Genomic DNA, 137,864 nt, shown 5'->3' on the forward strand with positions numbered 1-137,864 from the left:
CTGAATGTACACATACGTTTATCTATAGAGCATAAGGTAAAACAATTTTGTTTAACATTTTGGTATTGTTTACAAATGGTATTAAAACACACAAATTCATTTTGAGAACCTCAAGAGAATTAAACTATTTAGTAAACACACAGTTTAAGACAAATATAAAGGTTTAGCCAAATGCAGCGGGGAGGAAGCACCTGGAATAATTTGTGCTTGCTCAGGGGCTTGTGGACATGGCTCTTCCTGCCAAAGCTATAGCAGTTATCCAAAAGTTCTTTCAAACTCATATTTGGGGCCACTAAGTTTTTTTCTTTTTTTTCTTTATGTCTCTCCCATTTCTAAGGTGTTTTCTTAAGTTTGTTCTAATTCAGCATATATCATCGCAGAATGGATCCCCAGCAGAAAAAAAAAAATAAAAAGTTACTGAAAAGGAAAGTATCCATACACTGAGAACTTAAAGCCATATTCGTTTTTAGTTGCCTTGTATGTAGAAATCAGTTCTCCAAGTGCTGTGAATGGTGCCACTTAGGAGTAGAAACTGATGATTGTTGAAATGGCCTTTGGGTGGTCTGAAATAGACCAGTGGAAACAGTAGCTTTGTAGGCAAGAAGGCAATAGTAAGAAAATGAAAAATTGACTCCCCAAACTGCCATCACTCCTCTTACCATCTTTTTTGTGTTTTTAGTAGTTTGGTTTCTGACGGAGACAATAGAAACTTACTTAAAAGTAAAATTTAATTCTAGCTGTTGCAAACAGGCCAATATTGGGTCCTCAGTTGGGGCCAACTTGGGTAGACGAGACAGTAGAAACTTCTGTTTTCTGGGAGCTGCATGTGTCGGATTCGTCTGTCATGGCCTTCCCACACACCATCTTCATGATGCAAGCTTGGAACTGGAGAGAAAGGCACAATTGGAGATAACCTTGGCAGATGAGGAAGTATGGGAAAAAATACCTCATTCTCTGTATCACCAAAGCCTTGCATAATGCTTTGTACCCAGAATGCCCTTAGGTGGTTTTGAATCTATCTTCCCCATCCTGAAAACTGTCTAGATTCCAGTCTAGAACTACTCCTGGGTCTACGGTAATCCTAAACATTCTGGTCAAATCTGAGACCTCACTGTTGGTAAATTCACAAACCATCCTGCTTCATAAAAGCACTGTCAACAGAGGCCCCTCCGTTACTAGCAGGTGCTCCCAGCTGGAAAGGACTGCCAATTCTCTTCTATCCAGGGAGGTTTCAAATTAGTTTTGAGTTTACCTCTGGGATTGAGGAAACAATACCATCTGAAAGTAGGGTTTTTGCCACTTAGGGTTTGGTGTTTATTAGCTCAGATTTCAGATGGGATAGGAAATCCCCCGGTACCTTCAGATGATAAGACATTTTAGAGATTTATGCATGTGGTATGATTTCTGTGCTTCACACATGCTCGTGCAGGCTAAAAGTTGGAAGGGAAATGATTAAGAAATTATTAAATGCAAGGACTGGAAATTCAGAGGAATCTGAGTTTTTATTTTTATTTTTTAAATTTTATTTAAGTTCCAGGATACATGTGCAGGATGTGCAGGTTTGTTACATAGGTAAACGTGTGCCATGGTGGTTTGCTGCACGAGTTTTTCAATAAAATGCTTTCATTCATCCTGTTCTTTGGAGCAACTTCATTTTCCTGACTCAAGTTCTTTCCTCCGGGGTTCTATTTTCTTGTCTTGGTAACCATGCCTTCCTCCCTGTGTTTACCAAGGGCTTCCCAACCTACTCGGGGGTTTTGTGGCTTCCCTCGTCTGCTAGAAACCTGAGTAGAGTCCAGGGTGCTCTGAGTTAAAAGTCAATGGTGAGAAAAGAACCAGGGTCTTCTGGACCATAGGAATGTGAACAGAGAGCTTTACCTGCTTATTCATGAAGCAGTAGATTATGGGATTGTAGATGCAAGCACTCTTGGAGAAGAATGAAGGAATGGTGACAAGTCGTAAGTCCAGCCCATGGTTACGGTTGTTGACCATGTACATGGCGAAGGCTGCGTAGGGCACGTAGCAGACACAGAAGGATCCTACCATCACAACCACCATGCGGCTCACCTCCCGTTCAGCCTTCTGGGTCGTAGCTGACTCCTGCTGCTGAGCTGCAACCTGGGGTGGAGCACGGAGAGCATCACATCCCTCTCTTTCCCGGCCCTCCGGATGCTTTCTTTTTTTTTTTAATTTTTAATTTTTAATTTTTAATTTTTTTTGAGACGGGAGTCTTGCTCTGTTGCCCAGGCTGGAGTTGCAGTGGTGTGATCTCGGCTCACTGAACCTCCACTCCCAGGTTCAAGTGATTCTTTTGTCTCAGCCTCCTGAGTAGCTGGGGTTACAGGCACATGCCACTGCGCCCAGCTAATTTTCGCATTTTAGCATTTTGCCATGTAGGCCAGGCTGGTCTGGAACTATTGACCTCAGGTGATCCGTCTGCTTCGCCCTCCCAAAGTGCTAGGATTATAGGCATGAGCCACCTCGCCCGGCCTCTGGATGCTTTTCTATGGGATGGGGGAGGGGGCATCCACTCTGATTGCCTCTTTTCTGTTCCATCTCCTGGCCTAGGTCCTTTGGCTCTCCATCATTCTCCCTCCTCCTACTTCCTTTGCTGCTTTTAGATACCCTCTCTGGCTATGGACATTTCCAGGCATCTTATGTTCCAGAGCACTCTTCCTTCTCATGTGGAGGCCCGAACCCCTTCCTCCCTGACTATCAAATGCCACTCACAGCTTTCAGGGCCCTCAGCAGCTGAGTGTAGGAGAAGCAGATGAGGGAGAGAGGCACGATGAAGCAGAAGATGAAGAGGAACCACGTATAGGACTCGCTGCGGTATTTGGTGCCCACGGTGTACCAGTCAGGGCCGCAGGAACATTGCAGGCCCTCAGGGATGAACCTGCAAAGGACCAAACACTTGCTCAGTGGACTCTTCACAAGAGTGCAGTGGGAGCTGAGATGCCTGGATTGTGTTCTCCACTTAGAACCCAGGGAATGCCCAAAGGCTTCAAGCAGGGAGGTTTTCTGTCCTGACTGGGAGAAGCTTACAGCAATTCCAACTGCAGAGTAAACGTTAGCACTTGGCTCCCACTGCCCTTTGGCCTTATATTGCAACTCTTTAAAAAGTAGAGGTCAAAGACTAAATAGTTATACCCAAGCTCTCTTTCCACCCACATCAACCTGAGCTCCTAGTTAAGTCAGCACCACTGCCCTGCACTCTCACCGGCTCCAGCCAAAGAAGGGTGGGATGGAGACGCCAATACCAATGGTCCAGGTAGCCAGGACCACCGTCAGTGCGTGCTTGGAGCTGAAGCGGAAGTTGCCGAAGGGCTTACAGATGACAATGTAGCGCTCAAAGGCCAGGAAGGCCAGTGACCAGCCTGTAACCAGACCTGTGGTGAAATGTGAGGATAATGGGCTAGACAGAGCCCCACCCAGCCTGGCTGGCAGAGTGGCAAACAGATCGGGTGGAGCAAGCACAGAGACACAGGGCTGGACTGACATTTGGAGTGAAGACTCAAACATACTATTTTGGCCAAACTTCTAGTCTGGGTTGCTTTGTACCCCAGTATTTTAAAAAGCACCAGACTCATTTCCCCCAGACTCCTCTTTAGGAACCCCTCCAGTGGAGTAGCAACCGTTGCCTTCCCCTAACCCCTTTTTCCCCTGCAGTACCTGCTACAGTGCCCAGGAAGCCCTCCAAAGCACAAACATGGCGACCGAAGACGAAGTATCCGTTACAGCTGGCGACGAAGACAGGGAAGACAGAGAAGATGCAGAGGAGGAAGCCTCCGAAGGACACGTTGACCAGAATGTAGTTAAGGGGCTGCCGCAACTTTTTGTAGCGCAGTGTGGCCACCAGCACCATGGCATTGAGTGGTAACCCTACAAGGAAGACAGTGCCCATGAAAGCTGCCTGGAGGTAGAAGGCCCAGACAGGGGCAATGTGGTACTGAGGCCCATCCCACGGCCCCACTGAAGAGATATTTTTGAACAGATAAAACTCTTCGTCTGACATCTTTCTCATGGATGCCCCACACCCCCCTCTGAGTCTTCTTATAGGTGATCCTCCCACCCCACAAAACCCCTCCTCTAAAAACACTTGGGCTCTGTGAATGATCAATACTAATCCTAAACCTCCCAAGGACAAAGTTTGGGATTAGAAATCCCTAAACCACTACCTAAACCTTTTGTGGCCCCAAAGCCGATTGTGTTCTTCAGAGGATAAGAGATTGGGCTCAAATAATCTGTATGCGCAATGCTGGGTGCTGGGATGAACAGAAGTGGACTCCCTGAGGTCTGGGAGGTGCTGACCCATATTCACTGAAGATGCTTCCACCTTTTTGTTGTTCTTTTAATGGGGCTATAGAAAGGGCACGCCTCTTATTTTGGCTTCTGGCACAACTGTATCAGTTAAGTTTTCCTCAACTCATCTGCCCCTTTGTGGAAGGTGCCCATCTTAAGTCTGCTGAGAGGCTGGGAACCAGCCCTGGGCTGCAGGAAAGGGCTGGGAGTGGGGAGTGCCCTGGAAGCACATCAGTAAACAGCCTTGATGGAACAGGACTTAGGCAACTTGACAATGCCTAGAGGTCTAGGGCATCCCTGAGCCAGGCTGCCTCCATTTCTTTGCATTGAATCTACTCAAAGAGTGTGCCTTTCCTACTCAGACCTCCAGCCAGGGAGGCAGGTCTGTTCACCGTCCTTATGCCATGTTCATGCCTACCCCTACCCTTAGCTCAACAAGTCACCACAGTCTTCCTCCTGTCTGTTCATTGAAGTCTTACCTAGCCCTCACAGCCTACCTCACAAACACCTCTTCTGTGCAGCCCACCCCAGTGACACCAACTCTGCTCTAAGTTCCACCTGCACTTGTACTCAGTACTACACTTTAGGCTTTATGCATGAATCTTTTCCACCTCAGCAGATCATAAATATATAGATGAGTTGGCCGGGCGCGGTGGCTGAAGCCTGTAATCCCAGCACTTTTGGAGGCCAAGACGGGCGGATCACGAGGTCAGGAGATTGAGACCATCCTGGCTAACATGGTGAAAACCCGTCTCTACTAAAAATACAAAAGATTAGCCGGGTGTGGTGGCGGGCACCTGTAGTCCCAGCTACTCGGGAGGCTGAGGCAGGAGAATGGTGTGAACCTGGGAGGTGGAGCCTGCAGTGAGCCGAGATCACGCCACTGCACTCCAGCCTGGGGGACAGAGCGAGACTATATATATAGATGAGTTAAAAGTGACACACTTGGCCGGGCACGGTGGCTCACGCCTGTAATCCCAGCACTTTGGGAGGCTGAGGCAGGCGGATCACAAGGTCAGGAGATCGAGACCATCCTGGCTAACACGGTGAAACCCCGTCTCTACTAAAAAATACAAAAAATTAGCCGGGCATGGTGGCGGGCGCCTGTAGTCCCAGCTACTCGGGAGGCTGAGGCAGGAGAATGGTGTGAACCCAGGAGGCGGAGCTTGCCGTGAGCCAAGATCACGCCACTGTACTCCAGCCTGGGCGACAGAGCGAGACTCTGTCTCAAAAAAAAAAAAAAAAAAGTGACACACTTTAGGTATAAATAAGTTTAAAAGTGAAAGGATGGTCCAGTAATGGCAGAATAGTTTATTAGATGAATGCCCCCTTAGGCAAAAAAATTGTAAACTGGACACAATATGAATAACAACTTTTTGAAAACACCTAAAGTATCCAAAGCAGGCAGAAACTGAAAGGAACTCAACTCTTCAATTAAAAGAACCATCTACATTGTTATTTTTTTTTTCCTGAGTGTACTCCTGAGTATAAATGGCAGAGGATAGCTAGAACTTGAGCAGAAAGCCCCACCCTTTTTTGGCTTGAAGAGTCAGAGGACAGAGGACAGTTTGGGACTCCAGAACAGCTGAAGGTGGATTTCCTGGAATGAAGGAAGCCACAGAAGGCAAAGTCTTTAAATCTGCATATAAACTCCCCTCAAATCATAGGCTGACTGCTAAACTGTGGAGGGAGGAATTTCCAAGAGCCCAGTAAAAGACAACCACTGGAGGTCTGAAAGAGCTAAACAGATTTTGACTGTTACCCACTGTAGCAGAGAAAGAGTTTGAATTTGAATCCCAAGTCAGAGGGTCTGGGTAAACACTTAGGGCTTTCCACTTAAAACTCCCAAAAGGCCACACCATAGAGCTAAAATCTATATCCCAGGACTAAATATTTGTTCTGAGAGTAAGGGCAAAGCCAAAGCTGACTCATACTAGCAAAAGATAAAACCAAGCCTCAGCAGGTTCAAGGTGATCAACTAGTAAGTTAACTGCTTATTAGAACAAAAATCAACACTCCTCAATGGAAGATAACCCAGTTTCTAAAGTTCACTATCTACAATGTCTAATATACAATGAAAAACTAAAAGGCATGTGAAAGAAAAAAACCCACAAGAAAATATGAGTCACAGCCAAAAGAAAAAGCAGTCAATAGAAACAGAACCTGAGATGACCCAAGAAGTTGGCACCAGCAGAAAAAACTTCAAACAGCGATATAAATATATTTAAGAACTGGAAGGAAAAAAATGATCATCGTGAGTTAATGGATCTCAACAGAAGAATGGGAAAAATAAAATAGCCAAATGGAAATTCCAGAACTGAAAACTACATCCAATGAAGAATTCACTGGATGGCTGAACAGCAGATTGGACAGCAGAAGAAAGGATCAGTGAACTTACAGATAGATCAATAACAAAAAATACCTGGAAAATCCCCCAAACACTTAAGAATAAGCAATATACATCTAAATATCCTGTGAGTCAAAAGAGAAATCATAAGGAAAAACTGAAAGAACTTGAGCTGAATAACAATAAAAAAGTATTAGAAATTGAAGGAGGCAGCTAAAGCAGTAGAGAAAAATTTATAGCTTTAAGTATTTATACTATAAAATAAATGTTTAAAATTTAAACTTTCACCTTGAGAAGCTGAAAGAGTGAATCAAATCTGAAATAAATAGGGGCAGATACTAAAAAGAGCAGAAAACAATGAAATTAAAAATGAATAAAGAATGGAGAAAAATCAATGAAACCTGAAGCAAAACAAAATAGTTCTCTCCTGTCTCCAGCATCTCCTCAGTAGGATCTGAGCCAATCTCGGGTCACTGCAACCTCCACCTCCTGGGTTCAAGTGATTCTCTTGCCTCAGTCTCCCATGTAGCTGGGATTACAGGTCTGTGCCACCATGCCCAGCTAATTTTTGTATTTTTAGTAGAGACAGGGTTTCACCATTTTGGCCAGGCTGTTCTCAAACTCCTGACCTCAGGTGATCTGACCACCTCGGCCTCCCGAAGTGCTGGGATTACAGGCATGAGCCACTGCACCCGACTGACTTAATTATTTCCGAAAGACCGCCACTCCCATGTGCATGCGCACACATGCACATCCCCCACAAACACTCGCCCGCAGGTAGGAGTCCTGGTGGAGGTTACTGGGGAGAGCCAGCTAAGGGTCCAGCCAGATTGCCTGAGTCATGGGGGGAACAGGGTGAGAGGGCACTGTCTGGGAAGGTGTGAGGACGGTATTAGGAGGGGCCAAAGATGTGGCCACCTAGCCTTGTACAGATGAGCAGAGCTGCTCATCCCTTGCCCGCGGCAGGACTTCAGGACCAGGGCCAGAGGTCACCTTAAGGTGCCTATCCCTGAGCAGGGCACATGGACTGTGTGTGAGCCTGGCCTGCGTGGAACAAGCCAGCCTCCACTGTCCTCTGGGCTCTGCTGAGGTGCCCACCACTGCAAACATTTCTGATGGGAAGCTAAATGGCGAGGGTGCAAGACACCTCGGGCCCTTTTATATCCAGTGTACAAGGCTAGGTGGCCACACATTTGGCCCCTCCTAATACTGTCCTCACGCCTTCCCAGACAGTGCCCTCCTACCCTGTTCCCCCAACAGCAGAGGGAGACAATGGGCCCAAGCTGGAGGCAACCCAGTCCCCGAGGGGCTCAGACCAAAAAGAGCCTCACCCAAGGGCAAAGTCTTACCAGTGCTCAAGCCATGGACAAAAATTCTCCAAAGTCATGGAGGCCACAGAGTAGAAGGAGGCAAGCTTCTGAGGAAGGGGCATGGGGTAAAGGAGGAAGAGAAAATATAAAAACTGGAGGCAGACTGAGCACGGTGGCTCACACCTGTAATCCCAGCACTTTTGGAGGCCAAGGTGGGCAGATCACTTGAGGTCAAGAGTTCACTAACCTGGCCAACATGGTGAAACCCCGTCTCTACCAAAAAATACAAAAATTTGCTGGGCATGGTGGCACACTCCTGTATAGTCCCAGCTATTTGGGAGGCTGAGGTAGGAGAATCGCTTGAACCCAGGAGGCAGAGGTTGCAGTGAGCTGAGATTGTGCCGCTGCCCTCCAGCCTGGGCAACAGAGCGAGACCATGTCTCAAAACAAAAAACCAAAATAAAATAAAAAATAAAAACTAGAGGCATCTTAAGTGCATTTAGTGTATACAGTGCTCTTCCCAGGCTGAAAATCACCTTATTAATTTAGAACATGTGAATACACTAAGGCTTTACAGAAGATCACACAAAATACACTCAGACCAGGATTTCTCAACGTCGGCACTGTTGACATCGCAGATAATTCTTTGTCATGGGGGCTGTCCTGTGCATTGTAGGATGTTGAACAGTGCCCCTCTCCTCTAGATGCCAAAATCAACACTACCAGCCCAGTCATGATAACCAAAAATGTCTCCTGACATTGTCAAATGCCTCCTGAGAGACAAAACTCTTCCTTCCCCACTCCCCTCCCCTCCAGCTGAGATCCAACCATTGATTTAGATTTAGACTTACAAATGCTCAGAACCCAATATAATACAATCAAGTGAAAATTTTTTTTTCCATTTGTTCCAATTGTCCAGAAAAAAGGAAAGTCCTACCAAAGTGGATATTTTCTGAATAGTTTCAGGAGGTCTTTCTTTCTCTTTCTTTTGTTCTTTCTTTCCCTCCCTCCCTCTCTCTTTCTCTCCCTTTCCTTTCTTTCTTCCTTCCTTTCTCTCCTTTCTTTCTTTCTTTTTTTTTCTTTTTCTTTCTTTCTCTTTCTTTCTTTCCCTTTCCTTTATTTATTTATTTATTTTTTGACAGAGTCTCGCTCTGTCGCCCAGGTTGGAGTGCAGTGGCGCGATCTCGGCTCACTGCAAGCTCTGCCTCCTGGGTTCACGCCATTCTCCTGCCTCAGCCTCCCGAGTAGCTGGGACTACAGGCGCCCGCCATCACGCCTGGCTAATTTTTTTGTGTTTTTTAGTAGAGACGGGGTTTCACTGTGTTAGCCAGGATGGTCTCGATTTCCTGACTTCGTGATCCACCCGCCTCGGCCTCCCAAAGTCCTGGGATTACAGGCGTGAACCACTACGCCCGGCCTGCTTTGCTTTTTCCCCTTCCCTTCTCTTCCCCTCCCCTCCCTTCCCTTCCCCTCCCCTCCCCTTCCCTTCTTTCTCTTTTCTCTTTCTTTCTCTTTCTTTTCCTTCCTCCCTTCCTTCCTTTCCTTCCTTCCCTTCTCCTTCCTTCCTTCCTCCCTCCCTTCCTTTCTTCCTTCTGACAAGATCTCACTATGTTGCCCAGGCTGGTCTTCATCTCCTAGCCTCAAGCAATCCTCCCTCCTCAGCCTCCTGTGCTGGGATTACAGGTGTGAGCCATTGTACCCAGCAAGGGGTTTTAAAATTTTTATTCTCATTAGAAGCTTATTTATTTATACTTCTTCCTTTTCCTAAAATAGTTTAAGGGAGACTTGCAAGAATCTATAGGACACAACAAGAAATAATGAATCAAATGTAGAAGCAGAAGAAAGAGAAACAACAGTGGGAAGTTAAAGAGTCAGGAATTATACTGACATCTGATGGCTCTGTGAACTTGCTACCTATGGGCGACACACTCAGCCTCATGCTTTCTAGCAGCCACTCATTTACACAATTCTCCAGAGAAAAAATGCAAACCAACTGTTCTTGGGGTTATGACAGACAAGAATGCCTCCCTGGGGACTTCACAAAGGAGATACTGGTGTGAGATAATATAAACAATGTCCTCAACAACATCTTTGAGTAGATAGGACAACCAGTTGCACAGGATTGGGTCTAGTACTGACCCCTCAGTATGGACTCAACACAGCACAAAGCACAATTCAAAACCATTAGGGCGAGGTCAAAGTACTGCTGAGCTGCTCTGATCCAGAGGAAATTTTGGCTCTCTGGAGGCTCAAAATGCATTTCTCCCTATCCTACTTATTGCTTCTCTCTGATCAGTTTTTAATAATTTAATTTCTGTTTTGAATGGAATATGTGTATATACATATACATATGCATTCAGCTCAAAATTCAAAAAGTACAAAAGAATATACAGGCCGAGCATGGTAGCTCACACCTGTAATCCCAGCACTTCGGGAGGCTGATGCATGTGGATCACTTGAGGTCAGGAGTTCGAGACCAGCCTGGCCAACACAGCGAAACCCTGTCTCCCCTAAAAATACAAAAATTAGCTAGGTGTGGTGGCATGTGCCTATAATCCCAGCTATTCGGGAGGCTGAGGCTCGAGAATCACTTGAACCCAGCAGAGGTGGCAGTGAGCTGAGATTGTGCCACTGTACTCCGGCTTGGGCAACAGAGCGAGATACTCCTTCTCAAAAAAAAAAAAATATATATATATGTGTATATATATACATATATGTATATATGTATATATGTGTGTATATACACATATGTATATATGTATATGTGTGTATATATGTATGTGTGTATATATACATATATGTATATATGTATACGTGTGTATATACATATATGTATATATGTATACGTGTGTATATATACATATATGTATATATGTATACGTGTGTATATATACATATATGTATATATGTATACGTGTGTATATATACATATATGTATATATGTATACGTGTGTATATATACATATATGTATATATGTATACGTGTGTATATACATATATGTATATATGTATACGTGTGTATATATACATATGTATATATGTATACGTGTGTATATACATATGTATATATGTATACGTGTGTATATACATATGTATATATGTATACGTGTGTATATACATATATACATATATGTATACGTGTGTATATATACATATATATGTATACGTGTGTATATACATATATACATATATATGTATACGTGTGTATATACATATATACATATATATGTATATGTGTGTATATACATATATACATATATGTATATGTGTGTATATACATATATACATATATGTATATGTGTGTATATACATATATACATATATGTGTGTATATACATATATGTATGTGTGTATATATATATGTATATGTGTATATATACATATATACATATATGTATGTGTATATATACATATATGTATATGTGTATATATACATATATGTATATGTGTGTATATATACATGTGTATATATGTGTGTGTATATACATATATGTATATGTGTATATATGTGTGTGTATATACATATATGTATATGTGTATATGTGTGTATATATGTGTGTGTATATACATATATGTATATGTATATGTGTGTATATATGTGTGTATATATACATATATGTATATGTGTATATGTGTGTATATATACATATATGTATATGTGTGTATATGTATGTGTGTATATACATATATGTATATGTGTGTATATACATATATGTATATGTGTGTATATACATATATGTATATGTGTGTATATATACATATATGTATATATGCATGTGTGTATATATACATATATGTATATATGCATATGTGTATATATACATATATGTATATATGCATGTGTATATATACATATATGTATATATGTGTATATGTGTATATGTGCATATATACATATGTGTATGTGTATATGTGCATATATACATATATGTATATGTGTATATGTGTATATATACATGTGTGTATGTGTATATGTGTATATATGTGTGTATGCATATGTGTATATATGCATATGTGTATATGTGTATATATACATGTGTGTATGTGTATGTGTGTATATATACGTGTGTATGTGTATGTGTATATATACGTGTGTGTGTGTATGTGTATGTGTATATATACGTGTGTGTGTATGTGTATGTGCATATATACGTGTGTGTATGTGCATATATACGTGTGTGTGTATGTGTATATATACGTGTGTGTGTATGTGTATATATAGTGTGTGTATGTGTATATGTGTATATATACGTGTGTATGTGTATATGTGTATATATACGTGTATGTGTATGTGTATATATACGTGTGTGTATGTGTATATGTGTATATATACATGTGTGTGTATGTGTATGTGTATATATACGTGTGTGTATGTGTATATGTGTATATATACGTGTGTGTGTGTATATATACGTGTGTGTATGTGTATGTGTGTATATATACGTGTGTGTATATATGCATGTGTGTGTATGTGTGTATATATACATATGTGTGTGTATGTGTATATATACATGTGTGTATGTGTGTATATATACATGTGTGTATGTGTATATATACATATGCGTGTGTATATATACATGTGTGTATGTGTGTATAAGTGTGTATGTGTATATATACATATGTGTGTGTATGTGTGTATATATACATATGTGTGTGTATGTGTGTATACGTGTGTGTGTATATATACGTGTGTGTGTATGTGTGTATATATACGTGTGTGTGTATGTGTGTATATATACGTGTGTGTATGTGTGTATATATACGTGTGTGTATATATACGTATATGTATATATGTATATGTGTATATATATACGTATATGTATATGTGTATATATGCGTATATGTATATGTGTATATATGTGTATATGTATATGTGTATATATGTGTGTATATATGTGCATGTGTGTATATGTGTGTATATGTGTATATATGCGTATATGTGTGTGTATATATGTATATATGTGTGTGTATATATACGTATATATGTGTGTGTGTATATATATACGTATATATATGTATATTATGGCCAGGCATGGTGGCTCACGCCTGTAATCCCAGCAGTTTGGGAGGCCGAGGCAGGTGGATTACCTGAGGTCAAGAGTTCAAGACCAGCCTGGCCAACATAGTGAAACCCCGTCTCTACTAAAAATACAAAAATTAGCCGGGCGTGGTGACACATGCCTGTAATCCCAGCTACTGAAAGGCTGAGGCAGGAGAATTATTTGAGCCTGGGAGACGGAGGTTGCAGTGAGCCGAGATCTCACCACTGCTCTCCAGCCTGGCGGACAGAGTGAGACTCTATCTCAAAAAAAAAAAAAAAAAAAGGAAGAAGAATATTCAGAGAAAAAGAAGTTTCCTTTCCACCCAGCCTCCCAACTACTCACTTACCTTCTCAGAGGCAACCAGTGGTAGCTTCTTGCTGTTTTTTATATATATAGGAGGTGACAGTGAGGTTGAGATAATGTGTGTGACAATGTTGTCTGTTAAATACTAACCCATAAGGCTCTCCAGACAGGTGATAAGGGAAGAACTGACATGCTCTTGTGAAAATGAGGACTCAGGATCTGCCTAAAAGCCATCCTCACACTTAGGAAGAGAGTGAGGAAGCTCCTGGAGGGAGGGCCATGATTCTCCCTAAGAGACAAAGGAGCAACTGACGGCCTCAAGTCCTACTGCATGGATGAAGGCCACAGTGATTTTAGCCTGGAAGCAAATTTAAGGTATGTGCCAGTGGATTTCCACCAGGGCCATGCTCCTCTCCGCCGACTCTACCATCTAGGAGGCTTTTGGAAGCATGCAGGGTGTTTCATGGCCATCACAATAGTGGAGAAGGAATTACTGGTATTCAGTGGACAGGATGCAGCTCCAGATCGGCCACACAAAGAAGAATGATCCTGCCCCAAATTCCAACAGCACCTCTGAGAGAAGCACTGGCTAGGACCCAACCCTGGTCTCAGCTCTGAAACATCTTCAGCAAAGTTCCCCTAGGAGCCCTAGCTTTGAGCAGCATCACTTTCTGGCACACTCACCAAGAGGAACAATTTAGGGAATGTGTGCTGAGGTAATGGAAGGACATGTTGCGTGTGCTTTTATTTATAAGTCAGTTTAAAGCTGGGGAACAGCGACCCAAAAAAGTCTCTTTGGTTTGAGAATAGATGAGCTGTTGCCTTCCTCTCTGGCCATGATTAGTTAGCAGAGCCAGTTGTCTGGTTCAGACACTTCGATGGAAATCATCCAACTTTATCCCGAGTACAAAAGAATGCTGGCCAATGTATTCTCTAAAGTGAGGGCCATTCTTCCCACTTATCCAAGGGAGGGATTGGTTCAGCAGGAATCCTGCTTGAAAGGATGGAGTGTGGGCTAGGCACAGTGGCTCACGCCTGTAATCCCAGCTACTTGGGAGGCTGAGGTGGGAGAATCACTTGAATCTGGGAGGCGGAGGTTTCAGTGAGCTGAGATCATGCCACTGCACTCTAGCCTGGGTGACAGAGTGAGACTCTGTCTCAAAAAAAAAAGGATGGCGTGTGGAAGATTTCTCCAGGGTTACCATTTCTACTTCAAGCCAAGTGGTGAGGACTCACCCACATATCTGTTGCCACTAGTGATTTTTTTGTGCACACTCCTTGGATTTTCTTTTTTCACTCATTCATTCATTCCACAAACATGTGCTAAATGATGACTATGACAACAGTTCTGCTATGAGGATTAAGTGGGGTTAATCTGGTAAAGTGCTTACACAAGGCTGGGCACACAGAAATGCCTGGGAATTGTCTGTATTGTCAGCAGTACTGCCAAGGGTCAGACACCAGGGAAGACCCAAAGACCAATAAAACAGGTATCTGCCTTGGTGGAGCTCTCAACTCACAAAAGACCTCCCCTCTGGAAGTGAGCAAGAATCCAGGGTGTGATGGATGTGTACAGGGATGGTGGAAGCACAAAAGACAGAGAGCCCAACCAGGGTCTCCTACAAGGCCCCAGTTTCTAAGGTGTGATCACCCCCCTCACTCTCTTTGGGAACCTCCCAATCTAGGCCACCCTTAGGCTGTCAGCAGCTTCTTCCTGGGCAGCTTCCCTGGGTAAGATGAGCAAGGCAGGCTACCATGGGGGAGGGAGTGTGGGTATTGACAAGATATAGTCCCCATTTCTGGTTTTTTAGAAAGTCTGGGTAGCAGTGTGCACTGCATTTAAAACAGCCTTCAGATTCAGATAAACGTGAATAAGCTGAATTCAGGCAAGTTGTTTATTTTACAGTGAGGTGATACTGCTCTCACAAGGTTGCTGGAAGGTTAAATAAGATCTGTAAAGCACGGAGCACACTGCCTGGCCCACAGCAAGCATTAAATGCCGGCTTTCCTACTATGTATTTCTCCCCTCCCTCATGTTGCCATCATAACCCGTTTCCTTTGACAGCACTTTACAGTTTGCAAGGTGCTTTCATATACATTGTCTCATGCGATCCTCACCCTGTAAGGTAGACAGGGTAGGTGTTACCTTCCCCAACCAGCAGATGAAGAAGCTGCATAATTTAGCAAACGTCACCTAGTCAAGAGCAAGCTGGGACACTCTTCTGGGTCCTCACCTGGGAGTCTAATGGGTTTGGAGAATGCTTTTCTGGTGGTCTGATCATGAAGTAAGAAAGAAGAGTAGTTCTCAATTGAGTGCAAGAGACCCCAGATGGGCTCACCAGCCCTGGGGATCCCCAGGGAAGTGGTGGTTGCTGGAGCCTGGCTTCTTCCCCAGCAGCACCTCTGTGAACTCTGCTTGGGAGTCCTGGTGGGGTAACTGGCAGGTCAGGGGGAAGAATGGACCCTGCCTGGAGGCCCAGGCAGAGGAGCATCCGTGTGGCTCTGCAACAAGCTACGGAGGAGCAGGAGAGAACTCAGGAGCAACGCCTGCTGGAGTGCAGCGGCCTGGGCTGGGAGCCAGCCTGGAAAGGAGAGGAGAGAGGCCCGTTCTAAGAACTACAGACTGCTGTTGTGGCTGCTGCTGATGTGGCAGGGAGAACACATCTGGCAAGAGATAACTGCCAGTGGCTCGTTGGTCTAGGGGTATGATTCTCGCTTAGGGTGTGAGAGGTCCCGGGTTCAAATCCCGGACGAGCCCTACTTTTTCTGTCCCTTCTCTGCTGCCACGTACACATACACCGCCTGCCCCTTCTAGGGTGGAAGCAAAGAGATAGCCTCATGGTGTGTGGCTAAAGGACCCTGAGGACAAGCTGGCAGTCAGTCCCCCCGTTAGCCATGGCCTATATGTACCCCATTATTTCCACTGGGGCCAAACTGACCAAGAGCGGACTGGCAGAGCATCTGGCTGGCCTGCATTTTATCTGTCAGAAAGACAGCCTGTCAGAGAGATCAGGACAAGGAGCGGGCTGGGCCAGAGCTGGAGGTCAAGCTCAGGCAAGCTCTCAACATAAAACCTAAGCTATGAAATGCACTGGACTCAAAGTCCAAAAGCTAGGATGACAGTTACAGTTCTGAGTCTCAAAACTTATTTCTCAGAGTTGTTGGGAGGATGAAATCAGAAACTGTAATGCACCCTAGAGATATAGGGATTGTTAGGAATCGTATTACAGATAAAGAGAATCTAAAGGGGAACTTCTGGCAACATGAAAGACTGGACTAAGGTAGCTACCCCTCATCCAGTGCTCCCAAACACACACAGGGATGTTGGATAAAATAGAATTCAAAAATTAAAATTGGACAATCCCAACTTTTTTTTTTTAATAAAGGAAATTATCAGCTATCAGGATTAAAGAAGGAATGTAAAAACCAAAAAAAAGCCGGGCATGGTGGCTCACACCTGTAATCCCAGCACTTTGGGAGGTTGAGGCGAGTGGATCACCTGAGGTCAGGAGTTCGAGACCAGCCTGACCAACAAGGTGAAAACCTATCTCTACTAAAAATACAAAAATTAGCTAGGCATGGTGGTGAGCACCTGTAATCCCAGCTACTTGGGAGGCTGAGGCAGGAGAATCGCTTGAACTCGGAGGCGGAGGTTGCAGTGAGCCAAGATGGCACCATTGCACTCCAGCCTGGGCAACAGAGCGGGACTCCATCTCAAATAAACAAACAAACAAATAAATAATGAAAACAAAATTAAAAAAGGCAGGGGGGCAGGGGGGAAGGATATCACAATGGCCTATTGTGGATGTCATACACAGATAAGATAGACACCCAAGATCTGGAGTGTCTCAATGCTTCCAATCGTAGGATATGTGGCCTCACTTACCAGAGGCAAGGAGCTAAAGCCGAACCCCCTGCATAAAGCTCAGAATATAAAAGATCCATCTTGTTCATGAAAAGAAGATTAAAGGCTGAGCACAGTGGCTCACACCTGCAATCCCAACATTTTGGGAGGCTGAGGTGGGGTGCTCACTTGAGCCTACGAGTTTGATACCAGCCTGGGCAACATAGCAAAACCCCTTCTCTACAAAAAATGAATTTAAAAAATTAGCCAGGTGTGGTGGTGTGCACCTGCGGTCCCAGCTACTTAGGAGGCTGAGGTGGGAGGATCGCTTGAGCCTGGGAGGTTGAGGCTACAATAAGCCATGATCACATCACTCCACTCCAGCCTGGGGCAAAAGAGCCAGACCCTGTCTCTGAAAAGAAAGAAAAAGAAAAGAAAAGAGGACTGAAAACAAGCAAAGAAGCAAGAAAAGGGGTGAAATACAAATCAACCCTGAGAAACTGACATTCTAGGTCTGACCAAGTGCTTGTATTGTTTCTGGATTTATGTCTTCATGGTGCTGAATCCAAGGGAGAAATTAAATATAAACCTGGTTTATGACCCTTGAAATCCTTAGGAATACCACACAGCCACACAGAAGCAAGAAAGAGTTCTATAAGACTATTTTCATATAACCAGGGCATATAGGACTCCCACCAAAACCAACCAACCAACCCACCCATCAAAATGACAAAAACCCAAAATGTGCTGAAGAAGAGCTCACAATAAAAATTATGAATCTGTATATTATAAAATATTATAAACTTTCCCTGCTTTTCCCTCTGTCCAGACTGAGAGATACAGAGTGCTTTAAGTGCTCTGTGACCCAGCCAGTTGAAATGTTTTCCCCTATAGGCTTGAATCCAAGCTAGGGCCTTGAACATTCACAGGCACTGATAAAGGTGTTTAGGTTGTTGCTGAAAACACTGAAAGACCAACCATGTTGCTAAACATATAGAAGCTAGCCCTGTCCCCAGCCAAATTCCTGAAACCCTCATTTAAACTTCATAAACCTCATTTAAACTCCCTCATTGTAGACACACCTAGGTAGAACATTCCTTGTCTCACTCTCTACCCTGAGGATCCACGGCAGCTCACTTTGTATGTACATTCCCCTAATAAATGCTTTGGACCAATCCCCTGATGTTCATTGCTTGGTGTCTTTAGAATCTCAACCAGCCCCATTTCACAACAGTTTGGGGCACTCCCTTGTGGAGTTCCTGCTTTTCGGGAGATTCTAGCCACAGGTTCAGCTGAGAAGAAACAAAACTAGACAAGGAAGCAATTCATCATAAGGAAGGGTTGGTGGACAAGGCAAACAAGAGAGCACTCCAAGAACTACACATGATAGAACAACATGAAAAACATTATATAATAAATATATGTAGAAGTATTAAAGACAAGAAAATAAACCATAGGGAAAAAATCAAATACAACATGAAGAAACGAAAGACATAACCACTGAAATTAATGACTCTTAGCACGGAAAATTTACTTAATAACAAAGAAGACATTAAAAACTCGGTGATGCATTAAACAGTAGATTATTAGACTCAGGCAAAGAGAGAATAAGTGAACTGGAAAAGAGAGCTGATGAAATAATTCAAAATATGAAAAAGCGGGAAAGTGATAAGATAGAAAATATGAAAGAATAGCTAAAAAACATGAGGGAAAGAATGAGACAGACTAATATATATCTAATAGGAGTTCCTGAATGTGACTGAGAGAATGGGGAAAATATAATATTCCAATAGATAATGGTTGAGAATTTTAATGGAAAGAAAGACACAGTTCTCAGGTTGAAGAGTCCTGAGCTCTGAAACACACTGTGGAGAAACTGCAGGATACTGAAGAAAGAGAAAAGTCTTTTTTTTTGAGACAGGGTCTCACTCTATTGCCCAGGCTGGAGTGCAGTGGTGTGATCATAGCTCACTGAAGCCTCAAACTCCTAGGCCCAAGCAATCCTTCCATCTCAGCCTCCTAAGTAGGTAGAACCACAGCTGTGTGCTGTCATGTCCACCTAATTATTTATTTATTTTGAGATGGAGTCTTGCTTTGTCACCCCGGCTGGAGTTATTTTTTAATTTTTATAGAGACAGAGTCTTGCCATGTCACCCAGGCTGATTTCAAACTCCTGGGCTCAGGCCATCTTCCCAAGGCACTAGGATTATAGACATGAGCCACCACACCTGAGAAAAACCTTAAAACAACCAGAAATAAAAATGCCTGTCTGCCTACAAAGATAACAATTATATTTGCAGCTCACTTCTAGCAACAGGAGATTAATTATAAGGGGAAAAAAAAGAATGGAAAAAAAAAGATTATAGAAAAGACTTATTTTTTTGACCAGGCATGGTGGCTCATGCCTGTAATCCCAGCACTTTGGGAGGCTGAGGTGGGTGGATCACCTGAGGTCAGGAGTTCAAGATCAGCCTGGCCAACATGGTGAAACCCCGTCTCTACTAAAAATACAAAAATTAGCTGGGCGTGGTGGTGCGCACCTGTAATCCCAGCTATTTGGGAGGCTGAGACTGAAGAATCGCTTGAACCCGGGAGGCAGAGGTTGCAGTGAGCTGAGATCACGCCACTGTACTCCAATCTGGGCAACAGAGTGAGACTCCTTCAAAAAAAAAAAAAAGAGGAAAAGAAAAGAAAATACTTATTTTTTAAAATTACGGAAAAAATCTTTGTCACTTATTAGCAGCAAAAGATTACAGGGAAAAAATATCTTCAAAAGGCTAAGAAAAAATAACTGTCATCCAGAATTTGATGCCTACTAAATTTCCATTAAAAGGGCACGAAATAAAGACATTTTAAGACATTAACTGAGAATGCTAACCCCTCAAAGACTTACACTGAAATGCCACAAAAGGGTAGATTTTATAAGAAGGAAACTGAAATAAGAAGGAATGGTGAGCAGAGAAATTTATAAACCTGTTAGTAGATCTAAACAAGCCTTGAAACAGATGATGATGATAAAGATGGTGGTGGTGGTGATAATGGTGAGGACGATGCTTCCTGGGGTTAGAAAGAAGGAGAAACTAAAATACTAGATAGAAATATGGGAGATGGTGGGGAAAGAAGAACAGAGTTAACATGTTCTAAGATCTTTCTATTATTCAGAAAAAGTATAGTGATATTGATTCATTGTAGATCTAAGTAAGAATGTTTAGAAATATATAAAGAGGTAATCACTGAAAGAGTAGAAGTAGAATGTGTAACTTCCAAATCAGTGGGGGCCAGAGGATAAATAAATAAAGCCACTGTTAATGGTGTTTAAATTGGTCTAACTACACTATAGAGCAATTTGGCAACGGCTAGTGAAGTTTAAGATGCACCTACTCTATGACCCGGAAATTCCACTTCTAGGTATCCATCCTAGGAGAATGCATGAAATTGTCAAGTGCAGCACTGTTTTTAATATGGAAAACTGGAAACAGTCAAAATGTCAATTAGCCAAAAAATGGATAAATTGCAGTGTATTCAAGCAATGAGTGATTCAGTAGTTAAAATTCATAAACTGGAGCTATATGAAACAACATGGATAAATGCAAAAAAACCCAAAAAACAAAAAAAGAGTTTGCAGAAGAATGTGTACAATATAACACTATTTACATAAATGTCTAAAACACACAAGTCGCAATTATGTATTGTTGGTAGATACATTCGTAAAAGGTAAAACATACATACAGGTAAAACTGGAAAACCATAGAGGGCTACCTTGAATCAAATGTGGCAAGATCTGACTGGTTGTAGGATTTCAGTTCTGTGCGCATGGTTATTTGTCACGTTATTCTCTGTACCATACTTTTCTGCATGTTTCAAATACTCATAATTTTTTCTTTTTAATGAAAGGATCTAGGCATTTAGAAATAAGGGTAAAGGGGGATAAATGGCTACATCAGTCCTCAAAGAGGATGATCTCCTGGGATGGGATTAGTAGGGAGGCTGAGCCCTGAGTCCAGGGATTACAGGAATTAATTCAGATCATCCCCCTAGGTTGATCACCTGGCTGACATGCTCACCACTCCTGGCCCCTCAGAGATGCATTTCTGGACCACAGCCCACCTCCTTCATATCTCTTAAGCTCTTTTCTCCCGCCTTTTAAACTGCCCCCCTCCGCCCTCAACCCGGTACTGGTCTGGTCAGGGTTTGACCAAGTTTGGCTCCTGAAAATAGACTGATTCAGGTCTCCCTTAAATGTTCTCCCAAATCAAGGGTGAAAGGTGACCTGCATGCCAGGAGCCAGGGAGAGATTAGTCCTAATACTCAGGATCAGAGCTCCCTGAGGAGAGCTTGAGCCCCGGATGTCACCATCGACAATTTCCCTGCTGTGCCTCCCTCCATTCACCAAGAGGTCAGCAGTCAAGGCCAACTGCTAACATGGTCCTGCTGGCAGAGGCAGAACCAGGAGGAGCTGCGCTGGGCAGAAAGAACAGCCAGTAAGCTTCCAGAACTAGTCTTTGCCAGTTCCCGGAGCACTGCATCCCTCAAGCCCCCATTGCAGCCCCTTTCTACCACCTCTGACAAATGCTCTGCTCCCCAAATCTGGACAGGCTTGGTATCTGCAGTAAACTCTCTGCAGAAGGGGTCTGGGTGGGCTTGTTCAACTTTCTCCACAACTGTGTCATCTTGGCCACAGGATCTGGAGTAGAATCCTGTCATCTGGGAAGCAAAGAAAACATTCTTGATCTCTGCTCATCATCTCTCTGCTAAGATAATGACAGAGACAGAGGAAGAAAAAAGGAGCAAGGAGTGGGGGGAGGGAGAGAGACTTATAGGCAACATCATCATTAATAGGCAACATTTAACACTACAAATACGAAATCATGTTAAATGATAAGACAGGGCATTAACTGGGTAGCTGGGAGATTGACCTTTAACTCATTTATCCTATGTCAGAAACTCGGTCAGATGCTGGAGATACAACGATAACTAAGATCCCCCTAACCTTCAAGAAACTGGGCAGAGCCCGGACAACCCGGAGGGCCTGGTGCTGTTACAGACAGATAGGGGCGAGCACCACAGAAACGCCTAGTAGGGCAGGGATGGGGTGCCAGTCAGAGAAGGCCGCCTGGAGGTGACCCCCAGCTGAAAAGGAGGGGAAGTCCAGGCAAAGAAGGGCTTCCTTCCCGTGGAACAGGGATGGCTTGTGGACGTGGGAGCCTGTGGGATGTCAGAGACATTTGAGCCAGAGCAACTCCATCTTGAATAGGAGCTGGGTAAAATGAGGCTGAGACCTACGGGGCTGCATTCCCAGACGTTTAAGGAATTCTAAGTCACAGGATGAGATAGGAGGTTGGCACAAGACACAGGTCATAAAGACCTTGCTGATAAAACACCTTGCAGTAAAGAAGCAGGCCAAAACCCACTAAAACTAAGATGGCAGTGAGAGTGACCTCTGGTCATCCTCACACTGCTACACTCCCACCAGTGCCATGACAGTTTACAAATGCCATGGCAACATCAGAAAGTTACCCTACATTGTCTAAAAGGGGGTGTCATGAATAATCCACTCCTTGTTTAGCATATCATCAAGAAATAACCATAAAAAAGCAGCCCTTGGGGCTGCTCTGTCTATGGAGTAACCATTCTTTATTCCTTTACTTTCCTAATAAACTTGCTTTTTACTTTATCCTATGGACTTCCCTGAATTCTTTCTTGCGTGAGATTCAAGAACCCTCTCTTGTGGTCTGGATCCGGATCCCTTTCCTGCAGCGGGGGGAACGCAGACAATACTAGCCCTCGACCTGTGAGTGGATGTGCCAGAGAGGGGATCCGCGTGTGTCCCTGGCTTAGGAATCTCCCAGCCATTTCCTGGATGTGCTGGGGAGCCCCTGTTCCCAACTGTGCCCATTTCTATCCTTGCCGAGACCTGCCGAGATCTGAGAACTGCCTCTTCAAGAGCCGGCACCCAGTAGATATAGCTTGAATAAACGAATGGTTGAAGACGTGAAATAAGCCCCCTGGGCTTCCAAATCTCCCTTCCACGAGAGTGAACATTAGTCGTGCCCATTTTGAGCGGGCTACTGTGGGGGCGTGGCTCGCAGCCCACCGGGTGTGGGACCGGAAGGGAAGGCAGGGCGGAGGAGAGGGGGTCTTCCGGCCCTGAGGCTTGATGGGGCCACGGGAGGGCTCCTCCTAAGAGGGTCCCTGGCCCTGGCTCGGTGGGGGGTCGCGGAAAGCGGAGAGGTCAGGGCCCTGCCGTTCGCCCATCCGGGCCTCGAATTCCCTCCTCCGGCCCCCAGGCTGCCGAGGGGCCACCGGGCAGGGGTGGGCAGGGCCTGGGGCCGGAGTCCGCGCGGACTGCTAGGTGGGGGCGCCGGCCGGGCGGGGGAGGGAGGGAAGGAGGGGCGCGCGTGTCTGCGCGTTTGGAGGAAACAGTCCCACCTCGTCCTTTGCCGTCCCCATTGCTGAGCATGACCGGGCCCTGACACCTGGTGCAGAAGGGTCCCTGGGCACAGCAGACCCCGGGGGGACCCGCCGCCAGAACCAGGGGATCTGGCTCCTCCCTCTTGGGGCAGCCTTAAGCCTAGGAGCTCCCGACGCTGTCCGGGCCCCGCGGCTCCCCGCGCTCCCTCGGGGAGAGCATTGGGGCGTATCCGGAGTCGCGCTCACGCTCCCGCGCCGCCCGCTGCACCGGCTCGGAGCTCCGGAGTGCTGGGAGGGCTTCCGGGCGGCGGCGAGCGGCGGGGGGCGGTGTCAGGAGGCCCGGCCAGGCCCCGCCCCCTCGCCCGCCCTCCCTCTTCCCTGCGCACCCGGCTCGGGTCCCCGGGCTCGCGGCTGCGGCTTCTGCTCCGGGAGGCGGAAGGCGGCGGCGGGAGCGGTCATGGAGGCGGGCGCCGGAGCCGGCGCGGGAGCCGCGGGCTGGAGCTGCCCGGGCCCAGGTCAGAGCCGCCCCTCCCTCACCTCTCTACCGCCCCTCCTTTCTCTCCTCCATCCCTCCTCCCTCCAGACCCCCAGGTGCTCCCGGCCTCCGCGGCTCCCCCTTCTCCGCCCAAAGTCTTGCTCCCTCCATCCTGGCCTCCACCGGGGCCCGGTCTCCATCTTTCCGGCCTGGGGCTGAGGCTTCGGCGCACCGGCCGCATCCTGCCTGGTGGTCCCTCCCCAGCGCGTCTCTCCACTTCAGTCCAACGGTGCTTCCAGCCTTCGGGGCTCCAGACCCCGCACCTCCTGCAGCCCCGGAGACTCCTGAGCGCGGGGCGAGGGTGGGGTGGGCAAGGTCCAGCGAGAGAATGGGAGGAGAGGGGAGGGGAGCGGTCGCAGCCCTACCCCTTCCCGCACGCCCCCCACTCCTCCCTCCCTCCGTAGGCCACCTCACCCTTTCAGCCTCTTCTTCACTGGCTCCTGCCCTCTTTCAGTCTTGGCCCTCTCCTCCCTGTCCCCCCGGACTAAATACGCACACCCCCTCTTTCTTTCTGTGCAAGCAAGAGGGTCCTGGAACAGGGAGTTCTGAGGAGGCTGGGAGGCAGGGCTGGGGTCTCCGCAGGCAGAGCGTGAGAGGTGGCCGAGAGAGAGGAGTCGCAGAGCCGGCAGAGTGAGTCAGGCACCTCCACTGGGATTACAGATCCCAGAGCCCCGAGGAGCTGGAAGGCATGGCCCCTTCTTTCCTCTGCACCCCAGCCCGCAGCCATCCCCCCATCCCCCAGCCCCTCCTTTCTCGCTGCTCTCAGGACCCACAGTGACCACTCTAGGCTCCTATGAGGCTTCCGAGGGCTGTGAGAGGAAGAAGGGCCAACGCTGGGGGTCCCTGGAACGACGGGGGATGCAAGCTATGGAGGGTGAGTTTTCCCAAAAGGCTTCTTTCTTTCCCTTCCCCTCCTCCCTTAATTCCCTTCCTTCCTCCCTCTGACCCCCAGGCCTCTGAGCCAGGACACAGCCTTTCCCTCAGTTCATCTTAGCCCCTCTTCCTGCAGCTCAGAGCTCCAGCCCTTCCCAGGGCTCAGGCTTTGACAGAAGTTCAGGATGCATCCCTTCGGGACCCCAATCACCCCCCAGCTAACCAGGTTATGTGTCCCGAGGGAGCTGCCAAACAAAGAGGCCTTGTTGGACAGAGCTTTGAAGCAGCCTTTCAGCAGGGGGTTTGTCCTCACTGCCTGCCGACCCAGATCCCAAGCTGTCTCTTGTTTTAAAAAGCAAGGAACTGGGCATGTGAATTGTCTTTCTGGGGCCACCACCATTAACTTCGAATGGAAGCCTGTGGCTTTGGTTCTTTAGGATACCTTATTGCCTGAAAGAGACAGCCTAGGAGGGGGCGCATGAGGCCATCCTTCCAACACACGTGTATCCCCACCACACCCATGTGACTTGGCAGTTGCTGCCAACACCAGGCCCCTGGAAGGACGCTGGTCCATTTTCCAGGACTTCCTGTGAAGTGTTGCACGTTGCACATTCAGTATGGGCAAACCTGCTTCCCCTAAGGGGGACAGATGGCACGAGGGGTCCCAGTTGAACCTAAGGCTGCTGATATTAGATAAAGTAAGACCAGAGGTTCAGAATTTTAAAACAAAGCAAACAATCACCATCCAGACAACATTTTGCTATTTATAGGGACTGCATTGCAGTAAAGGAGCGAGTGTTCACAACCAGAGGCTGGGGGCCAGCACCAAACCCCAGTTTTTTTAATGCATTAAAATGGTAGGCTTTCTTTTACACTCAAGTACAGCCTAAAACTTCCCCTGAAAGCTGCTTTGTGGTCAGCAGAGTAGGAGGGGCCTCATATGGCTCAGCTAGGGGAGAGGAGACCTTGTGACATGCAGCAGGGAAAAACAAGGTGGACCTTGTAGAAAATTTCACACAGGTATTTAATAATATACATTTGAAAGGGCTCCAGAGTTTGTCCAGTGAAACCTCTATAATCAGATATTTTCTTTCTCTACCTGCTGATGGGCAATGCTTTCTAATTATGGAAAGGCTGATTTTTCACAAGCCACCTGTATAGCTTTTTGTTTGGTTATTTTTGTTTGTTTGTTTGTTTGAGACGGAGTCTCACTCTGTTGCCCAGGCTGGAGTGCAGTGGCTTGATCTCGCCTCACTGCAACCTCCACTTCCCAGGTTCAAGCGATTCTCCTGCCTTAGCCTCCCAAGTAGCTGGGATTACAGGCGTGTACTACCATGCCCAGCTAATTTTTTTGTATTTTTAGTAGAGAAGGGGTTTCACCATGTTGACCAGGCTGGTTTGGAACTCCTGGCCTCAAGTGATCCACCCACCTCAGCCTCCCAAAGTGCTAGGATTACAGGCATGAGCCAGCATGCCCGGCCAGTTTTTTGTTGTTGTTGTTGTTGTTGTTTTAACTTTCGAGAAATCTCCAAACTGTAACTGTTACCCCATTTGACCGAAAGATCTGCTCACTGTCTCCTTTCTTGACTACTTGTCCTGCTACTCAGAGGCCAGCCTAGAAGAAGCAGGTAATCCTGTGCAAGTGTCTCATGGCTGAGCGGGCACCAGCCTGCCCACAAGCAGTGGTAGGAGGCTACCAAGTGCAACATTGGTCCAGGAAGGGCCTGGGAGGTGGAGGGGCTGCCTCTCAACTTGACTGTCACATCTGAGGACTCATCTTGAGTACAGGTCTTGCCCAGGGGCTCCTTGGGGGACACCAGCTGGCACTAGTATGTCATCTTTGCCCTGGGATAGTGATTTTGAGGGCCCTAGAAGGACTGCAGAAAGTAAGTTGATGCTGACTCCTTGGTGGGATGGCTGTCTCTCCTAGGGGAGGTGTTACTCCCAGCTCTCTATGAGGAGGAAGAGGAAGAGGAGGAGGAGGAAGAAGAGGTGGAAGAAGAAGAAGAACAAGTGCAGAAAGGTGGCAGTGTTGGCTCTCTGTCAGTCAACAAGCACCGGGGACTGAGCCTCACAGAGACAGAGCTGGAGGAGCTGCGGGCTCAGGTGCTGCAGCTGGTGGCAGAACTGGAGGAGACCCGGGAACTGGCAGGGCAGCATGAGGACGACTCCTTGGAGCTACAGGGTGAGTGCCTGGGCCAGGGCCCAGTGCCCGGGCCCAGAGGCTCTGCACTCCCCTGGATCTGAGCTTGACACTGGTACCCCTCTCCCTGCAGGGCTCCTGGAGGATGAACGGCTAGCCAGTGCCCAGCAGGCAGAGGTGTTCACCAAGCAGATCCAGCAGCTCCAAGGTAATTCCCAGGACTTGGACTGGAGGGAGGTGGCCATCCAAGTGGTCACCTAAGTACTTTTTTCCTGAGGGTTTGACTGAAGCATAGCAGACAAAAATAACCAAATTCAGTAATTTCACCTCATTTTCCTCTACTAGTCTCACCCTTTTCCTCTCCTTGTCTCTCCATCCTCCTCTGTCCCCAGTTTTCTTTCTTTGCACCTCCACCTGGCTCTTCTGTCCTCCCCTTCCGTTTCTTGGCCTCCCCGTCACCTCCTGTCCCTGGTGGGCTCTTTCCTCTTGCCCCTTCAGCCTCCTCCTTCATACTGCATCCCTGTCCCTTTGTTCTCCTGGTCAGTGCCAGGGGTGGGTGATCCAAGTTGAATTCCAAGCCAGATTCCTTTTTCTGGTTCCTCCAAGGACAGCATGGGAAAGCATGAAGCCAATGAGAAGTGACTGGTGGGGCCTCTCTGCACCTATTAAGAGAGGTAGATGACAGCACTTCTGTTGCTGCCTGGGACCTGAGCTTGTGGCCCCCAAATCCCTTTTTGCCAACACCCACGTCCCTTTGTCTCTGGGAAGCAGCAAGGCAGGTGTCCCACATTCCACCGCACCACCAAATAAAGAGGCAGCTTTTGTTACTTCTGTGGGCCTCCGGAAGGTTTAGGGGAGCTGCCCTAGAAAACGGCAGGGACTCTGGGGAGAACTGAGATCAAGCCAAAAGGAAAGTATAAATGGAGAAAAAAAAGGAAGGCCAGGAAGCAGGCCTGGACAGGAGCAAGCAGAGGTGTAAGAGTGGGAGGAGAGGAGATGGGGACAGGAAATGTAAGCAAAGGTAGACACAGGAAGGGTGATCAGTGAAGGGGCTTGCAGAGGAGGAAAGTGGCAGGAGATGTGTCACATAGGGAAGAGTGTGGACATTGGTCTGGGATTACCTAGATTCCTGGGCCCAGCTCTACCACTTAGAAATTGTGTGATCTTGGGCAAGTCACTTATCTTTCTGAGATGTCATTTCTTATCTGTAAAATGGGACTAATTTATTTATCACCTATTTATGAGGTGCCTTTATACTTGGAGGACCAGCTGTGGATGAGACAGACCACATCTCTGCCCTAATGAAGAGTACATTCTAACGGAGAGAGGCAGAAAATAAACAAAACAAGTTCAGGTGGCAATAAATGCTATGAACACGATATAATAATATGATATAGAGAGGAGATGGGATGGGAGTTTATTTTATTTTATTTTGAGACAGAGTCTCACTCTGTTGCCCAGACTGGAGTGCAATGTCACAATCTCGGCTCATTTCAACCTCTGCCTCCCGGGTTCAAGTGATTCCAGTGCCTCAGCCTCCCGAGTAGCTGAGATTACAGGCTTGCGCCACCACACCTGGCTAATTATTGTATTTTTAGTAGAGATGGAGTTTCACCATGTCGGCCAGGCTGGTCTTGAAGGGAGTTTATTTTAGATATGGCAGTTAGGAAAGTCGTCTTTGAGAAGATGACATTTGAGCTAAGACCTGAATAATGAAAAGGATCCAGCCATCCAAGATCTGAGGGAGGAGCATACCAGGCAGAAGCAACAGCAACTGCAAAGGCCCAGAGGTGAGAATGAGCTTCATTTGTTTGAGCGACAGAACAGAGGCCACTGTGTTTGCAGCAAAGTACATGTGGAGGACCCTGGCAAGAGAACGTTGTTGAGGCAGGCAGAGGCCAGATTACAGTGGATCTTGTAGGCCAGCCAAGAGGTTTGGCTTTCATGTTAAGTGTGGTGGAAAGCCAGGAGAGGGTCTTAGCCAGGACTGGGATGATACGATCTGCTTTACATTTTTAAAAGAGAACTTGGCCACTAAGTGGAAACACTTAAGATGGAGGGAAGTGACTCAGAACAGTGAGTCCTGTCAGCAAGTTACTGCAATAGTCCAGTCAAGAGATGATGGTCGCTTGAGTTAGGGCTGTAGAAATGGAGATGATTCAGAATATATTTTGAAGGTGAAGCCCTCAGGATTTGCTAATGAATTGGATCAGGGGATTACAGAGACATGAAAGATGACTTTGCCTTGAGAAAATTGATGGAAGGTGATGATGCTTATTGAATTGGGAAAGACTTGGCAAGGGGTAAGTTTTGGGGCTAAGGGAGCCATTTAAAACGTTTTCCTCTGTTGAGTTTGAAGTAACTGTGGACATCCAAGTGAATATATTGAGGCAGTTGGATATATAAAGGCAGAACCAGGGAGAAAACAGGGCCGGAGATGTAAATTTGGAGTCATTAGCATATAATTGGCATTAGAATCCATGGGAAATAATGGTGCAGTCACATGGAGAGACACCAGAAGAGGAGAAAGGGTCCAGTCCCAGAGACACTCCAGTATTTAGAGGTCCAGTATAGAAGGAGAAATGAACAAAAGAGTAAAGTGAGAGGAACTCCTGGAGCATGTCATGCCCTGTAAGCCAGAGCAGAAAGTGCTTCAAGGATACAGTGATCCACTGTGTCAGGTTGCTAAGTCAAGTGAGATGGTCTTGGATTTGGCAAGAGGGAGGACCCTGAGACATCTCAGTGCATGGAGGCACCGATTGGATTGGGTTTGGAGAGGACATGGGAGATGAAATGGAAAAGGTGAGTACCGATAACTCCAGTAGTCATTTTGAAGACAAGCAGAGAAGGGAAATAGGGTCAAAATATTATTTCTTTTCTTTTTTCAAAGGTAGGAAATGCTAGATCATGTATAATGAAAGAAAAGATGCAGTACAAAAAAAGGCCTTTGCCTGGAGAAGGAACGTTCCTCCATTCAAACGGGCGAAAAGTCAGAATTGAAGCAGAGATGCAGGCAGGAACTACCTGGGGAAATAGGGTTCTAGAGCGCTTCCCTCCTCAGTAGGGTTTTTTGTTGTTTGTTTGTTTTGAGACGAAGTCTTGCTCTGTCACCCAGGCTGGAGTGCAGTGGCGAGATCTTGGCTCACCGCAACTTCCACCTCCTGGGTTCAGGTGATTCTTCTGCCTCAGCCTCCTGAGTAGCTGGGATTACAGGCGCCCGCCACCATGCCTGGCTAATTTTTTGTATTTTTAGTAGAAACGGGGTTTCAACCATTTTGGCCAGGCTGGTCTTGAACTCCTGACCTCGTGATCCGCCCCCCCCCCCCCCCCCCAGGCCTCCCAAAGTGCTGGGATTACAGGCGTGAGCCACCGCACCTGCTCCTCAGTAGCAGAGACCGAGGCTGCCCTCGCGCACGCGCGTCACCCGTTTCCGCCTGGACGGGGCGCCCGCGGCCTTAGAGGCAGCTGCTGTTCAGAGGCCTTTCCGGCCGCCACAGCCCCTCCGGGGCGGGACCGGCCAGTGGCCGGGTGGCCCCCCAGGGACACAGCTCTAGGGGGGGCGGCGACATGGAGGCCATAACCAGTGAGTGAGAATCCATTTCTCTGCCCGCAGCCCGACTCCTCAGCCCTTGGCCTCGCCCGGACGGTCCCAGCCCCATACTCAACGGGCGCCAGCGCCTCGGAACCCGGGGAGCCCTGGCTGGCCTCTTCAACTCCCGGGCGCTCCCGGATTAGTCTGCCCCCAGGCCTCGGGTCCTGTCCCTGGCGACTCTAGGTGACCCTGCACCTTCTTCTGTTCCCAGTAGATCTGAGAATGCCTTTTTTTTTTTTTTTTTTTTTTTTTTTTTTGAGATGGAGTTTCGCTCTGTTGCCCAGGCTGCAGTGCAATGGCGCGACCTTGGCCCACTGTAACCTCCGCCTCCTGGATTGAAGCGATTCTCCTAACTCAGCTTCACGAGTAGCTGGGACTACAGATGCCAGCCACCACACCCGGCTAATTTTTGTGTGTTTAGTAGAGATGGGGTTTCGCCATTTTGGCCAGGCTGGTCTCCAACCCCTGACCTCAAGTGATCCACCAGCCTCAGCCTCCCAAAGTGCTGGGATTAAAGGTGTCAGTCACCGTGTTTGGCCGAGAATACCATTTTTTTAGGGCCAGAAGCACCTAAGGGAGACTTCAACCCTAACATCAACAGCATATTAGGGAGGTGAAAGTTGGTCTGTTTCTCCAGAACGCCCACCCCAGACTCTAGGGCCTTTGTCCTAATGGCCAGCTTCCTCTTGTGTCTCCCTAGCTAGACAGACCTCACTGTGCTGCTCAGTAATGGTGGTAGAGTGGACTTTTCTTCCAATAGGAAGTCAGAGAATCTAACAGGAGATTCTTGGCCTTGGCACGCAGTTAAGGATCAGTTAATAGTTGTTGAATAGATCAAGGAGACGTAACAGCTAGAATCATTCTAGAACTGGAAAGATTGGCAAAAGACATGCCCATAGTTCAACATGTGAGCTCAGGGGAGCAGGGTAGATCTTCCCCTGAGATGCCCTCACCACTCAGCATCTATCTATGAAGCATGTCCAAATTTGTCTTCTTTGAAAGTCTAGATTCTATTCTAATTTTTAAAAAATACCCAAACAGGGCTAGGTGTGGTGGCTCATGCCTGTAATCCCAGCACTTTGGGAAGCCAAGATGGATCACCTGAGCCCAGGAGTTTGAGACCAGCCTGGGCAACAGAAAGAGACCTCCATCTCTACATTAAAAAAAAAAAAAAAACAGCAGGGCATGGTAGCCCATGCCTGTAGTCTCAGATATTAGGGTATTAGGGATGCTGAGGAGGGAGGATTGCTTGAGCCCAGGAGGTCAAGGCTGCAGTGAGCCATGATCATGCCACTCCACTCCAGCCTGGGCAACAGAATGAGACTGTCTCAGAAACAAAAAGGAAAACCCCCCAAACCCCAAATGTTTAGTTCTATACACATAGGAGATACTTAGTAAAAGTTTGTTGAATAGATGAACTGCTGCCTTATTTATGCATGAATACATCAAATATCTATTGAGCTTCGTTTTCAGGCACAATACTAGATCCTGGAGCTGTAATGGTGAGCAAGCCAGATATGCTCTCTGCCTTGATAAAGCTTATAACCAAGTGAAGGGGAGACTAAGTACACACACACATAGCAAAGTACAAGGTTTTATGAGACCATTTAATAGAGGACTTCTCTTAGTTTTTTTGAGGAAGTAGAGGTACAGGCTAGAAAAGTTGACATCTGAATGGTGAGTAGAATGAGCAGAAGTTGGGGAAAGGGGATGGGAGAATGTGCCTTGCAAAGGATTTATAGGAAAATCCTGACCCTCCCAACCCAATCCTCATTAATTCTCTAATCCTGGCCCTCAAATCCTAAATTCACTGTTGGTATCATTGCCTTTTACTCTCTCCACTTTTTCGTTCTGATCCCAGATGGGTACATGTGTCTAGAAACTCTGAGATGCTCCATAGACACAGAGAACTCTTAACCCATTATTTTGTAAATTAAAAAATAGAAAATATAAGCTTGTTCTAAAAATCCAAACAGCACAGATAGATGTGATATGTAAAGTAAAAACCTTACCACATGTTATCCCATGCCTCAGAAACAATTACTCATTATGGTTTGGGCATAGATCTTTCCAGGCCTTTTTCTATATGTTTGTCCATTTGTGTGTTATATACTATACATAAAATATTTTTTGCAAAAATTAGATCATAGCATATATTTTACAGCTTTTTCTTCAGTTAATATGGAAACTTCTTTGTTTTCACCATAGATCTGATACTTTCTTTTAAATGGCTGCACGATATTCTATTTAACTGTCATCAGTTTATTTATTATTATTATTATTTTTCGAGACCGAGTCTCACTCTGTTGCCCAGGCTGGAGTGCAGTGGTGCGATCTTGGCTCACAGCAACCTCTGCCTCCCGGGCTCAAATGATTCTCCTGTCTCAGCCTCCCAAGTAGCTGGGATTACAGGGGCATGCCACCACACCTGGCTTTTTTTTTTTTTTTTTTTTTTAGCGAAGACTGGGTTTCACCACGTTGGCCAGGCTGGTCTTGAACTCCTGACCTCAAGTGATCCACCTGCCTTGGCCTCCCAAAGTGCTGGGATTATAGACGTGAGCCACTGCGCCCAGCCTAGCTATCATCAGTTTAAACAATCCCTTATCGACTGACACTTAAGATTATTATTCCATGTTTGGTTATTATGCAGTGAACTTATATTTGAATTTGAGTTGTGAACTCTAAATGCACATTGTTTTAGGTCCAGTACTTACCACAGGTAGGTCATGGGAACTCTGAGGCTCTGTAATTTCTGAGCTCTCAGGATGAATAGGTGAAAATAGTCTGTATACATTTTTTGAGTCAGGGGATTTTTAGAAAGATTCAGGGCATCAAGAAAATACTATAAATGAAGTTAGGTGTTTAACTGGCAGGTGATTCCTTAGAAGCGTGAAATACTTTTTGTTTACAGTAGACTAAGTGATTGGTTTTGGTGCCAGGCCTCAAAATCTACTTTTCTATTGGACCTTACTACATAGAGTCACTCTCTTTTCCCTTCTTAGGAACTCCTTTTATTCTGTCCAGCATGATGCTATACTTCTCTGATGGGGTAGAGATGAGGTTTTCAGGACTTTGCAGACAAGAAATAAGTCTCCCTTTAATTTTGTGCCTCTAGAACATGGTAGGTTAGTTCACCTGCCCTCTTGATCATCTCAACCTTTGGACTTTGCAGGTGAGCTGCGTTCTCTACGGGAGGAGATTTCCCTGTTAGAGCATGAGAAAGAAAGCGAACTTAAGGAAATAGAACGGGAATTGCATTTGGCCCAGGCTGAGATCCAGAGTCTGCGGCAAGCAGCAGAGGATTCTGCAACTGAACACGAGAGTGACATAGCATCCCTGCAGGAGGATCTCTGCCGGATGCAGAATGAACTTGAAGACATGGAACGCATTCGGGGAGATTATGAGATGGAGATTGCCTCCCTCCGTGCAGAAATGGAAATGAAGAGCTCTGAACCATCCAGTAGTTTAGGTCTCTCAGATTACTCTGGGTTGCAAGGTATGAGAGCCATCAAGTGGGTCAGTAAAGTCAAGCAGAGGAAAGGAGATAATATATAGGAAAATGGTAGAAGGTGGTGTTAGATCATGAATTGGGAATCTCTAGAAAAAACCTCCAGGTTGAATTCAAGACTGTAGGGGGCCAGGCGTGATGGCTCATGCCTGTAATCCCAGAACTTTGGGAGGCCAAGATGGGAGGATCACTCGAGCCCAGGCATTCACGAGCAGCCTGGGCAACCAAGTGAGACCCTATCTCTTTCTAAAAGAAAAATTTAAATAAAATTTTTGAAAAGACAGTAAAGGGGAAAAACCTACCCAGATGTTACATAACCAGTCCATGGTGGTGTAAGAAATAGCACCATGGAGAGGTACCCTGGGAATTCTTCAGAGAGTCATTGGGTCTTTGTTGATTTGACTATGGGAAAACCCTTCCTGGGAAAATTTCCAGCTCTAGGATGGGCAAAGAGGGACCTGTCACCTTGGGAAACTCTTCCTGCTGCCTTGGCATCATGGTGCTTTGCCTGGAATGCTTTATAGGGGACCTCTGGCCCTGCTTCCAGGTGCAGGGATGCTAATTCTTAGGTTCCATTAGCTCTCCTCAAAATAGAAGCTTTGGGGGGCAACAAATCAGAGCAAAAGACAGCTAGAGAAGAAAAGTTATTCCGAGTGATACATGAGGTACCCAAAAGCCTAGAGCCCTGCTTTCAGACAGTGAGTCTCCCAGCTAGTTGCTAGGATTCATGACATCAGAGAGTTTGCTTTTATTCTGAGGCTAGATTTATGATCTGAGTATAATGGAGGTCCTATATTTGGCCAGGTCAAGCAGAGGCAATCAACAAGGATTCAAAGAACTGCAAGTTTTTCCAGCTGTATCAAGCCTCTCAGAAGAGCCTTTAGATTAAATGGTGCTGGGAGAGGAAGGTTGGCACAGTGGGAAGGCTTGGGCTGGAGTCAAACAGACCTGAGTTCAGTATCTCAGCTCCACTAATTAGCAGGATGAACGTAGGAGGTCTGGTTACGGTCTTTCTCTGAGCCTGTTTCTATATCCAGGATATGAAATCAAAATTGGTTAATAAAACCTTATAGCTAGATGGGATCCTGAAACAGGAAAAGGACCTTAGGGAAAATGTAGAGAAATCCAAGTAAACTGTGGAGTTTAGTTAATAGTAATGTATCAATATTTGATTCCTTAGTCATAATAGGTATATCATGGTAATGTAAGATGTTGACAATTAGGGAAATTGGGTGAGAACCCTCCCAGGAAACTCTGTACTATCTTTGCAACTTTTTTGTAAATCTAAAACTATTCTAAAATTCAAAGTTTATTTAAAGAAAAAAAAAACCTTACAGAGCTATTTTGGGAATTAAATGAAATGTGAAGCATGTTGAAATCACTTGCACACTTACCAAATCTGAGGCTGAAACTATCAAGTCTAATGCTTAGCACATGGTTAGTTTTCATTAAAGGTTAGTTTCCTTCCTCCCTTCTATGGTAATCTGCAGTATTCTAAGGAATTCTGATTAGAATTAAGAGGAAACATTAGAAGTTACTTTTAGGGTGTTGAATCTTCCAGCAGGTAAGATAGGTCTTGTGTTCTAATTAGAGCAAGTTAGTGTTCTTTAAATATCAGTAGAATTAATGTTCTAAGAGGCATAATTCTTTTTCAATTTTTTGCAAGTGGACACAGAGTCTCGCTCTGTTACCCAGGCTGGTCTCGAACTCCTGGGCTCTAATGATCCTCCTACCTTGGCCTTCCAAAATGTTGGGATCACAAGTGTAAACCACTGCACCTGGCCAACCTAATTCTTAATCATGAAGCGACAAAACAGATACACGTGTTTGTATCATCACAGCCTTAAAAGTGGGCATGGTGACTCATGCCTGTACTCCCAGCACTTTGGGAGGCCGAGGCAGGTGGATCACTTGAGCCCGGGAATTGGAAACCAGCCTGGGCAATGTGGTGAAACCCCATCTTTACAAAAAAATTCAAAAATTAGCCGAGCTTGGTGATGTGTGCCTATAGTCACAGTTACTTGGGAGGCTGAGGTGGGAGGATCACCTGAGTCCAGGGAGGTCAAGGATGCAGTGAGCCATGACTGTGCCACTGCACTCTGGTCTGGATGGCAGAGTAAGACTATCTCAAAACAAAACAAAACCAAAAAGGAAAAAGTATAGGTATAGGTGACTAGTGCTTAGAGACATGCGCTGGATTATTTCAACCGGATCTCTTCTAATGCTTGAGGATGATATGTGAGTCTGGTTAGGATGGGCCTGTCAGCAGATAAAAGGCCATTAGAAAGAATTCCCTTTTTTTTTTTTTTTTTTTTTTGAGACAGAGTCTCATTCTCTTGCCCAGGCTGGAGTGCAGTGGCACAGTCTTGGCTCACTGCAACCTCTGCCTCCTGGGTTTAAGCAGTTCTCCTACTTCAACCTCCTGAGTAGCTGGGACTACAGGTATGCACCACCACGCCTGGTTACTTTTTGCATTTTTAGTAGAGACAGGGTTTTTGCCATATTGGCCAGGCTGGTCTCAAACTCCTGACCTCAAGTGATCTGCCCACCTCGGCCTCCCAAAGTGTTGGGATTACAGGCTTGAGCCACTATGCCTGGCAAGAATTCTTTACCACATCCAGACCAATGTATTTGGTGTGGGAATAAAGGACATAAAAGGAAACTCAGAATGCCTGAAAGGCAGGTACTGGCAGTCACATCTGACAGTTCACATCTCTCAGCTTTTTGTACTAAAAGCATAATTGGAAGGTAATCATAAACAGTTGAATGGAAATTTTACATACAATAAACCCAAAAGTTAATTAAACTTTCAAAAATTCCTAAAAGTTCAAGAGTCTGCTTCGGTTGAGGCTTTGAAGATGAGCACACAGGGCAAATCTTCAGGGCAGATGAGAAGAAGGACAGCTATTGGGAAGAGGAGAAAGACTCACTGCACTGTGGAATTTCCTGGGCCCTGTCTTCTAAGCCTCTATCTCTTTTCTGTCTTTAGAAAAAAAGAAGCTCTTTAACCTTCTGCTCTCAGGTTTCAAGACAGGAAAACTGGGGGCTGGTCATCAGTGCTTTCCTTTCCTCCTGGTCTCATCTCTCTCTGCCTGTCCTCTGCAGAAGAACTGCAGGAGCTGCGGGAACGCTACCATTTCCTGAATGAGGAATACCGGGCCCTGCAGGAGAGCAACAGCAGCCTCACGGGGCAGCTTGCAGATCTGGAGAGTGAGAGGTACAGCTGTCTCTGGAGAGTGAGAGGTCATGGGGTTCCACAGGACTCTGCCTTACCTTGGGCTTTCCCTGAAGGCAGATGCCAGGGCAGTGAGCGTTCCTCTGCTCCTGGAGACCCAGTCCTTTCCGTGGTTTCCAAAGGATACAGATACCACCTACAAGCAGACATGGGGATCCGACCCAATTATCTCAAGACTAGAGGGAGTGAGTTCTGAAGTTTACTTCTGCTCTAGGCACTGGGTTCTGGTTTGCTCTGCCCTAAAGTGGATCAGAAGAGATTCTTTTACTGTCCGCATAGACTCGTTTCAGTCTAATGGCAGGCACAATGCTTCCAGATTGGAGTGGGCTTGACTAGGCCTAGCCTCAAAACTAACTGGACTGGCACTCTAAGGGTCTCCCAGAGCCAAACACACCTTTGCAGATTGAGGGGCTGGAGACTTTCTGTAGTCTTCTAAGCATGTTTATCTGAGCGGTGAGTCACAATAGAAGACCCCTTACTATCTTTGGCCTAAAATGAAGGTATCGGGACCAAGCATGCATGGCTGGTGATGCCAGGCAGAACTCCCTTTAAGCATAGCTCTGCGGTTCTGGATTGCAGGACACAGAGAGCAACAGAGAGATGGCTGCAGTCCCAAACACTGAGTATGACGTCAGCAGAGTCTCAGACTTCAGAAATGGATTTCTTAGAGCCTGATCCTGAAATGCAGTTGTTACGGCAGCAGCTACGGGATGCTGAAGAGCAGATGCATGGCATGAAGAACAAGGTAGGGCACAGAGGGTGGGGAAGGCAGGCACATTTCTTGTCTGTCTTTCACCTTCTCCCAGCCTGTGGTAGAAACATCTCCATAGGCATGCACTGTGGAGGGAGGTAGTACTCTGGGGTCTTACTTGCCTGATGTAAATCTTCCAGTCAGAGCACCATGCTTTCCCCAAGCCTGTTCTTGGAGCACATGTGGTATCTGTAGTAAACAAGCCTCCCTGTTCCATTTCCCACATAGTGTCAGGAATTGTGTTGTGAGTTGGAAGAGCTACAGCATCATCGCCAGGTCAGTGAGGAGGAGCAGAGGCGGCTGCAGAGGGAACTCAAGTGTGCTCAGAATGAGGTGCTTCGGTTTCAGACCTCCCACAGTGTCACCCAGGTAAACACTGCCCGGGGAGGCATCTGGGGTGGGGGCAGAAGGGCTTCATGGAGGGGCTGCTTCAACCGGGGTGGGCACAGTGAATATGGCTGTGCTCTGCCGACTCTTGCCCTACAACTGGGCACAGTCTGCTGGAAACCAACTGTAGAAGTCATATAGCACTGCATTCTAGAAATGGTGGTCATTACTGAGTGTCCGTCTCACAGAAGAAACCAAACCCTAGACCTGTGGGAGCTCCTCAAGATGTCTGCATCTGCAAAGGAACCCAACTGATCCGTAGAAAGATCTGCTGTTTCTTGAGAGTAACTGTTCTACTCACATCCTCCCTACCACAGAACGAGGAGCTGAAATCCAGACTCTGTACCCTGCAGAAAAAATATGATACTAGCCAGGATGAGCAGAACGAGCTCTTGAAGATGCAGCTGCAACTTCAGACTGAGCTCCGGCAGCTCAAAGTCATGAAATCTACACTTGTAGAAAACCAGAGTGAGAAGGTAACAGCAACCAGAGGTGAGGGGACAACTTAGGTGCTAAGGGCATCCTTCTGAGGTTTTGGGGAAGGTGGATGAGAGTAGTGAGTTAAAAATAATTCCACCAACCACATAGGCAGCACCACAGGTAAAGAACTCCAGCCCTGCTCGAGTACTACATTAGATATGAGGACATTAGGAAGTGAAGGGCAGGAAGAAGCAAATCTTAGACTGTTGGTGTCAAGTGACTCACACAGAAGAGTGAGTGGGTTAAGGAGCCCAAAGGCACTGCCCAAAGCCCCCTCTACCATAGGAGTTACTGTGCCGGCTGCAGAAGCTGCAGCTCCAGCACCAGAACGTCACATGTGAGAAGGAAAAGCTGCTGGAACGGCAGCAGCAGCTGCAGGAGGAGCTGCAGTGCCATGAGGCAGAGCTGCAGCACCTCAGGGATACGGTGGCCTCCTTCAAAGAGAGCAGTGAGAAGGTAAAAGAAGCTCCTGGTGAGGGAGGATGTAGCCAGGCATCATCTTGTGTGAGGGTGAGAGCGCAGAGGAGGAGAGGGAATGGTAGGAGTGTGGAGGAGCTGGCAGTGAGGGGGCCAAAGAGGTGCTTAGGAGAAAGGTGACCTCGGGGAGTCACAAGGCTCTCAGCTTCCTTTGATTTTAAATCAGAAAAGCAGCATATAAAAAGGAAGTCCCTTTGCCTCCCCACCTCCCAAAAAAGGAAGCCCCAGAAGGTCTGTGTTTTTTTAAAATTATTTTTACATTTATTTATTTATTTAACTGGAAAGGCGACACTGGGAAGGTCTGTGTTTCAAGCCTGTCAGGGACGGGTCCTTCTTGGGTATCTATCCCTGGCTGGGATGAAATTGGGGCTGAGAAGGACAAGGGAAGATGGGTTCCCTTCATCCCCACCTGGGAGGAGAGAGTCCAGCAGCAGGAGCGCCTGGGGTGATGGCCAGGCCTGCCTCCCCTTCCCAGGACACAGAGACGCACACTCAGCTTCAGGAGATGAAGCAGCTGTACCAGGCCAGCAAGGATGAGCTGGAGCGGCAGAAGCACATGTATGACCAGCTGGAGCAGGACCTCCTGCTCTGCCAGCTGGAGCTGAAAGAGCTCAAGGCCTCCCAGCCCATTCTGGAGGACAAAGGAAAGTGTGCTAATAAGGTAATTGTTCAGAGAGGTGACAGCTCCTGGGCACTTGCTCCAGAGAGAGGAGGTACAGAGGCAAAAAGTGAAGGCACCCAACCCAAGGGCTTGATGGGCTTCCTAGGCAGGAAGCAGAGGCAGAGCCACATGCTGCTAACTTCAAAACAGTTTGCCCTGACCATGACTTTGAGCCAGAGCCACAGCTTAGTAGGATCAATACCTTTGGATCCCAGTCTGAACCCCTGAAGGTTTTACACGATTCCATGTATGTGGATATTTATACAATGGTATTAGAACTGTAGTGATATCTAGTCGTTCTTGGAGAGGAACATATGCATGGGCCCATTACACAACTATTATTGTTGGAACTAGAGAAAGGGGCCAGTTTTCTGGGTCAGATTGCAAATGCTCTCATAAAGGGGTACAGTCTTGTGCCCAGAGCGCTGATTGGGCAAGAGAAGGACCTAGGCTCTTCTCGGATTTATTCTGTGACTTTGAAGTAGTTAAATTCTTTTTTTTTTGAAACGGAGTCTCACTCTGTCGCCCAGGCTGAAGTGCAGTGACACGATCTCAGCTCACTGCAGCCTCCACCTCCTGGGTTCAAGTGATTCTCCTGTCTCAGCCTCCCGAGTAGCTGGGACTACAGGCACATGCCATCGTGCCTGGCTAATTTTTGTATTTTTAATTGAGACCGGGTTTCGCCGTGTTGGTCAGGCTGGTCTCGAACTCCTGACCTCAGGTGATCCACCTGCCTCGGCCTCCCAAGGTGCTGGGATTACAGGCATGAGCTGCCATGCCCTGCCAGTAATTAAATTGTTGAAGGTTGAATTGTGCCCTCTTTAAATGGAAGAGAATACTACTCTTAACTCACTTCCTTTTAGCAGTAAATCCTGGTAGTGATAAATAAGGCCTTATTCATTTTTTTTCTTTTCCATCGTGTATAAAATGCAAGCTGTTATCATTTATCCTGTTGAGCACTTTCAGCTCCTGATTACTGATGGGAAATGGAAAGGTGTTGAAGCATGTTGGAGAAGAGGCCCAAGAGTCTCTAAAGATAGTGGAGCTGGTCACATTCTGCCAGAAAACTCAGTAGTTCCTGTCCCTGGGGAAAGGCCTTTAGGAGACAGAGGACTGGGAAGGTTATTTGGGCCGCCTCAGCAGTCTCTTTGCCTTTCTATATCCAGGCTCACGTTTCCTCCTTTTTCCACTTCTACTCAATTTAGGAGCCCAGGTGATCCGTGACTTGCTCGTCACCTCTTCCGCTAATGGGAAAAACGATGAGAAAGGGGAAGCATGCTGGCAGACAGCACCTGCTTTTTCTCTAGCCATAAAACAGCATTGAGATCTGTCTGATATTGGAAGATCTGGGTTTTTGGAAATGGGATGATTTAGTCTTCTCAACCCAAATTTAGCAATAGCGCATACTTTCTAAAGATTTAAAGAGAGAATTGGGAAAGCAAAAATGGGAAAAATTAGGGTGAAATTAAGTCCTTATTGGTAAGGAGTGTAATTGCATTCAGAAACAACTGGGGTTAATAAGAATAACAGGAGCTAAGAGTTCCCAACAGGGTAGGAATATGGTGTATAAAGGAAAGGGCCGGAGAAGAGGAAGGGGGAAGTGAGGAAGGGGCATCAATAGCATTTGCCATCAAACTGCCCCCAGAAAGGAATGGTGGAAGTTTAGAACAAGGCCAGCCACCAGTCCAGAGCAACCTGTTCTGAAGGAGCAGCCTGCAGGGGATCCCCAATCGGTATCTAAACAGCCAGGCTGCATTGTGGCTTGGGGTGACCAGTCCAAGGTGACTGCATAGGGAGAGAATCACAAGAGGCAGGAGAGCGCAGAAGTGCTCTGTTAGCCACCCAAGAAGCTTACCTTACAGAGTAACCACCCCCTCCACACCCGCCCCCGCCCACAGTGTGACACACTGCTGTCCAGACTGACAGAATTGCAGGAAAAGTACAAGGCCAGCCAGAAGGAGATGGGGCAGCTGCAGATGGAGCAGTGTGAGCTCCTGGAGGATCAGAGGAGGATGCAGGAGGAGCAGGGCCAGCTGCAGGAAGAGCTGCACAGGCTCACACTGCCACTGCCCAAGAGTGGCCTCTTACTCAAGGTAACTCTGCCAGAGGCAGCTGCTAACTGTGGGGAAGCTGCTCTGAGAAGCTTCCCTGTGTGACTAGGGAAAAATAAAAGGGTGGGGATTGAACTTTTTCTTCTTACCAACCACTCCTTACTTTCTCACCACTCTGCCCAAACCAAAAAGCTCCATAGAGCCAATTAGAGTTTTTCTTATAAGGGCTTTAAATCTTAAAATACCTTTTATACTCTGGAATCTGTGCAGCAGTTTATATTTAGATATTTAGTCCATCTGGAGAAAATGCACCTGAAACCACTTTATAAACTACAAAATATATCCCAACGTAAGAGACGGTTGCTACTTTTAGCAGGTCTCCATAGAAAGACTCCCCCTGTCCCCAGATGGGCTCTGTGAAGTCAACCCTGAGATTCTTCAGGGAATTGTTCACAGCGGGGATGAGGCACCAAGGAGGCATCAGACTTTCTGTGTAAACACCACAATCCCTTGCCTCCTTCCTTCTACTCCACCTCAGAGTCAGGAGCTACTCACCAAATTAGAAGACCTGTGTGAGCTGCAGCTGCTCTACCAAGGCATGCAGGAGGAACAGAAGAAGCTGATACAGAACCAAGACTGTGTATTAAAAGAACAATTAGAGATCCACGAAGAGCTGCGACATTTCAAAGAGTCTCATTTCCAGGAAGTGTTGGAGAATCCTGATGATTCCAAATTGGCTAAGTCCTCAAAATGTAATCGAAACAAGGTAACCATAGCAAGAGGTAGGGAGACAGTTCTCCTGAGCACAACAGCATGGCAGGGAGAGTGGGCACCGCCGAAGGGTCAGAGTTGGGAAGGCGTGTTTGGCCAGGGGTAAGGATAAGGCAAAAGCCCTGCCCTTCACCAGCTGTGACCACTCACAGGCTCCATTAAGAGGTGGCTTTTAGATACGGCCTGAGGACCTCACCTAGATGCCATTATCCTTTATCACACATATTCACAGTGCCCAGTTGAAGCACTATGAGCACTCAGGGCAGAGCTGAGATGACCGGAAGTCTGTCATCAGATCATTTGACTCATTCCCAGTAAGATGTGTAATATCAGTTTGGTGTTTGTTTGGATTCCTTTGGACTGACTCTAAATGTCATCTTTTTCTTGAGTGGAAAAGTACACTTCTCAGTTATCAAAATCTATCACCTTTGGTGTTCTCTGTGAGGCAAATTTGGGGCCTTTCATTTCCAAGAGAAGAATTCCTAGCATATGGGGTTCTTAGTACTGACCACACTATCTTCATTGGAACTTTGGTGGCAGTAACAGAGCAAGGTCACAGGGGTTAGACCAGAAAATCGATGCCTCTCAAGTACCAGCAAGGGGTCATGCAGATGAGGTGACACAGGTGGAGATCACCGTACAATTCTATTCAGGGTTGGGGGTTAAAGTTGTTCTGACATCTCAGCGTGGGCAAGGAGGGGCAGGTAGACAGTTTCGGTTTAGGCCAAATCTATTACTCTGAACAAGGAGAACCAGGAAGTAGCAGAAGTCAACACTGTGAGGCTGGATCATATTCCAGGGGCATCAGATGTCCAGGCTGGAGGCCTGGGTAACACAGCTGGGAACCAGGTATAAAATATTTCCTTAACTGATCAGATCTCATCCTGGATATCAGCAGCCAAGAAGCCAGGCCCAGAGAGCCTGGGAAACATGCCCAGAGGCCAGATTCAGAATAGGGGCAGGAGATACAGGAACTAATAGTGAGACTTTGATTCCAATTCTTCATATTGCCACATTCAAGGCCGGGGCTGATTTTAGAACTAGGGGTGGGCGAGGGGACTGAGCCTGAAGGTCAGGATAACAGGTATACCTGACTGAGAAGAGGGTGTGGTAGGGAGTCAGGGTGTTCTGGAAACCCACTAGGCACTGCTTCAAGGAGACAGGGATGTATCAAAGTGCAGAAACCAGCCAAAATGGGAGCCTGGAAATCATGGAGTATCTGCCCTGGGGAGATTTTCCCAAATGAGCAAGAAACTGATACATGCCAGTTACCTGTAGGCTAAGTCAGAGACATAGGCCGGGGTGAGGTGGAAATGTAGGCGTGCCATTCTCTAAGGTGTGCTCTCAGACGTCTGTACCAGGAGAGGTGCAGCTGGAAGGACTGAAGTGTCAGAGTAATGATACTGTCTCCCCACCCCTGCCCCCAGCAATCCAAGCTGCTTATGGAGCAGATGCAGGCCCTGCAGGTGCTGTATGAAGCCGGTCAGGCGGAGCAGGAGCTCTTGCAGCAAGAGCAAGGGAGGCTCCTAGAGGAGCGGAAGAGGCTGCAGGCAGACTTGCAGCTCTGCCTGGAAGAAATGCAGCTGCTTCAAGTCCAGTCCCCTTCTATAAAAATGAGCCTTGAGTCCTACGGGAAGAGCTATGGTAGCATGGTCCCCAGCAATGAGAACTGTCGCAAGACTTATGATACCACTGTGGATGACGATGAGAGCTATTACAAGAGTTACACCAGCACCCAGACCAGCAGCGAGAGCTTTCTCAAGAGCTATGACAGCAGCACCAGTGCCAGTGAGGCCTATGGGAAGAGTTACTGCACCACCAGCAACAGCAGCATTACCTATAAGAAGAGTTATGGCAGCACCAGTAGCTCTGACACCTGCCAGAAGAGTTTTGTCAGCAGCTGCACTGACGAGGAACCTGCTGAGCCTGAAGACATGGAGGTAACGGTTGCCAGGTGACAGGTCAGGCAGGGGACGATGGACTCTTGTCTTTTTAAGAGATACATTGCCAGGGGAAGGGACAAGAAGTGTGGGAATGGGGTCAGAGCTGACCTGGGGAACTACTGGAAGTAAGCGAAGCCCTCTACCCATGGCAGCCTGGTCTCCCACTCAGCCCTCTCATAGAGAGAAGCCCCCATCTGGACAGAGGCCCATAAGATTCAGTCTGTTTCCTCACCACAGCCACGGTGCTCTTTATGGGGGTAAATATAGTAATCCCCCGCGGGCAGCTCTGGTTCCTGGTGGCCATTGTTTGGTATCCAGGGAAGGGCCCAGCAGAGTGGGGCAGAGGTGCTCCTCAGGGTGCTATTGTTGCTTCCCCACCCCCCGCAGCGCTTTGAGGAAATGGTTGCGAAGGTGCTGATCAAGCTGCAGGCGGTGCAGGCCATGTACCAGATAAGCCAGGAGGAACACAGCCAGCTGCAAGAGCAGATGGAAAAATTACTGGCCAAGCAGAAAGACTTGAAGGAAGAGCTGGATGCCTGTGAAAGGGAGTTCAAGGAGTGCATGGAATGCCTTGAAAAGCCCTTGGCCCCCCAGAGCGACAAGAATGAGGTAACCACTGTCAGGGAGGCAGGGTTTCCTCTGGCAGCCCCTGGAGCCAGAGAGGTCATGGCCACTTCAGAGAGGCTAAAGAGAGAGGGACAAAGCAGGGAGAGCATGCACCTCAGAGGCTGGGCAGTCTGCTCCATCCCTGATGACATTTCCCAAGTGCCCGTGGAGCTGGGGTTTACTAGTCATCAGGACTCCTCTCATCAAATGATTTCTCTCTTTCTCCCTTTGCCACTTCTGTTCTCTCTTTTGCTTTGTGTTCTAGACCACTTCTGTAGAACTGTATTTTTGCATTTGCCAATCTTCTTTCATCATTTTGTATGCATTTGCCTTGTCTCCCGGTGCACCAACTAGGAGCACCAACTAGATTGTAAGCAGCTCAAGGACAGGGACATGTCTCCTTTTGGATCTCTCACAATGCCAAGAAGAGTGCTCTGCACCCCCTAGGAATGGGACAGAAGTCTTGTCTCTGGCCAGGGGTTCACAGTCCAGTGGGGGTCTCTTTGTATACATACGGGAGAGATTCAGAGAGCAGCGAACACATGGGCCCAGATTGGCTAGTATTGGTACCTACTGAGGGGATGGTTGTGTGCTGCCATCAGCCAAGGAAGACAAAACCCGAGATCAGGGAGCAGGATGTGACTTGCCTCTGTTTCCAGGGTGAGGTGCAGGAGCCCAGTACACACTTCAGGAGGGTACAACACAGTTCTTTATGTAATTGTTCCTGTTAGAGAGATGGGTTGGATGAAGTAGGAGTTCTCATAAAAAGAATTCTAGGCCAGGTGCGGTGGCTCACCCCTGTAATCTCAGCACTTTGGGAGGCCAAGGTGGGTGGATTACTTGAGGTCAGGAGTTTGAGACCAGCCTGGCCAACATGGAGAAACCCCATCTCTACTAAAAATACACAAAATTAGCTGGGCATGGTGGCGCATGCCTGTAATGCCAGCTACTCAAGAGGCTGAGGCAGGAAAACCACTTGAATCCAGGAGGCAGAGGTTGCGGTGAGCCAAGATCATGCCATTGCACTCCAGCCTGGGCAACAAGAGTGAAACTCTTGTCTCAAAAAAAAAAAAAAAAAAAAAAAAAAAAGAATTATATAATAAATCCCTGAGGTTCAGAATTGGTAGCAGCCCTATTGTTATTCCCCAGTCACAGTAGACAACACCATTTAAATCGTTGTTTTGACCTTCTTTTTTTTTGAGCTTCTTTTTTTTTGAGACAGTCTCGCTTTGTCACCAGGCTGGAGTGCAGTGGCACGATCTCAGCTTCCTGCAACCTCCGCCTCCTGGGTTCAAGCGATTCTCCTGTCTCAGCTTCCCAGGTTTCTGGGACTACAGGCATGCTCCACTAAGCCCAGCGAATGTCTGTATTTTTAGTAGACATGGGGTTTCATTCACCATGTTGGCCAGGCTGGTCTCAAACTCCTGACCGCAAGTGATCTGCCCACCTCAGCCTCCTAAGTGCTGGGATTACACTGGATGGCAAGTGAGCCGCTGCGCCCTGCCATTTTTTTCATCTTATTAGATGGACATCATCAGGTGCCTCAAGTTAGGAGAAGCTATTTGTAAAACTATTTGAGAGGCTCATTTTCCACAGTTGAATATTTTCTTTATTGTCTACTTCCTATGGGCTTTTACAGGGAGATTTCTTGAGACAGTGACCCCCAAGCAGGGCCGAGGTTGGTTGCGTGGTCAGCCAACTGGTTGCATAACCAGCCAACTCTGGGTAACTGGCCCTCCACTACCAACAGATCAAAGAACTGCAGACCAAGCTGCGGGAGCTGCAGCTGCAATACCAGGCTAGCATGGATGAGCAGGGGCGGCTTCTGGTAGTGCAGGAGCAGCTGGAGGGGCAGCTACAGTGCTGCCAGGAGGAGCTCCGCCAGCTCAGGGAGAAGAGGCCCTCTGTTGTCAAAGAAGCCCGGGGGAAGAATGCTAATAAGAACGTGAACAAGAACGCCAATGGGGTTAAAATGAAAAAGGTGACCAAACCACGCTCGGATACTTCTGAGAGCGACCTTGAGACCAGAAAGGTGAGTAGTAACCTTGGTAGCCAGATAAGCAGAAAGGAGGAGGAGATCCTGGGAAGAAGCATTGCCTCCACAACCCTTTCAACCAGGTAAGGGATTTGTAGAGAAGCTTCTGGGATCTCTGAAGTGTCTACAGTGGTTCCCATCTTAATAGAAAGTGGGTGCTCCCTTTTCCTGTGAAGTTATGGGGAGAGTGGAACACAGACAACTCGCATCGGGAGGTGCAGCCCCAAAGGACCACAGCCCCTAGGCTGGACAACACCTTCAGTTTGCCCAGCCCCATTTGTTGGGGCTCTTGTTCTTCCTGGGTTACATGCCCAAGAGAAGGACCAAATAGATGAAGAGGGAGGAATTTGTTCAAAGTAGTTATGTACTAATAAGTGAAAGAAGATTGGGTAAAAGAAGAGTCACTGTAGGGGTGGGAAGCAACAATTTAGGTGCAGAGCCCAAGACTCTTTAGTTCTGGCAGCTGTTTGAAATGGCTTAATGGCCAACAGACATAGTGGTCCTGAGAGGTGAGGTGTGATGCCCTCTACATATGCTCAGGGGATTGGCTCACAGTCCCAGAGCACCGGGCCACACCCTTGCACTCTGACATGCTGGAAGTCATGTTTCCTGGAGCTAGTACAGCATTGTCATGAGATTAGGAGCTTCACAGGTAATGCAGCCCCCATCCTGCCCTACTCCCACCCCACAGAGTCTGGAGGTAGTGCTGTACTACAAGGCCAGCCAGAGGAAATTAGATGGACTAGCAAAAGAGGAGGAAAAGAAAGAGGAGATGGAGGAGGAAAAAAAGGAGGAAGTGAAAGAGGAAGCAAAGGAGCAGTGTGGGGATGAGCTAGTTGCTGAGCCAGCAGATCCTGGGGAAGCTAAATCCACAGAAGATCAGGAGGAAAATGAAGAGGACAAAGAGGAAGAGGAGAAGGAAGAAGACAGTGAAGAGGAGGAAGATGACGTTGACCCTTCCCTTGAAAGTGCCGAAGAAAACAACCCCCTCAGACTTTCCGAGAGCAAAAAGGTAACCAGAGCCAAAGGCTAGATCAAGTGGGAAGTGGGGTCTTGGGCTCAGATACCTCAGAGTTAATGGGTGGCCCTACCAAGGATGGATGTCTCCAGGAGTGGAGGCCTCGCGCTCTTAAGGCACAACCCTTCGGGGAGGTGGAGATGCAGAAGGGGGAGACGAGAGCAGTCTGTCTGCAGGAAATCATGGGCTCAGCCCCGTTTGCTGTGGAACCACCTCACAATGACCACCTTTTCTGGGAACCAACGTGGGGTCTCTGGAGTCCTTTCATTTACATAGTAGCCTTTGTTACCTTCCTTATGTCGGGAGTGTTCCCTCATCCCTCTTTTGGCACTGCAGGAAGGACATTGACAGTGTGAAGTCTACTTCAGGCCATTTCTGTCGGTCTGGGCAAGTCATTCAGTCCGGTTTTCCTATGGTGCCCTGTTAGGTTTAACCTTTGTTGTTGCTGTTAGGGGTGTGTCAGGGGATAATCTCTTCTTTGTAGGCTCATGTCGCCCCCTGGATTCTGTATATCACAGGACATGAAGGTGGGGCCTGGAAGTGATCAAGAGTGATAGTGAAAATATTTCACGTCTGTACAGTAGGAGCATAGACTAGTCCAAGGAGACCATCCCTAGCCTTAACCCTTCAGTTGCTAGATCATTGAGAGGTTGGGGTGGAGGTATCCTGGAATATATATGCCAGAATGCCAGGGGTAACTTACCAACAATATAGAAGTACTTCCATATTTTCATAACTGGTATGTCTCTGCAGGTATATAGCAACTGAATTCTTGCCCTGGGCTTAACTCAGGGCTCAGAGTCCCTACAGAGTTAGAGTATTTCCTGTGTAAGTCCTCAGCTTACATTACAGGTTCTTTCTGTTCTAAACAGAGGTAAAGAAAAAAGCCTCTTGTGGTGGGATTATCCAGTCAACTCTGAGGATATCTGGAATTTCCGGCAATTTGGTCTTCAGCACTGGCTAAGGATCCAGTGTGCAGTGCTCTGCTTACCTTGTGCCAGGGGACCATTACCTAAGATGTGGAAAGTCGGAACCACTGCAGCCCCTCCCACTATCATGTTTCCTTGAGCTCATCATATTCCACCACGTGCTGGTTCAGAGCCTCACAGATGTCTTTACCTTCGGTGCCACATTTCTAAAGCTAGACCTGATTTTTCTACTTCAAATATATTCTATGTTTCTATATATGGAGAGATCCCTTTGCCCCGTGGGTCCTGCGTCTTTTGCAGGCAGCTCTAGGGCATGCGTATTACCACCTTGCAAAATCAGTTTCTCTCTGGAAGATTGTTGCAGTGAAAGAACTAGCTCTTCTCCCTTGTCAGTTTGTTTCAGTACATGTTGTCTTACAATGATATCATTAGATTCCTAGGGGATCAAAGGGACCAGAGCCCAAAATACTAAGAAACTTAATGGAAAGCAGGCTAGAACAAAGGCACAGGTGGCCTGGTAGAAGACTGGCTCTTCCTAGAGCGACCTAGGAAAAGTCACAAGAAAGGTCTAGATGCAGATACCTCCTGCTTGACAAGATATGAGAAGTATATGACAAGACAGAAAGAAAACTGGACTCACCGCCTGACTTGGACCTACCTGCTGCTTAACCCATTCAATTTTGCAGTTCCTGCAGACTGCCGGTGGAAAGAACCAAGGCCCAGGCAGCAGAAAAGACATGCAACTGCTCTAGCTTACCTGTTTTTTAACCTCTTGATTCCTTTCTCTTTTCCCTTTGTTTTCTCATCTTCATTATCTGTTGGATCCATGTGTTTATGTCTCACATCTCCTGGTCTCTCCTCGTGCTTCTTTCTCATTTTGGTGTGTTGCAGTCATCCCCTACCCCCGATCCCCCCATCTTCTCCTTGCCTCTTGTAGGCCTGGTGGTCATCTCGGCTTTGCTCTGGTGCTGGTGGGCTGAGACGTCGTCCTAATGCAGGTACTGGTATTGCTTCCTCTCCTTCTGAGGGATAGAGGGAGGGTGCAGGTTGCCCTGGCCTCTCCTCTTTCCCTTTTCTCCCAGCTGCTTGCTTCTTGCTTGTGCCATTTTATAATAGGTGATGCTCAGGTCTGAGTTTTAGTTCTGACTTTTCCTTGGGCTACTGCAAAGCCTCTGACATCTCTGAGCATGTCTTCGTAATGCATAGGAGGTTGGAATGCTTGCCAGAGACATGGTTTGAGTTTCAATCCTTGGCTGGGAAAACCTTGGATAAGCCCAGCTTGGTTGCTACTGTCAAAGCTGCCTCACTAGTTCTTTTTCCCCACTCATCCTCTGTGTGATGGCTAGCCTGACCACTTCTGATGAGCTGATGTTTGCAAGGCTGGCCTGGACTCTCTTTGTCTTGGTTTAACTCCAGAGCCAAGTTCTCACTACTGTTGCTACCCAAGATGGCAAAATAAAGAATCCCTCTTCTGTTGGGAGAGAGAGGAGGTCTGAAGAGCTCTGATCCTCATGATCCTCCCAGGGCATTGGTAGGAGGGCACCCTAAGTTGGTCCATCAAGCTTGGTGAAATGGAACCGAACCCCTACTGTATTCTGCTCTTTCTGCTGAACAGTTCTCTGCTTCTGGCCTTCCAGTCTCCAGAAAAGTCAGAACAGAATGCCGGGAAATTGTATTAGTTATCTATTTGTTTTGTGGGCCAGATTCCATGGTAATTGGCTTCCCAAGCTAGGTTTTCTGGAGAGAATGAGGTATTAGTGAAAAGTTTCTACTAGCCAGAGATGTGTGTTCTCAGGAAATCAAGACTGATATATTCTGGCCACTTTCCTGTCAGCTCCCACACATGTATTCTAGACTGTCAACAGGATACCAAATTCAGGAGGCAGAATGTGGTCTTACGGCCTAAGGTAGAAGCCTGGGGTTCCACCTGCCTTCTGGAACCCATAAGGTATTCTCTCTAGTCCTGCATTGGCTCCTCTCTCATGCTTTCCCTGCCTCCTCCTCCACTCTCCTCTCTTCTCACATTCCTGTGAATGGAATGTAGCTTAATGCACAGGGTGGCAACTGGAGCGTTTGTTGGTGGCACTTCTCTCCATTTCCTTTTCTGTCCTTCCTCCTGCTCTCTCCCCAGCTTTCCTGTTACTCATCTTCAAGCCTCCACTTTTCTTCTTGACTTTAGGTATTCCCTTTACTCCCTGGTCCACAACTGCTTTAGTGACGGGGCCCCTCTCTATAACTGTTTCTCCCGTTGTCCCCCAGAAGTCTTAAGGCACTACGGGTGAAACCCAAAGAATTCAGCCACAGCCTTCCACCACCTCAGACCCAGCCTGGCCTAATCAGAGGGAGAGGAAGAACTGCTGGTGAAGGGTTCTCCTGGTGGGGCCTGTTATCCCCAGAGCTCCAGGAGGCCCCAACATGCACCTGTGCAGCCAGGACCTGAGGGAGCACAGTGTGGTAGAAAGCGTGGCTGCCAGGCGGTCAGAAGAACTTGGTTGAGTCTGTCTCTACTGACAGGCGTTGTCCCAGGGAGCAAAATGCACACTCTGAGCTCTAGTTTCTTCAAATGTAAGCAAAAGATGATCAAACCTCTGCCCTCCTCACAGGTTTTTGTCAGGACTAGAGGGGTTGAAGTAGATGAAAGTATTCTATGAACTATAAAATACCCCATCATTAATAAAAAGAGCATGCACTTAACAAAATGCAGTCTATGTGTCAGGCACTGTTCTAATCACTTACATATATTAACTGACTTAATCCTTGCAACAACCCTGTGAAGAAGCTACTCCTATTTTTTTAAATATATGATTAAACTAAGGCATAGAGAAGTTAAGTAAAACGGCCAGGAAGCTGCAAATCAGATTATAAGGACTCAATATTAGCAACAGATAAGATTCCAGTCTTGCTTCCCCTTATTGTCTTTCCTCATTTTGAGCGGTTTCTCTTCATTGGTCCCAAGTAGGAAGACACCATACTTGGATTTAGGCAACCTCAGATCACATTAGCTCTTTAGGTAACTAATATATTATTTATTTATTTCATGTATTTTTTATAAGCCCCTCTGCAGATTGTGTATGCTAAGCATCCTCTCCCCATTCTGTACCTGCATTTGATTTTGAGGCTTCAAAGGCAGAATTTTCCATTCTTCCCTATTATAGTTCATTGTTCTTACCTTATAAGGTTTTGTGTGTATGTGTTTTTAATCTTGACCCTGTGGTTTTAAAATATTCACTTCCTCTGCCACCTTCACATCATCTACAGGGGTGGCAAGCCCTCCTTCCCTGTCTTCATCTACAGAGGACAGAGTGAGGACAGAGCCTCTAGAGTGTCGTCGCTTGGGGTTCTTTTATTCAGCTCATTGGTCACTTACCTGCCATTCAACAAACTGTACTGTCATCCTACCCTTATTTCTGCATATTATCTGCAAAGATCATAGAAAATTCTGTCAAACAACTCAATGTCCAAAAACATGATTCCGGTGATTTGTCACTTAGGTCACCTAGTTTAAAAGGAGACTTTGACACGACTTACCCCTTTGGGACACCCACACCAGCCCTTTCCCCATCCCATGTAGAAGCTTGCCTTTGCCCAGTGTGAGGTGCACGGGTCACATTTAAGGATTTCAGCTCCTCCCTTCTTTAAGAACACCAGACTAACATTCTTAGCAATGCACATTAGGATAGAAGCATCTGAGCATGTTAATATTTTTTTCTAGCTAGCTCCCTTCTTAGTTTTTGTTTTTGGTTTTAGAGACAGGGTCTCGCTCTGTCACCGAGGCTAGAGTGCAGCAGCATGATCATGGCTCACTGTAACTTTGAACTCCTGGTCTCAAGCGATCCTCCTCCCTCAGCCTCCGGATCTCTTGGTTTTCTTACATGAGTTACTCTGTATATCCACCTGTAACATTGCTTGGCTTTCCATTTCATACCTTCTGTTGTTCTTAGTAGCTATTTCTATAAGCTCAGGAGATTTTCTTTGCTCTTTAGCAGGCTTAAAGTCCTCTTTTTAGATCAATTATCATCTGAGAAAATGTGTTCTTAGCATTAATGGGCTATATTCCATTTTTACTTGAAACCATCCTTCTGTTACCTATGCCATAGCTTATGACTCAAAATCCAAATTCTACCTTTCAGGTAGTAGAGCAAAAAAGTAATAAAAATAAAACCTATTTCCCCAAGTATGTATTTTCTTGTCTGAGATTTTCATATTACCTAATGGATGCTTTTTGGATATCTTCGATGGTGCCACTTGTCCCATGAATCAGCAGGGTTCCCTAGTGGCCAGCAGTGTCTGGAAGCCTCAGCATACTCTAGCACATGCACCAGGAAGTCAGTCAACATACCTGGTGATTAGGAGTGTTTTAATGACCCAGGCCCAGTGACAGGTTTGCTTAAATTTCCTTGAACCAATGTTATTCTCTGTCAAAGTTTGTCTGCCTAAGAACCTCCTACTTACCTGCACTCCATGGTGCACTTTCTTCATTTCCCCTCAGCCTTATTCCCCCTTCCCCATCCTCTTGACTCTGAGTTCACTTCACTGCAGTGAAACTAATGAGGTGCTGCTGCTTTTCCCAAAGCCCCAGATTTCCCCTCCTCTTTCTTGCCATGGCATCCAGTCCTTTTTCATTGCAACCACTTGGAAGTCTGGCCCCTGAGCCTGCTTCTTCACATGGGAGCTAGTATTCTCAGCCCATGGGGAGAAATGGAGGCCTGAATACAGGTGGTCACCTAAGATGGTGTGTACAGTCTTGGGCCACATGTCTAGTGGTGCCAGGACTGAGAGATCACTTACCTCCACCGGTTACCCAGGAGGTAAGAGAGACTGATCCACAATGTTCCTGAGGTGTCTTGGGCACCCATAGGCAGGTGACTTCTGGCTTAGGGCAGGGTTCAGGAGGCTGGGCACTCACAGTTTCTCTTTGGTCCCCACAGAACATGTTTGGGTTGTGGAAGCCTATGGTATTCTTGGCTATTGCAGCTGTGGCTCTGTATGTGTTACCCAACATGCGACAGCAGGAGTCAGAGTTCTGCCTCATGGAGTGATGGCAGACCTTGGCCAGCGCGAGGGCAGATCCCCAGTGGCCACCACCCTCAGCTTTGGGCAGGACACACTGTGCCAGAACCCTCCCCATATGTTCCATGTGTCCCCATCTCCTCAGCCTCAGTCACCCAGGCTGAAAAGGCTTGTGGGGAGCAGCTGACTTCCATCTCCTGCCTTGTGTAAGAACCTGAGTTCCTTGTAATTAAATATCAACTGAATTACATGAGACTGTGGATTTTTATTTGAGAAATGCCTCACAACACAACCAGAACAGAGCAGTCCCCCAAGTACCTCACATAAGGGTCTGACTCCTGAATATGGCTTCTCACCTTGCAGATGACCTCAGAAATGAGGCTAGCCTCTTGTGCTGTCAACTGACTCACAGAGGGGTTAGTCTGTGCTTATTAACCCCATCCTGAGGTACTCTCCTGAGCATGGAGAAATGGAGTGAATGAGGGCTGGGGAGACCTCCCCTTAGGTTCTGTGCCCACACCTATCTACATGAGAAGGCTGCCCTAAGAAGATCCACGTGTGTGCCTTCGTGGCTTAGCCTTTGTGACTTCTCAAGGGATTCGCCCTCAGAGATGACTTTAATCAGCCAGGGTCCTAGCAGTAAACAGGTGGCACACTCAAAGCTTTACATGAAGAGAGTTTAATGAAGGGACTATGTACAAAAGGCAGAGTTAGGGAAGCAACAAAAAATAGTGAAGTACCAGGCACTAGCAACAGTGTAAAGCTGTTAGCATCCCAGGCTGAAGTAGGAAGGAAAGGAAGCAAGAGCTGGAGCTCTGAAAATGGGCCCCAGGCAGAAGTGGCAGCCACATGGGGTGCAGCCCCCGCCAGAGCCGTGATGAAGTGGGGTATGTATTCCCCTACCTTCTCTTCTCACCTGCCGGTATTCTACTGGTACCTTATCAGCTGAACTCAACGGGAAGACAAAGAGCAGAGGTGCCCAGGTGATGTAATCTTTCAAGCTCAGCCTCCTGGAGCTTAGAGCAGGGCAGAGGCCTGAAGATGGATCTAATTGGGACAAGTAGAATGATGAGGGTAGTTCATGTGTGTTCCTGTTTACCTTCATTCCTGTGGAACCTTTGTGATTGGAGTTTATCATCATGAATGTTTCCATACGAAAGAAGACCCCAAGCGTATTCTTTTTATTTCTTTCTTTTTATTTTATTTATTTTATTTTTTTTGAGACAGGGTCTCACTCTGTCACCCAGGCTGGAGTGCAGTGGCACTATCTTGGCTCACTGCAACCACCACCTCCTGAGCTCAAGTGCCTCCCACTTCAGCCTCCCAAGTAGCTGGGACCACAGGCATACACCACCATGCCCAGCTAATTTTTATATTTTTTGTAGAGATAGAGTTTCACCATTTTGCCCAGGCTGGTCTCAAACTCCTGGGCTCAAGCAATCCTCCTGCCTCAGCCTGCCCAAAGTGCTGGGATTATAGGCATGAGGCATAGTGCCCAGCCCCAAGCATATTCTGAAACCATAGTGGAAACAATGACCCCATGACTCCTGGCTTTCCTTGGACCCCTCTTTCTTCCTCCCTCCCACCCGAAAGGACTTTGTTCCATTCAACCAAACATCCAAAGAAACACATGTACAGAGTGTATACTGTGGTAGCACTGCCAAGCTAAATGAATTCATTCCTTCTCTAGCTCTTACCTACAGGGAGTAGCAAGGACATTTAGAATTAGGAGATTTTCAAGTTGTATTCAGCCCAGAGAAGTGACACAGCTGAATCGAAAGTCCATTTTGGCAGACATGGGGCTAGTGCTGAAACTGTGACTAGCCTCCCAGAAACGTGACTGCAACTAGGCAAACTGAGGACAGTGCCACATGCCTCTTTTGCCTTTGTCTAAATCAGTGGTCCCCAACCTTTTTGGCACCAGGGACCGGTTTCATGGAAGACAATTTTTCCACGGATGGAGAGGGGATGGGGATGGTTTCGGGACGAAACTGTCCCACCTCAGAGCATCAGGCATTAGCTAGATTCTCATAAGGAGTGTGCAACCTAGATCCCTCACATGCGCAGTTCACAATAGGGTTCCTGCTCCTTATGAGAATCTAATGCTGCCACTGATCTGACAAGAGGCAGAGCTCAGGTGGTAATGCTCGCCTAGCCACCACTCACCTAATGCTGTGTGGCCAAGTTCCTGACAGTATTGGTCCATGGCCTGGGGATTGGGCACCCCAGCTCTAAGTGACTCCTCTTTGAAGACAGTTCTGACCTAGGCTGGTCTAGCTTCTTGCTAGTCCATGTGACCCACAGATCTGCAGCATCAGCATTGCCCAGGAGCTTATTTGAAAGGCAGATCTCAGGCCCCAACCCAGACCTACTGATGCAGAATCTGCATTTCTAACGAGATGCCCAGTTGATTCGTATGCACAGTAAGATTTGAGAAGCACCACCCTAGTCAATTATATTAGATTGTATGTTCTCAGTTGTAACCTAAAGAAATTATTTCACAACTGACCTGGTGCCACTGGCTGCTTGCTTTTGAGTGTAGTGAGACTGCTATTTACCCACTTTACTGCCGCCACCAGTTGACTGAAGAACATGGGTATGGGTGGTGGAAAGGACTTATAGCCAAATGCTATGGTAAGTATGTTTGTGTCTGCCCCCTATCCTGCAAATGCATATGTTGAAACCCTAACCCCTAAAGTGATAATATTAGGAGGGGGGCTTTGGGAGGTGATTAGGTCGTGAGACCAGAGGCCTCAGGAGTGGGATCAGAGCCCTTATTAAAGAGACTTCAGAGAGATCCCTCACCCTTTCTGCTATGTAAGTTTATAGTAAGACTACAGCCAGGCCAGGCGCAGTGGCTCATGCCTGTAATGCCAGCACTTTGGGAGGCCGAGGCGGGCAGATCACCTGAGGTCAGGAGTTCGAGACCATCCTGACCGACATGGAGAAACCCCATCTCTACTAAAAATACAAAAAATTAGCTGGGCGTGGTGGCACATGCCTGTAATCCCAGCTACTTGGGAGACTGAGGCAGGAGAATCGCTTGAACCCGGGATGCAGAGGTTGTGGTGAGCCGAGATCATGCCATCGCACTCTAGCCTGGGCAACAAGAGTGAAACTCCATCTCAAAAAAAAAAAAAAAAAAAAAAATGACTACAGCCATCTGTGAGGGAGTAGGCCTCTGGCCAGACATGGAATCTGCAGGCATCTTGATCTCAGACTTCCCAGCCTCCAGAATTGTAAGACATAAATTCTTGTTGTTTATAAGCCACCCGGTCTATAGTGTTTTGTTACAGCAGTCCAAATGGACTAAGACACCAAAGATCACTGATTTAACCTGGAATTACAAGCCAGGATAGAAGTCAGGTTCTAGTAGGGTGGTCCCCAGCTAGGGGACCTGAACCTAGACCCTGCCTAATGACAGGAATGTGGGCCTGCTTTTCCCACTTTTTTGCTTAGAATACAAAACCCCTCCCTTTAGAACATGTCCTTCTCTGTTTGTTTCATTGATTAATTGATTGATTGATTGATTGAGACAGGGTCTGGCTTTGTTGCCCAGGCTGGAGTGCAGTGGTGCAATTTTGGCTCACTGCAACTTCCACCTTCCAGGCTCAAGCCATCCTCCCACCTCAGTTTCCAGAGTAGCTGGGACTACAGGCGCTCACCACCGCGCACAGCTAATTTTTGTATTTTTTGCAGAGATGGGGTTTTGCCATGTTGCCCAGGCTGGTCTAAACTCCTGAGCTCAAGTGAATCGCCCGCCTCAGCCTCCCAAAGTGCTGGGATTACAGGTGTGAGCCACTGCACTCGGCCCTCTGTTCATTTTAGAATCCCATTGTCTTCATTTGGTTTGGACTGTCTCCTTGTCTTAATGATACACTGTTACCCAGGTGTATTAAAGAGGAATCTTTTTTGTTGAATGTGAAACATTCACTTGAGCTAGCTTTAAAAAAAGGCAGTAGGATGTTCTCATTTATAAGTGGAGTTAAAGCCGGGCGCAGTGGTTCACACCTGTTCACGGGTGGATCACAAGGTCAGGAGTTCAAGACAAGCCTGGCCAACATGGGGAAACCCCATCTCTACTAAAAATACAAAAATTAGCTGGGCATGGTGGCAGGTGCCTGTAATCCCAGCTACTTGGGAGGCTGAGGCAGGAGAATCGCTTGAACCTAGGAGGTGGAGGTTGAAGTGAGCCAAGATTGTGCCACTGCACTCCAGCCTGGGTGACAGAGCAAGACTCCATCTTTAAAAAAAAAAAAAAAATGTGGAGTTAAAGAATGTGTATAATGTGTGTAATGTGTACACAGGGACATAGAATGTGAGCTGATGGACATTGGAGACTTTGAAGCGGCAGGGGGTAGGGGGGCGGTGGGGGGGTGGGGCGAGGGGAGGGATGAGAAATTACTTAATGGGTACAATGTACATTATTTGGGTGATGTTACACTAGAAGCCCAGACTTCACACTAAGCAATATATCCATGTATCAAAACTGCACTTGTACCCTCTAAATTTATACCAAAAAAAAAAAAAAAAGACAGGAGGGATTGATCTTAAGTCTGGAGGGGTATGCCTTGGAAGCCACAGGCAGGCGTGCACTTGGGCCTAGGTGCGCTAGAACCAGGGACTCAAAGCACCTTCAGGAGCCTCCATCTCTCCCCCCTGCTGCCCTCTGCATAACTGCCTCCTTTCTGCGAGCTCCCTGCAGCCCAGCCCTGTCTGGTTTCCCTTCCCAGGCCAAGAGGTAGAGCAGCCACCCGCTGCCACTCCTGGCAAGGACCAGCTGCTTTTGGGGCAGGGTGGGTGGTTCTAAAGATGACAGGTACTGCTGGTTCTGATTGTGGCAGAGGGAATGTTGGGTTGCAGGGAAGGGGAGAGGGGAACAGCCTGGAGATCCAGGCAGTGGTCCCCATGGGGGTGTGGACACAGAGCTGCAGGGGAAGGCCTCTCTCACCAGAACCCCTTGGTCTCCAAGATAATCAGAGGAAGCAAACTAATTGTTTTGGATCACCTATTAGATGCCAGGCACCATGCTAATCATCTTTCTTGTGATTTCCTTCCATTTTCACACATTAAAAAAAAAAAAGATGAGATAACAGGCCCAAAAGAGTTACATTACTTGCCCAAGGTTACAGAGCTAGAAGTAGAGAGGCTGGAATTCAGCCCATGGATCATTCCACTCTACCACACTGTCCCTGGCACCTGTGTCAGAGCCACAGTCAGTATCAGTATCACTGAAAGTGCCTGCTATGACCTGGTCAGCCCAGTGTCATCACAGGTGACTGTGGAAATGTCCCTGGTTCCAGAAAAACAGGATTTTCAAACATGGCTCATTGTATCCGCTCACTTGGATTCAGCTCAGCCCAAGATAAATATGGCCAATATTGGTGGCTGATGAGCAGAGCCCCTTGATGGCAGAGGCAGGACCGGGTGAAGAGCCAGGCAACCTGGTCTCCTGAGATAGGTCAGCGGGTGGTGAGTCAGGGGGCTATAAACGGCCTGTGGCCCCAGCCAGCACTGCCCAGATACTCAGCTGATGAAACCCCTTGTAACCCCCTGTGTGCCCCTGCCTGGCTTGGGGAGGAGCATCTCAGCACTCCTTGGGGAGGGGGCCCTACTTGGCAGGCCGGGCCCAGCATTGTGCACGGTCTGTTCCAGCCTGGCTGGCCAGGCCCAGGGCCTGGGCTCATGGGCTATATTGAGGGCTGAGTCACCAGCCCGTGCCTGGGTCGGGCTGAGTGTCACTGACTGCTGGGGCCTGAGTCAGGCCCCGATTTATCCTGGAGAGCAACAGGCTCAGGTTTCTGAGGATGGTTTGGGGGGGGAGGGGTGACGGGAATCATCCTTTGGCATTCTGTACCCTCCTCTCCTCTGCCAACCATTCACTTGATCCCCTGGGACCCGCACACTGACCTCCCCTGGAGCAAGCTCTTGAGTCAGAGGGAAAGCAAGGGAAGCTACGCTGGGAGTTCCTTCTCCCCTCCCTGGCTTCCTCCGGCCTCTCCCACCTGAACAGAGGCGCTCAGCTGGCTGGGGGATCTCAGATAATGCCTGCAAAACAGGACTGTGGACCATTAGGGTCTGTAAAGGGGCTGTCAGCTCCGAGCTACCTCACCTTAACCCTTTCTCCTCCCCAGCAGCTCAAAGATGAATGCATCCTTTCTCAGATCTGTGTCTCAGTTTACTCATCAGGGATTCAGAGGCAGCACTGCTGAACCCTGAGCCCTTGGCATATCAGGTTGGCTGTCAGAAGGCGGCCTTTGTACATACACAGTTCCCTTGTGAGGCCCAGCTGTGTGTCCTAGGAGCGGGGCCTCTCTTCACGGCAGAGCTCAGCCTCTCAAGTGTATGGACAGCATGGGTGCCTGATGGGTGGATTTAGCCATGAGTTGAAGGTGGCTTGGGGAGAATGAGAGTTCTAGAGATAGGGAGAAGGGGTTGCCAACAGGAGAGTGGAATTCCTGAGCACCTCGTCACAGGCAGCCGACAGAACATGAGCTGCAGGGGCCAGGCTATTTATACCTCGCCTGTCACTATCAGGGTCCCCAGAGCTCCCCCCACCCCCAGCCACGCACAGCAGGTCCTTTTGCTCTTTCTGGTCCCTTCTCTACTCCTCCCCCTCCCTACCTAAGGACCAGGCAATTTCATTCAATGAGAAGAGAAAGAAAGTATTCATAGACCCCCATCATCATAAGCATTGCCCCCACAGAACCCTGACACTTTTTCCTCAGCTCCGTAACAGGGGGTGCCCTCATTGGCCCTTGGGGGAAAGAGCCCCCAAAGATGCTCACTATCCCTTCTTTTACACCAGGTCTAGGGGGAGAAGAGGAATTAGATATAATGATTCATCTAAAAGGGCCCAGAACCTTCCCTGGCTTAAAGAAACTTCTCAGGCTCAGATATGGCCTCCTAGCCAGCTCAGCTCGACTTACTAGGTCTAGAAGGATGGGAAAGCTGAGGACACATGGCTTGAAAAAGGGGGAACTGGGAGATATGGCTGCATGTATGTTACAAAGTTGCAGAATGGATCCTCTCCTTATAGAAATACATTCTCTAGGCCGGGCACGGTGGCTCACGCCTGTAATCCCAGCACTTTGGGAGGCCAAGGCGGGCAGATCACCTGAGGTCGGGAGTTCGAGACCAGCCTGACCAACATGGAGAAACCCCGTTTCTACTAAAAATACAGAATTAGCTGGGCGTGGTGGCGCATGCCTGTAATCCCAGCTACTTGGGAGGCTGAGGCAGGAGAATTGCTTAAACCTGGGAGGCAGAGGTTGCGGTGAGCAGAGATCATGCCATTGCACTCCAGCCTGGGTAACAAGAGCAAAACTCCAACTCAAAAAAAAAAAAAAAAAAGAAAAAAAGAAAAATAAATACGTTCTCTAGCTCTTTCTCCTCCCCCTAGGCCAGAGAGTCTGTTTGGGTGCCTCAGTTTCCCTGCTGTTCTATTCCCCAGGCCTGCAGCCTTTGGCTTGCCCTGAGTGCAGCTTTGCCTGGGCATCCCGGCTGGCTCCCTTAGGCTCTCCCTGACCACTCTGCCCCTGGCCCTGCCTACCTGCCTGGTCACATTTCCCCCTGGCTGCTCTGGCTGGGGCTCTCCCTGTTTCTGCCTGGCTGACCCACCCTTTCCCTGGCAGGATCTGCCCTGTGGCCCAAATGGGCATGTTGCCCAGGGGGCTCCTTGGCACTATGGGGGAAGAGTCTCTCCTTCCCCTCTTATCATCTCAGTTGAGTCAGACTTGGGGGAGGGGGACACACAGTGTGAGTCACTGGGTACCCTTTTCCTGAGCTCAGCTTCATTCTGAGGCGATGAGGCCAAACGGGCTGGTGACAGGGACACTGAGTCAGGAGCAGGGGCCCCGGTCTTACTCCTGGGCCTCTGGATTTGGGCCCTACATGAGGCTTTTCTATCTGTAAAGTCCAGCAATGGCTGGGAGGCACACACAACCCCCCGCCCCCCCGCAGGCTTCTCCTGCATTGGCCTGGGCAAGGTCCCTGCTTCCTCTCAGGCCGTCTCTGCACAAGCACACACACTTCCCTTCCCTGTCCACAGGTGGACAATGCCCTGGGCTAGGAGCCAGCCCTCGCAGGCCCTGTCAACAGCCTGCCACCAACTAGTCTAGAAAATTCTGTCAACACCAGATCAGTGGGTTTTGCCCTAATCACTGGCCTCAGTTTCCCCATTTACCTCTTTAGCCCGTGCGGGGTGTGGAGGGAGCATATTTCATTCCTGACAGTTTGGTGTGTTGGGTGTGGATGGAGAACTGTCGGCCCTCCCCGCCACCTTCCAGCGCGGCGGCACCGGGGGCCCAGGGGGTGGGCGCCCTCAACCCCGTCCTGCCGCTCGGGCGGCGCGGGGGAGGGGCGGAGGGGGCGGGGCGTCCTGTGCGGCGCGGCCCCCACCCGCGGGCCGGGCGGCATTCCTGGGAGGCCGGCGCTCTGACGTGGACCCGGGGGCCGCGGGCGCGGCGGGGGGGCGGCGGTCCGGGGGCTTCTTAAACCCCCCGCCCCGGCCCAGCCCGCACTTCCCGAGCACCGCTCCGCCCCTGGAGGGAGAGAGAGCCAGAGAGCGGCCGAGCGCCTAGGAGGCCCGCCGAGCCCCGCCAGCCCCGGCGCGAGAGAAGTTGGAGAGGAGCGCAGCGCAGCGCAGCGAGTCCCGTGGTCGCGCCCCAACAGCGCCCGACAGCCCCCAACAGCCCAAACCGCGGCCCTACCCCGGCCGCACCCCCAGCCCGCGCCAGCATGATGAACAACAGCGGCTACTCAGACGCCGGCCTCGGCCTGGGCGATGAGACAGACGAGATGCCGTCCACGGAGAAGGACCTGGCGGAGGACGCGCCGTGGAAGAAGATCCAGCAGAACACATTCACGCGCTGGTGCAATGAGCACCTCAAGTGCGTGGGCAAGCGCCTGACCGATCTGCAGCGCGACCTCAGCGATGGGCTCCGGCTCATCGCGCTGCTCGAGGTGCTCAGCCAGAAGCGCATGTACCGCAAGTTCCATCCGCGCCCCAACTTCCGCCAAATGAAGCTGGAGAACGTGTCCGTGGCCCTCGAGTTCCTCGAGCGCGAGCACATCAAGCTCGTGTCCATAGGTCAGTGCGGGGGGTGAGGGCACGGGCGCTGCGGGGATAGGGTCGTCCCATGGGGCAGGGGACACAGGTGCGGGGTGGGCGTGCGGGGAGCTGAGAGACAGGGCAGAGGGCACCCCCCGGTACAGAGAGAAGACCCTGGCCCCGGCCCTCCCTCACACCGACAAGGGCCACGGGCACTGCCTGCACACCCCTCTGGGGACAGCGAGCACTCCCTGGGTACCCTGGGGAGTCCAGGCCTTAGGGTTTGCGAGCCCTCCAGCTGCCGCCTCCCCATGCACACTCCCATCGCCCGCCTCCGCTCACCGTCCCCTTTCTTTCCATCGGGCAACCCTAGCCCACACTTGGGAGGACAGAACCAGTGCCTGTCACTGATTCCTGGGGGCATCTCCCCGACCCCAACAAAACAAGTGGCTCCCCAGCTTCACAGCCCCTCCGCGGGCCGGGAGAGGTCTGAAGACAGGTCCCCAACCACTGCCCGCGTCTGCGGGTTCTGGGGCCGAGGGGAGCTGGCGCGGGAGGCCCTCTTCGTGCATGTGCTCAGCAGCTGGGTTCAGGCCCGGGGGCCAGGGCAGGCAGGGCCCAGCCTCAGAAACCTAAAAAGGCACTGAGCGAGCGCGGGGAGACTTAACCCCTGACTGTCCTCCTCCTGCTTCAGCCTGCGGTGGAGGGGGCTTCCGCAAGTCCAGGCCCTGCCCCAGCCCACCCCCTACCCCGGGATTGGCTGCAGCTAACGGTCTGGGCTGCGGGGAGGGAGGGGAAGGCCTGTGGAAGGGAGGAAGTCATTGAGTGTAACCAGATTTGGAAGGTGTGTAGTGCAGGGTGGGGGCGGGGAGGCACTCCAGTCTTGGGAGCAGAGACACCAAGGGTGGGCTTGGAGTGGCAGGAGGCTGTCCTGCCCTCAGAGTCCTGCAGTCATCCCTGAGGCTGGGGGCCTGGGGAAGACCCCCTCCCTGCCCACCCCTGTGGAGAGCTCTTAAGAACCCTGCTGGAATTTGCAGGACGGGGTCCTTGGACGGTGCACCCCACGGCCCCAGGAGGGGAGTTTCATGTGGAGCCAGGTGGGCCCCACACAGGATGTTCCCTGAGATTTCTCCAGATGACTTGATGTCTGTCAGCCCCACTCTCCCTTGGGGCCATCTCTAGGCCTCCTGATATAGCAGCTGAGGTCAGCCCAGGGCCCTTTGCCCTGTCCAGTCCCCTCCCTAGCCCTTACCCCCTCCTGCCCCAATACTGCCCCCCCACCCCACCCCACCCGCCTGCCCTGTCCTGGAAATAGCCCTGCCTCCGTGACACAGCAGATGTCTCTGAGCTTTCCAGAAGGACAAGGCTGAGGGCAGGGGGTGGGGGAGGGAGCCTGGAGTGTGTAGTGAGACTGAGGGCTACGTGATGGAGGCTGAGGGGTCAGAGAGGAGTCAGTCCTGGGCCGGCATCCTCAGCAGGCTGGGTTTTGAAAGGCAGGACTGACTGTCCCAGGTGGGGTCTGGGGGAAGAGCCAGAGGCTTCGGCAAGACATATAGGAAACCGCTCAGCCTTCCCCTCCCCTCCAGTCTGCGGGGGCTCCCGGCCCCTCTCCAGGCCTCGTCCTTCCTGAGCACACCTCTCCCCTCCCCCTTGGCGGTGCCTGGCTCCAGCCCCCTTGGCTCAGCAGAGGAGGGGCCGGCTCAGAGCAGAGGGGAAGAAGCAAAAGCTGGTTTGAGGGTGGGAGGGAAGCTCCCTGGTTCCCGCTGGGAGGAAGGGGAGACAGTCCCCATTTGGGCCAAGTGGCTCACTGGCGCTGATGAGATAAGCTGTCAGCAATTCAGCTGCCGGCCCCAGGCTGAGGCTGGAGGGGAGGGGACACCGGCGGCGACCAGCTGGGGCGCCCCACCATGAGGAGGTCCAAAGGGGCTGCCCACGAGGCAGGGGCATCCTGCTTCTGCTAGCTCCCCTACTCCATTTAGTGGTGGGAAGGGGCTATCCATGGGGCCTCCTTCTGAGTATTGTCTCAGCACTGAAATCGAGCATCTGGGCACCTCAGGGGGCGTCAGAAAGACTCCCCACTTCTCTTTCTAGGAGGGAAGTCAGGGTCTGGAGTAGCAGCTGGGATCCAAGTCCACCTGAAGAAGGGGCACTGAGCCCAGGTTAAAGGAGCTGTGCCCTTCATATCCTCACCACCTTGTCCTGGCCCCCCATCGCCCCTCGTTCCCTCCGAACAAAGAGGCCTATGAGGCAGCTCTGTCTCGCAGCTGTTCCCCAGTTGCTATTCCTTCTCCTGGAGCCAACAACCAAGGGAGGGGCTGGAGGGGGCAGCAGCTGTCCCAGCACCTCCCTAGGCCCAGCCCTCTCCTCCCCCTCCATTTGAGGCCTGGGGTGGCCTCGGGAACTAGCTGTCTGGCTCCTCCCACTCCTTTGGGGGTATCCCTAGGCAGATGGAGAAGTGGCTTCGTGAGCCCTGGTGGCGCTGAGCTCCTCTCCTCTGCCTGGCCTCTGAGAGGGAGGAGAGAGAGGGAGGTCATTGCTTCCAGAGTGGGACTTGGGGCCCCACTGCCCTTCTCTTGCCCCAAGCCTGGACCACTTGCTGTCTGGCCCAGGGCCAGTTGCTGGGGAGAAACTTCCCTCTCCAGCAAATATGAATGACCACCCTCCCCATATACACACCCCCCCCAACCCCTGCAGCCTCAAGGCTTCCTGCCCAGGGGTCTGGCTCCAGTTTGCAAGAAGTACTTCTGGGCGTGTGAGCTTTGGAGGCTGTCGGGGTTGTGAGAGGCTGGGGGCACTGGGGCATCCAGACTGTGTGAAAGTGTTGGAGCCTGTGTGTTTGAGAGAAAGCACCAGGAGGCAGGGAGTGAGTGTGTCATGGAATCTGAAAGCTGCCAAACCATTGTGCTGCAGTGGAGCCAGGGGAAGGGGGCGGGCTGGGGAGCTGCTGGGGAAGGAAGGATGAATCAGTGACAGGGTGGGGGAGCCCAGGAGGCCAGAGCCCCAGCCAGAAGGACAGGGAGACTGAGGCACCCCTCCCGGGGCAGGTGGGAGTGGGGCAGGAGATGCCCTGGATTTCCCAGGCTCTCGGTCTCCTAACACTTTCCCCAAGATCTGGGGAAGGGTGGAGGGGAGAAGATGTGTAAGGGGAAGCCTCCACTCCACCCTCTCCCATCTCTCGGGCAACATCAGTAAACAAGACCCAGTCTTCCACCCCCTTCCAGCCTCCTGAAAGCAGTGCTTTGGGAAGCTGATAGATTTCAGAGCTTCATTGCCCTTTACAAGTAAGCTGAATTCCAAAGATCTATCTACATGCTAGGCCACCCCAAGCTTCTGGATATTTCTTTCTGATTGTTAAGGGGGATCTAGGCCCCCCCAAATCTTGAGGAACCAGTTCTGGCTCAAAGGATTCCTCAAAGGAGGTGATGGGTGGAGTGTGTCAGCTCCTGAGGCTGGAGTCCCTCTGGCCCCCAGCCTTTGACAACATGACTTTCAAGACTTAACTGAGAATGTACTGGACCCCACCCACTGACCCCCGCCCCACTATCAGAACCCCTTGGTTTCTAAAGCCCTTTCTGGCATTTGGGGTAGAGTGTGAGTGGAAACTTGTCCTACTCCACTCCAATTTCAGTTCTTAAAATATTCATTCAACCAATATTTATTGAGACCTTACTATGTTTAAGACCTTCATTGTAGAAAGATAAAACCTAGTGTCTAGAGTGAAAGAAACCAGACCAAAAAAAAAAAAAAAAAAAGAGTATATACTGTGTGATTCCATTTCTATAACACTCTAGGAAATACAAAGTAATCTATCGTGACAGAGAGCAGATCAGTTGTTGCTTGAGATGGAGGGACAAGGACGGCAGGAGGGAGGGCTCACAAAGTGGTGTGTGCAAGGAAACTTTGGGGAGTGATGGATGGTACCTTCGTTATTCTCCATCTGTGGTAACGGCTTCGTGATATATCCATAGTGTCAAAGCTTCTCAAACTTCATTCTCTAGCGTGTACAGTTTGCTGTATGTCAATCATAGCTCAAAACAAAAAGGCTCTGCCCTGGGAGCCTTACAATCCCACAAGGCCAGACAGAAACCTTAATTACATAGACAGGAGGCAGACTCACTTGCTGTAGATGAGGTGAGGGTACCTTCCAGAACGGCAGAAACACAGAGAAGCAGCCTTCTGACCGGAAGGTCCCCATAAAGAACTTGCATCTGAGTGGGGCCTCACAGGAGGGAGAGGGTCAGGTAGGCAGAGACTAGAGGCCTGACCCCAGGGCTCTGGCCCGAGTTGCTGCCCAGGTGAGGGAGGGTGCTCTGGGGCAGTGGAGGGTGGGGCGCCCCTGAGCCTGTCTGTGCCCTCCTCTCTGCAGACAGCAAGGCCATCGTGGATGGGAACCTGAAGCTGATCCTGGGCCTGATCTGGACGCTGATCCTGCACTACTCCATCTCCATGCCCATGTGGGAGGATGAAGATGATGAGGACGCCCGCAAACAGACGCCCAAGCAGCGGCTGCTTGGCTGGATCCAGAACAAGGTGCCCCAGCTGCCCATCACCAACTTCAACCGTGACTGGCAGGATGGCAAAGCTCTGGGCGCCCTGGTGGACAACTGCGCCCCCGGTGAGTGGGCCAGTGAGCACAGCATGGAGCCCTTAGCTCCCAAAGACAGAGGGGACAAGCTGGGGCTGCCAAGGCACGTGGTTGTCAGAATGCACACCCTGGGGCCTGGGGGGCAGGATCCCCTGCAGGGTTTGTCCTCCTCCAGCTGTAGCTCTCCGCTGGCTGGCGGCAGGCCCTACCTGATGAGTGTGCCAGATTCCGCAGAGGCAGGAAGAGGTTTAAAACCCCTCATTTTACAGACAAGGACACTATGGCCCAGAGAGGGCTGGTGACTTATCCAAGATCACACAGCTTATCCATGGCAGAACCACCTAGAGCCCAGGGCCTGGACTCCCTGCCCCATGAATTTTTTACTGTGCCACGAGGCACTATTCCTGCCGAGCTGAGAGAGAGGCAGTGTGGTGGCCAGGACTTGTAGCAAGACCAGGAGTTAGATCCAGAGAAGGCTCTTCTCTGGGAGACCCTGGGATGGCTTTGAGAAGGGGTTGAGGCTCAGGATATGTGGGATGAGGCCAGGGGGGCACTGCCTGGTGGCAGGTGACCCAGCCTTGCCTCTTCTCTGTGTAGGTCCTGGCCTGGTCAAGTGGGGGCAGCTCAGGGGCCATGAAAAAAGCTGAGGCATCACTGGCTAGAGTGTACCCCATGGACAGCTCCCTTTCTGCCCCTCATCTCCTGAAAAGATAGGTTTTCTCCAGGAGTCACAGCCCCTTGGGAGAATCCTCCTCCACCCTGGGGTCAGCCGGGGAGCAGGGGGTGGGAGGCGGGGGCACAGCCTCCTGGGAAGCATTCCCAGCTGCTGAGCCACGGCCCATAACTGGTGTGGCTGCCAGCAGTGAGCTCAGCTGTTCCAGCCAGTCATGGATTCCAGCCTTGAGCCGGCCCCCTCCCCGAAACGGTGTGCCGTCCCCCTCCTCCAGCTCTGGCCTGAACCAAGCGCCCCCTCACCTGCACCCTTCATAGGAGTGATCTGGGGCTGCCTCAGCGTCCTTCCTGTTAGGAGGGCAGGGCTCCTGAGGGCTGCAGAGGAGAAGTCATTCTCTCCCCACAGGCCCTTTAATGCCTCAGTTTCCCCAAGTGAGCAGTTAGAAGAAATAGGGAGTCTTATACCCTAAGACTGGTGTGGAAAGTGTTTGGAGATCTAGGGCTTCAGGGCAGCTGTGAGGAGGCCTTCTAGGGGGGATGGGTCGGGGCATATGTGGGACAGGCACTCTGACTTCCTCTGCCCACCCCTGAGAAAGCTGAATGAGGCAAGAGATAGTGGAGAGGGGGTACCCTCCCAGGGTTTGGGGTTCAAGGTCTGAGCTGGGGCCTGGGCAGGCAGGAGGCCGGCCAGCAGGGCTGGTGCCAGGCTGCGTCAGCCAGGGCAGAAAGGCTTCATTGTTGGTGGTGGGGAGGGCTGTCGTGCTCCTATGTGGTGAGGGGCCTCGCAGCTGATGGGGTCAGCAGGAACCTGGCTGGTCAAGGCCTAGAGCTGGTGGGAAGGGGTGTGAAGCCACAGCTTCTGAGGGTGTTGTGTGAACAAATGCCCTGCATCCTGGCCGGCTGGCTGCCCCTCACCATCGTCTCCCTCCATCACCTCTCCAGGTCTCTGCCCCGACTGGGAGGCCTGGGACCCCAACCAGCCCGTGGAGAACGCCCGGGAGGCCATGCAGCAGGCCGACGACTGGCTTGGGGTGCCCCAGGTATATGCGCAGATGGGGCAGGGGGGAAAGGGAGCAGGGGCAGAGGTTGGGTCTGTAAGTTTACCTGGCCAGGGTGCAGGGGGAGACGGGCTGCTGGGAAAAGAGGGTGCCATGTGACATCACTCCTTTCCATCGCAGGTCATTGCCCCTGAGGAGATCGTGGACCCCAACGTGGATGAGCATTCTGTTATGACCTACCTGTCCCAGTTCCCCAAGGCCAAGCTCAAACCTGGCGCCCCTGTTCGATCCAAGCAGCTGAACCCCAAGAAAGCCATCGCCTATGGGCCTGGTATGTGTTAACCCTCTGGCGGCCCTCCTGGGCAGCTGGGCACATGTAGGCTCTCCCTGAGTAACCTGGGCTCTGCTCCTGCCCCGCAGGCATCGAGCCACAGGGCAACACCGTGCTGCAGCCTGCCCACTTCACCGTGCAGACGGTGGACGCAGGTGTGGGCGAGGTGCTGGTCTACATCGAGGACCCTGAAGGCCACACCGAGGAGGTATGCAGAGGCCGCTGGGGACAGAGGGATTCGCTTGGGATTGGAGCCAGAGAGCGTGGGGCCAACAACAGGAATGGCCGGGAGGTGACTGCCAGAGCCACACACTGTGCTGTGCAGTCTGGGGAAGGTGTCACCATGGGGGCTGAGTGGGGCTGGGGTGCATAAGGCACTGTGGGGTCAGGAGGGGCTACGGTCATTGGAGAGGCTTCCAATCTTTTTCCTTCCCGATAGGCCAAGGTGGTTCCCAACAATGACAAGGATCGCACCTATGCCGTGTCCTATGTGCCCAAGGTCGCTGGGTTACACAAGGTATCTCCCTCTAGGCCCCCCTGCCTGCCCTGCTCTTCACATCCTTGGCTCCGGCTGCACGGACCCCTCTCTCAGCCTGCACCTCACACCTGCCCAGAGCCCCAGCTGCCCGCCTCTCACCCTCCTTGGGGTGGCTGTGCCCCTCTGCCCCCTCTTAGGACTGCTCTCCCCTAGAAGCTAACCTTTGACCTCTGACCCCTAGGTGACCGTGCTCTTTGCTGGCCAGAACATTGAACGCAGTCCCTTTGAGGTGAACGTGGGCATGGCCCTGGGAGATGCCAACAAGGTGTCAGCCCGTGGCCCTGGCCTGGAACCTGTGGGCAACGTGGCCAACAAACCCACCTACTTTGACATCTACACTGCGGGTAGGACGGGCCCCAGGGGGTGCAGGCGGAAAACCCCTGACCATGTGGGGCTGTGTGGGGGTGGGGGGAGGCTGGGGCAGGGATGCCAGCCAGAGGGTGGGCAGCCTCAGGGTGAGGGCACCGGGGCAGCTGTGTGTGTCCAGAGTGGGTGCTGACAGCCTCTGTTTTCGGCAGGGGCCGGCACTGGCGATGTTGCTGTAGTGATCGTGGACCCACAGGGCCGGCGGGACACAGTGGAGGTGGCCCTGGAGGACAAGGGTGACAGCACGTTCCGCTGCACATACAGACCTGTCATGGAGGGGCCACATACCGTGCATGTGGCGTTTGCGGGTGCCCCCATCACCCGCAGTCCCTTCCCTGTCCACGTGTCGGAAGGTAAGGGCCCTTCACTGCTCCCCACGGTAGCCCTTACCAAAGCCAGAGGCTTGCAAGGGGCAGGAGGAAGAGCTGGGCCGGGGCTCTGCAGAGACCCCCTCCCTGAGTCCTCCACCCCACCCCCAAGGTGGCTGGAGTCCCTAAAAGCACAGCTGGGAGGCCACAGTGAAGGGTCCCAGAACACGTGCCACCCTGGGAGGGCTGAGCGGAAGTGACAGGGCTGTATGGGTGGGGGCATATCTGGGGAGTACTGCCCGCATGCCAAGCCCTCAGGTGGTGACTGCCCCACTTGTTCTCTCCCTGCACTCAGTGCCCATCGTCCACCAGGCCAAGAGAGTGATGCCACGTTAATGCTCTCCAGTGGAGGCGGGGCCAGGCATGGCCGTAGCTGACTGGCCTCACCTGTGCTGTGTGGCATGGCCCGGGCAGTGTGGAATTGCCCCCCTTCCATGGCATTCTGTGGCAGGCCCCAGGTTCCATGCCATTGTCTGTGTTCTGTGGCAGGTCTAGTGTCTTTGCCACTTGCCTGGTGATTTCTATGATGAAATCTGGGCTCTGAGCCATTGCCTGTGTTCCGTGGTACCCCTTGGGCGGTGCCATCACCTATGGTCATGGTAGTCCTGGCATATGTGTCATTGCCTGTTTCGTAGCACCTGTGGGTTCCATGCCATTTTCTGGATTCTGTGGCAGGCTGAGATTCCCATTCCTTTGCCTGTGTTCCATAGCAAGGCCTGGGCTCATTGCCACTGGCCACGGTCTGTGGTAGGCTGATGTCCACACGTTGCCTGTGTTATATGGCAGGCTTCGAGTTCTAGGAAGTAGCTCTTGTTCTGTGGCATTGCTGGATGTTTTGTGGCATGACTTAGATCCTAAGGTTGCTCTAGTGCCCTGAGAGGCCCAGAGGGCTCTAGATGGATGGCCTTGGGGTGGGTAAAGGGGCCTTCCCTGTCTCTTTGAGCCCACTCTTAGCCCAGGCTCTGCCATGCATTTCCCCAGTGGCACTGGCTTGGAAGCTTTCTTGTAACCTGCCTGATCGGAGGCCTGTAGCCAGCTCCAGCCCAGCAGCCCCGGTTGTGCTGGGGGCACAAAGGGCTCCAGAGCAGGGCTGTGGGCCACTGCCTGTGCCTGGGAGGGGTTAGAAGGACTGTGCACAGGGAGGCGGGGGCTAGTGGTCCAAGGCCCCTCAGCACCCCCAACTTCCTTTCTCTTCCTCCCCTAGCCTGTAACCCCAATGCCTGCCGCGCCTCTGGGCGAGGCCTGCAGCCCAAGGGTGTTCGTGTGAAAGAGGTGGCTGACTTCAAGGTGTTTACCAAGGGTGCCGGCAGCGGGGAGCTCAGGGTCACGGTCAAGGGGCCAAGTGAGTGCCAGAGCCCAAGGTCGTGAGGGTGGGGCTGGGGGATCATAAGGGAAGTACGGCCAGTGTTTCTGACTCCCAGAGGGCAGTGACAGCCAGCACCACAGCTCCACAGTGGCCAGAGGCACCCCAGAATCTCAGGCACATTGTCTCCTCTCTGCCTCAGTTTCTTGGTCTGCAAGCCAGGAATGATTCTCTCCACCCTAAGTGCTATACGGGGTGTTATGCACAGGGACGACAAGTGTTCCCTGCCCTGAGTTGCAGCACTGCTCACTACAGCACTGCCCTCGGGCTGGGTCGGGGTCCCAATGGCTCCTCGAGGGGACTGAGGAGCAGAGACTTCAAGGATATTGATCTGCCTTCTTCCCCACCCTGCCCCCATCTCCTCAGAGGGCACAGAGGAGCCGGTGAAGGTGCGGGAGGCTGGGGACGGTGTGTTCGAGTGCGAGTACTACCCGGTGGTGCCTGGGAAGTATGTGGTGACCATCACGTGGGGCGGCTACGCCATCCCTCGCAGGTGAGTACCTTGCGCCCCCCCATGCTGTCCTGTCTAGGCCATCACAGGGAGGGACGAGGGGCAGTGGGCTGCGAGGGAGTTTGAGGGGAGATGGAGGGGGACCTTGAGGGGGGCACTTCCTGGCATGGACACCAGCTCCCTCTCTGCCCAGCCCCTTTGAGGTACAGGTGAGCCCAGAGGCAGGAGTGCAAAAGGTCCGGGCCTGGGGTCCTGGTTTGGAGACTGGCCAGGTGGGCAAGTCAGCTGATTTTGTGGTGGAAGCCATTGGCACCGAGGTGGGGACACTGGGTAAGTGGCTGGGGGGGCAGGAGGAGGGAGTGCTGCGGGGGAGGGCAGCAGGGGACACTGGGGGTAATGGGTGCAGTGTGCATGCTGGGGAGCGCTGGGGTGAGCAGGGGGATAGGACATGAGGGCGGCTAGAGGGGAGCTGGGGGACGGAAGGGTCTTGCCTGATGCTGGACCCCCTGACCCTCCCCCACCTTGCCCCAGGCTTCTCCATCGAGGGGCCCTCACAAGCCAAGATCGAATGTGACGACAAAGGGGATGGCTCCTGTGATGTGCGGTACTGGCCCACGGAGCCTGGGGAGTACGCTGTGCACGTCATCTGTGATGATGAGGACATCCGAGACTCACCCTTCATTGCCCACATCTTGCCCGCCCCACCTGACTGCTTCCCAGATAAGGTATGGTCCCAGCTCACACACACCTGCCCCGGGGGTGGGGCGAGCTGGTTCTCCTCCCGTCCCCAACCCAGCCTTCTTCCCTCCGAACAGGTGAAGGCCTTTGGGCCTGGCCTGGAGCCTACCGGCTGCATCGTGGACAAGCCCGCTGAGTTCACTATTGATGCCCGTGCAGCTGGCAAGGGAGACCTGAAGCTCTATGCCCAGGTAGGTCATTGTCCAGTCTCTGCTGCCCTTACTACCCATGGCAGGGACCCTGGAAGGCAGGGCCAGGCCAGAGGCAGAGGCCTCCCAGCAGGAAATGACAGTGTCACGGAAGATCAGGCAGGACTGATACTCATGGGCCCATCAGTACCATGGAAAATTTTAAATTTTGTGTTTTCTTAATGATGATAACCTAAAAACGTATTTTACCAAAGAGTCATTTTTGTGCTAATTTGTAATTGAAAGATTGTTTCATTGAATAAGACATTGGTTTCCCAAGTCAGTTTCTCAGACTGGTGTCCATTGACCCCTAGAGGTTAATGAACATATTCTTGAGGATCTAAGAGGGTGTTTCTTCTTTGAAAGGCTCATGATTCAGTTTTAGGAACATAAATTTAGCCCACACTCTTCCTGTCCAACACATTTCAGAGTTGAGGAAACCTAGGCTGGGAGAGCAAGCCAGATGGCCTTGAGCCAGGCTCCCAGGGTGGGCTCTGGCTGCCAGAGCACGTGGCCCTGGGCTCTGGTGGCCTCGGGCTCTGGTGGCCTCAGTGGCTGGTGTGGGGGCGGGAGTGCCAGCGTGTTGTCGGTGGGAAAGGAGGCGCTGGGTTCACCTGCGGTCAGCAGAGGGCGCTCTGCAGAGGCCGCAGCTACGAACTTTGCTTGCGTGTTGCCCACAGGACGCGGACGGCTGTCCCATCGACATCAAGGTGATCCCCAACGGCGACGGCACCTTCCGCTGCTCCTACGTGCCCACCAAGCCCATTAAGCACACCATCATCATCTCCTGGGGAGGCGTAAATGTGCCCAAGAGCCCCTTCCGGGTGCGTCCTCCCAGCCTGCCCCGTGCCCGCCCCCAGGGGTCCCTGAGGGAGGGCGGACCCCTCGCTGGAGTCCCTGTTGTCCCTGGGCTCAGGCTGGGACTGAGGCTTGGGCTGGTGCCACTGAGGCTGGGCCAGGTGCGCTGGGCAGGAGGATGAGCCTTGAGGGAGGGCACCACGCTGAGCTGCGACCCCTCCCGCAGGTGAACGTGGGCGAGGGCAGCCACCCCGAGCGGGTAAAGGTGTACGGCCCCGGCGTGGAGAAGACGGGCCTCAAGGCCAATGAGCCCACCTACTTCACCGTGGACTGCAGCGAGGCGGGGCAAGGTGTGCCCAGCCGGAAGGGGCGGGTCTGGGAGGGGGCGGGGGTGAGTCGGGTCGTGGGCTAAGCCCGACTCACAGCGGTGCCCGCTTCTCTGCAGGCGACGTGAGCATCGGCATCAAGTGCGCCCCAGGCGTGGTGGGCCCTGCAGAGGCTGACATCGACTTCGACATCATCAAGAATGACAACGACACCTTCACCGTCAAGTACACGCCACCGGGGGCGGGCCGCTACACCATCATGGTGCTGTTTGCCAACCAGGTACCCAAGCTCCTGGGTACTCACAGCGACGTGCACCTCCCAGCTCTAGAAGGCAGCTGGAGATGCTGTCACCGGGAACAGGGAGGGATGATTCCGCAGACATGGTGGAGCCCTACCTGTGTGAGGCAGAGTGCTTCAGAGGAAGCAAAGGGGGCCCTTTTGGAGCTGCCCCTGTCCATGCTGGGTCTCCTGGGTGTGTCCTGAGCCAGCATCTAGCCCAGAGCAGGGGTGTGTTCCCCTCGAGAGCCCTGACTGAGCCTCCTCCACATCCAGGAGATCCCCGCCAGCCCCTTCCACATCAAGGTGGACCCATCCCACGATGCCAGCAGAGTCAAGGCGGAGGGCCCTGGGCTGAATCGCACAGGTGAGTGTCTGGGCAGGGGCTGGGACTGGCTCGAGGTTGGGGTTAGGTGGCTACCAGGCCCTCACCACATCTCTGGGTGGCTCCTCAGGTGTGGAAGTCGGGAAGCCCACCCACTTCACGGTGCTGACCAAGGGAGCTGGCAAGGCCAAGCTGGATGTGCAGTTTGCAGGGACAGCCAAGGGCGAGGTTGTGCGGGACTTTGAGATCATAGACAACCATGACTACTCCTACACTGTCAAGTACACCGCTGTCCAGCAGGTGCGCTCTGCCCCTCCCATGCCCCCGCCCGGCCGGGCTGCCAGAGCCCTGGGTCTCCCTCCTCCAGTCCCGTGGGACCCGTTCTGGATCCTCCACGCCTTTCCTGCCTCCTGCCCTCACTCTCATGGTGGATCTGAGCTTCAGAGCCCATATTCACCACCAGGATGTTGTAGGACCATGCCTTACACCCAGTTCTGACCTACCATTGTACCCAACAGGGCAACATGGCGGTGACAGTAACCTATGGCGGGGACCCTGTCCCCAAGAGCCCCTTTGTGGTGAATGTGGCACCCCCGCTGGACCTTAGCAAAATCAAAGTTCAGGGCCTCAATAGCAGTAAGTGGGGCAAGAGCCACCCTGGGAGTGAGGGGTGTTCGGGTAGGGTGGACTGGAGTCTCCTCATGGTGCCACTTGTCCTCCACGCAGAGGTGGCTGTGGGACAGGAACAAGCATTCTCTGTGAACACACGAGGGGCTGGCGGTCAGGGCCAACTGGATGTGCGGATGACTTCGCCCTCTCGCCGGCCCATCCCCTGCAAGCTGGAGCCAGGCGGTGGAGCGGAAGCCCAGGCTGTGCGCTACATGCCCCCGGAGGAGGGGCCCTACAAGGTGGACATCACCTACGATGGCCACCCGGTGCCTGGCAGCCCCTTTGCTGTGGAGGGTGTCCTGCCCCCTGATCCCTCCAAGGTGAGGAGATAGGAGCTGGTTGGGGCTGGGAGTTGGGGACTTGTTGGGAAGATGGATGAGTCATAGGGGGCAGAGGCCAGAGGGACTTATGTGCCTAGAGTGGGCACAGCCAAGGATGTGGGGCCGAGGCCAGCCCCACCCCACCACCTGCCTTGGAGACAACTTAGCTATTAAGAGCCTGGCCTTGGAGTCACACCTGGGCTTGAATCCCAGGTCCACTAACTGGGGCAAATTGCTTCATCTCTGTGCCTCAATGTCATCACCTGGAATTGTTATAAGCACTCAGTCCACAGTAGCAGCCACAGTTGGAGGTGATGAGTTGGGTGGGAGCCATGAAGGCTGGGATGGGGAGGCCAGGTGCAGGGAACCCACACACCTGCCTCTTCCCCTAGGTCTGTGCTTATGGCCCCGGTCTCAAGGGTGGACTGGTAGGCACCCCCGCACCATTCTCCATCGACACCAAGGGGGCTGGCACAGGTGGCCTGGGGCTGACTGTGGAGGGCCCCTGCGAGGCCAAGATCGAGTGCCAGGACAATGGTGATGGCTCATGTGCTGTCAGCTACCTGCCCACGGAGCCTGGCGAGTACACCATCAACATCCTGTTTGCCGAAGCCCACATCCCTGGCTCGCCCTTCAAAGCCACCATTCGGCCTGTGTTTGACCCAAGCAAGGTGCGGGCCAGTGGACCAGGCCTGGAGCGCGGCAAGGTCGGTGAGGCAGCCACCTTCACTGTGGACTGCTCAGAGGCTGGCGAGGCAGAGCTGACCATTGAGATCCTGTCGGATGCCGGGGTCAAGGCCGAGGTGCTGATCCACAACAACGCGGACGGCACCTACCACATCACCTACAGCCCCGCCTTCCCTGGCACCTACACCATTACCATCAAGTATGGCGGGCATCCCGTGCCCAAATTCCCCACCCGAGTCCATGTGCAGCCTGCGGTCGATACCAGTGGCGTCAAGGTCTCAGGGCCTGGTGTTGAGCCACACGGTAAGTGGACAGGAGGAGCCAAGCAAGGTCAAGTGGCAGGTGCAGGAGCTGGGTGGTCCGTGGGAGAGAGGGAAGCAGAGCTAAGAGATGGGGGAGCAACCTGGGGTGAAGGGAGGGCTCTCAGAGCAGCCCCAGAGTCCTTATTGGCCCAGAAACCCCAGAGAAGGAGTGGAGGGGAAGACCAGGGGTGGAGATTGGCCTCTGCTCTTGTGGAAAAACTGCACCTGCCTCCGGGCGTTTTTCTGGAGAGATCTCTTCTTTCATGTGCTTAAGGGGTACCCTGATCCAAAAAGCTAAAACTCTGCTCTAGAGGGGAGCAGGTGGAAAGCTTTGGGGTAGAGGATGACAAGAGTCAGGAGACAGTAGGTGGGAATGGGCCATCTGCCAGGGGCCAGACCCTGGCTAGGCATGGGGCACGGCAGGGGGATGCAAGACCTAGGCCCACAGCCTGGTGGGTGACTCATGTGAACAGAGAATGTCACTGCATGGAGAAGGGAGTGAAGGCAGAGGCTGGAGCTCACAGAGGTGCAGGGGAGGGTCGGGGGCCCAGGCTCCGATTAGAGGAGCAACCTGGGAGTTGGGGAGTGGAAGAGGAGGGCGAGAGGAGGGGAAGAGGAAGGGAAGAGAAGAGGGAGAGGAGAGGGAAAGGAGGGGGAGAGGATAGGGAGCATCTGTGTGAAGGCTGCCCCCACCCCTGCTGAGCATGCCACCCCTGGCCTCCAGGTGTTCTGCGGGAGGTGACCACTGAGTTCACTGTGGATGCAAGATCCCTAACAGCCACAGGCGGCAACCACGTGACGGCTCGCGTGCTCAACCCCTCAGGGGCCAAGACAGACACCTATGTGACAGACAATGGGGACGGCACCTACCGAGTGCAGTACACCGCCTACGAGGAGGGTGAGGGCTGGTGGAGGGCCGGGCGAGTGGGTGGGGCCGGGATCTGATGATATCGCCCTCGGGGCAGGAGGGGTGGTGGGGGCGCACATTCACTGATTGATGCCCCTGTGGCTGGCTTCCAGGCGTGCATTTGGTGGAGGTCCTGTATGATGAGGTCGCTGTGCCCAAGAGCCCCTTCCGAGTGGGAGTGACCGAGGGCTGTGATCCCACCCGAGTCCGGGCCTTCGGGCCAGGCCTGGAGGGTGGCTTGGTCAACAAGGCCAACCGCTTCACTGTGGAGACCAGGTATCCTTCCCCTTTGCTAGCCTAAACCTGTGACCACCCTTTCCCAGCCCCTGGCCCTCCTTGCTCATCCCTCTGCCTGGGCCTCAGCCCCACCCCATCCTCTCTCAGGGGTGAGGCAGGAGCAGACCCCCTCCAGGACCCCAGATCAGCCCCTGTAGCTCGTTTCTCCTCAGCTGGGTCCCCAGCGGCCTGCCCTTTTTCCTCCCTGTCCCCCCATTCAGCTACTCCCCCATCCTCACTCACTGGTCTTATGAAGCTGATGGGGGGATGTTATCTCTCAGGGGAGCGGGCACTGGGGGCCTTGGCCTAGCCATCGAGGGTCCCTCGGAAGCCAAGATGTCCTGCAAGGACAACAAGGATGGTAGCTGCACCGTGGAGTACATCCCCTTCACTCCTGGAGACTATGACGTCAACATCACCTTCGGGGGGCGGCCCATCCCAGGTGTGCAGAGAGAGTGGTCGGGGTCTCAGGGAAGACAAGGGAGGGTGCTGGATGCTCGCCCCACAAGGGAGAAACTGGAAGGAAGTTGGGTAGGAATGTTCATAGAGAGGACAGCCTAGAGCGGGTTGGGGCCGGAGCCCAGCCAGAGGGAGGACGTGGAGGAGGCAGGCAATGAGGGTTGATGTGACAGCCCCCTGGTGAATCACAGGAACACACTCTGGCCTCCTAGCCCCTTGCCTGGAGCTCAAGACCTCGGCTGTGTAGGTCCACCGCTCACTGTGTGTCCGGAAACTCAGACACAGCCCACTCCTCTTGGCGGCTCAGAACAGCCTTGCGCCTTCTTGTGTGCATCATCTGCAGAACTCCCCTGCCCTCTGCGGGCCCAGCTGCCCGGGCAGGTCATGTGTTCAAATATTGCATGACTTGGGAGTGCTGAAATTAGAAATTTTTTCCCTTATCTAATTTCCCATCTTTTTATTATTTCAGCCACAGTGTCAGAAATACATTTCATTTTTGAAAACATTTTATTTTCACATTTTATTAATTTAGGAAGGCCTTCTCTTCCAGGCCTGGGACCCACATGAGTGAGGTTTGCCCAGCCTCAGTCTGCAGTCAAGTTCATTTATTCTTGTGTGCGTTTTCTTAACAAGTTCCTAGGCATTTTCCCATGTTGGTCTGGCTTCCCTGTGGGCATTTCAAAGGCAGGGACGGCCTCCTCCTCCGAGGCTCCTCAGCATCAGAGGGGCCCATCAGGGCTAGTGGGCAGGGTCTAATGTCCTTCTCCTCACAGGGAGCCCGTTCCGGGTGCCAGTGAAGGATGTGGTGGACCCTGGGAAGGTGAAGTGCTCGGGGCCAGGGCTGGGGGCCGGTGTCAGGGCCCGGGTTCCCCAGACCTTCACAGTGGACTGCAGTCAAGCTGGCCGGGCGCCCCTGCAGGTGGCTGTGCTGGGCCCCACAGGTATAGAATGGCTGGGGCAGGGAGGAGGGAGGTGGGGCGGGATGCCCGGAGGCTCTGCTGACCCTGCGCCCCCTGTCCAGGTGTGCCCGAGCCTGTGGAGGTACGGGACAATGGAGATGGCACCCACACTGTCCACTACACCCCAGCCACTGACGGGCCCTACACGGTAGCTGTCAAGTATGCCGACCAGGAGGTGCCACGCAGGTGAGGACCAGCACTGGGCTCCTGTGCTGCGGCTGAGCTCTGGGGTGCTCCTGCTGGGGTGGCACTGCAGGGTCACTGCTGGGGTCCCCTGGGAGAGCCTCTCCCAGCTGTCAGCCTCATCCAGTCTCGCCGCCCCATCCCGCTGTTCCCCAGGGCTCTCTGCTCTGAGGCTGTCATGCCCCAGGAGCTTTTACAGCGAAACTAGCGCCTTAGGAAAAGTGCAGGAGGCCTGGGCCAGGGCCTCCTCCTGGACCCTCCCACAGCACCTTCCTGGGGAATGGAGACGTACCCTGGCTCTGTCGAGGGAGTCCCAGAGTGCCCCCACCCCCAGACACGGAATGTCATCGGCTTCTGGGAACTGGTCCCTCCTCCCTGCCCTACAGTCCTCCCTCCTGCCCACGTCTATGGGGAGGACTCTGGCTCAAGATGAGATCACCCCCCACTGCCCCATCCATGCCCCCCAGCCAACTGTTTATCCCTTCTGCTCCTCAAGCCCCTTCAAGATCAAGGTTCTCCCAGCTCATGATGCCAGCAAGGTGCGGGCCAGCGGCCCAGGCCTCAATGCCTCTGGCATCCCTGCCAGCCTGCCTGTGGAGTTCACCATCGACGCACGGGACGCGGGCGAGGGGTTGCTCACAGTCCAGATCTTGGTGAGTCTCTGCGCAGCCCACCCTCCAGGTCATGCTCCAGGCACAGGCGGGCCTTGACCTCTGCTTCTCCCTCAGGACCCCGAGGGTAAGCCCAAGAAGGCCAACATCCGGGACAATGGGGATGGCACGTACACCGTGTCCTACCTGCCGGACATGAGCGGCCGGTACACCATCACCATCAAGTATGGCGGTGACGAGATCCCCTACTCACCCTTCCGCATCCATGCTCTGCCCACCGGGGACGCCAGCAAGTGCCTCGTCACAGGTGAGTGCCCACCCGCTGCCCATGCCCTGCTCACTACCCAGCCCCTCAAAGCCCCTCCAGAACCCTGGCCTGGTCCCCAGGGGTCTGCTGGTCAGAGAGCACACATGCCCTAGCCCTAGCCCCTCCCTCCCTCACCCCTGCCCAGTGCCCCAGCCCACATTGAGCACCACCTGGCCTCACACTCTTCTCTCTTTCCAGTGTCCATTGGAGGCCATGGCCTGGGTGAGTGCCCTTTCTCTCCTATTCTTGCTGTGGGCCAGGGTGGTTGGCGGTAGGGGGTGGGCAGCGGGAACAGAGAGGGCTGGCTCCAGCCCACCAGCTCCCTGAGCAGGATCTCCCGCATGGCAGGCGCCTGCCTGGGCCCCCGAATCCAGATTGGGCAGGAGACGGTAATCACAGTGGATGCCAAGGCAGCTGGCGAGGGGAAGGTGACATGCACGGTGTCCACGCCGGATGGGGCAGAGCTCGATGTGGATGTGGTTGAGAACCACGATGGTACCTTTGACATCTACTACACAGCGCCCGAGCCGGGCAAGTACGTCATCACCATCCGCTTCGGGGGCGAGCACATCCCCAACAGCCCCTTCCACGTGCTGGTAAGTTCTGCAGCCACAGCAAGACTAGATGGTTGGGGAGGGGGGCCTGGCCCTTTTAGCAGCAGCAGGGATCCCAGATAACTGTCCCCAATGAATCCCACTTCTCTGAGGGTTCCTGGGGCCAGAGTGCTCCAGGATGGAGCCTTAACTTTCCCCACAGCCCCCCTGAAGTGGGAGGAGAGCATGGCCCTGCCCCTTGCCCAGTGCTGTCAGCTCTCTCTGGAGGAACCCGCTGTGTTCTCCACCATCCCCAGCTGCATCTCCCCAGAGGCTGCCCTGCAGGAGGATGAACACCCAAGATGTCACCCAGCATTTCAGGTTCCTGGGCCATTCTCTGAGTTAGCCCCTAGGCCTGTGAGGCTGCCACACCCTGTGCCCCCATGCCTTGCCTCCCCAGGCGTGTGACCCCCTGCCGCACGAGGAGGAGCCCTCTGAAGTGCCACAGCTGCGCCAGCCCTACGCTCCTCCCCGGCCTGGCGCCCGCCCCACACACTGGGTACTGCGCCTCCCACCAGGCGGTGTCCTCCTTCTCCTCCTCCCCTTCCTTCATTTCTTCTCTCTACTCCTCTGCAGCCAGGGCGGGGACATGGTCTGAGGGCCTCTCGGGGAGCAGGCAGGAGTCAGGCTGGGCAGATGGAACCCCACTTGGGCACAGCACTCCTTCTCTTGCAGCTGACGCACCTCTCCTGCCACGCTGGTTTCACCATTAACTACCTTGTTCTTTCCTCACTCTCCAGCTTCAGTCATGGCATGGGCCAAACTCCCGGGCTTTCCCCAGTCACTGACTGTTCCCTCTCACCTGCCGCAGGCCACAGAGGAGCCAGTGGTGCCTGTGGAGCCAATGGAGTCCATGCTGAGGCCCTTCAACCTGGTCATCCCCTTCGCGGTACAGAAAGGGGAGCTCACAGGTACTGCCCTGCGGCCCCCAGGCATGAGGGCTGAGGGGAGAAACCCTCTTCCAGGCCCAGCCCTATGTCTTAATGATGAAAACCAAGGCCCAGAGAGAGGAAGTGAGCTCTACCCAGGGTCACACAGCAAGTTGGGCAGAGCCAGAACTCAGGTGCAAGCCATCTGTCCCCAGTTCAGGGCTCAGGCCACTGCCCCAGGCTGTCTCCTGGTGCCTGGCCTCTCAGGTGGCAGCAGAAACACTCAGGACCAGGCCTGGGACAGTGGGGAGGTTGCAGTGGGGGGAACCAGGGTCTCCATATAACTGTGTCTGCCCTGCAGGAGAGGTGCGGATGCCCTCGGGGAAGACGGCGCGGCCCAACATCACCGACAACAAGGACGGCACCATCACGGTGAGGTACGCACCCACCGAGAAAGGCCTGCACCAGATGGGGATCAAGTATGACGGCAACCACATCCCTGGTGAGTTGGGGGCTGGGCTGGGCTGGGGCTTGGGTGAGAGGAGCAGGCAGCAGCTTCAGTCCTGCCTTCCTTCTTTCAACAAATATTTATTGAGCACCCGCTGTGTGCAGACACCAGGTGAGGCCCCAGGGAGGCTTATACCCTGGTGGGAAGCAGACCTCCACCAGCTGGGTCCCTACGGCACAGATGGAGGGGGTTGGCAGGGAGGCTGCTGGAAGGTGCTGGGGCCAAGGTGAGCTCAGACAATCCCTGATGCTGACCCAGCCCCCTTTTTCTCTGTACCCCCAGGGAGCCCCTTGCAGTTCTATGTGGATGCCATCAACAGCCGCCATGTCAGTGCCTATGGGCCAGGCCTGAGCCATGGCATGGTCAACAAGCCAGCCACCTTCACTATTGTCACCAAAGATGCTGGAGAAGGTGAGGGAGCTGTAGGCTGCAGGCTGGGGTGGAGACTCGCCAGGGGCAGGGGTGAGGGCAGGACCTCTGATCTTGGCCACACCTCCACCTACAGGGGGTCTGTCACTGGCCGTGGAGGGCCCATCCAAGGCAGAGATCACCTGTAAGGACAACAAGGATGGCACCTGCACCGTGTCCTACCTGCCAACCGCCCCTGGAGACTACAGCATCATCGTGCGCTTCGATGACAAGCACATCCCAGGGAGCCCCTTCACAGCCAAGATCACAGGTGAGGCGGGTGTATGGGCATGTGTAGCCCATGAGACGCACACACCGCATACAATGCACGCATGTGCAAGCCCAGCCCATTCAAGTCACTCATGACATTAGGGCAGAGGCCCTTCGAGGTGTGAGGGGTCATATTTTGATAAATGTAAAAACACTCTGTTCTCCACGGCAGCTAAGAAGCAGTCAGCCACTCCTTGTGCCTGAAAACACATTGCCTCATTTAGTCTTTGAAGTCACTTGTTTTGTTTTTGTTTTTGAGACGAAGTCTTGCTCTGTCACCCAGGCTGGAGTACAGTGGCGCGATCTCGGCTCACTGCAACCTCAGCCTCCAGGGTTCACACCATTCTCCTGCTTCAGCCTCCCAAGTAGCTGGGACTACAGGCGCCTGCCACCATGCCTGGCTATTTTTTGTATTTTTAGTAGAGACAGGGTTTCACCGTGTTAGCCAGGATGGTCTCGATCTCCTGACCTTGTGATCCACCCGCCTCGGCCTCCCAAAGTGCTGGGATTACAGGCGTGAGCCACCACGCCCAGCCTGAAGTCACTCTTAAGAAGTTAGGGCACAGATAATCCTTTTGATAGATAAGGAACCCCTGTCCCAGAGAGGCCAAGCAACATGATTACAGCCACACAGCGAGGAAGGGGTCTGTGCGGTCCAGTCTAGTGTTTTGTTATCACAACATCATGTGACTCAGGGTTAAAATGCAGGAGGCTTTCTTTAGGGATTTAGCCCACAAGGACTGAGGCAGCCACAGTGGAATCGGGGTGCAGGCTCCTCTTAGTCTCTGGCAGCTCACCTGTGAGTGCAAACTGCACTTTCCAGGCCTTGGGCCTCCGTGCACCTGGGAGTGGCCCCCCATGGCTGTTGAGTCCAGCAGGGTCTGCTCAGGAGGGTTCCTGAGCCCTGCGAGGGCAGGGCCTGCCTGGAGTCACAGCAGCCTGATGCCCCAACTCCCTCACCAGGCGATGACTCCATGAGGACCTCACAGCTGAATGTGGGCACCTCCACGGACGTGTCACTGAAGATCACCGAGAGTGATCTGAGCCAGCTGACCGCCAGCATCCGTGCCCCCTCGGGCAACGAGGAGCCCTGCCTGCTGAAGCGCCTGCCCAACCGGCACATTGGTGAGCGTGGGGCCTCACGGGGACCTCAGGGGTGGGGGCCCACAGGATGCTCTGTCTGACACCCACTTTCCACAGGGATCTCCTTCACCCCCAAGGAGGTCGGGGAGCACGTGGTGAGTGTGCGCAAAAGTGGCAAGCACGTCACCAACAGCCCCTTCAAGATCCTGGTGGGGCCATCTGAGATCGGGGACGCCAGCAAGGTGCGGGTCTGGGGCAAGGGCCTTTCCGAGGGACACACGTTCCAGGTGGCAGAGTTCATCGTGGACACTCGCAATGCAGGTACCTCCTGCCCCAGAGACCCCCCCCCCATTCCAGCGGGTGCCTCCCACAGGCACTTGTCCTTCTGCCCTGCCCAGGACCCCCTTGGCTGCACTCTCCTCCCCGAAACTTCCTGACCAGTCTGTGTCGGGATTCGCATTCTGGGGCCCCTTGAGGGAAAGTGAATGGCCCCACATCAGTTCTCTCCCTTTGAAGAGAAAGCTCAGCTGTCCTGAGTTTCTGTCCCTCCCTCGCTCACTGGAATCCAAGAGGCTTACCTTAGGGAATTTTCCAGACTGCCTGTCCCGTGGTGCCCCCCCCACCCCCGCCACTGAGCCATTTTTGTTAGTGGTCACTACACACACCGGTGCCCATTCTGGGTGGAGCCTGCAGTCTGGGGAGAGGAAAGCATTGTGGCTTGGCCAGCCTAGGACTGAGGGAGATGTGTTCCTTGCTTTCCCCCAGGTTATGGGGGCTTGGGGCTGAGTATTGAAGGCCCAAGCAAAGTGGACATCAACTGTGAGGACATGGAGGACGGGACATGCAAAGTCACCTACTGCCCCACCGAGCCTGGCACCTACATCATCAACATCAAGTTTGCTGACAAGCACGTGCCTGGTAAGGCTCTGGGCAGAGGTCAGGTGGCGAGAGACAGGGAGGCCAGGAGGCTGGAGGTCTGAGGTTCCTGACCCAACCTTTGTCCCCCCTTCAGGAAGCCCCTTCACTGTGAAGGTGACCGGCGAGGGCCGCATGAAGGAGAGCATCACCCGGCGGAGACAGGCGCCTTCCATCGCCACCATCGGCAGCACCTGTGACCTCAACCTCAAGATCCCAGGTAGAAGCCTGGAGGAGCCTGGGTGAGGCGGGTGGTAGGAGAGGGCTGGCCCGGGCCAGAGCCCACCTGTCGGGCCTCCCCCCTGCTTCCTCGCCCCTCGCTTCCATCCCTCACCATGGCTCCCTTGACCACACAGGAAACTGGTTCCAGATGGTGTCTGCCCAGGAGCGCCTGACGCGCACCTTCACGCGCAGTAGCCACACCTACACCCGCACAGAGCGCACGGAGATCAGCAAGACGAGGGGCGGGGAGACAAAGCGCGAGGTGCGGGTGGAGGAGTCCACCCAGGTCGGCGGGGACCCCTTCCCTGCTGTGTTTGGGGACTTCCTGGGCCGGGAGCGCCTGGGCTCCTTCGGCAGCATCACCCGGCAGCAGGAGGGTGAGCACCGCGCACTGGGCCGGCCGGGTCCTCACGGCGGGATAGGAGGGTGCTGCAGACCAGGCTTGATGCTGGCAGACTGGCCCCGAAGGCCAGGGCGGGTCTGAGCAGAGGAGGAGGTTTAACTGATGGGGGAGGGAAGGGCCAGGGCTAGGAGGAATCCCAGTGTTGCCCTGACATCCCCCAAACCCTGCAGGTGAGGCCAGCTCTCAGGACATGACTGCACAGGTGACCAGCCCATCGGGCAAGATGGAAGCTGCAGAGATCGTCGAGGGCGAGGACAGCGCCTACAGCGTGCGCTTTGTGCCCCAGGAGATGGGGCCCCATACAGTCGCTGTCAAGTACCGCGGCCAGCATGTGCCCGGCAGCCCCTTTCAGTTCACTGTGGGGCCGCTGGGTGAAGGCGGTGCCCACAAGGTGCGGGCCGGAGGCACAGGGCTGGAGCGAGGTGTGGCCGGCGTGCCAGGTAAGGGGCAGGTGGCCAGGAGTGCGGATGAAGTCAGGGCAGCCAGTGTGAGAGGCGATGATGTTGAAGTCCCCTACCTTGCTTGTCCCCAGCTGAGTTCAGCATCTGGACCCGGGAGGCCGGCGCTGGGGGCCTGTCCATTGCTGTGGAGGGTCCTAGCAAAGCGGAGATTGCATTTGAGGATCGCAAAGATGGCTCCTGCGGCGTCTCCTATGTCGTCCAGGAACCAGGTGGGCGTCCACACTGGCAGTGGGGCTGGGCCTGCCTGACCTTCCAGACTGGGTTTCTGCTCACTGGCCAGGCAGGAGATGCTTGGGGCCACAGAACTCCCCTCCCCGGGGCCCCCTACTCTTCCTCTGCCCCGTCTCCCTCTACCCCACACCCTCGGAAACATGTGTCTGTCTCCAGATCTGAGCGCTGACCACGGAGCCTTTCCTGGGATAAGGCCAGGGTGGGGAGGCTCCCGCACTGCCAACCTTCATCCCGGAACCTGTGCTGACTGGTCTCTCTCCCCAGGTGACTATGAGGTCTCCATCAAGTTCAATGATGAGCACATCCCAGACAGCCCCTTTGTGGTGCCCGTGGCCTCCCTCTCGGATGATGCTCGCCGTCTCACTGTCACCAGCCTCCAGGTTTGTGCCCAGGGTGGGGGTGGAGGGTTTCTGCTATCTGAGAGATGGGCAGGAGTTGAGGACAGCAGGTCCATGGGCCAGGGATTTAGCAGTGACCTTGGAAGGGCCAGTTAGAAGTCCCTTCTCATAAGGCACAAGGCAGGGCCCTTGGGGACGGTGGGCTCTGACCCTGTGGGCTTGCCCTTGCACTCAGGCATGCCACGCCTCGTTCTGCCTTTCTCAGGGTGTGTCTGCCTGTCCTACTGCCACCTGCCATTTCTTGTTACAGTTTGTTCCACCTTCTGTTCTAAGAATGCTAGATGACAACATTTATAAGAATGAGAGTATAAAATCTATACAAACTAAGAGTAAACCAGTTTGCACAGAGGGTGTGAGAGGCTCCTCTAAAGGGAATGCCTATGGCCTGCAGAACCTGGGCTGCATCCTCTCCAGGCCGCTGGGGGCCTGGCTTGCTTTCTCTTGCTGCTGACTTCCAGAAATGTGGTGTGTTCCTTTCATTCTGTCATACCGGACATGTGCAAGGAAGGCTCTCAGCAAGTCACGCTGAAACATGCAAACCAGGGGGCCAGGTGTCCAGGGGACACACTGTAAAGGAGCTTCTGCATAAGGCACACAGAACGGGCTTCACCCCAGCTCCTTCTCCCACGCGCCTCCTGGCTGCCCCTCAGGGTGGTCACATTAGCCCATCCAGTGTCCTTGTGCATCTCCTTCTCCCACTCCTGAACTGGGCTCCCCAATGCAGGCTCCAATCCCTCCCACAGAGCCCTTCTGTGCTTCTGGTCCTCCCTGTTGGTCCACCTTCTCCAGGAAGCTCTCCCAGGCCAGGCCAGCAAAACTCAGCTTCCTACCTCAGAGCTCTCTGGCACCCCCAGCCCACACAGCCCATCAGGCACTTGCCCTCCACCCTCAGCCTGCTTCACACAGAGTGGGGCCCTTCCTTCCTCAGCCAGGACAGGGCACATCATCTGTCATCTCCCACACACCAAGCACAGCTAGGATAGCAGGTGCACATATAGTTTCATACGGACCCTGGCTCCTCCTGCTCCCAGGCTGGGCTGGCAGGCAGGGGCCAGGCTGGGCGTGAGGTGGCGGCAGCCTTTGGGCTGGGCTTACAGTGAGCACCGTGTGGGGCTTCAGAGAAGACTGCTCCAGCCCCGGCCTCCCAGGAGTCTGAGCATCCTCTGTGGCCTTTGCAGGAGACGGGGCTCAAGGTGAACCAGCCGGCGTCCTTTGCGGTACAGCTGAACGGCGCCCGGGGCGTGATTGATGCCCGGGTGCACACACCCTCGGGGGCTGTGGAGGAGTGCTACGTCTCTGAGCTGGACAGTGGTGAGCTGGCCCTGCCCCTGCCAACCCCCTTCTGGGCTGGGGCCTTCTGGGGAGGGGAAGGATGGAGGCTAAGCCACCAACCCTTTATCCACAGACAAGCACACCATCCGCTTCATCCCCCACGAGAATGGCGTCCACTCCATCGATGTCAAGTTCAACGGTGCCCACATCCCTGGAAGTCCCTTCAAGATCCGCGTTGGGGAGCAGAGCCAGGCTGGGGACCCAGGCTTGGTGTCAGCCTACGGTCCTGGGCTCGAGGGAGGCACTACTGGTGAGTGCCTGGAGCTGGGGAACAGGGTGACTTTTGGGGGTGCTTGGCCACTAGTCTGGTGCTGCTTTGCTCCAGAGGCAGGGGCCCTGCTTCCTAAGCCAGGAGTCCCCACAGGGGCTGTCCAGGGAGCTGGGGCCCAGCCCCTCTTGGGCCACAAGCCCTTCCTGCCCTCAGCCTTGCTACCTCTGGCTCCCAGGTGTGTCATCAGAGTTCATCGTGAACACCCTGAATGCCGGCTCAGGGGCCTTGTCTGTCACCATTGATGGCCCCTCCAAGGTGCAGCTGGACTGTCGGGAGTGTCCTGAGGGCCACGTGGTCACTTACACTCCCATGGCCCCTGGCAACTACCTCATTGCCATCAAGTACGGTGGCCCCCAGCACATCGTGGGCAGCCCCTTCAAGGCCAAGGTCACTGGTGAGTGCCGGTTTGGGGGGGGTCCACCCAGCCTGCAGCCCAGCCCAGCCCGGAGGGCTCCGGTGGCCACGCACATCCAGGCCATAGTCTGCCCCCAGACATCACGGTCAGTTTACCAGGGCTAGAGGTGGGCCTGGCTCTACACAGTACACATTCTGTGGAGTCTGGCATGATTGTGTAAAATTCTCATTCTTCCTCTCCATCGTGGCCCCTCACTCCTTCAGCTCTGGCCTGTGCTGGCTCGTCAGGCTCTAGCACCACTTTCTTCGCTCCTGGCTTCCCTTATTCCTCAGCTCCAGGAAGACACAGCCAGTATTGAGCAAGCTCCCCTCTTGAGGCTGTCTGTAGGATGAGTCGGGTGGGTGTTCCTTTGCAAAGTGACTCTTACCCTGTGAGTTAGCCTGAGTTCCCAGACAAAGCCTGCAAGGATGAGGGACCTGCGCAGCATCTGAGGCCCCAGCCCTAGGGTGGAGCACCAATTGGAGCTGGCAGCTCAGGGCCCTGGCTGGGAATGGGGCTGTGCTCCTAGAGTGGCCCTTGGAGGAATTTGGCGGGGAGCCTCAAATGCAGGCAGTGAGTCCCACAGGGTGGCAGTGCTGGCCGAGGGTCCCCTGCCTGGGGAAGAACAGGGAGCCCTTCTGACCAGGTTTGTGCCCCCTCCACCCGCCCCTCAGGTCCGAGGCTGTCCGGAGGCCACAGCCTTCACGAAACATCCACGGTTCTGGTGGAGACTGTGACCAAGTCCTCCTCAAGCCGGGGCTCCGGCTACAGCTCCATCCCCAAGTTCTCCTCGGATGCCAGCAAGGTGGTGACTCGGGGCCCTGGGCTGTCCCAGGCCTTCGTGGGCCAGAAGAACTCCTTCACCGTGGACTGCAGCAAAGCAGGCAGGTGGCGGGGGGAGGGCGTCTCCCGGGGTGCGAGCAAGAAGCCGTTGGGGAGCAGGGTGTGGGTCACAGTAGGGGACTCTCTGGTGTGAGCCTGTCCCTCTGCCTCCCTCTCCAGGCACCAACATGATGATGGTGGGCGTGCACGGCCCCAAGACCCCCTGTGAGGAGGTGTACGTGAAGCACATGGGGAACCGGGTGTACAATGTCACCTACACTGTCAAGGAGAAAGGGGACTACATCCTCATCGTCAAGTGGGGTGACGAAAGTGTCCCTGGAAGCCCCTTCAAAGTCAAGGTCCCTTGAGTCCCAAAAGTGCCTCCCCAGCCTCAGCCCCCACCTCCAGCCAAACACACATTTTACACACACACACACACACACACACAAATGTGCCACACCCAGACACACGCACAGAATCAGACACTACAAACACCTGCCTTGGGGGGTGAAGTGAAGGCCCAGCCTCCCCACCCCACCGCACCCCAGGGATTGGAGGACCTTGTCTGTGTCAGGACAGTGTCCCTCCCTGGGAATGTGACATGAGGGCAGACTGGGGCCAGGCTCAGGGGCAGAGGCTGGGACACAAGGGGCTGACGAGTGGGCTGCGAGGCCAGGGAAACCCTGAGTTTTCTGGCGGGGCTGAGCAGTGGGGGAGCATTGTGTTGTGGGTGTCTGTGTGTGAGGTCACCCTCAAACTGCACTGCCGGCCAGATACCCTCCTGCCCCTGAGGACTTGGTCTGGTCTCTCTGGTGGCCACAACCCCGGAGTTTTAAGGACTTGGAAAGGAAAGCACAATCAGAGAAGAAAACAGCCCCTGAACCAGCAGGAGTGGCCTGGCACACGGACCGGCCCGAGCGATGTGCACTCCGCCCAAGCCAGGCTCCCAGGGGGCCTGATTTCTCTCTCACTGTCTCTTTTTTTAAAATGGTTGCACGGCTCTGCCCCATGGGGGGCCTTTTTTACACACTGCGAGGCCCAGCTTTCTAGGGGACTTTTGCACATGTCATGCGGCTCAGCTGGGAGCTGCTTAGGTGGAAAACTCCAAATAAAGTGCGGCTGTCGCAGAGGCTTGGCTGTTCCTTGCGGGTGTGCTCTGTGTGGCTGGCTGCCCTCTGGCCTGCCACATGAAAAACCAGGCCCTGGGGAGGCAGAGGCAGCCTGGCTGTCCCCTGGAAGATTGACCCAGTTCAAGGGAAAGGTCCTGGGGCAGAAGTGAGGTCTGGGATGTTGGCAGAGTGCTTGAAAGAACCGGGGGTGGTGGCTCGGGGATGTGGGAAGGGGTCCCAGCGGGAGGGTTCGTGGACAGTACAGGGTGTGGATACTGTGTTCTACAGTACTGCCCCAGGACCCCTGGGAGGCCAGTTTCAGTTCAGCCTGACCTCAAGGATGTTTTTCAAATTAAGACTTTAAAACAGTGAGCACTGACTCAAACAGGAATATTCCTCAACCAGCAGGCAGGCAGAACCACCTGCAGACTCAGCACCTTCCCCCCAGTCAGTTCCTGAATCAACTTGGCTTGTTTCATGCCCCTTTCCAGCACTGAGCTTGCACAGGGCCTCCCTCCTGAACTCCTGCACCAGCCCTGCCCTGGCCAGCTCCCTCCAACCTCCCCTCCATGCTGCAGCTTGGAGGGGGTCACTTTAAAGAGAGTATATGCCCCTCTCTCTGGTTTAGGGCCATCTGTGACTCCCTCCTGCTCCAGAGTAAAGTCTCCTCTTCCTGACAAGGTCTCCAAGGCCCCCCCGGTTCAGACAGCAGCCTCCCCAGCCGTATGAGTCAGGCAGCAAGCCCATTCTCCATTGTACCCTCCACCTCCAACCCCTCTTCACCACCTCTAGGTAACTGGGCACCCATGCTGTAATTTGGGCCCTTGCCCGGAAACACCCTTGCGTCCCCACCCTCTTCATCTTCCTGGCCAACAGGAAGTTTTCCTGGACCCCTCCCTACCCCCCCTGGATCAGTGCCCCTAGCTCCCAAACTGCCCTAGGACACATCTCTAGCTGCAGTTACGACCCTGAGCTGTGGCCATGTATCCACGGCTCCCCACCAGACGGAGCTCCCTGGCCCTGGGTGTGAATGAGTGAGTGAATGGGTATGAATGAATAAATGAGCAGCTGAGTAGCTGCAGCAGGGAAAAGAAGCCTTTCATTCAACTGATCCCACAATCTAGACCCACCTGGGCATTTCAGCACATGGTGGTGGGCCTGGCAGAAAAACCCACGAGGCCCCAACTCCTAATCCCTGACCTCACTACCTCTCTCACCTCTCACCAGCCTCTGTGCTTCCTCCCACTTCCCTCATACCCTCCCACACACCCGTCCTCACTCTCTGCCCCCCTCACACTCACCCTCACCCCTAGATGTGCTAATTTCCCCCTCAGCTTCGGCTGCCTCCACCTGTGTGTGGCTGATAAGCTCACAGACCTCCAGCCTGCCTGCTTCCAGCCAGCCACAGTGTGGCCCTGGGTGCTGAGCCTTACAGGCCCTTCCTCATTAATCCTCATAACAGCCCTATGAGGTGGGGCTACTACCATCTGAAGCAACCAAGGCCCTGGGAATTTCAGTGATGAGTCTGAAACCATACCTTTAAGTAGTAGGGCACAGATTGAAACCCAGGTGTGCCCAAATCCCAAGCTTATCACACATACAATCGCTAGACGAGACCACGGGCACGTCTCAAGCACTCCAAACTCACAAACCCCATGCCAGACACCGGGAGTGCCAGTTTGTTAAAAGGGAGGAGGAAAGAGTGGCTCCTTCCCCTTCAGCCTGCTCATCTCACAGAGGTCACTTTCCCGGGAATGTTACTCCCATCCATATGTGCTGCACTGGCCAGAAACCTGGAAGTCACCCAGGTCTCTCTCTCTACCTCACTCCCCAAACACATCCACTCTGAAACAAGTTTTGTCCTAAATATCTAAATATCTCTCGGCTCTACCTACTTCTCTGCGTTTCCCATTATCGCCACCTGCGTTCTGGCCACTATTATCTCTCACAATGGCCTCCCAAATTGGTTTCTCCTCCCTCAGTTTCACCTCTGCACACAGCACAGTCACAGTGAGTGACAGCTCTAAAACGTAAGTTTGGCAATAGCACTCTCTTACTTGAAATCCCTCAGCAGCTTCAGGATAACTGTCCACAGGATAACTTCCAGATCCTTTTTTTTTTTTTTTCCAGACAGAGTCTCGCTCTGTCGCCCAGGCTGGAGTGCAACGGCACAATCTCAGCTCACTGCAACCTCCGCCTCCCAGGTTCAAGCAATTCTCCTGCCTCAGCCTCTCGAGTAGCTGGGACTACAGGCACCCACAACCACACCCGGCTAACTTTTTGTATTTTTAGTAGAGACGGGTTTTCGCCATGTTGGTCAGGCTGGTCTCAAACTCCTGACCTCAGGTGATCCACCTGCCTCAGCCTCCTAAAGTGCTGGGATTACAGGCGTGGCATGAGCCACCATGCCTGGCCTTACCAATTATTTAACTTTCCTGGAAGGCCCTACGCTCTCTAGTCAGTACGCCTTTGCACATGCTGTTCCTCTGCCTAGAACACCGTCTTGTCCTCACTTCTATCCCCTTCATCCTGCAGGTCCTTCAGGTCTCAGCTTAGATCTGAAGCAAGCTTCTTGGGGAAGGGTTCTTTGGACGCCCCCTCTCTCCATGGGTTAGTTACCATGGATGTGTGCTTCCATATACTTTTCACATTCTAACCATTAACACACAGCTTTGTAGTCGCCTGTTCCCCTGACTTTCCACCTCACTAGGCAGTATCATCACTAACTTTTGCATTCCTTTAATTGAACAAATGTGTGTTACTTGTTAACTATGTGTCATAGTTACATACATACATACATACATACATACATACACGATAAAGACCCAGACCCTGCCCTTGAGATAAGTAACTGCGTCTCTTCTCTGGGGTCTCAGCGTCTAACAGCGTCAGGTTCAAAGCGCTTGTTGAACGAATGAACCAAGGAACGAGTGAATGAACGAATGAATGCCCGCGAAGGACGTGGTGCCCCGCAGTCTTCTGGGAATCGTAGTCCCCTGGTTCGGGCCTGTCTTTATGGCGCAGGCGTATTCACATGGAGGCCGTGTTGCTGTTAATGCGCATGTCCCGGAATGCGGCTGGGAGGACTGCGCATGCCCGAAGGGTGGGGGTTGAGGCCGACGGGGCGCCGTACGGCGGAGGCGGGGCTTCAGTGGCTTCTGGTGTTCTAGGGTGAGCTCTGCCCGGCTGCAGGGATGGCGGGGAGGGGTAAGCTCATCGCAGTGATCGGAGACGAGGACACGGTGACTGGTTTCCTGCTGGGCGGCATAGGGGAGCTTAACAAGAACCGCCACCCCAATTTCCTGGTGGTGGAGAAGGATACAACCATCAATGAGATCGAAGACACTTTCCGGTACGGTACAGCGCGAGGCCTGAACGGGCCCTTCTGCTGCTCGGTGGAGTGCGGGGCGAGGCTGGAGGCGGCCCGGGGACCGAGGCTTGAGGCCCGGACGGGGGTGAGGGGACGATCCTGAAAGTCCTTCCGCCCTTCCGGAGCGGAGGCCTCCGCGCCCCAAGTTCCCGTTTGGGGCTCGGTGGGACAGAAGCTGTATCAGGTCCACGAGCCCCCCACCTCACATGATCGTGTGTCATGCAAGAAGGGGAACAGAGCTCGTGACAGCCTAGACAGTGGGCTTGGATTTTGTTCTGCTTTCTCCTCCTTTAGAGGCTCACCATCGTCCCGTAAGGCAGGGGTGATTTTTGTCCTACTCACAGGTGAGAAAACTACAGCTCGGAGAGGGTAAGGCACACACTGAGGTTACAAGTCGGCAGAGGCAGAGCTAGAATTTGAACCCAATCCCAACCCTTTCTGCCTCTGGTAAGCCAGGTACACACTCTTTGCAGCTCTCCTTAGGCGGCCTCGGAATTTCTTTGTGGTCTTGAGCACAGTAGGCAGAAATGTCGGGACTGTGAGAGCCTTCTGCTAAGACCTTGCACTCAAGCCCTCACTCCCTGCCTTAGGTCAGAGTGTGGGCGCAGGCATGCTTTTAATCCACCAGGGGTCCTGGTGACTGGAATTAAGGATACCAGCCTCCTATTTTATTCCTCACCCCTTCTCCAGGGCCCCTGTACCAAGTCTCAGGAATAAACCACTCACCTGTTTCCCCCAAACAGTCCAGCCCAGGGCTGCTGGCTGAGACTGGTTCCTGCTGCCTGGTGTATTAGGTAGTCCCTGACCTGGGAGGCTGTTATCTGCCGATCTCTAAGCTGTCTGGTAAAGTGACCCAAGTTATCATGGGAGAAGGACAAATTTTACTTCAAGAATTTTTTTATGTTTCCAACCAAAAGGGACCTCAGAGATCAAATCTAACCCAGTGACTGGCAGGGGGTGGGTGCTCAGTAAGTAATTTTTAATCAGTAAATAAACGAATGACTCTGGGTGCAGTGGCTCACGCCTGTAATCCCAACACTTTTGGAGACCGAGGCGGGTGGATCACCTGAGCTCGGGAGTTTGAGACTAGCCTGACCAATATGGTGAAACTCCATTTCTACTAAAAATACAAAAATTAGCCAGGCGTGGTGGTGGGTGCCTGTAATCCCAACAAATCAGGAGGCTGAGGAAGGAGAATTGCTTGAACCTGGGAGGCAGAGACTGCAGTGAGCCGAGATCCACCACTGCACTCCAGCCTGGGCGACAGAGGGAGACCCTGTCTCAAAAAAATAAAAATAAAATAAACAAATGAATGGGTGGGTGACCACAGGAGAGGAGGAGCACAAGGCAGGTTCTTTTTGTGCAGAAAGTGTGATTCCTTCATCAGGGTGTCCTCTTCCTAGCTTGTGATCTTGGTGCATGCCAAACTTTCCCTCTGACCCCTCCACCACCCTCATCAGCATAGACCTTGAGGCCTTCAGTGGTCTCATCAGCCCTATTTTTAAATAATTTGTTTTCTTTTTAAAAGTTAATATGTCTTTTTTTTTTTTTCTGAGACAGGGTCTCACTCCTGTCACCCAGGCTGGATTGCAGTGGCATGATCGCAGCTCACTGTGGCCTCGACTTCCCAGGCTCAAGTGATTCTCCCACCTCAGCCTCCCAAATAGCTGGGACTACAGCTTCCCAAGTAGCTGGCACATGCCGCCACATCCAGCCAATTTTGTGTGTGTGTGTGTGTGTATATATATATATAGAGAGAGAGAGAGAGAGAGAGAGAGAGAGAGAGAGATGGGGGTCTCACTATGTGGCCCATTCTGGTCTCAAATCCTGGGTTCAAGCGATCCACCTGCCTCGGCCTCCCAAAGTGCTGGGATTACAGGTGTGAGCCATCACAGCTGGCCTTCAGTATCTGCACATAAGAGATCTGCATACATATAATCTTTTCCTTCCCCTTTCTGACACCATCACTGCATATTGAATACACCAGTGTGCACCCTAATCAATCTTCATTACCAGTTCACTTGGAAGCCTTCCGGGCAGTGTTGTAGAAGCCAACCCTAATCAGCGTGACCCTCTGCTGTGGGATGAAATTGATTCTAGGTAGGGTTGACAGAGGGTTGAGCATGGCAGTTTTTCCCCTTGTCCTCTGTGCCCTCTGGGTCATGCTCATTCCCCTCCACAGCCCAGCCCAACAACTCGGAGAGGGCTGCCTGGGTAGGAGAGACGGCAGCCCCCAGAGCTGCCCTGGACTCCCTTCTCATCTCTCCCCACAGGCAATTTCTAAACCGGGATGACATTGGCATCATCCTCATCAACCAGTACATCGCAGAGATGGTGCGGCATGCCCTGGACGCCCACCAGCACTCCATCCCCGCTGTCCTGGAGATCCCCTCCAAGGAGCACCCATATGACGCTGCCAAGGACTCCATCCTGCGCAGGGCCAGGGGCATGTTCACTGCCGAAGACCTGCGCTAGGGGACTCCTTATAGCCCTCAGCCCTTCCCTTGTTTCCAGGCCTCTCCCCAGGCTTGCCATCAGCCTTCTTTACTTTTTGAGCCTCTGATTTCCAATTCCCTGCCCCTTCCCACTCCCATTAAGAGGCTAGGTGAGGTGCTTCTAGGTTGCTGGGGCTCTGCTGTTAAAATCAAAGCTGGTTAAGGAACAGGAAGCCTGACCATCTCCCTCCACTACCTCTTCCCTGTGCTGTTACACAGTGTCATTGTTGATGTTAAATTAAAGTCATATTCTTGCTTCTCTCCAGATGGGCTGGGTGCTGGAAAAGACGTGTGTGGGGTGAGGCCGTGGGGCAGATTCGACTGGCAAGGAGGGAAAAGGTGCTGCCAAAGAAAGGCATAGAAGAGCTAGCCCAGGAGGATTGTGCCGGGAGGCAGAACTCAAGGACTGGTCCTTGGATCAGAGAAGACCAGCTCTGGTCTGGGGAGAAATGGGAGGAGGCTTGAGCCCAGCTCCCGCCTCCCCCACCTTGTTCGGCATTGGGCTGGGAAGGGGGCCAGACCCAAAGGACAGAAGCAGAAAGCACACGAAACCTGGGAGCCTGTGATGTCGGATCCCGCATGGGCCCTGCGGGAGTTTTGGGGAGCAGGGCTCTTAGCCAGTGGGCCCTGGCCTCAGGCTGCCTCAGGAAGCCAGGCTCATGGGGTCTGCTGGGGGCATGGCAAGTAGAACCCCAGCCCTGTGTGAGGTGAGGCATGGTTGCCAGGTGACTGTGCCAGGGCAGCCACTCGCCGTCAGAAGCGCTCTGCTTGCTGTGCTCACCCCTCAGCTGTGGCCACCCTGGTGCCACTCCTTCCCTGGCCACCATGTCACGGCAGCTCAACATAGACACTTTACGGCAGAACTTCTGGAAGGAGGAATATCTGAGGGAAAAGATGTTGCGCTGTGAATGGTACCGCAAGTATGGGTCGATGGTGAAGGCCAAGCAGAAGGCTAAGGCTGCAGCCCGCCTGCCCCTCAAACTGCCCACCCTGCACCCCAAAGCCCCACTCTCACCCCCACCCACCCCCAAGTCAGCCTCTTCCAAGGTGCCCAGCCCTGTCCCAGAGGCTCCTTTTCAGTCAGAAATGTACCCGGTACTGCCTGTCACCCGAGCCCTGCTGTATGAAGGCATCTCCCACGACTTCCAGGGGCGCTACCGCTACCTCAACACTCGAAAACTGGACATGCCAGAGACGCGATACCTCTTCCCCGTCACCACCAGCTTCACGTATGGCTGGCAGCTGGGTGAGCCCAACTTCTTGGAAATCACCTCAAAAACAGAGTACCAGCCATGTGCTAGGGAGTGGGCATCCTAGTGAAGGGTCCAGACCATAAACAGAGCAAGGAGATGGCCAAGAAGTGTCGACACGTTCCACAGAACTAGGGAGCAACGGTAGGCAGGGAGGTAGCGGCCATGTGCTGCTATTTATTGGATTGTCAGGAAAGGCCTTTCTGAGGACCTGTGGCCGAGAGCCAGATGATAAGGATGGGTTTGGATTTTATTTGGTGTGCAGGGAAGCTGATGGAAGGTTCTAAGCAGATTTCAAGAGTGACACTGATGAACCTTTTAAAAAGTCACCCTGACCTGTATGTAGGCAGTGGCTTTTTCAGGGCAAATGGTGGAATCTGGCACATGAGTTGGGCATATGTTTTGTTACCCTGTGGTAGTGGCCTGAGGGATCAGCAATAGAGCTGAAATCAATTCAGGATGTTTTGGGGGAAGACTCGGTGGAACTCACTCATGGATAGAATGTGAGAATAAAGGGAAGAGAGATCAATTGCCCAGGTGTTTAGCTAAAGCTGCAGTGACAGGGAAGAGTGGGAGACGTCAGGGCTGGAGCGTGCATGAACAGGTCCTATTTATCCATGTGTGTTTGGCTATGTTATGCTTGAAGTGTCTGTAGGGTGGCTGTGTCTATAAGTCGGGATTGAAGTCAGGGCTGAAGATGCAAATTTGGAGGTCATTTGAATATAGGTGCTTTTTTTTTTTTTGAAACAGTCTCACTCTGTCACCCAGGCTGGAATGCAGTGGCATGATCTTGGCTCACTGCAACCTCTGCCTCCCAGGTTCAAGAGATTCTTCTTTCTCAGCCTCCCAAGTAGCTGGGACTATAGGCGTGTGTCACCACGCCTGGCTAATTTTTGTATTTTTAGTAGAGACAGGGTTTCACCATATTGGTCAGGCTGGTCTCGAACTGCTGACCTTGTAATCTGCCTGTCTAGGCCTCCCAAAGTGCTGGGATTACAGGCATGAGCCACCGCCCAGCCTATAGGTGCTATTTAAATCCATGAGATCACCTACGGAGCTCAAGTTGCTGGAATCTGTTGGGAGTGGGGGCAGGAGGGCTGAGCCAGAGGCGGGTAGGGGATGGCATTGGCAGGAAGCCTGTCCATCTGGGCTGAGTCTTTTTTCTGTGAGGTTGAGTCAAGGCCATCAGCGGGGAGGGAGCTGAACTGAGGCAGTGGAGTAACTAGAGATGAAGAGGAAAGGTATGGAACAGGCATGTGCCAGGCAGCGCTGCTGGGCCATGTTGCTGCACGTCCCATTGCTGTCTGTGCTCATGAATGTCAAGTGAGACTCCTCGGCCCTGTGCCCTTCTCCAGCTGCTTGAGTGTCTTGCAGAAAAGGTGGATGGTTGGGGATTGACTCAGTTGAGATTTGGCCCCCAAACATCCCTTTCCCCCAGGCCCCTAAAGGGGAAGTCGGGGAAATAACTTTCTAACAAAAGCAGGAGGCAAGGCCTAGAAGGGGGGAGCAGGAGGCAGAAGGAAGTCCCATCTCTCCACAGTCTGTCCCTGTGACAAGCAGGCTAGGGTGGCCCCCCTCCCTGCAGGTAAAGGATCCTGAAGCTAGGGTAATGATGGCAGATGGCTGCTGTATCCTGGCATCCAGCCAGCTCCCAGTATTTGCCCGTAGCTCCCATGCCTCCAAAGCACTCTCTGTTTCTTCCCACAAAGTGGCTACTCCACTGACGGATTCCTAGGGCTGTGCAGACAGACAGGGCTCCCATGCTCTGCGTGTCCCTCCCTCAGGAACCCATGCTTGGCCTCTAACATCTTTTCCCAGGCCCCCCAGTGAAGCAAGAACTGGTCTCCTGCAAGACGTGCCGCATTGAGTCATTCTTCCGCAAGAACGGGGCCTTCGCACTGCTTGATCCCCGAGACCTGGCCCTCTGACCGTGGGCCAGGTGTGGGCTTAGGGGAGGGAAGAAGAAATAACAGGCCTCCTGGTGGGGCAAAGCTGCTGTGTGTGTCTGTGCCCCTCTGCTTTCCCCGGCCCTGAGGCTGCATTCAGGCCTTTCTGAAACTATCTGACCCGCAAGTTGCCCTCTTGCTTTTTCCGTAACCCTCATCTCTTTAATCATCGCTTTGAGGACCCAGCAATGACCAGAGGGGGCTGGGAAGGGCGAGCACTACTCTGCAGGCACGGGATCTCAGCACCAGGGGAACACAGTAGTTCCAGGAAGTTCTGGGTGTTCTTGGGGAGAGAGCGGCCTGTCATCTCGGAGGCCAGGGAAAGGGGACTCCTGCCACCGCCACACCCCTCCTTGCCCGTCCCTCACCTGGCCCCGAGGGCCCACAGCCGCTCAGTCCTCTCCCGATGCATCTGCTCTAGCTGCTTCCGCAGGGCGCGCCGCCGGCCAGCCGCGTCCTCCTGGCGGTGCAGAGCGCTGAGCGTCCGCGGCTCAGTGGGGCGGGCGGGGCAGCACCTGGCACACCTGCACCTCGCGCCCCGCCGGAGGCACTGCCAGAGTGCAGTGCGCTCACTTCAAAGGGACCCGGGCGCGCCAAGCTCGGCCCCTGCCCCGCGCAGGCTCCTTGTGGCCCCACCGCCTTCTAGGGGTCTTGCCTGTGGCGGGAGTTGAGCCGGACTGGGCGGGAGACCCACGGGGTGAACCCGGCAGTGGCGGTTCCTGGCGATGTGGAGGCGGCAGTCAGCGTCCGGCCGCCCCTCGGTGCCCCGCCCGCCTCAGGCAGGCCCCGATCCCGGGCGTGGGGACGCACCCGGAGCCGCTGCTGCTCACGGTCCAGCCGGGGCCGCCGCCTGGCCGCGCTGTGCAGCTCCAGCAGCCGCTGCAGAGCCGTCTCCTGCTGCGCCGCGCTCAAGCCCGCAGGCGCCTTGGCGCTGCTGAGGGGCGCCGGCCACGCTGCCTTCAAGGCCGTGGGACGCTCAGGGCCGCCTCCCCGACCCCAGAGGGCACCCAGAAGCCAAGCCTGGCCCACCTCCTGCTCCCCCGGGCCGGGGCCCACTCCAGCGCCCTGCAGCCGGTGCGGATCGCGCTCCAGGCCTGGGGGCCCCCGGAGAGCCCCGAGGAGCCCCTGCTGCCCGGATACCTCGGCGCGCAGGGTCGCTGGCATCACGGCTCCGGCTCCGCGACCTGGGAGCCGCCGCCGGGCCCGGAGCTTCGGGCCGGTAAGCGCAGCCCACGCCCCCTCCCGGGCGGCCCCCAGCTTTGCCACCGCCGGTGCCGACCTTTGTGTCTCGCCTTTGATCATGCCCTGCATCAGCGTGGTAGTCCTTCTCCGGAGGTCTGGGCTCTCCCTGCCCACAGGCTTTGGAGTCTGTGCTTTCAGGGACCCGCAGGAGTCCCTCTGGGGGCTGTACAGTGGCCTCTCCAGGAGCCACCTCCCAGGCTTGTGAGATATTGCCTTCCCAAGACCGCAGCATCTTCTTCCCTGGACTCTGGGGACTCGCCTTTCCCTGGCACTTAGGACTAAATTCTCTTCGACTCTGAGGAGTGACCCTGTTTTCACCCAGGGAGGCCTCCTCCCTCTGACCCTGAGGAGCCCTTGGGCTCTGGCCCCCGTGTGTCTTCACCCTCTGACTCTGAGGAGCATCTTTGATCTCGCCCCAGGAGGCCTCCCCTCTCTTATGCTGAGGGGTCTCAGCTTTCTGATCCTGAGGGTCCTCCTCTCTCAGACTCTGAGGGGTGTCCATCCGTGGCGGTCTTTGAAGTTCTGCTCTCTCCTGGCTCAGGTGCAAGTCCGAGCCCAGCCCTTCAAGGGCATCTCGGGAAGGCAGGTTTTGGGAGGGCAGGTCCCCCGGCCCAGGGGTCCTGGGAGTGAGCTTTCTTTCCTGGGTCGCAGGCTCTGCCTCACTCCTCTCTTCCCTCTGGGCCAGGTCCTGGAAAGGAAGAGCACTTTGGGCCCAGGTTTGAGAGGGAACCTGCAGACCTCAGGGGCCAGCCCTTGCCTGATTCCTGAATTTGTTAAAGCCATTTTATGTAGTGTGGAAGGTGCTTCACTGAAGAGCCTCCCCCTCACCCCAGCAGCCTCCTCCCAGGGAGACCCACCCCTGCCATCCCCAACCTGAGACCCTTGACCTTTTCACCTTGCACTTTGAGCTGCCTGGCACCCCAAAGCTCCTCCTGGTAGTGGGGTTCAGCTCTTGTAAGGAGCCTGAGGAAGAAAGACCAGTGTTGAGAGCTCATGTCCCAGCCCCCCATGCACAGTCCACCTAGACTAGAGCCAGGAAGTTTAGGGAGTCCTAGTGTATGGTTAGGGGTGCCCTGAGGGCGCTGTCTGAACCTCAGGCTGTCACAGTTCATCAATCAGCCAGCCACGCACCTGTTTGTCAGGTGTGCCTGCCAACAGCCTGCCCCATCTTTCTCATCCTCCCAGCCAAGGCAGACCACTCCAGAGGGACCTGCACAGCCCCTTCCTCAAGACCAGCACAGGAGGCCTGGGAGTGAGAAGGGTCACGGTGCTGGGCACCTGGGTTCCTCAGCACCGGCCACTCCCACTTTGCCCTGGTGTGCCCATCAGGCCCAGAGAAGAAACCCGCTCTGGGTGTCTTACTTTTTACTCTTATTCAGAAAAAACTTCCTTAGCCTTTTCTTTGTTTCTGACAGCAAAATCAAAGGAAATTCGAGATGAAATTTTAGGCCAGAGGCTGGCCTAAAAACTGCAAGTGTTCATAATTAACAAAAGAAATCTAAAAAAAGAGATGATGTGTTGCCGCTCCCCTGCAGCTGTGGAGGAAGGAGAGCTGTTCTGCATCCATAAAACCAGTTAAAAGGGATTTCATAAGGTCTGAAATTGAGAACTTTCCCAAGAATACTGCATCTTGTTCTCTTGTGCAATATACAGACGTGTGAATATTCCTAACAGTAACCAAATGGGTGCACTCTCTGTGAAAACACATCTTTCAAAGAGTTTTTTTAAACAAAGGAGACTCCTGGGCCTTTAGAAATAATTGCCACAAACTGCAAAAACAATATCCAACCTCCAACTTCTGTAATTCTCATCTGTTGTCTTACTAGAAAATTTATTTCTCTGGTAATAATGTTATAATTGATATCCCTGTCTTCTCAAGACGTAAAATACCTGTAAAAACTTCTCTGTCCATCAGAAAATAATTATTGGCACTTTTCTTCTCTCTCATGTGCATGATGGAACAATAAAAAGCTTATGGCTTTGCTAGATCTATTATTTAACAAACAATTTGAGAGTCTGTTTCATTTAAATTAATAGGCTCAAGGCTCACAGTATCCATTCCACTGCCTGTTTATTGTCATGCTATTTCTAGCCTGTGACCTAAAGACAAGCACCTAGTCTCCTTGTTCCCTGTATATCTCCATTGCCCGGCTGAAGGGTGGCAAACAGGTGGCCTATGCCTGGCTGAAGGGTGGCAAATAGGTGGCCTGGAGTTGGTATTCTGTTCCCTCATCCCTGGGCAGCCAGTGATGCTCATTCCTGAACTTTCTCCCCTGAACCCCAGTTTAGCATCAGAATCCTACTGGACACAGTGCCTAAGAGCTGGTACCAACCAGGTGGAATTGGCACATCAAATAAAACCTACTTGCCATCACTGGGTGTCCCGGCATTCCCATCAGGAAGTGTGAGATGACGAGTGAGTGAAGCATGAAGTCCTGTGACTTGGGGAGAGGACTTTCCTGCCTCATCCCAATCCAATCTGACTGCCCCAGCCCCAGGGGCCCCCTGCCCTCCTGGCTGTCTGATGACGTACCGCGTGTGGGCTCTGCAGGTCCTCCAGGGCTCTCCCACCCTTGGTCTGCACCACTCCCGGCTTCACCCAGATCTGGAGCTGGTGACAGGTCTCCCACCTGCCCCCTACAGGAGTTCAACGGCTGCCTCTGATGCACCTCTCTGGGCCCATGGGCTCTGGAATGGGAGGGAGTCTGCCTGCCAGTCTCCCGAGACCCCCACCCCAGCATCCAAACACTTGAGTCCTGGGTGGCCGCCCCCAGTGCCCTCCTTCCTCCCCCATCACCAGATCCTGGGAGCTGGAGTTTGGAGGTTAACCTTTCCAAGGGCTGTGGGGCAACCATGGGTGCAACTAAGAGCCCAGGAGGCTTAATGAGGGGCACCGGGCAGGACTGCAGAAGGTGACAGGGAAAGAGCCCAGTTCACAGAGGGAAAGGCAGGATTCCCCGGGGAGACTCACCCCGTCAGGAGCTGATGGTTCTGGCTCAGGGAGTCCCTGTCCTGGGGTAGAGGATGCAGCCTAGAATTCTGGAAGGGTTGGGGGCACCCTAGTCCACAGGGCTCCATCCCCCAGTGTGGCAGCCAGCCTCTCAAATGGCCCCAAAATGATCCCTGCCTCCTGGAATTCATGCCCTCTGTGACCCCCTGCTTCCCCTCCACACAAAGGAGCTTAGAAACGGATCCCTCCTGCCCAGTTGAGTTTCAGATGAGACCGCAGTTCTTTCCAGCGACGTCGGCTGAACCCTTCCTAAGTTGCACCACAAACAGCCCTCCTGCTACAGTGGAGAGTGCCTTGGCCCAGAGAGGGCTACCAACCTGCCCAAAGTGACCCAGACAGCTGGTGGCTGAGCCAGGACTGGGACCGACATTCCCAGTTCCCAGCTCTGTTCTGGGCCCAGTCACCACAGCACCCACCTCCTGGAGGCTCAGCCCAGCTGCAGCCCTGGAGGGAGGGGCCGCTGTGTCTCAGGGGCACACTGGGCATCAGTGCCTTTGCTCTCTGGGGCCCTGCCAGGCTACTTTCCTCCCACGCTGTGGTAACATGGAAAGGCTTCCAGATATCACCACACAGGTGATTTGACCAAGACAGTCGTTAACTGTGGAATGAGAATAACGGCCTGCCTGGAAAGAGCAGGCCCTGTGTGCCAGGCGTAGCCCATGAGTCCACTGTTCCTCCCGACAGCCCTTAGAGAAAGCTCTCTTCTTGTGGGCGTTTTCTTTTTTTTTTGGCCGGGGGGTTTGGGGGAAATGGAGTTTGGTTCTTGTTGCCCAGACTGGAGTACAACGGTGCGATCTCCTCTCATGCAACCTTCACCTCCCACGTTCAAGTGATTCTGCTGCCTCAGCCTCCTGAGTAGCTGGGATTACAGGTACAGGCATGTGCCGTCACATCTGGCTAATTTTTGTATTTTTAGTAGAGACGGGGTTTCTCCATGTTGGTCAGGCTGGTCTCGAACTCCTGACCTCAGGTGTTCTGCCCGCCTCGGCCTCCCAAAGTGCTGGGATTACAGGCGTGAGCCACTGCGCCCGGCCTCGTGGGCATTTTCTAGCTGAGGAAAAGTAGACTCCAGAGCCCACGGGGGTGGTCAGCGTGGAGATTCAAACCCAGCCCTGTCTCCAAAACCCTGCCCCTTCCGCTTGCCCTTACCACAGCAGGGCCCCAGTGTTCCCAGAACCTCTGTCCCCACGGTGCCCCCTCACCCACTCACCGGCTGCTCAGGGTCCCCACCCGTGCTACCACCTGGCTGACAGCACTGGCTCCATGCATGCTGGGCCTGGCCCCTCGGACCGAAAAACTGGGCCTGGGATGGCCAGAAGAGGCCCAGCTCCACACCAGTCAGCGGTTCCAAGTCCCACAGGAGCTGCGGGAAGATGGGGTGCCAGGACGTGAGGGGGCACCCACCCTGGCCTCAGCCACACCCCCGGCCAGCCCCTACCTGCTCCTGGGCCCGCCGGCTCCGCTCCATCTGCAGCAGCACAGGGGGCAGCTCCAGCCCTGGGGGATACCCCCGGCCCTCTTGCACCTGGAGGGGCAAGGTGGCATCAGGCCTCCACCTGTCTCCTTCCTTCTGAGGCAGTGTCCCTCCCTCACCTGCCAAAGTGCAGCCCGGAGCTGGCCTGGGATTGTGGGGCACCGGAAGAGATACTGGTACAAAGCCAAGGCCTGTCTGGGGCTGCAGGGGAGCCCTGAGGCCGCCGGGGTGGCTGCCTGCACCATGCGGAGACTGGCGGGAAACGGAGGACAGGAAACCAAGAGCCAGGAGCAAGGAAGGACAAAGGCTCTGATCTCAATGATGCAGGGCCCGACACCTGAGCCCTGGCTGGACCGCGGCCAAGCCTCATAGACTCTGACCTGCCTCTGAGATGGCTTTTATGGCCCTACGAGTGGCAGCGTGGAGTGAGCAGTGTGACCCCGAGAGAGGGCGGTGTACGCATATGCTTGTTTACAGCCCCCAGCGAGCATTTGTTTGACATATACTGTACACACATACATATGCACATCAACCGCACAGCTGCATTATTTGGGCACACAATATGCCCAATATGGGTAGCAACAGCAGCTGCTACCAACAGTTTAGCTTGTGCGGGAATGAAGACGCTTCGTACGTATAATCCTTTCTTGCAGCAACTCTATGAAGTAGGCTGTATTATTATCTCCACTTTATAGGTAAGAAGACTGACTCAGAAAGCAACTTCTCCGAGGCCAAGTGTGGTGGTTCACATCTGCAGTTCCACCACTTTGGGATGATGAGGTGGGAGGACAGCTTGAGCCCAGGAATTTGAGACCAGCCTGGGTGACATAGCAAGACCCCACCTCTAAAAAAAAAAAAAAAGTTAGCCAGGAGTGGTAGCACGCGCCTGTAGTCACAGCTACTTGGGAGGCTGAGATGGGAGGATTGATTGAGCCTGGGAGGTCAAGGCTGCAGTAAGCTGTGATCGTGCCACTGTATTCCAGCCTGAGTGACAGATCAAGACCCTGTCTCTCAAAAAAAAAAAAAAAAAAGGAATAGCTTGTCTTAACATGTGGCAGCATTTTTTTCATCTGGAGATGGATGGATGTGATACCCTCTGGGAAGACATGGTCCTGGGAGCCCAGGCCGTCCATCAGCAAGAGGTGAGTGGTAAGAGGCCCTGCCCCAGCGAGCACTGCCCATGTGCTTGTCCATGCTGTCCACCTAGTAAGTGCTGTCCATGCGTCACTGTTCATTCCCCGACACATACCAGACGCTTGTTACTATCATCCTCATCTCACAGATGGATAGACAGGTCATATAAGTTATCTAATCAGGAGAGGGGCTGAGTGCAGGAGCTCTGCCATCTTTACATCCTGCCCTGTTGTGAGCAGATTTGCCTGCTGGCTACTTTGTCCCCATTCCATGAGAGAATGGAGCAGACCCTCCTCTTGGCCGGAAGAGAAAACAGCCTCAATGAAAGAGCAAGCAGGCTGAGTGGCCTCCAATTCAACCTGGCACTCTTTTGCGTCCTTGCCCGAGCACAAAGCCCTTCACTCCCTGTTGGAATAGCAGGGAGCAATGAGGATGGAGTCCCCTGACCTCATGACCAAGGTCCCTAAAACACCAAGGACACAGAGCTGGTAGGCGGCAAAGAAAACTTGAATTCTGGACTTTTTCTATCTCAAAACCCATGTTCCCTCCCTACAGTGACGTCTTTACACGCTGTCAGTGTCTACAGCCCACATGTCTGCCCAGGGTGGGTGTGGCTGTGAAGGCAGGCAGGTATGCATTGCATGTGCTTATCTGGGTTTCTGAGGGATGTGTTTGTGTGTGTATTCCTGTGTGTGTTTCTGTGTGCACACGCAGGTACATGTCCACACAGCATTGCGGTCTATTGCTTCTGTTTCTCACCTCAGGCATTGGGTCCCTGTGTCACTAGCTCTCAGAGTGGCCCAGAAGGTACCTGCACACTCAGTATCCCCAAGCCACAAGGAAGGGGGAGGCCATTCTCTGATGCAGCCCCTTCTCTGCCATTCCTCAGCCCCTGCAGGATCCCACATGGATCCACAGAAGGTACCACATGGGGCCATGCGTCATGCCTGCTACACAGAATGGGCACACTGCTAAGACCAGGGCACCAGGGTCCTCCTTCTACCCACCGCAGGGTTTCCCAGACAGCACCGTGGAGTGGCTGGGTGGGGCAGCCCAGTCATGCAGGTGCAAGGAGTGAGCATGCTGCTGTGGTTCTGCGGCCATTGATCACTGGACCCCGTGTTCCTGCCAGCCCAGCCTCTGTCCCAGCACCAGGAGGAAGTGCACACACACACAAGGAAGCCTTCGGGCAGGCCTAGAGTTTACTGCTTGTGACTCAACATGGCGGGGGTCTTTGCAGGGCAGGGGCCCAGGCTCCAGTGTCCAGGCAGGGCATTCTCTCCACAGCCCTAACCAGGGTGGGAACTGCTCGCCAAGGGGAGACTCCTGGCCTGATGAACCCTGATCAGGCACTGTCCTGGCTCAGGGCGTCTCCTGGGGCTCCTGGCTGGGGCTGGGCCGAGCACTGAGTGGCTGGTCTCCAGTGAGCAGGACTTGGGGGCAGGCCTCGGGTGGGATGCAGTGGGCCTCGTGCTCCACCAGGCCTGCAGGGCACTGGCAGCCGGGCACGCAGGGCCTCACACAGTGAGCTGCCAGCTCCCCCAGGGGGATATGCTGATTGAAGCAGGTGCGGGGACAGGGTGGGCCGCACTCATCAAACACGAAGCCACGCTCCAGGGGGCAGCCTACCACTGCAGGGGGAGCGGGAGGCGGGGTTACCGAGGCACCTGAAACTGCCCCAGTTGCTGTGCGCACCCCTGCGAGACTCGCCATACCCGGCCTGGTCCCACCCTGAGCCCTCCGGGCTGCCCTTCTTCTCTGTGCTGACCCTCCCCCAACCTGCAGCGGGCATCACCCCCTCACCACACAGAGTGGGGCCTCGCCAGGTAGGTGTCACTCCTGCCTGGCGACAGTGACTGGCGTAGGCTTCCAAGGCATCACAGAGGCAGGCATCAGCGGAGGAGCCAGGGCCACAGGCACACAGGTCATACACACAGGCGGCAAAGAAGGGCTCCGGTGGCACCACAGCATGGCAGCGACTGAATGGGGAGGACTTCAGCACCCCACACCGGGCATTGGCCTCACGCCTGGCATGGTAACCTGCTGCCCGGCAGGGATCCACCTCTCGGCCTGCAGAACAGGGCCGGCCGGGCCACAGCCCCTCTGAGACCTGGGTGGGGAGAGCAGCCCTGATGTGACAGCACCACTGGCAGCTGGCCTCTGCATGCCGTGCTCTTCAAAGCACTTCCCACCCAGTCATTTGCTTTAGTCCCCAAAACCTCCCTAAAAGAACAGCAAATGAAGCACTGTCTACCTTCTTTTTGTCCCCATTTTACAGATGGACAGACCAAGGCCAGAGTAGGTCAGCACTTGTCCAAGATCACATAGCCAGTGAGTGGCAAAGCAAGGCTTGGGGGTTCAGGTAACAAGGCTTCTTCTTTTTTTTTTTTTTTTTTTTTTGAGACAGAGTTTTGCTCTTGTTGCCCAGGCTGGAGTGCAGTGGCACGATCTCAGCTCACCACAACTTCCGCCTCCTGGGTTCAAGTGATTCTCCTGCCTCAGCCACCCGAGTAGCTGGGATTACAGGCATATGCACCACCAGGCTCGGCTAATTTTGTATTTTTAGTAGAGATGGGGTTTCTCCATATTGGTCAGGCTGGTCTCGAACTGCCAACCTCAGGTGATCCGCCCACCTCAGCATCCCAAAGTGCTGGGATTATAGGCATAAGCCACCCTGCCCAGCCAACGAGGCCTCTTTTGACAAGCCACCCTACCTGTCCAGCACCAAGACAGGCAAGAAGCCCCCACACCTCCCTGAAAGCCCAAAAGCCTATCTTGTGTGACTTCGCTCCCCTTCCCTGCTTTCCATGCCAGAGGGTTGCTCTGAGACTCATGCTCAGCTGCGTCTCCCGTAACCCCCATCCCCGGTTCCTGTGCCACTCACCTGCCAGCTATTCCCAAACGCAGCCTCCGTGGGCAGGAGCAGCCCCTCAGGGCCCTGCAGATCATCCTGGGCAAAGCCGTTGAAGTTCCCACAGAGCCCACAAGTCCGGCCCTGGTAGGAGCCAGGTACGCTCACCTCCACCTGGGACTGCCCATCCCACAGCACCTGTGTGGAGAGGCCTGGGACTGGGGAGCAGGGAAGGACAGGGGCCTTAAGAAGCCCAGGGTCCATCATGGCCCCAGGCACTGTGTTCAGCACGGCCAGTGCTGTAGGGGAGGAGAATGGACAGGTGGAGGCTCCCCTTGGAAGAAACACCGCCCTGGCTAAGGCCAAGTGGATACATTCTGTGCCAGCCCTGGGCAAAGACAGATGACAGGAGGAGCTGCCCACAGCTTCTGCATGAGGGCACCTTCTCCTGCCACCATCCCTGAACTGGGCCGCAGGTGAAATGCAACCCCCTTCCAGGGATTCACTTTCTCATGGGCATTCGGGCCTTGCAGAGGACAAAGCACAATTAGGGTCCGGATTAGAAGTGTACACCCTTATTCTATGAATTTACAAGTTGTGTTTCCTGCTGGGGGCAGGGGGCAAATTACTCTTCCACATGAGAGTTGGAAGGAACCTGAGACACGCCCCCCCAGGAGACTTTAGCTGACATCCTCCCCACTGCCACTGACCCTTCCCATTCCCCACTTTACAGAGGAGAAATCTGAGGCCCAGAGGAGGCTGGTGGTGGATTAAGAGGCTGAGCCGAGATTAGAAATCATGCTCAGAACTCAGAACTCCTCTGATTGCCCGGGGAGACCTCTGACCCTGATCCACCTCCCCTCACACCCCTGCACCCCACTCCTTGCCTTTTTTGGCCAGGAGGTAGCTGGCATCCCCACTCCCTCTACAGATACACAGGCCTAAACAGGACTGAAGCTCCCAGCAGGCAGCCCACCCAGACTCGCCCTGGAGCCGCACCTGGAGCCCGGGCTGGGCGTGCAGAATCACAGTGTGTCCTCGCAGCTCCATGTACAGCAGCGGCTCCCGCAAGAAGGGCAAGGCCACGGGTCGCCCATCCACCTGGAGGATAAAGGAGGTGGGAGGAGGGGTGATGTCGAGGCGCATGGGTGGACAGCACAGGATCCACCTTCCTCCACTCCTCGGCTTTGCTCACCGTGACTGCCCCGTCCTGCAGCAGCCGCACGGCCACATCTCCCAGCAGCACCGCCACCTCCTGGGTCCAGGCCACGCCACTCCGGCCCCGGTCATCATTGGTCACGTGCACACTGTGGGCAGGAAAGTCCCAGGTGCCAATGGTCAGCAGGGCTGGGTGTAGGGGTTGGGGAGAAGAGAGACAGGGGATGCACACCTGAAGTCCCCGCTGTGGCAGTCCTTGGCCAGCACATAGCTGCAACTGCCCTGGAAGTGCAGCAGGCGGCCGTCGAAGGTGCGGTAATGGGGGTCTCCGAAGGCCATGCAGGAAGCGGGCCGGGGCAGGCAGCGGGGACAGCAGCTGCCGGGACTCAGGGCAGGGGCCTTGTCCTGCACTCAGCCCCAGACACTGTCAGACACACCACCCTCCCTGCCGTGTCTCTCGCAGACCCTCCCAGAAAACCAAGCATCTCCCAGGAGTCTCCAGGGATCTCCAGGACTCTGGCTCCCAGGCTCCCTGTGAGCAAGGTCAGGGCACCACTTCGTGGTTGCACTGGGAACAGCACTGTCCCCAGCTCACAGCAGGCTGCAGGAGCCCAGCCTCCCTCTCTGATGCCTGGTCACACCAGGATGGCAGTATCATGTGCCCCCACCCCGACCCTCCCCACCACCTTAGATTGCGGCACTCACGGGGCCACACGAGAGCTGTGAGCAGCGCTGGCTCTGGCAACGCACGGTGCCTGCCACGCAGGAGCAGCTGGTGCAGGTGTCCACAGTCCAGCGCTCTCCAGAGGCCACCTCACGGCCCTGGTGTACGCAGGACTGGGTGGGAGCTGAAGGGATAGGAGCTGGGAGGGTCAGCTGCCCCTCCCACATGCCTAGAAGGTCTGGCTTACCCCTCCCCCATCACCCTGGCTGCGCACCTTGGCATCGCTCACAGCAGCTGTCAGCCTGGGACACCTTCGCCCAGCCATGGGGGCAGGAGACGGCCTGGCACTCCTCGAGGTGGCACTCCACATGGCCCCGCTGAGGACAGACATCATTGTTCTGGGGTTTTCTGCAGGGCCAGAGTCCCTGGCCTCATGCTTCTGGGGGCCTCTGGGCATGGACTTCTGCCTGCGCCTCCCACAATACACTCTTCACAGTTCAAGTGGGGAATGAAATCCAGCCTTCGGCTCCATGCCCCGGCGCAGGGATGCCCCTGCCCCTTAAAGACCCCATATCTGCTGGTGGAGTGTTGCACACTCCTCCCTTTATCCATCTGTGAGATCCTCCACCCTCCCAGGCCCACCCCAGCTCACACGGCAGGTGCAGGCGATGCATGCATTGCTGGGGTCCCGCCAGCTCTCTCCATCTGCCACTCTCCGGCCCTCGGCCTCCACCACACATTCTGAGGAGGGAGACATGGGATGAGCAGGCACTGTCCCTCCAGCTGCATCCTCCCTCCTTGGAGCTTACCCAGCGTTTCATGGTAGGAAAGCACTCACTCCATGTCCCTATCACCTGATGGTGCTGATTTCTTCAGCCAATATCCACAGGGCCCATTAGACATCAGGCCTCGCATCAGAGCTCAGGATGTCTCTAGGGTCCTAGGAGCCCACAGGGCCAGAGGCTGGAACCCCACTCTGGGCCAGCTGCCCGCTCAGCAGTGCAATGCCCTCTTCATGGGCCTGGGGATCCCGAGCCCCCTGACAGGCATCAGGCCAGACCTTGAGAATCTAGGCTTCATCCCAGCTTCCCCCTCCCTCATGGGTCTCTTCTCCACCTCAAGAACAGCCCCCCTCCATTTCTAGAAAAGAATGAACCCTGCATTCTGTTCTAGAAACAAACCCTGGGCTGCCCGCTTGGCCCATGAATGCCTCCCCTTCCTGTCTTCGCCCATGCTCCTCTCTGAGGGTGGAGGCCAAGGCTGGGCACTTACCCCGGCATACGGGGCAGCAGCTCCCAGGGGGAGTGTGGTGCTCTGAGAGGGGGCAGCTGAGCTCAGGACAAGCCTGGTGGATGCAGAGCCATGTCAGGTCCTGCCCATGTGAACACAAGAGGTAGAGAATGGTGGATCTCAGGGAGCTGGCGGAGGAGTAAGGCACAGGCAGGATGTGACAGTCAGGACAAGTGGGCAAATGTCAGGGCAAGTGGAGAGCCCTGGAGCTGCTGCGGGAGAGGAGTGGCAGCCACAGCCCACAGAGAAGGAAGAAGAGGGGCTCTGTGAGTCCCCAAGGCAGGAGGGCTCACCTGGCACTGGCACGTGTAGCAGGGGTCTGGTGGAGCCAGCTCAGATCCCAGCAGGCCCTCTGAACAGTTACTCAAAGCCTCTGTGAAGACAAGAACCCAGAGTGGGGGAGAGAAAGAGGGGCACAGGGCTGGAAATCCCAGCTGTCCCCACGCACCGTGTTCCCCGGTTTCTAACTCGAACTCCTGAGCATACCCATATCCCAGCACCTTGACTCCAGGGAGGATAAGTCCTCTTTCTCTTCAATTCAGTCAAGTTTACACATTTTAAAAGAAACTTTGCTAGGCTATTATTTGGGGCCGGGCGGGGGTGCAAGGTGACTGGAAACAGACCAAGCGTGGCTTCCTTAGCCTGAGGTCACTAAAAATGGCCAGCCTGCAGCCTGCTCTCCCTCCTGCTCTCTGTAATACAGTGTGGCTACAACAGTGCAGGGAAGCACACAGCCAGGCATCCCGGGTTCGAATCCTGATGCCAGCACTCAGTGCTTGTGCTCATTAGGTTAGATTAATCCACCTTCTGAGCCTCAGTTTCTTAGTCTGTAAAAAGAGATTAATAATACTTCCCTCACTGGGTGACTATGAGAACGAAGGGAGAGACTTTATTAAGAGCACCAAGTACAGGCCGTGGCATGCAACAGGTGCTTAATCAATGTTAGTCTTCTTCCCTTCCCCTGAAGCACCCCCTAGCAAGTGTTGATCAGAGCAGCCCTCCCTGATGGATGGCAGGGATGACTGCACAGCATTATGAACGTATTTAATACCACAAACTGTACACTTAAAAATGGTTAGGATCGTACATTTTAGTGTCTTACCACCATTAAAACAACAACAACAACAACAGAAAAGTCGGCGAGGAGGCTCATGCCTGTAATCCAGCTCTTTCGGAGGCTGAGGCGGGTGGATCACCTGAGGTCAGGAGTTCGAGACCAGCCTGGCCAACATGGTAAAACCCCATCTCTACTAAAAATATAAAAATTATCCAGGCATGGTGGTGCATGCCTATAATCCCAGCTACTCGGGAGGCTGAGGCAGGTGAATCCCTTGAATCCAGAGGTTGCAGTGAGCCGAGATTGTGCCACTGCACTCCAGCCTGGGCAACAAAGCGAGACTCCATCTCAAAAAAACCAAAACTCAAATCAAAAAACCAAATTGGAGAAAATAGGAGGATTATCATTAAAAAAAAAAAGTATGTTTTTTCTTTGTTTTTTTTGTTTGAGACAGAATCTCGCTCTGTTGTCAGGTTGGAGTGTAGTGGCACCATCTCAGCTCACTGCAACTTCTACCTCCTGGGTTCAAGCTATTCTCCTGCCTCAGCCTCCCGAGTAGCTGGGACTACAGGCATGCCCCATCACGCCCGGCTAATTTTTGTATTTTTAGTAGAGACGGGGTTTCACCATATTGGCCAGGATGGTCTCGATCTCTTGACTTTGTGATCCTCCCGCCTTGGCCTCCCAAAGTGGTGGGATTACAGGCGTGAGCTACCGACCCGGGCCTGTTTTTTCTATCTAAGGATAACGTTCACCTGTATTGCAAAGGTAGGTTATCATTTCAGTGCTGGTATTAAATCCAGGAGACAGAAATTGGCCATCTTTCAATATTTGTAATAAAAATAAAACTGTTTCTTTACTTTTCCCTGCAATCTTAGTAAATATTTACTCTAACAACAACAACAAAAACTCGCCCACCCCTGTGGCTGGGCTGCCTGCCTGGTCCTCACGTCTCAGCACAACTGTCGCCCTGCAGCGCCACCTGCTGGCCAAGATGCTCCACAAACCGCACCCAGCTGCAGAGAGGCAAAGGATCTCTGTCAGCTTCCCCAGTTCCCTTAGGGATGGTGCAGCCCTCGCCAGCCAGGCATGGGGTTCCAGAACAGTCCACTGGAGTCAGGAAAAATCTGGGGCTGGGACTGGTGAGGAAGGGCGGCGGGGAGTGGCAGCCCTACACTCGTATCTCATCTACCCCCACATCCCTGGACTCACGGGCACAGGTGGGACAGCAGTGCTGGGGCCCAGGGGGCAGGAGCTGGCTGGGGGGACAGCCCACCAGGCTGGGACACTGCCGCCGGTGACAGCGAAGGCTGGGAGGCCCCTCAGGCTGTGGCTAGAAGAATGAGTGAGCAGCGGTGGGTCCTGGGCCACGAAAACCCAGAGCTGCCCTTGGCCGGGACTTCCGGCCCCTCCCTCTGCCTGCTGCAGCCTCTCCCGGGACACGTCTTGGGCCCTGAACTCACGGCTAAAGAGAGACTCGGTGTCTTCTAGACGTGCTCCTCACCCCATGCCCTAGTCTCTGAGATGACGTCTCTCCTTCTCCTTTCAGTCACTTGGGCCTGAGCCCTCATGTGACCTTTGATCCTCCGGCAGGCTCATGCCATCCTCCTCCCCAGGCCCATGGCTTAGTACCCTGACTTGTGATGTCATTTGCCTGCTCCAAGCCCTTCCATGGCCTTGCAAATAGAATCTCCACAATATGACCCCTGGCCACGTCCCAGGTGGCTCTCCGGCCATACACACCCGCCCTGCACTGTAGCCAGGGGGGCCACCCATGACCTCCTGCACACTTGGAACCTGCGCTCTTTGTCTAAACCCAGACCTCCCCACCCTGTTGGCCCCAACCCTGCCTTGTCTCCTGGCCACAGGGATACACTCCTCTGGCCCCCAGAGTGCCCGCTCCATGCAGTGACCAGCTTGGCTGGGCCTCATCCCATGCTGCCCACTCCCCATCCCTCGAGGTGCCCCAGCCCCTCCACTGTGCCCTCACCTACCTCGCAGATGCACACTTCACAGGGGTCTGCCCCAGGCTGGAAGCTGTCCCCGGGCTGGTACTTCCGGCCCTCATGCTCACAGTCTTTGGGGTGGAGTGAGAGCAGAACGGGACCAGGGGGCCTTCAGGCTGGCAGCGAGGCTGGGGTGGAGTCCTCTGTCTCCAGCCTCCCCCTGACCCCAGGGAGTGGGGTGTGCACAAGGACGGAGGCCACTTCTCCAACTGCCTGTCTCTGCCACCTGGCCCAGCAGAGGCAGGGAGGTGTGGGCCCAGGGCTCCCTCCTCACCTTTCCCCTCCCGCCCCAGGCTTCCAGTACCAGAGCATCGAGGACAGCAGTCATGGGGCCCCTGGCGGGGCTGGGCGCAAGAGCTGATGCACTGGACGCGTGCACAGGTGACGACGCCCTCGTGACACACACAGGAGGAGCAGGCACTGTCGGGGGGCACCCAGCTACTGCCTTCGGGATGCTCTTCCCCATGAGCCAGGCAGCCTGTGGTGCAAAGTGGGCAGGGATGAGCTTGGAGGTTGAGATCTGGACATCTGCCCCTGGCGCCCACCCTCAGTGGTCAGCTAGGCATGTGGCGCCAGGAGTGGGTTTGCAGGGATATGGCGGGAAGGTGGGATGGGGCAGAACTCCTGTCTGTTGTGGAGGGGAAAGGCACTGGGAGGGGTTCAGAACACCTGGGTTCTAATCCTGTTCTGTTCCTACCTGCTCTCAAGACCAAGCTCCAGGCAGCAGGTACTGCCCAGTGCAGCTCGCACTGGCCACAGTATCTGGCATGCAGCAGCTGTGTCATAAATGCATGTGGACCAGGTGAATGGCTCCATTGCTAACCATGTGCCCAAGGTAACTCAGTCTCTCCGGGCCTCAGTCTCCTCATCTGTTAAATGAGGATTTCCTCTGTCCTGCCTCCCTCCCAGAGCAAGTGAAATGCTATGACAGCTCTGTGGTTCTGTAGAAACACCACCACACTGGGCAGGGTGTGGGGCGAGGGGGGCAGTGGGCAGGCTAAGAAAGGCTCAAGTACAGAGCCAGGTGGTCCAAGTGTCCATCTTGACTCTGCCACCTCCTCTACCTCTCTGTACCTCCACTTTCTCATCTGTAAAATAGGAGGACTAAGAGTACTTATCTGGTAAGGTTGTTGTGCTGATTAAATGAGATAATACACGTAAAGTGCTCAGGGCCTGGCACATGCTATCTGCTCACTGAATGTCAGGTATCTTGATGATGATGATGGTGATGATGATGATGATGATGGTGATGATGATGATGATGATGATGATGATGATGAATGGGGTGTGGTTAGGAAGAGGGGCAGCTTTTTGTTTTATTTTTTAGACAGAGTCTTCTTTGTTGCCCAGGCTGCACAGTGGTGCAAATGCAGCTCACTGCAGCCTCAAACTCCTGGGCTCAAGTGATCCTCCCACCTTGGCCTCCCAAAGTGCTGGGATTGCAAGTGTGAGCCTCTGCACCCAGCCCAAGACAGGCAGCTTTGAGGGAACTCTAACCAGCACCTGGAAGAGGGATGGTCTGGGCAGTCCGGGACAGGGAGAGGTAGGAGAAGCTGAAGGTGGCAAGGGTGTATGCAAGGGCCAGTTGCGGGGGCAGGGAGGTGGGAGAAGAGCTGGCTGAGGGGAGGGAGGCGGGGTGGACAGAGAGACACAGGGCCAAGGGGCTGAAGCAAGGGGTAGGGCTGGAGGTGGCCATACCTCTGCAGCGAGGGCAGCAGCTCCCCCGCTCGGTGACCTGGAGCTTGCAGGGAAGGGGTGGGCACCGCAGCCGCACACAGCTGACCTGGCCAGCCTGTAGGAGATGCAGGGACACTGGCTTGCTGCCTAGGCTGGGGCCCAGAGGTGCTATGGTACAGCCGTCACTCCACACCCCCCACCTCCTGCTATACCTGACAGCGACACCACTCACAGCTGCCTGCTGGTCCCTCAAACTCCTCCCCATCCTGGTACTCCCGGCCCTGAGAGACGCAGCCTGTGGGGGACATACCTCCTGCGTGGGAGGCCTGTACCACCCTGCCCTGCTCGGCCCAACCTTAGGCCTGGCAGGAAGGGAAGGGGGAGGGAGAGGTGGGGAAGGGTGTGGGGGCCGGGCATGAGGAAGGCAGCTCACTGTGGCAAACAGGGCAGAAGCAGGGGCCTGGAGAGGGTTGGGAGCAGAGAGCTGGGGGACATGGCTTCTTCTGGCAGCGCATGGAACCTTCCTGGGGGAGAGAGGTCCATCACACCCTCAACTGGACTGCACATTTCCCCAGGGCTGGAGCCCCTACTGAGCCTGCAGGGGCCCAAACACCCTCCCTTGGCCCGGGACACCTGAGCCCAGTCCTGTCCCATGAGATGTGAAGGGCAGAGTGTAGCACTTGCCATCTGAGTGGAGGAGACAGCCTCTTCCTGGCCAGAGAGAAGAATCAAGGGAGGAAAGGTTACCAAGGCCCTAAAGGGGCCGCCTCACCTGGCAGGTGCAGAGGGAGCAGGTAGGGTCAAGTGGGTCAGGAAGGGTCTCTCCAGAGGCAGCAGTGACTCCATGGTAGCGGCATCCTGGCAGAGAGGGGAGTCCAACAGAAGAGCTGCCATCAACAGAACCTCCACTGTCACACACACACACAGCCCCTCTCCCTCCACACATACACACACAGCTACAGCCACATACACACAGCTACACACATACCCATATACACAGCCTCACCCACAACCACATACACACACACACAGCCACACACATACATACACACATACATACACAGCAGGGGGGAGTGCAACAGAAGAGCTGTCATCAACAGAACCGCCACTGTCACATACACACACAGCCCCTCCCCCTCCACACATACACACACAGCCACACCTACACACACACACACATATAGCCACACACACATACATACACAACCACACCTACACCCACATATACATACAGCCACACACACACACATATATCCACATACACACACATACCCATAGACACATACAGCGACACCCACACCCACATACACACACACATAAACACACAGCCACACACACACATACACGCACCCACACACATACACGCACCCACATACACACATACCCATATACACACACAACCACATACACACACACACATATACACACACACACACACACACAGCCACACATACACATACACACAGCCACACACACATACACACAGACACACACAGCCACACAAACACATAGCCACACACACATCCCCACATACACACACAGACACGCACACACCCACACACAGAGACCCCCCCCATACACACCCACACACAGCCACACACACACATACACACACACCCACATACACGCACAGCCACGAACACACACACACACATACGCAGACACAAATACAGACACACACACACATACACCCACATATACACAGCTACAGCCATACACACACACAAATGGCCACACACACATACACAGCCACACAAACACACATATACACACAGTCACACATACACACACAGATACACAGCCACACACACAGATACACAGACACACAGACACACATATGGCCACACACACACGTACACAGACACACACACAGACATACAAACACACAGCCCTGCCCGGGACCTCTATCAAAGGTGAGGGAGTCGGAGAGTGAGAGAAAAGTATGGTGGAGCGGCAGGCAGTGGGAGGGCTGGGAGGAAAGTGGAATCGGTGGGAGAGGCATCCCTGGGAGCCCCAGCAGGGGGAAGGAAGGGCAGGTGTGGCTCTACCCTGGCAGGTCGGGCAGCAGTGCCCAGAGGGCATGAGTGGGTGGCTGCAGCCCGGAGGCTCACAGGGCCGACGGCCGCAGGTCACGAAGCCTCCAAGGCAGGTACACAGGTTGCAGGGTTCTTGGGGATCTGGGAACTCCTGGTTACTCAGGTAGGACTCCCCCAGGTACTCACAGCCTTTCAGAGAAGAGACAGAGGCCGAGGGGAGGGACAGAAAGGGATGAGACGGCAGCGGTCATAGGCTCTGAGCTTGGGCCTCTTATGCATCCAAGATCTCAAAGATCTAGCATGGGGCTGGGGGGGGGTCACAGTCCAAGCCCAGGGGGCAAAGCAGTCGTGGGGGGGGGCGGGCTTTGGATTGGCCAAAGGGCAAACTTTCTCCCCTTTATCTTGCAAAAAACCTTCCTGTTTAATTTGTAAAAAAACACCCACAAGGAATCGGTTGCCCCTGGGGTTAAATACTCAGCAGGCCACTGCCAGAGGCACCAGTTTCCCAACCCGGAGAGCTGGGAGTAGCCCCAGCTGACTCAGGTGGTACGGACCCAAGGTAGCCCCTTTCCCACGCTCTTCCGAGCCCACTGATGAATCCAGGAAGGGGTGGGGTCCCAGGGTGGTGGCAGCCTGCCCTTGGCACCTCTGCCATTTGCTCCCTTCCCTTTTTAAAAAAGAGAGGGTGAATTTCAGGCTCAAAGCCTTGGTGGGCAAAAGTATCTGACTAGGATTTAACAATATTATAATTTTAATTATATTCATTTTTATGGTAATGTGGTCCTGGCAAGTCTAATTTTCCACTTACAGTATGGTACAAAACTCCTTTCTAAATCTATTTAAATTAATAAGTGAGTTAATTGGAAGGCAAATAGTAAATAAAATTACAGTTGGTAAGGGCGAGTGGCCAAAATGGCCAAGATCGCACGAGTGAGGGAAGACAGGGGGACTGGGGGACTGGGTCTTTTTACAAGAGCCAAATTTAGGCCCAGAGAGGCTATGTAACTTGTCCAAGACCACATGCCAAATAGCAACAGAGGCAGGAGAAGATCCAGGCTTTAGTCTCAGGCTTTTTTTTTTTTTTTTTTTTTTTTTTTGAGACGAGGTCTCACTCTGTCACCCAGCCTGGAGTGCAGTGGCAAAAACACGGTTCACTGTAGCCTCAAACTCCTGGGCAATCCTCCCACCTCAGCCTCCCCAGTAGATGGAACTACAAGAGCCACTGCGACCAGCTGATTTTAAATTTTTTGTGTAGAGACAAGATCTCTCTATGTTGCCCAGGCTGGTCTTGAACTCCTGGGCTTAAGCAATCCTCCTGCCTCAGCCTCCCAAATTGTTGGGGTCACAGGCTCGAGCCAGGGCTCCCAGCCTTGGGACTTTTTCTTACTGTAATAAATATTTTAGATCCACCCTAGGGCAGTAAAGATTATTCTGACCCAGCCCTCTGGTCCCCCCATCCCACCCCCGCAGTTCCCTATCCCGTGACCCTCACCATCACAGTTAGGGCAGCAGTTGCCCCTGGCAGGGAAGGGGCACAATGCAGGGGCACATGCCTTGGGCTCGCAGCTCACGCTGCCCTCCCAGCAAAGGCAGAGGTGGCAGGCAGCAGTGGGCGATAGGAAGCGCTCCCCGCTGGCAAACTCCTTCCCCTGGTACAGGCAGCCTGGGGAGAAGGGCAGGGGCTGGGGGCCTGTAGGGGCTGGGGGGCCGTGGGGACTGGAGGGCTGTGGGGACATGGTGGTCGTGGGGTTGGGGGGCGTGGAGGATGGGTGTCGTGGGGGCCGTGGGGGCTGGCGGTCGTGGGGGCTGGGGGTCCGTGAGGGCGGGGAGGCCGTGGGCTCCGTGGAGGCTGAGGTCCGCGGAGGATGAGTGTCGTGGGGGGCTGGGGGCCGTGGGGGATGGAGGGCCGTGCCGGCTGGCTCCCAGGCCATGCCGACCGGACACTACACTCCTAACGAGATCCCCGACGTGGGCGGAGCGGGCCTGGAGGAGGGGGACTGGGCAGGGCGCTCCGGGGCGGGGCGGGGCGGGGCGGCAGGACGCAGGTGGCCCGGAGGGGCATCGCCAGGACATTACCGTCGCAGGAGGGGCAGCAAGGCCCCTGGCGAGGGTGCGCGCAGGGCGCGGGCGGGCAGGGCAGCCGCTGGCAGGACACGGAGCCGTCGAGGCAGAGGCAGCGGCGGCAGGGATCGCCGGGCGGGGAGAAGTACTCCTGGTGGCGGGCGGGAGACGCGCCGGGCCGTGGGCAGCCGGCGGGGACTGGGGCGGCTGCGGCGAGAGAGCGCGTCAAAGGGGCCCAGGAATAGGCCTCCGAGGGGACCCCCAGGGAGGAGCAGCCGAGGGGTGCAGCCCCTACCCGGGCACTGCGGGCAGCACTCTCCCGGCAGCAGGACAGGCTCTGGACAGGGCAGCGGCGCGCAGCGGTGGGCCAGGCACTGCACGTTGCCGCTCTGCGGACCGACAGACGCACCACCGGTCAGTGGGTTAGTTGGGGGAGGCCGAGGAGACCCCTCCCACCCAGTGCCACCAGGTCCCACCCCTCCCACCTGGGCGGGCCTCTCCTGGCCTCTGCAAGTCCCGCCTCCACCAGACTCACCAGACAGCGACACAGACGGCAGGGGTCAGAGGGGTGGGGGAAGTCCGCTCCGCTGGGGTACTCTTTCCCTCCAAAGGCACAGCCTGTGGGAGGGAGCGGCTATAGCCTGGGAGAGGGCGACTGCCCCAGGGCGTGCTGCCTTCCGGGGGCCACGCCATCCCATCCCAGAAGGCCGCCCCGACCCGCCCACCTCACCGCTGCAGTCGTTCGGGCAGCAGATCCCAGGCAGCGGGTGGGCACAGGGGGCCCTGGGGCAGGCGCGAGGCTGGCAGTGGGCATGGCCTTCCTGGCATCGGCACTCCTGGCAGGGGTCTCGGGGGTGGGAGAAGCTCTCGCCGTCCACAAACACCTCTTCCTCCAGGATGCAGTCTGGGCAGTGGACGGTGGGGGCAGGTATGAGGGCAAAGCCTGACAGCCCCTCCAGCCCTGGAGTCCAGAGCCGCCACCCAAGTGCCCACTTGGAAGCTGACTCGAGGGGAAAGAGGAGGAAGTGGCCATGTGCACATGTGTGCAGGCATGTGTATCGTTGTGAGCACACACGAGTGTGCGTGCGCATTGGGGTCATTCACCTGCACGCAGATGTGTGTCTCTGAGGGTAAGAAGGGGAGTGCTTACACACGTGTGTACCTGTGCTTGACACACGCCCTCACACAGACTCTCTATGCGGGCAGGGACGTGTCCCATGCATCCCAGCACCCGGCCTCCTACGTGGCAGGCTCAAGTGCCTGCTCATGAACCTGTGTTATCCAGGTAGATACATGGGTTTGCCTGGGGGGTAGGGAGATGGGGGCTCTAGCATGGTGGGGGGGCAGTAGTTACTAGAAGAGGAAATGGAGCATGGGAGGGGAGGGTGGTGTAGGTACAGGCAGGAATAAACAAATCTCTACTCTCCCTCCCACCCACACCCTGTGAGTTCCAGAGAGTTCTAAGCTCTGAAACAAGACTGAAACAATTCAGAAGGCCATTGCTTTCTAAGGTACCTGTTGGGCCCATGGGGCTGTGGGACAGCAGCCTCTGGGGCCCTGATGCCCTCAGGCACAGTGAGTGCCCACATACCTGGGCACCTGGGGCAACACTGGCCTGGTCCACTCTGGGGCCTGGCACAGGTCGTGGGAGGGCAGTCAACCAAGGAGCATGTCACAGTTCCATCCTGGGAGAGAGCAGGGGAGAGAGCAATGGGGGCACGCCCAGGAGGGGCTCAGCAGGGCAGCAGCAAGGCTGGGCAGCTACCTGACAGTGGCAGGCATGGCAAGGGCTGTCTGCGTCCGTGAAGTTCTGCCTATTGGCATACACTTGGCCATGGTAGGTGCAGCTGTCACAGCTGGGGCAGCAGGCACCTGGGTGGGGCGGGCTGGTCAGGGTGAGCTGAGTAATGCAGGGGAAGAAAGCCAGGATCAGCCCAGGCACTCACCAGGGGGCTGGGTGGGGTGCTGGCAGGGGGCTGGGGGGCAGAGCACAGCTCCGCACTCGGGTACCCCATCTTGACAGACGCAGGCGGTGCAGGGCCGACCATCAGGCTCCCACTGGACTCCCTCAGCAAACTCCTCTCCATCCAGCACACAGGCTGTAGTAAGGGGGGCTGTCACGTGGCAGCCTGCACACCTCCCACCCATCCCTGTCCTTCCCAGGACACAGGGACCCAAACTTCGCCATCCCCACTGACACTGTAGAATGGCTAGTGGACTTAGCAACCCGTACCCCGTCCGGGGAAGGAGCACCCTCCATCTGCAGCCCTCAGAGGCAGCGCCCATAGCAGCTGCTCCTCCCCCTCTCACACACACCTGGGCAGAGCTGGCGGCCAGAGGCAGGCAGGGCACAGGGGGTGACTGGGCACTCCTGCTCCTCACAGGAGACCTCGCCAGCCTAGGAGGGAAGCAGGTGAGACACCCTGAAGGAATGAGGCAGATCTGGGTGTGAGCAGAGGGACCGCCTACCTGGCAGGAGCAGCGGACACAGAGGCCCCGCTCTTGGAGTCTGAAGGTCTCCTGGCTCTGATACTGGTGTCCCTGGTACTCACAGCCTGGATGGGATGACAGGGGCGTGGGAGTATAGGGCTGGAGGCAGAGGGGAAGCTTCACGTCACCCTGAGGTGTCCAACCCCCACCCTGACAAAGAAGACCCAGCCGAGTCCTCCAGGGCACCCTGACAGCAGCCCCGCGCCCCCCACAGCTATGCCACAGAAGCGCAGGCCCCAGCATGGTGCCAGTTTGCCATGAGAAGGTGTGGTGAGGACTCACTTTGGGAACAGGGTAACAGGGGCTTAGGTCCAAGAAAAGCAAATCCCCCACACCTAGAGCCTCTCTGCGGCCAAGGCCTGCCCCTCCCGCAGACACTCCGGCCCCCACTCACCATCGCAGACAGGGCAGCACTGCCCAGGGATCTTGCCTGGGTGTCTGCAGGGCACTGGTGGGCAGGGCACAGGCTCACACTGGACACTCCCATTCTGCCAACAGGGCCTGGTCAGCATGCCAGAGGCAGGCTCTGGAGCCAGGCCCTCCCTGCCAGGCAGCCACACTCACAGCACAGCGGCAGTGCAAGCAGGGGTCCCCTGAGCCCACAGGCTCCCCGCTGCGGTGCTCCTGCCCGTTTAGGAAACAGCCTGTTGGGAAGGGGGGGCCTTAGATGTTCCTCAGGGGCCCCTCCCCACCCTCTCCTGGCCTTCATGGGCCCCCAAGCAGGGCCACCCATCAGCTTTCTCCAGGTTGCCCACCATGGTCAGGTCCCTGCCCTACCCACCGACTCACCATCGCACACAGGGCAGCAGGTGCCTGGGAGGGGCCGGGCCGGGTATGGACACAGGCTGGCACATTCTCGCTGGCGGCACTGGATGTGACCCTCCTGGTGGGGAGAATGAACGGGGAAGGGGCCGATAGGGCTCAACTGAGAGGTGGAAATGGCATTAGAATCCCAGCTATCCACTTATTAGATGTGTTTATGGGTTGAATTGTGTGTCCCCGCCCCCAAATCCATATGTTGAACTCCTCACCCCCAGCACCTTAGCCTGTTACACTATTTGGAAACAGGGTCATTGCAGATGTAATTAGTTAAGATGAGGTCATACTGGAGCAGGGTGGGTCCCTAATCCAATATAACTAGTATCTTTTTTTTTTTTTTTGAGATGATAAAAAAGACTTGCTGATAAAACAAGTTGCAGGTTTGCAGGTTTGCAGGTTTGCAGGTTGCAGGTTGAGATGGAGTTTCGCTCTTGTTACCCAGGCTGGAATGCAATGGTGTGATCTCAGCTCACTGTAACCTCCACCTCCTGGGTTCAAGCGATTCTCTTGCCTCAGCCTCCCTAGTAGCTGGGATTACAGGCACACAACACCATGCCCAGCTAATTTTTTATATTTTTAGTACAGATGGGGTTTAACCATGTTGGCCAGGCTGGTCTCAAACTCCTGGCCTCAGGTGATCCACCTGTCTTGGTCTCCCAAAGTGCTGGGTTTACAGGCATGAGTCACTGTTCCAGGCAATATCCTAAAAAGGGGAAATTTACACACAGACACACACACATACACACACAGGGAGAACGGTATGGAAAAGAGAAGGCAGAAGTTCAGGTGCTGCAGAAACCAAGGAATGCCAGAGATCGCCAGCGAATCACCAGAAGCGAGGGCAGAGGCTGGAGCAGATTCCTCCTCACAGTTCCAGAAGGAACCAACCCTCCCACACCTAGATCTCACACTTCTGGCCTCCAGAACTGTGAGAGAATATATTTATGTTGTTCAAGACACCCAGTATGCACTTATGCACTTTGTTACAGCAGCCCAGGAAACTCATACAGATACATGAACTAGCATGTCAATTAAGCTCTCTGTGACTCAATTTACTCGTCTGAAAAAAGTGGACCTGAAAAAATAGTCCTGTTCTCGTAGGCTTGTTGTGGGATGAAAGGAAACAAGGGGTCTGGTGTGGCATCTACCTCTAGAAGCTGGTACTTAGCATGGTGGCTGCTGCCACTACCCCATGGCCTGACCCCAAAAGTCCCCATGCCTTGAATTCACACCCACATCCCTGGGCTCACTGCCTCCAGCCCCATCAGGGTCTGAGCAGCCAATGACTTCTCATGGGTAGGGAGAGGGAGGACGTGGTTGTGCCAGATGCGTTTGTACCAAAGCAAACCCATCTTGAATAGCGGCTAGGTGAAATGAGGCTGAGACCTACTGGGCTGCATTCCCAGATGGTTAGGCATTCTAAGTCACAGGATGATATAGGAGGTCGGCACAAAATATAGATCATAAAGACCTTGCTGATAGAACAGGTTGCAGCCAAAACCTACCAAAACCAAGCTGGCAATGAGAGTGACCTCTGGTCGTCCTCACTGCCACACTCCCATCAGCGCCACGACAGTTTACAAATGCCATGGCAATGTCAGGAAGTTACCCTATATGGTCTAGAAGTGGGCATCATGAATAATCCACCCCTTGTGTAGCATATCATCAATAAATAACCATAAAAATGGGCAACCAGCAGCCCTCAGGGCTGCTCTGTCTATGAAGTAGCCATTCTTTTACTCCTTTACTTTCCTAATAAACTTGCTTTCACTTTATAGACTCGCCCTGAATTTTTTCTTGTGCAAGATCCAAGAACCCTTTCTTGGGGTCTGGATCAAGACTCCTTTCCTGTAACATCTTTCTGGCGACCACTGAAGGGATGATGGTGCGGAAACCCCCGACCCAAAGGCTAATTTTTGGTAAGTGGTGGGGTCTGGTAACATCTTTCTGGTGAGCCGTGGAAGGGACAATACTGAAGAAACCCCCTGACCAGAAGGAAATAGATGGCAGCACTGACTGGTGGACTGTGGGTAAGTGGGGTGCATATACCTGGGTAAATAATGGGATTGGGTTAGAGGCCCAATTTAGGGGAGTTAGAGGCCCCTCTTAATAAAAGGCAAGGATGCTTGACGGACCTTGGGATAGAGGCCCAACTCAGGAGGGTTAGAGTCCCTTCTAATATTTAGAGGGTTAGAGGCCCCTCTGGGTAAAGTCCCTCCCGGTTAAGAATGGGTTTGGCACTACGGGATTTTAACTGCTATTCTCTTGGGATTAATCTGCCTTGTACTCTTTGCTGCTGGCTATGGGTGACAGGATTAGGCAAGTACAGGATCGTGGGACATGCAGAGCTTTTTCCTCCCTAAAAGGGAAAACTTAAGAGCTAATAGGACTGCCAAAAAAGATCCCTTCATGGCTGGGCGCGGTGGCTCACACCTGTAATCCTAGCACTTTGGGAGGCCGAGGAGGGCGGATCACGAGGTCAAGAGATTGAGACCATCCTGGCCAACATGGTGAAATTCCGTCTCTACTAAAAATACAAAAATTAGCTGGGTGTGGTGGCACATGCCTGTAGTCCCAGCTACTCGGGAGGCTGAGGCAGGAGAATCACTGGAAACCGGGAGGCAGAAGTTGCAGTGAGCTGAGATGGCGCCATTTCACTCCAGCCTGGTGACAGAGCAAGACTCCATCTCAAAAAAAAAAAAAAAAAATTCCCTTCACTACCGATACACAGCCACCCAAACTTTTGAGCAATAGGTGGCTCTTTCTCTGGCCTCCCTGAGCACTTCGCCTTTCCCACTCTGCCTCAGGCAATGCATCCCCCTGTGCCCTCCACTGCAAGCTGGTTGAGTGAATGGTAATAATCACCGTTTATTTCCTCTGCAAAGTTTTGATTAATGGAAAAAAAGAATGTGTGAGCCAGTCTTAAGCTATAGTGAATCTGGTGTGCTTTGTGTGTCTTTCTGTGTTGTTCTGTAGTAAAGAAAGGTACCTTAGAATAGAACACAGGCTTAGGACACCTGTAAGCCTGCTTTGCAAGACAGCCCAGCAAACGTGTCAGTTACAAACTTTGCTGCAAGTCCCTGAAAAATAACTGGATAAGGTTTCCCTCTTATCTTGTATGTCCTTGGGAACTTGACCTTGTAACCACATGGCAGTACTTTCTCTTGGTCTCTGCCATCACAATGGTGACTTGGGTTCAGGGTTCAGTTCACAACTTAGAGGATGAGTCCTTTATCTTCTTTCATCTGTGTATTTATATGTGTTGCGTGTGTGATGTTTATACAGAAAAGAGCTTTAACTAATTGGTTTAATAATAATAAGAGCTTAAATATTTTGTCAGAAAAGTAAAAAGTCTAACGCCTTTTAGTTCATGTGACTTAAGTAATCTTTGGGAAATAAGGACAGTTTTAAAGATTACTGATAAAATAAAAATATCTTCAAATATGTAAACATTTGGTCTAAATTATGCAGGTCAGATATTAGGTTTGCTAAATGCTTTAAGGTCATAACCTGCTTCTTTGACTTTTGAAAATTATCCAATTTATTTTGGAGCTTTAGATTCTAGATAAGGCCCGGGGACATGTGGAATTAGCCATGTCTCCTAGCTATGCAAAGAAGGTTATAAAGCAAAGAGATTTTATATAAGAAAGGATCTTGTGTGGTAAACTCTTGTCCTAAAGTAAAATGACTGGTTGTTTAAAAAGAGGAATGTTTAGGACAAGTCAGAAAGTCCCAAGCATATTGTAGATTGTCTGTGTAAGTCATGAAAGAATTCGTGAAAGGGAATTTATGCAAGAAATGTTGTACAATGTAAAGGTTGTTAGGCCTCCTAAATGTTTCATAAAATGTCACTATGACTCTTTTTTATCTTTCTGTTTTTTTTTTTTTTTTTTTGAGACAGTCTCACTCTGTCACCCAGGCTGGAATGCAATGGTGGGATCTCAGCTCACTGCAACCTCCACCTCCTGGGTTCAAGCCAGTCTCCTGCCTCAGCTTCCTGAGTAGGTGGAAGTATAGGTACGCACCAGCATGCCCAGCTAATTTTTGTATTTTTAGTAGAGATGGGGTTTCACCATGTTGCCCAGGCTGGTCTCAAACCACTGACCTCAAGTGATCTGCCCACCTTGGCCTCCCAAAGTGCAGGGATTACAGGTGTAAGCCACAGCACCCAGCCCCACTATGACTCTTAACTATACAACTTGCCTGCTTTACAGTTAGGTAAGGCCTGGGACATGTGGAGTTTGCCACACCCCCTAGCTGTGCTGGAAAATGTCAGACCTTATTTTGCACTTCTGCCTGGTGTGTCCTAGGCTAGGCTCCACACCTAGTACATAGTTAAAATCCTGAACTTACCAAGGTTTTCACCAAAAGTAAAAGTTGCTAAGGATTAACATTGTAACATGTAATTGAGACTACTGAAAAAACAGTTCTACATGCAAGGCATGTAAGAAAAGTAGAATGTACTTTTGGTAAAAGATTATAAAAAGTCATGGGAATGTGGGTTTCTAGCCTAAGTTTAGAGAGTTAAAGGATTGTTTTAAGTTAGACAGAATAAAGCTGAAGGTTTGAGCAAGTTGTGGAAGGTTTGTGAAAAATTAATCTTGTAAAAGAAATTGTGTGTGAACATATTGGTCAAAGTTAAAGGGGTATTATTCAGTTTTTCTGTAAATTGAGCATTGGAATAAAAGTGCAACACACAAAACCTGCTTGTAATCTGCTCTTTAACAAAAATTTGTAAAGAGTTATAAAACATTTATGAAAATCTTACCTTATAGTCAAACTGATTAAGAAATATATTTGTCTATAACGTTTTATTAAGAATTGGGTTTGACATCAATAATGCACCCATGCAACAGTGACATTTGGCTTATTTGGTATAAAAGTCATATAGGAAGTATTGTCAAATATGAAATGGTATTTGGTTTTTCTTTGGGCTGTATTTGTATAAATGTGTTACTGGTATGTGATCCAAAATTATAAGAAACTCCTATAATGCTGATATGACTTAGTGTATGTTATTAATAATTATAATTGTTATGTGAAATTATTATATGCCACAAGAGTAACCAAATTTCCTTATCAATTGTGGCTTTAATAGTGACTGTCCTAAAACTTTTTGCCATCCCCAAACAATTGTTATCTTGTTTTAACCCTCTTTAAAGGGTGGTTTTATAACCAACTATAGGACTTCAACTGGTGCACTTAAATGCAGGTTTTCTGATAACTTTGGAGATTGTGACATCAGAATAGAAGAAAAAACTTTCAGAACTCAGAGAGCTGAAATGTTCATGAGTATCAAACAGAAGTTAACTGCATGGACTCTGACATAATCTATTTGACTTTTTGCTCAAAACGTTGCTGATCCTTTGTTTTGTTTTTCACAGTCAAGGAAACTTTTTTTGAGCTATTTACAGCTTTTGACAATTGAGTAAAGTATACTCCTGTGAACAAAATTGGAGCATATTTATTTCTCTCTACCTAATTTATCCAGAATTTGGAAACTATTTGTGAGTATTCTTAATTTATGGCAATATAGCTATTTGCATGAGTGCAATAAGAATCTGTTTTCTTTTGTAACAGGATGCAATTGGAGAAACTGGCTATTTTACCAAGGCTTTGACCATAATGGCATACTTTCCCGTAAGGAATCAAATTTGGCTTGTAGAGCCAATAAACGCCCCTTGGGGAAACTGGCCTCATACCTTGCCTACATAGTCCCTGTACAGGGTTTCTGACCTGTGGTAAGTAAAGAATGTCACTTTCTAACAGGCCCAGGAGCCCCAAGTTATCTTGGAACCTCAAGAGGAGAGGAATTTACTCAACTCATAGGTATTTGAGGGCACAAACCCATGGCAAGGCTTGGCTCAAAAAAAAACTTATCTGAGATTCTTTATGAAACAGAGTTCCATCAAAGCCAATTTCAAAAAGCTTATATAAAAAATAATTATTCTTGCTGCACTTGATACAAATAATCAGGCCAAATATAATAAAGCAAGTCAGTGTTACCATGATTAGTCTTCAGTAAAAATGGGAAACTAGAGAAAGAAATATTATATTTCAAGAACTATGGTATACTTGTTATTAAATTCTAGTCTCAGCAGTTGTTTTTAAGTTTGTTTTTGCAACTTAGACTGACTGCTTGTTCCTGTGACCCAACCAGAGATCTCTGGCTGCTGCTCAAAGAAACAAAAAGGATGGGTTATGTAAAAACCTGGAGTCAATATTCTAATTCTGGGCATGTACTGGAATCATCTAGCAACCCCATATCAGGTTGGTTCCAACAGTTGCCCAGTTCATGGAAAGCCTTCTAATTTTGTTTACTTGAGATAATTTTACTGATTTTGCTTTACTCTTGTGGAATATATTTCTGTTGTACTCTTTGGGTAGGAATAAGGATAAGCTTACTCAATGTTTTCTTAAATTAAACTTTTATTAATCTTCCAGATATCAACTTTTGTCGGAACTCAGAGTTATGAATGGCCCTTGCCATACTGATGCTTTCTGATTAAGCACCTCTGTACCCTGAACACAAGAGAGAGAGACCCTAATAGTTATGCAGGAATATCATTGCCCCTATTCAGCCTGAAGAAATTACAAAAGATGGATCTTTGTCCCTCTGCACCCCTTAGGATCAAGCGTTCCCTTATAAAAGGGAGGGGGAAAATGTCAGAGGCATTTGAACCATAGCAACTCCATCTTAAATAGGAGCTGGGTAAAAAGGAGGCTGAGACCTACTGGGCTGCATTCCCAGATGGTTAGGCATTGTAAGTCACAGGATGAGATAGGAGGTCAGCACAAGATATAGGTCATAAAGACCTTGCTGATAAGACAGGCTGCAGTAAAGAAGCCGGCCAAAACCCACCAAAACCAAGATGGCGACGAGAGTGACCTCTGATCGTCCTCACTGCTATACTCCCACCAGGGCCATGATAGTTTACAAATGCCATGGCAATGTCAGGAAGTTACCCTATATGGTCTAAAAAAGGGATGCATGAATAATCCACTCCTTGTTTAGCATATCATCAAGAAATAACCATAAAAATGGGCAACCAGCAGCCCTCAGGGCTGCTCTGTCTACGGAGTAGCCATTCTTTTATTCCTCTACTTTCTTAATAAACTTGCTTTTGGCTGGGCATGGTGGCGCACGCCTGTAATCCCAGTACTTTGGGAGGCTGAGGCAGGCGGATCACGAGGTCAGGAGATCGAGACCATCCCGGCTAACCCAGTGAAACCCCATCTCTACTAAAAACACAAAAAATTAGCTGGGCATGGTGGTGGGCACCTGTAGTCCCAGCTACTCGGGAGGCTGAGGCAGGAGAATGGCGCGAACCCAGGAGGCAGAGCTTTCAGTGAGCCAAGATCGCGCCACTGCACTCCAGCCTGGGCAACAGAGCAAGACTCCATCTCAAAAAACAAAACAAAACAAAACAAAACAAAATAAAACAAACTTGCTTTCACCTTACTCTATGGACTTGCCCTGAATTCTTTCTTGCACGAGATCCAAGAACCCTCTTTTGGGGTCTGGATTGGGAACCCTTTCCTGTAACGATTGCAGTGGGGTTGGGTGCCCTGTAGCTTTCACACGGAGTCCTTAGTCCTTAGCAGGCTGTCAGGAAGCTCCATGAAACATAGCCCTCCTCAAGTGCCCCCACCTGGCCTTCAGGGCTTACGTGTCCCTACCTCCTCCAGGCTATTCCTTATATCTGGGGTACCTTCCCCTCTTTTTCCCTGCTCAAACCCTACTTACCCTTTGAGGCCTAAGTAAACACTGCCCCTCCCATGAAGATGTTCTAGATCTGTGCTGCCCAGTAGAAATATAATGTAAGCCACTTATGTCATTTTAAGTGCTCCAACAAATGTTAATTTTTAAAAATTTTTTGAGACTAGGTCTTGCTATGTTGCCCAGGCTGGTCTCAAACTCTTGGGCTCAAGTGATCCTCCCGCCTCTGCCTCCCAAAGTGCTGGGATCACAGTCATGAGCCACCATGCTCAGCCTCACGAATGTTTAAAAGTAAAACAAAACAGATGAAATTAATTTTAACAACATATTTCATTTGGTTCAATGTATCCAAACTGTTATTTCAATATGTAATCAACATATAATGGATTACTATTTTACATTCCCCTATTTCATAGGAAGTCTTTGAAATCTGGCATGTATTTTACACTTATGGCACTTCTCATTTTGGACCTGGCCACATGTCAAGTGCCACATGTAGTAGTGGCTGTGAATTGGACAGCATAGTTTTAGATGCCTCAGGTCAAACTGTGATTCCCCCACTCTGGAGCTTTTGCCACTCGCCATATCCTGCCCGGTCTCCTTCTCTAGCCTGTGAGCTCCTTGAATTCATTCACTAACCCGGGCTAAGCACCTCTTGGGCTCAGAGCTGGGCACGCAGATGAGCTCTGCCCAGCCCCCACCTGCACCGCCCCCAGCAGACAGCGCCTAGGTCTTCTCCACTGGGTCCCCTCTCAACACCTCTGCGAAGTATTCCATGGAATGAGCGAATGAATGCAGTGGGCCTGAGGGCAGGGAGGGGGACAGACCAGGAGCAGCCTCAGGACTCACCAGGCACCGGCAGATTCGGCAGGGGTCCCCAGGTGTTGTCCACTCTTGGCCATGTTCCCAGTGAGAGCCACCTTCTGTGCAGCCTAGGGTTGAGGGGTTGAGAAGAGGGAGGCCTGGTGGGAGCTGGCCTGGACTCCAGCCTCAGCCTGCCTGCCCTCCTCGTCCACATGCCCTCTGAGGGCTCTCTCCTGAGCCAAGACTAGATGGGGTCAGATCTCTGCCTAGATTCCCCAGTGGCTTCCAGTGCCCCAGGCAGAGTGAGGCCTCAGCTCCTTAGCCTGCCCTTTCTGGTCTTCCGTGGACAGAGCATAGCCACACCCATGTGCCCCACCTATCTCCGGCCCCTCGTCACCTCTCACACCTTCCCAGCCAACATCGCACACCCACCCTGTGTGTCAGGGCCATGCCTGTGCTTGATTTCTCCCCTCTTCCTGGAAGGCTCACTGCCTTCGTCAGCCCTTCACCAAGCTAACTGCTCTTTATCCTTAAGGGCCACCTGAGGACCAGCTGCCTCCAGGACACTTTCCCTCCTGTGCCCAGGCTGGATTCGGTCTCCTTCCTCTGAATTCACACACTAGTTGGTGCTTGCTTCTATTCCCGCCCTTGGCTGTTACAGGACTTTTCATTAGTGTATGACTCAGTGTCACACTCTAGTGGTCATCCCTGAGGGCTGACCCCATGTCTCATGATTGGGGAGCACAAAGTAGAAAGCAAACATTTATTAAGCTGCACTGTGAGGTATGGAATATCATTATCTGCACCTTACACTGGGGAAATTGAGGAAGAGAGTCACACAAGCACTAGGTGGCAATGGCAGAATTTGAGTTGAGGCATTCCAGCTCCCCCATGGACCAGACTCACTGGAGGGCAGCAAGGTGGGCTCTGGAATTCAAGAAATGGCACGACAGCCTACCTGTGGCTCTACCAGGGAGGGGCCAGGGGCTCTCACCTTGGCAGGTCGGGCAGCAGTGCCCAGGCCTCAGGACTGGCTCTGGGCAGGGGCTGGGCAGGCACTTCAGGGGCATGCAGCGAACTCGGCTCCTCTGTAATGCACCAGTGGCTGTGAGGCTTCAGGTCTGGCTTCCGCAGAGGGCTGGGTGGGCGAGTGTTGGGCACCCTCGGAGGAGGGGGGCACAGGGCAGGGATGGAGGGAGAGCCTAGCTGGCTCCACCTCTCAGGAGGCATGTGAGGGGGCTAGAGGAGTGGCAGGCAGGGCCTAGGGCAGGGCAGGTGTCCAGGGAGGAGCAGGGCCTGGGCAGATGGGACAGGCGGACTCACCAGGCAGGTGCACTGCAGACAAGGGTTGGAGCTGGACAGGAAGGTGCCCCCCTCCTCATAAAGCTGCCCCTCATACTCACAGCCTGGGAAGTTTGGCAGGATGACAAGTGGGTCACCAGGGAGCAGGGTGGGTGGACATCACTTCAGGGAACGCATGACCCCAAGTAGGTACTGGACTCTTGGGGTTGAAGGGATGGCGGGGCAGGGCAGGACAGGGCAGGTCGTCACCAGGCCAGCAGACGGGGCAGCGCTCCCCAGGTGGGGTGCAGCTCTCCAAGCAGTTGAGCTCTGAACACGAGGGCCCCTGGCACTGCACGGCCCCTGCCTGCAGGGCAGACACTGAGCCAGCCCTCCCTTCCCCCACCATCCTCCCTCTTTGTCTCTCTCCCGCTCTCCCTCCTCATCTCTTCCTGCTCCGTCCCTCTCCTTTGCCAGAGCTGGCTTACTCTACAGGCCTAGCAGGCTTCAGCCCTGACGCCTGGGCAGTGGCAGTAGCAGCCCTGCCTAGCCCCCACATTTGGGCTTGGCATGGCCAGGCCAGCAGTCTGCCCAGCAGCAGGGATGTGCGTGGTGGCTGATTCCTTTACCTGGCAGGTGCAGATGACACAGGGCTCTGGATGCCATGTTTCCCCAACCCCGTGGCCCTGGGGCAGCCTGGAAAACCAGGCCCAGACCCCCAAGTAAGAGACCCAAAGGACTGGGTGCCGCATTAAAGGGGCACCATTCACGTGACAGACATCAGAGATTTTAATATTTACTACCCCTTTCCAGCAGATGGCAGTAAAGTGTCTGACAGGCACATCATCAGCATGGTTCCATTATTTTACAACAGATAGAAGTAGTGTCTTGAGGAAAGGGTGCCTTTTAAAATTTCACCAAAGACATCGTATAGGCTAGCAGTGGCCCTGAGGCACCACGTGCCCTGAAGAGTGTGTGTGTGTGGGGGGCAGGGGGATCTTTTCTTTGTGTGTCTTTTCTTTGAGATCCTCAACCCCCAAGATTTTAAGTCCTCATCTCCAGCCAACACCCCAGGCTGCATTTCCAGACCCAACTGGTCTGAGTCCCTGTCCCACCTTTCTTACTACCAACTGAGACTCCTCTCTCGGAGGGGCTGCCAGATAAAATATAGGATGCCCAGTAAAATTTGAATTTCAGAAGAATAAGATGTCATTTTTAGTATAAGAATGTCCCAAATATTGCATAGGATATACCTATACTAAAAACTTACATGCTGTTTATTGAAATTCAGATTTAACAAAGCATTCTAGACTTTCATTTGCTAAATCTGGCAACACTATCACCTTATGAGCCAGTAACACCCCCCTGCATAGCCATGACTTCCTCTTCCTCCCAGCTCTCTTCATGTCCCCGGCCCCACTGCTATCCTAGTGTCCCAAGCTTGGCCTCCACTATTCCAGGGGACCCAGCCAGTCACCGGCTCCTGCCCGTCCTTTAGAAACATCCCCCCTTCTCCAGCCCACTGCCATCCCTGGCTCCATGCCTAGACAACTGCTGTCACAGCCCCGACGCCTCTGTCTGCATCTAGCCCCCACCAGGTGAATATTCCTCAAGCGCCCCCTTGACCACGCCACACGCTGCTTCAGCCTTCAATACCCCCCACTGCCTGTAGAAGAAAGTCCTAATTGCGAGGCTTACGGCAGCCTGTTCCCACTGGCCTTCCCACATGGACTTCCTGCAACCTGCCTCTCTCCACCCTGTCCTTGTGCCCAGAGGACCCACGTGTACTCCCTCTCCTTCAGGTGGAACCCCACTTTCCCATGAAGACCCAGCTCAAAAGACCCATTGTCTGTAAAGGCCCCCAGACTGCCCAGCTCGACGGGCTTCCCCTGCCTCCTGTGCCCTCCTCTGGCAAAATACACACTGCACTGCCTTCTACACCTCCTCTTAATCTGCTCATTGGGTCTTCAATCTTGTGGTAGCTTAGCTATGAGCTTGTCTTCTCAACTAGATTGGAGTCTCCCTGAGGGCAGGAAAAAGATTTTGTGCCTGTTTCCCCGTGGTCTCTGGCTCAGTCCCAGGCCAGAGCCAGTACCTGCTGACTTGTGCATGGGTTCTGC

At 52.6% G+C, this 137,864-nt stretch overlaps 6 protein-coding genes and 1 non-coding gene across 31 annotated transcripts in view; 5 read left to right on the top strand and 2 right to left on the bottom strand.

The window, feature by feature from the left end:
- Window positions 1–636: 636 nt before the first annotated feature.
- Window positions 637–4,024, bottom strand: OPN1SW (opsin 1, short wave sensitive). The gene is made up of 5 exons (XM_002818421.3): window positions 3,673–4,024; window positions 3,221–3,389; window positions 2,731–2,896; window positions 1,879–2,118; window positions 637–885 (listed from the first exon to the last, which is right to left on the bottom strand). Exons 1-5 carry the CDS (start codon window positions 4,022–4,024, stop codon window positions 766–768), a joined length of 1,047 nt encoding a protein of 348 aa, XP_002818467.1. The 3' UTR covers window positions 637–765.
- An 11,966-nt stretch (window positions 4,025–15,990) lies between these two features.
- Window positions 15,991–16,062, top strand: TRNAP-AGG (transfer RNA proline (anticodon AGG)). Its single transcript has one exon. It is a non-coding gene; the product is annotated as a tRNA-Pro (tRNA).
- A 7,857-nt stretch (window positions 16,063–23,919) lies between these two features.
- CCDC136 (coiled-coil domain containing 136) lies at window positions 23,920–54,814 on the top strand. 22 transcript variants are annotated; one of them, XM_024249949.2, is made up of 18 exons: window positions 23,924–24,074; window positions 24,861–24,968; window positions 26,898–27,152; window positions 27,244–27,318; window positions 33,875–34,198; window positions 37,316–37,427; window positions 38,025–38,190; window positions 38,425–38,565; window positions 38,901–39,059; window positions 39,349–39,519; window positions 40,016–40,201; window positions 42,100–42,294; window positions 42,791–43,018; window positions 44,451–44,963; window positions 45,354–45,575; window positions 47,323–47,604; window positions 48,483–48,619; window positions 51,814–54,476. In XM_024249949.2, the coding sequence occupies exons 1-18, from the start codon at window positions 24,017–24,019 to the stop codon at window positions 51,992–51,994; spliced, it is 3,513 nt and encodes a 1,170-aa protein (XP_024105717.1). In that variant the 5' UTR covers window positions 23,924–24,016; the 3' UTR covers window positions 51,995–54,476. The 22 variants fall into 22 exon arrangements, with proteins under 22 accessions (XP_054415780.1, XP_024105717.1, XP_024105715.1 ...); XM_024249947.3 differs by lacking the exon at window positions 51,814–54,476 and adding an exon at window positions 54,483–54,814 and having other exon boundaries at window positions 23,925–24,074; XM_024249946.3 differs by lacking the exon at window positions 51,814–54,476 and adding an exon at window positions 54,483–54,814 and having other exon boundaries at window positions 23,929–24,074; window positions 48,299–48,619.
- Window positions 54,815–63,051: 8,237 nt separating this feature from the next.
- FLNC (filamin C) lies at window positions 63,052–91,927 on the top strand. Of its 4 annotated transcripts, none has more exons than XM_063726162.1 (48): window positions 63,052–63,655; window positions 67,983–68,231; window positions 69,816–69,913; window positions 70,052–70,202; window positions 70,292–70,410; window positions 70,642–70,719; window positions 70,922–71,084; window positions 71,259–71,459; window positions 72,679–72,816; window positions 73,204–73,330; window positions 73,482–73,618; window positions 73,820–74,013; window positions 74,104–74,217; window positions 74,895–75,038; window positions 75,239–75,362; window positions 75,458–75,618; window positions 75,892–75,982; window positions 76,071–76,240; window positions 76,459–76,576; window positions 76,667–76,929; window positions 77,322–77,919; window positions 78,643–78,816; window positions 78,939–79,101; window positions 79,383–79,543; window positions 80,334–80,501; window positions 80,582–80,705; window positions 81,199–81,355; window positions 81,431–81,620; window positions 81,819–81,842; window positions 81,969–82,216; window positions 82,614–82,712; window positions 83,025–83,124; window positions 83,444–83,584; window positions 83,873–84,001; window positions 84,096–84,269; window positions 85,232–85,393; window positions 85,469–85,672; window positions 86,117–86,269; window positions 86,364–86,486; window positions 86,623–86,865; window positions 87,062–87,331; window positions 87,424–87,561; window positions 87,848–87,963; window positions 89,160–89,292; window positions 89,387–89,563; window positions 89,760–89,978; window positions 90,653–90,866; window positions 90,981–91,927. In XM_063726162.1, the coding sequence occupies exons 1-48, from the start codon at window positions 63,304–63,306 to the stop codon at window positions 91,027–91,029; spliced, it is 8,043 nt and encodes a 2,680-aa protein (XP_063582232.1). In that variant the 5' UTR covers window positions 63,052–63,303; the 3' UTR covers window positions 91,030–91,927. The 4 variants fall into 4 exon arrangements, with proteins under 4 accessions (XP_063582232.1, XP_063582233.1, XP_009241486.2 ...); XM_009243211.4 differs by having other exon boundaries at window positions 63,054–63,655; window positions 90,653–90,862; XM_063726163.1 differs by lacking the exon at window positions 82,614–82,712.
- A 2,705-nt stretch (window positions 91,928–94,632) lies between these two features.
- ATP6V1F (ATPase H+ transporting V1 subunit F) lies at window positions 94,633–98,039 on the top strand. Its single transcript, XM_002818425.4, has 2 exons — window positions 94,633–95,261; window positions 97,553–98,039. Exons 1-2 carry the CDS (start codon window positions 95,104–95,106, stop codon window positions 97,752–97,754), a joined length of 360 nt encoding a protein of 119 aa, XP_002818471.1. The 5' UTR covers window positions 94,633–95,103; the 3' UTR covers window positions 97,755–98,039.
- Window positions 98,040–98,153: 114 nt separating this feature from the next.
- SPMIP1 (sperm microtubule inner protein 1) lies at window positions 98,154–101,020 on the top strand. The gene is made up of 2 exons (XM_009243212.3): window positions 98,154–99,020; window positions 100,843–101,020. The coding sequence occupies exons 1-2, from the start codon at window positions 98,600–98,602 to the stop codon at window positions 100,950–100,952; spliced, it is 531 nt and encodes a 176-aa protein (XP_009241487.1). The 5' UTR covers window positions 98,154–98,599; the 3' UTR covers window positions 100,953–101,020.
- Window positions 101,021–108,623: 7,603 nt separating this feature from the next.
- Window positions 108,624–137,864, bottom strand: part of KCP (kielin cysteine rich BMP regulator) — a 35,012-nt gene continuing 5,771 nt past the window's right edge. Inside the window, exons 6-40 of the mRNA XM_054559806.2 lie at window positions 135,787–135,869; window positions 135,458–135,551; window positions 134,509–134,591; window positions 125,910–126,003; window positions 125,685–125,764; window positions 125,515–125,608; window positions 125,100–125,185; window positions 124,947–125,028; window positions 124,577–124,729; window positions 124,396–124,502; window positions 124,222–124,315; window positions 123,361–123,534; window positions 123,166–123,248; window positions 122,926–123,019; window positions 122,646–122,837; window positions 122,062–122,232; window positions 120,582–120,758; window positions 119,306–119,391; window positions 118,967–119,057; window positions 118,746–118,828; window positions 118,555–118,648; window positions 117,161–117,334; window positions 116,845–116,927; window positions 116,063–116,183; window positions 114,087–114,166; window positions 113,776–113,875; window positions 113,156–113,244; window positions 112,778–112,880; window positions 112,545–112,687; window positions 112,072–112,244; window positions 111,877–111,988; window positions 111,681–111,782; window positions 110,715–110,879; window positions 109,634–109,940; window positions 108,624–109,461 (exon numbers count right to left, since the gene is read on the bottom strand). Coding sequence (XP_054415781.1) covers window positions 109,193–109,461; window positions 109,634–109,940; window positions 110,715–110,879; window positions 111,681–111,782; window positions 111,877–111,988; window positions 112,072–112,244; window positions 112,545–112,687; window positions 112,778–112,880; window positions 113,156–113,244; window positions 113,776–113,875; window positions 114,087–114,166; window positions 116,063–116,183; window positions 116,845–116,927; window positions 117,161–117,334; window positions 118,555–118,648; window positions 118,746–118,828; window positions 118,967–119,057; window positions 119,306–119,391; window positions 120,582–120,758; window positions 122,062–122,232; window positions 122,646–122,837; window positions 122,926–123,019; window positions 123,166–123,248; window positions 123,361–123,534; window positions 124,222–124,315; window positions 124,396–124,502; window positions 124,577–124,729; window positions 124,947–125,028; window positions 125,100–125,185; window positions 125,515–125,608; window positions 125,685–125,764; window positions 125,910–126,003; window positions 134,509–134,591; window positions 135,458–135,551; window positions 135,787–135,869 — 4,316 coding nt within the window. The 3' untranslated portion in view covers window positions 108,624–109,192. The remainder of the gene's footprint in view (window positions 109,462–109,633; window positions 109,941–110,714; window positions 110,880–111,680; window positions 111,783–111,876; window positions 111,989–112,071; window positions 112,245–112,544; window positions 112,688–112,777; window positions 112,881–113,155; window positions 113,245–113,775; window positions 113,876–114,086; window positions 114,167–116,062; window positions 116,184–116,844; window positions 116,928–117,160; window positions 117,335–118,554; window positions 118,649–118,745; window positions 118,829–118,966; window positions 119,058–119,305; window positions 119,392–120,581; window positions 120,759–122,061; window positions 122,233–122,645; window positions 122,838–122,925; window positions 123,020–123,165; window positions 123,249–123,360; window positions 123,535–124,221; window positions 124,316–124,395; window positions 124,503–124,576; window positions 124,730–124,946; window positions 125,029–125,099; window positions 125,186–125,514; window positions 125,609–125,684; window positions 125,765–125,909; window positions 126,004–134,508; window positions 134,592–135,457; window positions 135,552–135,786; window positions 135,870–137,864) is intronic.

Source organism: Pongo abelii, chromosome 6, assembly GCF_028885655.2.
Source record: "Pongo abelii isolate AG06213 chromosome 6, NHGRI_mPonAbe1-v2.0_pri, whole genome shotgun sequence".
Lineage (NCBI taxonomy): Eukaryota > Metazoa > Chordata > Mammalia > Primates > Hominidae > Pongo > Pongo abelii.

Excerpts from the sequence above, each read along its gene's own strand:
- CCDC136 (XM_024249946.3), top strand. The coding sequence starts at position 24,017 with ATGGAGGCGGGCGCCGGAGCCGGCGCGGGAGCCGCGGGCTGGAGCTGC. Across the intron at positions 39,520-40,015 it reads TCAAAGAGAGCAGTGAGAAG|GACACAGAGACGCACACTCA; the intron begins GTAAAAGAAGCT and ends TCCCCTTCCCAG. Across the intron at positions 44,964-45,353 it reads CTGAGCCTGAAGACATGGAG|CGCTTTGAGGAAATGGTTGC; the intron begins GTAACGGTTGCC and ends CACCCCCCGCAG.
- ATP6V1F (XM_002818425.4), top strand. The coding sequence starts at position 95,104 with ATGGCGGGGAGGGGTAAGCTCATCGCAGTGATCGGAGACGAGGACACG. Across the intron at positions 95,262-97,552 it reads GAGATCGAAGACACTTTCCG|GCAATTTCTAAACCGGGATG; the intron begins GTACGGTACAGC and ends CTCTCCCCACAG.
- FLNC (XM_009243211.4), top strand. The coding sequence starts at position 63,304 with ATGATGAACAACAGCGGCTACTCAGACGCCGGCCTCGGCCTGGGCGAT. Across the intron at positions 80,502-80,581 it reads GGCTGTGCTGGGCCCCACAG|GTGTGCCCGAGCCTGTGGAG; the intron begins GTATAGAATGGC and ends CCCCCTGTCCAG. Across the intron at positions 90,863-90,980 it reads CGTGGACTGCAGCAAAGCAG|GCACCAACATGATGATGGTG; the intron begins GCAGGTGGCGGG and ends CTCCCTCTCCAG.
- OPN1SW (XM_002818421.3), bottom strand. The coding sequence starts at position 4,024 with ATGAGAAAGATGTCAGACGAAGAGTTTTATCTGTTCAAAAATATCTCT. Across the intron at positions 2,897-3,220 it reads CCCTTCTTTGGCTGGAGCCG|GTTCATCCCTGAGGGCCTGC; the intron begins GTGAGAGTGCAG and ends GGTCCTTTGCAG. Across the intron at positions 2,119-2,730 it reads TGCTGAGGGCCCTGAAAGCT|GTTGCAGCTCAGCAGCAGGA; the intron begins GTGAGTGGCATT and ends GCTCCACCCCAG.
- SPMIP1 (XM_009243212.3), top strand. The coding sequence starts at position 98,600 with ATGTCACGGCAGCTCAACATAGACACTTTACGGCAGAACTTCTGGAAG. Across the intron at positions 99,021-100,842 it reads CACGTATGGCTGGCAGCTGG|GCCCCCCAGTGAAGCAAGAA; the intron begins GTGAGCCCAACT and ends ATCTTTTCCCAG.